Genomic DNA, 144,179 nt, shown 5'->3' with positions numbered 1-144,179 from the left:
GGTGGTAAGTAGCAGTACAGGCCGGGCGCGCACTGCGTGACGTCACAGCTAGGAGACACGGCCGCGCACAGGGCTGTGTCTCCTAGCAGTGATGCGGCCGGGCCAGCACAGGGAAGTTAACTGCTGCAGTGCTGGCCCGGCCGATGAAGAAGTAGCGGCGGCCGCTGCTGGGGGAGCGGTCCGGGGCCCCCCCTCCCGCCACTGCTACCGGTATGTGCCGCGGCGGCCCGCACATATAATGAGGGCAATCCGGCATTAGACACCCCGCCCGGAGCCGCGGGCCCCCTGCAGGCTCGGGGCCCCGGGCGGTCGCCCGGATTGCCCTCATTATAATCCGCCTATGACCATGCATGACTCCATTTCTGAATAAAAAGCATATTCAAGCACATTTAAAGTTTGCTCAACAACATTTAGACAAGCCTGTGAAATACTGGGAGAATATTTTCTGGTCAGTTGAGACCAAAATTGAACTCTTTGGATGCCATAATACACAATATATTTGGAGACCAAAAGACAACCCTTATTTATTGTAATTGGTGCTGTTACTGCCTTTTCATTATTTGCAAAAAAATTTTTGGCTAAATTGTCAATTTAGTGAAAGGAAATTTCACTTATAGAATTCAAACAATTTAGTTATTATAATAGAAAACTGTGGCGCCCCTGAGGGTTCAGTCACCACAGAGGTACTGCACCTCACCCAGAGGTGTGGCATCTCCTTCTCTCATGTAAGGACGGAGTACTGCCAGGGACCCTAACACCTGCACTCAACACTACACTACTCCAGACCCGCTGGAAGGGCAATATACTGCTTTCTGCTGCCCTGTCCCTGGCTGGAGTGGGGGGAACCAAAGTGAGGGGGAACCATGTAGTGGGTGTGGGTGGAGGACGCAGAACAGGGGAGCACTTGGAGAAGATACATATATATATAGGGAAGCCATCTTTTATGGAGTGGAAGAGAGAGAGAGTGAGAGAACGTGGGGAGCAGAGACTCTTCAGGAGCTCTGCTCGGGAGGCAGGCCTGGCCTGTCATGCCCAAGACTGAGAGAGGAGTGGGAGCAAGGGAGGTAGGCTCCAGGAACTGAAGGGGTCCCAGGGGGTACGGTGAGTGCAGGACGGCACCCGTACGCCCGAATCTGCCAGGCGGTAGAGGGATCAGGCCGCAAGAAGGGAACCGGTCCCTGGACTAGCTGAGTTACTTCAGGTCTCGGCTAGAAAACCGGAGGCTTCTGCACTTTCAAGGTGCAGTTGCCACACCCGCACCTAAGCCGCTGAAAAGGGCACCAAGCAAGGTCCAGGAACTCCAAGTTGCCCAGAGGGATCTCAAGGTACCTGATCGGGACTTTGGGCGGTGGGGCACAGGGCAGGAGGGAGAGACCCAGCGCGGGAAGTCGGCTAAGAAAGGAACATACAGAGAGAGGGGTCACGTTAAGTGCTCTTGGGAGGCTGTCACCTGTACAGTGCAACCTGAGGAACCTAATAACTGTGAGCAAACTCAGATGACTGCACCCCACTGTTTCTGTCAGTTATTTCTACCACGTTATCGCTCCTGCATTACAACGCCCAGCATCACCATCTGCACCTACACTGCCCTGGAGCTGAGCTCTGCCTGTGGAGAGCCACACCAACCCAGCTGCCCTAACATCTGCTCCAGAGGTCTGCAGCAGCGCTGGTACTCATTACCAGGAACCACAGGTGGCGTCACGAGACAAAACTATTATTCATCCCTTCAAGAAACAAACCCCCTTTTAAAGAGTGACCCCAGGGTATGGGCCCGGGAGCCGACCGCCGTGACTTCCCAAGAAGGTAAAGGCCCGGGTACCAAGTTTCCCCCATATCCCCCTGGGCGAGTCAAAACGATTTTGCAATTTCTGACAATTATTCTCTTTCTAACCTGTTCTGTGCAGGGGCCGTACAAGTTGGGAAGTGTTGAATTTGCAGGGAGTGGATTCTCCTGGTCAGTCATATGGTCGACAACCATTTGCTGTACAAAAAATTCATCGATTAGGGGGGCACAGATTATCCTGCTAATATGTGAATTCCACCAACCTAAAAATTTATTTAAAATAAATTATAATTTTTTCCCAAAATTGTTAACAAAATTTTATTTATGAAGTTCAAAGATTTTAGTTGAATAATTTTCAACAATTTTGCTTTTCTCACAATCCTGATCACGATGCAACAGAAAAAAATCAATCCAAACGCAATTATATTTAATTTCACCCAAAATTTGAAAGAAAATTTAAAATAAGCTGAGGAGGTTTTTTTATTAAAAAATTGATGCATGAAATACAATAAATTTTGTTGCTGAAAAAATGCATTTTACGCCCAAATCTAGCAGGGACAATAAGTATCTTCAATGGAAGATACAATAAGTATCTTCCATTGAGCCTGAACACATGCGACTTTTTCGCAAAAGGCAGTACAATCCAGGTGAAAAAGAGAATGGACCGCACCTCCAAAAACGTACGTTGATCTAATGCCTCTTGGTAAAAATATATAAAACTGAACACTAGGTTCTTAGTTTAACATTCTGATTAGACTGTATGAAGTCACGGGGACTCGGTCTTGTAGCATGGGTGCTGTGAGGCACCAGGCCGCCCGCCCTGCAGGTGCATTGTCGCTGTGGCGATGGTTGGCGGACGGCGCCGCTCCCGTTCAGGCAGGAAATGTTAGGACCCACTAAGAGGTTTGCCGTGACGTGGCAGTGGGCTTCATACAGACTAATCAGAATGTTAAACTAAGAACCTCATGTTCATGTTTTATATATTTTTGCCGAGAGACATTAGATCAACGTATGTTTTTGGAGGTGCTGTCCATTCTCTTTTTCAGCTTAGTACAATCCAGGTAGTTTGGCATCAATTGTGGTAAACTTGGAAATATGGGAGTACAATTTCCATGTAATTGGACAACTGAACGCATGTTTCTTGGGCACACAAAAGGACAGCTGAAGATGTAATCGGGATAAAGGAGGAAGTGTATAGAAAGCAATAGGTGAGCTGATGATGACGGCAAAGCACTACCTGTGGGTGAAGACTAATTACCAGAAATACGACTACAAGGAGAGGATGGAGGACCGCTTGAGCATTGCTCATCTTGCTGGTTAGTTTGCTTTCTCCACATGAACAGGTAATGCCATTTCATGTGTTGACGGAGGGATGTAGTTCCCATTTGATGTGTGCCAGTATGTACATGGCTTATATTCCAACCTGCATAATGCAATAGATTGGTCCTCTGAAAAACAGGCAACTACTTCCAATTCAAGAAGCCTACACGTACAGTGGGGAAAAAAAAGTATTTAGTCAGCCACCAATTTTGCAAGTTCTCTCACTTAAAAAGATGAGAGAGGCCTGTAATTGACATCATAGGTAGACCTCAACTATGAGAGACAAAATGAGAAAACAAATCCTGAAAATCACATTGTGTGATTTGGAAAGATTTTTTTTTTCAAATTTTGGTGGAAAATAAGTATTTGGTCAATTACAAAAGTTCTTCTCAATACTTTGTTATATATCCTTTGTTGGCAAAGACAAAGATCAAACGTTTTCTGTAAGTCTTCACAAGGTTGGCACACACTGTTGCTGGTATGTTGGCCCATTCCTCCATGCAGATCTCCTCTAGAGCAGTGATGTTTTGTGGCTGTCGCTGGGCAACACGGACTTTCAACTCCCTCCAAAGTTTTTCTATAGGGTTTAGATCTAGAGACTGGCTAGGCCACTCCAGGACCTTGAAATGCTTCTTACAAAGCCACTCCTTCATTGCCCTGGTGGTGTGCTTGGGATCATTGTCATGCTGACCCTGACCAGACCTTTCAGGCACTGTAGAGCCTCCTCCACCGACAACATGTGCAGCATTACGTGATCGAGAGATGACCTCAGAAAAAGCTGATTTAGTCGCAGAGGATGTTTTTGACACACGTTGTCGGAACTGTGTATTAGAGTTGAGCCACCCCCGTAGTGTTCGAGTTCGGTTCGTCGAACACCCGTATGTTCGTCGAACTGTTCGTCGAACACCGTTAAAACCAATGGCAGGCAAACAAAAACACATAGAAACACATAGAAAACACCTTCAAAGGTGTCCAAAAGCTGACAAACTGCTCAGAAGACACAACTAACACATGGAAAAGTGACAAGTACATATAGTCATGCGAAAAGAAAAGAGGTGGAGGAGTAAAAGGAGGGGGAGACACAGATATAGGCATGTCATGCCCTTCTAAAACCAAAAAAGTGCGAAGCTGACACGGCCAGTCCGTTCCTGCCCGTGCGACCTCCATGTCGCCGGGTTTGTGCCAGAGCTGCGGTGGACCCTGACGGCCAGCACCCCTCTCCCAATACTGGTGCCTGTCCGCTGGTGGGTCGAGCGAGCCCCCCTGCGGTGGAGGCAGGTCTTTTTAATTTAAATTGTCTCTGTAATTTGAATGAGTACACTTTAAATCCTTTTACAAGGATCTATTGGAGGGCAAGTCTGGTGCCAGCAGCCGCGGTAGCAGGAAGAGGCGGAGCCTGTTGTGTGCTGCTGTGTTTGGGGTGTGGAGAGAGCTCCTGGGAAGGGAGGTTTTGTTTTTCCATCTGGGACTTTTTGTCTGCCCCCTTCCCAGGAAAGCAGGCTTGTTCGTGGATTGGCCTCCGGGTCTGGGCCCCAGGCTCCTGCCCCCCGATCCAAGCTGGCGGGGGGCGGGAGGAATACCATCCCGGCCGGAATGACCAGGACCAGGTCCGGAAAAGGCAAGGGGTCCGGCATGAAGACCAGAGGGACCCCCGAGGCCACGGCCGCGGCGGCTACTCCCCCCGGAGGTAGGCCGAGTACGAGCAGGGGTGCTGCAGCGGTGGCGAAGGAGTCCACGGTCAGCTATGGCGAGTATGAGGACGCCTCTAGGAAGCTAAAATCCCTCTGGGGGGAGTTGAGGGTAGCTCAGGAGAGGTCCGAAAGGGCCTCTAGCAGCAAAAAGCCTGAGCTATCCGCCGCGGTCAGGAAGATCAAGGAAATCATTCAGGAGGTGGAGAGCCGGCAGTGTACCATCCTGGCCGGCAGCGGGCCATTCCGGGAAAAACTCGAGAATGATGACCAGTTCAGAGCCATGGCCGGTGGATCTCTGGAGGGGTCACGGAGCTCAAGCCAGGTGGCGGTGGTGGAGGAAGAGGACTGTGAGGAGGAGGTCGCACCCTACCCGCCATCTGGTGGCCTGGTAAGTGATCTCCAGGCATCGCATAGCGGGATAGCCCCTGAGCAGATGGCTCTCCTGTCTGATTCTGGCCCTTCAGAGGGCAGCGGGAGCGAACGGGAGGATGAGGAGGGCGGTAGTAGCAGCAGTGAGGGGGGTTGCCTCGTCATGAAGCAGATCAGGCTGATTGAGTCCCCGGTACGTTTTAACCAGCTGACGTTCGGGGACGAGATCTGCGAGGACGAGGCAACCGGGAGGGGGACGAAGAGGAAGAAAGTAAAGAAAAAGCAAAAAACATCTGTGGCACATAAGTTTGTGTATGTCCCCCTCTCTGGGGCCCCCCGGTCCCGTTGTGCGGCACCCGCTACCCACCCCGGCTCGGGCTCTGTTGTGGGTCCGCAGCGAGGGAGCGGGGAGAATGTAGGCCATGGCACGCAGAGCGCCGCCTCTGTTTGTAGTAATGAAGGTGGTGTGTCGGATGTGTCTGACATGGATGATGGCACGGAGGGCGGCCCAGCGGCGGGCAAAACCTGTGGTGGTGCTCAGGCTGGGTGCCCTGTGAGGGAGGGGACTGGCCTGGCACCTGGTGTGCCTGCTGGCGTGCGGGGGGCGGCGAGCATAACTGCCGCTGCCACCCTCACTGCTGGCGGCACACCGGCAGCCGGGGCCGCATCTCCGGCGGCGTGTGCTGGGAAGGTGTCTGGGCCCCCCACTCACGGATCCGTTAAAAAAACTGGATCACCTTTGGGAACCCAGGCACCTGGTAAGGCATCTGGCAAGGCAAAAGGTGCGTGGCTGGCGACTCCGGCAGAGCAGGCTCATAAAAAGAAGGTGGTGGGGCCTGCTCCCCTGGCGGGGTCCGCGGCGAAGTCGGGGCCCCCGGCGCAGGGGCCCAGTAATGGGTCGGCACCGGGGGCTCCGCCGCCGGTGGACACCGAGGGGGAGTGGCCTAGCCTGGGGCCGGCCGCTGGAGTTGCTGTGGCCAAGCTCTTTGTGGCCAAGGGAGTGATGGTGGGGGGTGCTGTGCCTCCAGGAATTGGTGCCGCAGGACTGGGGACCCCTGAGAGTAGACCCGGCTCCGGGTCAGCTTTGGTGGTCCCATTGCGGCCGTTTTCGGGGGCGTGGCTTCCCTGGAGTCCCCCGCCCATGTGGGAGTGGCCTCAGAGGGCCACACTGTGTGGCCAGGTGCAGGGGGCGTGGCTTTCCAGGCAGGGCCCGCCCATGTAGGAGTAGCTCCAGAGTGCTGTGCTGCCGGGCGCTGGGGGCGTGGCTTCCTGGGCCGGGTCTGACCATGTGGGCGTGGCCACGCCCGGTGGGCGGAGCTTAGCGCCGGCGGCCGCCGCCGCTCCTGGAGCCGTACGGACCGCAGCTGTGGTCAGCACCAGTGTGGGGGCTGCTGTGGGTGTCTGCGTGTCGGGGTCCCCTGTGTCTGGGGGCTTACCTGAGGCAGGGGCTCCGGCAGTGCAGGTGTCCAGGAAAGCTGCAGCAGGGCTGGAAGTTGCAGGGGGAGGAGCTACGCCTGGCTCTCTTCCTGCAAGTAAAGCAGGAAGCTCCAGGAATACTGGGAGCAGTGGTGCTGCACTGCTTAAGGCATGCAGTGTGGTCCTTAAAGGGCCAGCAGCACACTGTGTACAGCACCCCCCGGCAGGGAAGACGCCACCTGCGGGTGGCAATACCAACAGCACTGGTAACGTGGAAGGTGAAAATAAAGCAGTGCATAGTAAGTGTGCCCAAAAACAAAGCACATCGACCCCAGTGCGCATGGGAGTCGGAGCGGGGCGAGTGGGGTGATTGTGGATGCAAATGGGGATGGTGTGGGTATGGACGTGCTGGTGGCTGAGGATGCAAATGGGGGTGTGTCTGCGGTAGAGAGTGTGAATGGTGTGTCTGTTGGTAGTGGGGAGCACGGGGAGGGGGCTGGTCCCTCTGCCCCCCTGGCCTCGGGCCCCCGAGTTTTGCGGGGGTAGTGGCCGGGGCCTCGGGGTGCTCTCGGGGGGTTTCCTTGCCTCTGGACCTCAGGGACGGTGACTTGCGATGCCGTTTTCTGGAGGCCCTCAAGAAGGGAGAACGGACGATCACGGTAGAGGGAAGAGAGATGGACCTGGCCTTTTGGCTGGACAGGCACAGCCAGGCCGCCTTCCAAGATAAAAGGGAGGGGGAAACAGTGTGGTCCCTCCCGACAGCTGGGCAGGGGGTGGCCAGGAGGAATGTGGTCCGTCTTCGGTGGAGGGGCAGTGAAGCGTGCCCGCCTAGAGCGAAGGTCGTGGAGCTCCTCCTGAAGATGGACTTCAGGGCAATTCACATCTTTGCCCTGATCCATCCTTTTAGTACCTCCATCTTTGACATCAGTTTTGTTCGGCCATAGGGCTTAGAGCTTTTCTGGTCGAATTTTGAACTGGTGAAGGGAGAGCCCGGCTGGCGAGACTTTGCCGTACAGGCGGTGTCTCGCCAAAATGGTGTAAAGAGGGTGACCGTTCTAACAAATAACGAGTCACTCTCTGGGATTGATATTATGACGTGGCTTTCTCGCTATGGGGAAGTCACGGAGGTCCCTAAAAAGAACAGGGACGAGTTCGGCATTTGGTCAGGAGGCTGGACCTTCATGATGAAGTTGAAGGTTTCAGGTGGTACTGTCACCCACATCCCCTCCTCGGCATTCCTGGGGAGGGACCGGATCCTGATCTTCTACTAAGGGCAACCAAAGGTCTGCCACAGGTGCGGTGACCCCCGCCACTTCAGCGCGGGCTGAAAGGTGCAGAAATGTGCCTTGTGTGGCGGGGTAGGTCATCTGGCCGTGGCCTGTGGCGACATTAGGTGTCACCTGTGTGGTGATCTAGGTCACCCGTATAGCCGCTGCCCCCGTTCCTTTTCCAACACCATCTCTGGTCAGGCGGGGGAGAGCCGTGGGGGGGTCCCCAGTGGTTCATCCTCTGCTGGAACTGGAGGTGGGGGCGGGAGAGGAGCTGAGGGGTCAGTGAGGAAAGGAGAGGCGAATACATCTGCCCGCCAGTAGCAACAGGTGGGGCGCCGAAGGGACAGGGGGCAGGATAAGCCTCAGGCGACTGGGGTGACGACTGTCCCCTCCCCGGAGGCTGCAGCCGGTGCCTCTGAGGCCCTGGGGGAGAAGGCGGTGAGCGAGGAGATCAGGAGGATGGAGAGGGAGGAGGCGGCTGCTTCTGATAACTCCTCCCAGTATGAAAGTCTGGATGAGGAGGTGGTGGAGCAGCCAAAAAAATCGGGTGACAAAAGTACCAGTAGTCAGAGGAAAAAGAACAAGAAAAGGGTAAAAAAATCTAAAGCCCTCACCCCCCTGACCGCTACGGTGCCTACGAAAGGGCTTACAGGCTCCCCTCTGATCCCCCTCTCCGATCGGTTCCAAGCCCTCGATGACTCTGCTGTGTCGGAGGTCGGGGGTAAGGAGCCGGAGACAACATCTGAGGTGCCTTCAGAGGGCGGCGTGGTCCGTCCCCCGGGGGACTCAGTTGCCCCTGGGGGAGGGACTGCCCCGGGGTCCAGAGGCGAGGAAACCTGTGCTGGGAATGAGGTGTCCGATGCTGGAGGGGCGGGCATGGACACCTCAGTATCCCTAAAGAGGAGGGGTGACTCGGTCTCCTCCTCAGACAGCGAGAGGAAGAAGGGGGGTACGGTGAAAAAGAAGGCCATCTAACTCAATCACCCATGATGGCGGAACCTACCCCGTTGACTCTGGCGTCGATTAATGTCGCCAGTATAAAGTCAGATGCGGCCAGATTTACGGCCTTTGATTTTTTCACCCGAGTTGAGGCTGACATTTTATTTTTGCAGGAGACCAGACTAACGGACATGGGGGGCCATTTATAAAGCAAAGAGGGAGTGGAGGTGTGGGCCCTCATACTGGTCTCTTGCGGCCGAGCCGTATAGCGGGGTAGCGGTCCTTTTTAAGGCCGCTTCGGTGGAATGCAGACCGGTGATTGAGGTAGAAATGGGGAGGTGCTTGGTTCTTGACATCTTCATGAGGGGACAGGAGCTCCGGCTCATTAATATCTACGGCCCGCAGTCTAAGTGGGACCGTAAATGTCTCTTCCTGATGGTCAAGCCCTATCTTTTTACGAGCCGGCAGGTGGTCTTCGGTGGGGATTTTAACACTATAACTAGATTCCGTGATAGGGGAGGCCCTGGAGACTGGCTGGCTTATGATAGCATAGCCCTGAATAGCATAGCAAGTGAAGCTCGCCTGGTGGATGTCCACATCCGGCACACCCCAGGTCACGGGGGTTTCACCTTTCATAGGGGTAGCAGTAGGTCTAGGATAGATAGGTTTTTTTTAAAGTTGGAGGCCGTCTCTTCTGCAGTGTCCGCTGTTGAGGTGGAATTCTCCGACCACTGTTTCATTTTCTTTTCCTTGAATGTTACAGAGACCCCCCGGATGGGGAGAGGCCTATGGAAGCTGAATTCGTCCCTGTTGGAAGAAGCGGATGTAAGACAATCCTTTGAGGAATTTCTTCAGAGCCAGGTACCTCTCTTGGGTCTCTGTAGTACTAAGTCTGAGTGGTGGGAGATCTTCAAAAGAAGGGTTGCAAGGTTCTTCCGTCAGCTCTCGAGCCTCAGGGGCCTGAACAGGTACCGCCTGTATTGGGATCTGGGGAGGAAACTCGAGCAGCTCGTCTCGACTGGAGGGGACCGCGAGGAAATCTCCAGGGGGAAGACCTTGCTCAAGGGGTGCCAGTATGATAGGCACACATCCTTGGTTTTTGAGAGGGATTTCGGGAGGTACCGCTCGCCCGACCCTTACAGGAACTGCAGGATGTCAGTGAGTTGTAAGGTGGTAACAGGACTGATCGACAGTACGGGGTCCCTGAACAGATCCAAATCAGGGATCCTGGAGGTGGTCAGATCCTTCTACTCGGCACCTCTTGGGGAGGAGGGAACCTGATCGGGATGAGATGTCGGCTTTCCTTGCTGAAACCATCCCTGAGCCAGGGGATGACCCCTCTCTTCATGTTTTGTCAAAAGCAATCAGGGAAGAGGAAGTTAGACGGGCGATTGATGGGCTTCGGCCCAAAAAGTCGCCTGGTCCGGATGGCTTAACATCCGAGTTTTACAAGACCTTTAGGGACTCTTTGGTCCCCCTCTTGACTGAGGTGTTTAATGAGTGTCTCTCCTCGGACACTCTGCCCAGTTCAATGAGGAAGTCAGCCTTGATTATTCTGTCAAAGGGTAGAGACTCGTCCCGTATTGAGAATTGGAGTCCCATAGCGCTTCTCAATACGGACCGAAAGGTTCTGGCAAAGGTGCTTTTTAATCGGTTGGTGAAATTTGCACCCCGGCTCCTTTCGGGGGCCCAGCACTGCTCTGTTACAGGCCGCAGTACATTTAGTGCTGTGCTCGGTGTCAGGGAGGCAGTGGAGCAGAGCAGGGCAGGTCACTGGAAGGGGTACTTGCTGTCCTTAGACCAGGCGAAAGCCTTTGACCGGGTTAACCATGAGTACCTCTGGTCCTTCCTTCTGAGGTACGGTCTGCCGGGAGGTTTGTTGATTGGTTGAGAGTGTAATACAATGGGGCAGAGACTTTTCCACTCGTGAACGGTTGGGTCGGACACCCTTTTGAGGTGAATTCTGGTGTCCGCCAGGGCTGTCCTCTGAGCCCACTGTTATACGTGTTCGTGATCGACCCCCTTCTAAGGAGGGTGGAGCATGGACCGTTGGTGGGAGTCGGGATGGACCAGGCGGAGCCAGAGGCCACCTTGAGGGTAGTGGCGTACGCCGACGATGTTTCCCTTTTTGTATCCTCGAGAGGGGAGGCAGATTGGGTCATGTCTGAGGTTGAGCGCTACTCGGTGGCATCCGGGTCCATGATCAACCGGGATAAGTGTGAGAGTCTCTGGCTGGGAGGGGAGATCCTAGTTTTGATCTCCCGGACACCCTTCCAGGGCCTCAGGCCACAGCAAAAATTTTAGGCATCAGTTTCGGCCCGGGGGACAATCCCCAGCAAAATTGGGAGGGCAGACTTAAGATCGCCACCCAGAAGGTGGATCAGTGGAAGGGTTGGTCCTTGACCCTGAGGGAAAGGGTTAGCCTGGCCAAAGGGTTTTTGCTCCCTTTATTAATATACCTGGGCAGCGTCTGCATCTTGCTAGAGCCTCTTTGGACACGGGTCTACAGCCTGTTCTTCCAACTATTATGGGGGAATAGGCTGAACCTAATCAAGAGGGAGGTCACGTACCGCACAAGGAGACTAGGAGGGTTGGGTATGGTCAACCCAGTGGTGTTCCTTGTAAACACCTTTATTAAGGCAAACATTGGCAACCTCTGGTTAGAGAGGGCTCCTCCGTGGGTATTCTCCTGTAGGGGGTGGTTTCGGCCTTTCTTCCAGGAATGGGAGACAGGAGGGCAGGTGAAGGACCTTCGAACGCCTCATGGGCATCTTCCGGCTTATGCTACCCCGGTTCTGAAGGTGATCCGCCGGTGGGGTCTGGGAGTGAGGGAGATCAGGACCTTGTCAAGGAGGTAACTTGACAATAGGGTCCTGTTGACCCACTTTCAGAGGCCCCTGGCGCTCAAGGATTGCCCAAGCCGGGATCTGGAGGTAGGGCTTGGGTTATGGAACTCTAAGCGGATCCCCTTGAAGTTTTGGGACTTGGCTTGGCGCTGCTTCCATGGGAGACTGTATGTGAGGGACAACCTGAAGTACAGGAACTCTGATGACCGGGATTGTCCCCGCGAGGAGTGTGGCGGCATGCTTGAAAGCATGGAGCACTTCCTGCTTCGTTGTCCCTTTAATACAGAGGTCTACAGTAGGGTGGGTTCTTCCATTGGCTGGCCCACCATGGCAGGCCTTTCCTATGCGGAGTGGGTCTATGGGGCATTCAGGTCCCTTGGTGGCCGAGATCGGGGCACTGTTTTCTTAGTTAGCTTAGTGACTAGGTTCTACACGTGGAACGCACGGTGTTTAGTGTCCACCCAGCAGAAAGCCCTCCCCCGGGAAGAGGTGATTAGGAACATCGTGGGTGACCTGGCAAAAGTGCGCTCGCTGGAGTATGAGAGGCTGGGTGCAGGGAGGGCTTCCCTTCTATGGAGGGGGTTCTCATTTACTGTGCCAAAGGGAGAGTTAGGTTACGTGTGTCTGTGATAGGGTGAGTTAGTCTCTTTCTATATTTTATATTTATTTGTAGGGTCAGATAGGTGTATAGAGTCAGGGAGGGACAGGCAGGGACAGTCTTCAGGGATAGGTAGTTAGTATTAGGTTGCTAGTGAGAGTCAGTGAGGGACAGGTAAGGACAAGTAGGGAAAGATTGGTAGGGCGGTAGGGACAGATTTTTTTTTTTTTTTTTTTTTTTTAATAGGGAGGGACAGGGTGTTGTGTGTTAGATTAGGGTGAGAGCCTCTGTAGTCTCCAGTTTCCTGGTGGTGGGTTGCTCCCCTCACATTGTAGAGTTTTGTTTTACGGTATTGGAAACCTGAATATAGGGCTTGCAAGCACTGAACTTGGGTCTGATTTTGGTTCATGGTTGGGAAAAATTTAAATATATGGTTAGTAGTTATATTGTTATGTGGTGTATATTATTATAGTTATGTTGTGTATTGTGTATATATATATGTATAGTAATGTGTCTTGTATGTATATGTATGTGTATTTTGCACGTGGGGGGGGTTTAGTGTAGGTTGGGTGGGGGGTTTCGGGGGGGGGGTTTGAGAATATGGACGTCCTACGGGATGCGGGAAAAAGGACCCTTTGTGTGTGGAAAAAGGCCACAAACTTTAGTGAGACCTTGTAAAGCGTGTTGAGGCCACAGACTATCGTGGGACCTTGGGTGTTCAAAAAATGGTGGTGGGGGGAAATAAAAATAAATAAAAATAAAAAATAATAAAAAAAAAATTTTGTGTGCATAGTAATATAAATATTAAGTTTTTGGCCAGGTGGCCTATCTTTATTTGTTTGGGCGATGGGCCAGTCTTTTGGTTTTCTTAGGGGGTCAGGTGTGAATGTGCAGGTATGAATGTGCAGGTATGAATGTGGCAAATGGTAGTGGTTGTTGTATAGAGAGGCAAGTTAAGGTCTTCCCTAGCTGGGGGGTCTCCTGGAGAGTGAGAGACTTTTCCATGTTATATGTTATTTTAACTGGACTCTGGGATTTAGGATTTGGGCTATGTCTTGTTGGGGTTTTTTGTTTTTCTGTATGATGTTTGTATCGGTGGTTATATTTTTTGTTTTATATGTGTTTTGTATTTTTCTAAATAAAAAAAGAGTTCCAGCTCCAGTAGCATCCACTAAAGCTGCTGCAGTTAAATAGCTTTTATAAGGACCGAGCTTGGCGGTCCATCGCAAGGCGTCCTACCGCCAGTCCCAGCCCCTGTGCCCTGGGGTGCCTCCCCGGTGCTCTTCACTGAGTGTCCCGGGGGCCCGAAGCATTTCCTTTGAAAAAATTAAGTGTCCAAACTACAGGTGGTGTAGCTTGCTTAACAGGTGGGATAATCCGCTGACTAGCAGACACTGCTACTAGGGCCAAAGTATTGCCTGGGCTAGATGCAGTTAAAAATTTGTAATTAGATACTCTCGTTGGATGCTGAGAAAGCATTCCATAGAGTCTCCTGGCACGCCATATATTATTCTCTTAAAAAGCTTGGGCTAGGGGTCTAGGGGACCCTTTTATAGCCAAAATCATGGCCCTGTATCGCAATCCGTCAGCTAGGCTGAAGATAAATGGAACATTTTCATCACCTTTCATAATCACCAATGGGACAAGGCAGGGATATCCTCTGTCCCCTCTCTTATACATCCTAGTGATGGAGCACCTGCTCTCATCAATTCGCGATAACCCCAATATTAGGTGGATTGAGGTGGGAGGCACCGAGTACAAGTGCTCTGCATTTGCTGATGATGTCCTTGTATATATCACTCAATCACATATATCCATCCCTGCTGTTATGGCTGAAATAGATCACTTTGTTACATGGTCAAATTTTAAAATCAATGCAGCGAAGTCTGAGGCCTTCGATGTCTCCCTCCCCAAATCCATACAGGATTCCATCCAGTCCAACTTTCCCTTTGCCTGGCCCTCCCAGGGTATAAAATACTTAGGAATTCGTATTCATAGAGACCTCTCCCGTCTATTTTACCTTAATTTTGGGCCCTTTATTGAACAACTCCATAAAGATCTAACTTCTTGGACGGTGAAGGATTTTTCCTGGTTCGGCAGAATAAGTATACTAAAAATGAACGTCCTACCTAAACTCTTATACCTCTTCCAAACCATTCCCGTGGTAATTCCCTCAAATATTTGGAAAAGACTACGCAGTAGCTTTTAGTCTCCCCAGGATGACACAGGTGGGGCAGATGGTGGTTGTCCCGGCCCGCTAGGCCGCATTGTAGCACAGTAAGCTTCGCACTGCAACTTATGCTTCATATCCATGTGACGGTTCATGCATGAAGTGCTCAAACTATGGATTTTTTGGCCTCTACTTAGCTTTTGGTGACAAATGTTACAGATAACACGAGTTGGGTCATCCTTAGCAATCTGAAAAAATGCACAGGCTATGCAAGCTTTAGAGCCCATGCGACTCTGCTACTAGCAATACTATCAAATGATTGGCTGGGTTAGATGCAGAGCGTCTGGGTTTGGTTGGGGGTCCCCACAGTCTGCCTAGGCTAGATGCAGTTAAATATTCTCATTAGATACACAGGCAGTGCAGCTTGCTTCGCAGCTGGGCTAATACGCCCAAAGTATGGGTAGACTCTATACTAAATAAGGTAGGATTCACTGACTGTGGTGGCCCTTCTGTGGGCCGTGGCGATTGGTGGAGATTTGGTGGATGATTATAGGAGAAAGCTCCTTAATAAAGAAAGTTGGTGGATTTATACTTTAAATACACGTGTACCAGCGGGTTTAAACATCAGACATGATTTGATGTATCATTATGAGTGATCATTTATAGATAATTATTATATATGTTCCTTTTTTCTTCTTTTCTTTTTCTTTTTGATTATTTACATTTATATGCATTGTTTCTATGCTATACGATTTTAACATGGTATGTGTATTTAAATTTCTGATTAACTCAGCCTTGAACAGGTGCATAGCAGGACATGACATATAAATACCACTTCCTTGCTGTTTTTTTGCTATGCAATGATTAAGAACTCGTATATACAGTACAGACCAAAAGTTTGGACACACCTTCTCATTTAAAGATTTTTCTGTATTTTCATGACTATGAAAATTGTACATTCACACTGAAGGCATCAAAACTATGAATTAACACATGTGGAATTATATACTTAACAAAAAAGTGTGAAACAACTGAAAATATGTCTTATATTCTAGGTTCTTCAAAGTAGCCACCTTTTGCTTTGATGACTGCTTTGCACACTCTTGGCATTCTCTTGATGAGCTTCAGGAGGTAGTCACCGGAAATAGTCTTCCAACAATCTTGAAGGAGTTCCCAGAGATGCTTAGCACTTGTTGGCCCTTTTGCCTTCACTCTGCGGTCCAGCTCACCCCAAACCATCTCTATTGGGTTCAGGTCTGGTGACTGTGGAGTCCAGGTCATCTGACATAGCACCCCATCACTCTCCTTCTTGGTCAAATAGCCCTTACACAGCCTGGAAGTGTGTTTTGGGTCATTGTCCTGTTGAAAAATAAATGATGGTCCAACTAAACGCAAACCGGATGGAATAGCATGCTGCTGCAAGATGCTGTGGTAGCCATGCTGGTTCAGTATGCCTTCAATTTTGAATAAATCCCCAACAGTGTCACCAGCAAAGCACCCCTACACCATCATACCTCCTCCTCCATGCTTCACGGTGGGAACCAGGCATGTAGAGTCCATCCGTTCACCTTTTCTGCACGGTGGTTGGAACCAAAGATCTCAAATTTGGACTCATCAGACCAAAGCACAGATTTCCACTGGTCTAATGTCCATTCCTTGGGTTCTTTAGCCCAAACAAGTCTATTCTGCTTGTTGCCTGTCTTTAGCAGTGGTTTCCTAGCAGCTATTTTACCATGAAGGCCTGCTGCACAAAGTCTCCTCTTAACAGTTGTTGTAGAGATGTGTCTGCTGCTAGAACTCTGTGTGGCATTGACCTGGTCTCTAATCTGAGCTGCTGTTAACCTGCAATTTCTGAGGCTGGTGACTCGGATAAACTTATCCTCAGAAGCAGAAGTGACTCTTGGTCTTCCTTTCCTGGGGCGGTCCTCATGTGAGCCAGTTTCTTTGTAGCGCTTGATGGTTTTTGCAACTGCACTTGGGGACACTTTCAAAGTTTTCCCAATTTTTCGCACTGACTGACCTTCATTTCTTAAAGTAATGATGGCCACTCGTTTTTCTTTACTTAGCTGCTTTTTTCTTGCCATAATACAAATTCTAACGGTCTATTCAGTAGGACTATCAGCTGTGTATCCACCAGACTTCTGCACAACACAACTGATGGTCCCAACCCAATTTATAAGGCACGAAATCCCACTTATTAAACCTGACAGGGCACACCTGTAAAGTGAAGACCATTTCCGGTGACTACCTCTTGAAGCTCATCAAGAGAATGCCAAGAGTGTGCAAAGCAGTCATCAAAGCAAAAGGTGGCTACTTTGAAGAACCTAGAATATAAGACATATTTTCAGTTGTTTCACACTTTTTTGTTAAGTATATAATTCCACATGTGTTAATTCATAGTTTTGATGCCTTGAGTGTGAATGTACAATTTTCATAGTAATGAAAATACAGAAAAATCTTTAAATGAGAAGGTGTGTCCAAACTTTTGGTCTGTACTGTATATTGTGCAGAAAGAAGGGTGAAAGTCCGCCCAGGCGGGAGGAAATTGGAGTTTCATAACACATATTTGAACTGAAGAGGTATTAGAGGCCTGCAATGGCCACAGGTACTAATGGAGGTAATCAAGGTAGGGAGAGAGGCAAGAGGTCCGGTCATCTTAGTTATACAGGCCGGGGGAAACGACATAGCTTATCACAAGAGCGCATAACTAATGGCAATAATGAAACTAGACACTGAGCGCTTCAGAGAATTTTTCACAAAACTAACTATAGTATGGTCAGAGATTCTGCCGAGAACGGTATGGCAAGGTGCGTGAGACATCACGGCCATCGAACGGACAAGGCAGGTAATAAATATTCGGATGGCAAAATTTATAAGAGACAGAGGCTGTGTAGTGATACGACACCGACAACTGGAAGGAGATAAAGCAGGCCTCATACGGCCCGACGGTGTTCACTTAATGGATATTGGACTGGACATATTCCTGTCAGGACTCCAGGACGGAGTGGAACAAGCGTTAAGAGTGATGGATGGGGGTCGGAGTCCTGCATACGAGTAAGCAGGATCCTCCGTGGCCTGGAAATAGAAAGGACATGTTGGAGAGTTACACTTGTTGGCCAACTTGCCGTTGTGGAGACTGGAGACACAGGGCATGCTGCAGCAAGCTGAATTATTTTAGAAATAAAATGCATTTCTAATGGAATGAGTATAAACAGTTAATAAAGCTGTGACCGATCCTCACCCATCCAGTTGTAAGAGTTACATGATTGTGTTGTCAATGAAAGGGGGGTGTTAGGGGGCTGAGCGTCTGGGTTTGGTTAGGGGTCCCCACAGTCTGCCTAGGCTAGATGCATTTAAAAATCATTATTAGATACACAGGCGGTGCTGCTTGCTTCGCAGCTGGGTTACTACGCTGACTAGCAGACACTGAAGCTTTGGAGCAGACCTCTGAGTAAACAGCTCTTCAGACTCAACCATCTGTGTTACCCCAAGCAATAGTGTATGTATTTTCTTACGGTTAAAAGGGGGGGGGGGGGGAGACCCAACCCACTGCAAGCTGGTGGAGCTTAGTATAGATGGCATAATAGAATGAGTACCGCACACTGCTACAGGCCCAAAATTATTTTCCAGACAAGATGCAGCTAAAAATTATTAGTAATTTGAAAGCTTAAAACGGTTGGTGAGGTGATTTTACGAAATCCTCAAGCTTTTTACTCTCCCCAGATTGACACAGGGGTAGAAAAGTCCTTGTGGATCCATGATTTGTTCATCTTTATGAACGTGAGTCTGTCTACATTCTCAGTGGACGGCCGCGTGCGCTTATCTGTCAGCACACCACCAGCAGCGCTGAACACACGTTCAGAGAGTACGCTGGCTGCGGGGCATGACAAGATCTCCAAGGCGTAAGTGGCGAGCTCCGGCCATTTATCCAGATTGGAAGCCCAAAAAGAGCAAGGGTCCAGTGACACAGTCATGGCTTCGATGTTTACTTGGAGATACTCCTGTACCATCGTCTCTAGGCGTTGACTATGTGTCAGACTTCTTGTCTCCTGTGGCCTTGCAAAGGATGGGCTAAAAAAGCTGTGAAATGATTCCGCAAAATTGCTGTTACCAGCAGATACTGTGTTTCTGTTACGTTTTGAGTGCTGAACACTCGACGGTCCCACGGTTGGCAAGTTAGAACTGTGAGATTCACTACATGCACCACTGGTGTTTTGTGGAAAAGCACATGTAAGATTCTGCAACAGTCTCTGCTGATACTTCTGCATGCGTGAATCCCTTTCTATGGCAGGAATTATTTCGGCAAATTTACTTTTGTACCGGGGATCTAAGAGTGTGGCAACCCAGTAGCCAGGATTATTTCGAATTCTGACAATTCGAGGGTCATGTTGCAGGTAGTGCAGCAAGAAGGCACTCATGTGTCTTGAGCATCCAGGAGCACCAAGTCCCTGTTGTGTTGGTGGCGAGGTAACAATCATGCTTCCTTCCTCTGCCCGTTCCCCCCGACCTCGCACAACAGAAATGTGATCAAGGTCTCCCTCATCTGATGAGTCTTCCATCAGTTCATCCTCCACTTCTTCCTGGGCTCCTGCACCTTCCTCACTAGTTTGGCTGCTACCATGCGCCCTGGTAAATCCATCTCCCCCACCCTCACATGCCTGTCGCCTTGGTGCTGCCGACCGTCTGGACCTTGCAGATGTTAGCCCTTCCACATACATCTCCTCCTCCTCTACTTCCTCCACCTCCTCTTGTCGCACCACCTGACTCCGAATTCTGTTTAACATGTGCTCCAGCATGTAAATCACCGGAATAGTCATGCTGATAATGGCATTGTCAGCACTAAACATCTTCGTCGCCATTTCAAAACTGTGCAGAAGGGTGCATAGGTCCCTGATCTGAGACCACTCCTCCAGCGTGATTTGCCCCACCTCTGGATCCCGTTGGCCCAGGCTATACGTCAGAACGTATTGCACCAGCGCTTGTCGGTGCTGCCACAGTCGCTGCAACATGTGCAGAGTTGAATTCCACCGGGTATGCACATCGCATTTTAGCCGGTGAAGTGGCAGGCCCAACGACTTCTGTAGAGATGTAAGTCGCTGAGCTGCGGGATGCGAACGGCGGAAGTGAGCACACAGCAACCGTGCCCTCTGCAGAAGGCCATCTAGTCCGGGATAGTGGGCTAAAAATTGCTGGACAACCAGGTTCAACACGTGAGCCATACAAGGCACGTGTGTGACATTGCCCTGGCGAAGGGCCGCACCGAGGTTTGCAGCATTGTCGCACACGGCCTTCCCTGGTTTCAGGTCCAGTGGAGACAACCATTCATGAAACTGGTTCTCCAGAGCTGACCACAACTCCTCAGCTGTGTGACTCACATTTCCCAGATATTTCAAAGTAAAAACCGCCTGATGACGTTGAGCCCTGCTGCCAGCATGGTAAGGTGTGCAGGATCCCTTCTGCACAGTTAGAAAGCGTGTGGCATGACCAGACAGGCTTTGGGTGCAGGTGGAGGACCGAGAGGAGGTTGAGGAGGCACAAGCAGTGGAGGAACTTCGAGATAAAGAGGATTGAATCACAACTCGTGGGGACGGCAAGACTTGGACAGCAGCCCCTTGTCCTGCTGTCACCACTGCGACGGACATAAGGTCTCGAAAATCCTCTGTGTCCACCAGGCGGAAAGGCAGCATTTCTGTAGCCAAGAGCTTGCAGATGGTGAAATTCAACCTCTTAACTTTCTCATGGCTAGGAGGAAATGGTCTTTTACTTGTCCACATCTGAGGGACCGAGGGCTGGCTGTTGTGCTTAGACGGGGTTGAGAAGGGTGTCCCCGGCAAACTGCCGGTCTGTGAGGAAGATGCAGGCGGACATGTTAGGTTGCCTTGATCCAAAGGTGGCGCTCTCGATGTCGGAGAGCGCTCAACACCAGCTGGTGTTTCCACCTCCAAAGAAAATGATGACCTGCCAATCACGCTGGCTGTTGCGGGTAAAGAGGTGGCAGGTCTGCGTCCCAAAACAGGTGTGATTGCTGTCCCCCCAGTCACAGAGGATGAAGAGGCTGCGGATGCACAAGATGTGGCAGACAGTGGTTGGCCCGGCCCGCTAGGCCGCATTGTAGCACAGTGAGCTTCCCACTGCAACTTATGCTTCATGTCCTTGTGACGGTTCATGCATGAAGTACTCAAACTATGGATTTTTTGGCCTCTACTTAGCTTTTGGTGACAAATGTTACAGATAACACGAGTTGGGTCATCCTTATCGATCTTAAAAAAAGCCCAGGCTATGCAAGGCTTAGCACCCATGCGACCTGAAGAGCCACCACGACTTGTGGTCAGAGGCAGAGTTGTGTTTGAGGATGCAGTTGTTGACACAACCTGACCTCGTCATCACTAGCATCCTCCTCCATCTCCTCTGCTGACCTCATCGACTGGCTGACTGTGGGTTGACAGTTAGTGGGATCTGCAACCTCGTCATCATCACCCTGTGTGTTCTCACACCCGTCGTCCTGAGAGCCAACCTCTTCCTGCCCTGACAGAAAACTCAAGTTGTCGCTCCAATCAGGTATTTGAGTCTCATCATCGTCTTCCTCATTGTCTCCACCAACAGGAGTTACAGTTTGGGAACGAGGGTCTACATTATGGTCAGAACCTTCTGCGTCTGATCCTGGATCCGACTCATAAAGATTCTGGGCAAGATGCAGCTAAAAATTATTATTAATTTGAAAGCTTGTGGAGGTTAGTATAGATGGCCAAATATAATGAGTACCACACACTGCTAATATGCCAAAAATTATTTTACAGGCAAGATGCAGCTAAAAATTATTATTAATTTCAAAGCTGGTGGAGCTTGGTATAGATGGCCTAATACAATGAGTACCACACACTACTACTATGCCCAAAATTAATTTCCAGGCAAGATGCACATAAAAATTATTATTAATTTCAAAACTGGTGGAGCTTGGTATAGATGGCCTAATACAATGAGTGCCACACACTGCTACTATGCCCAAAATTATTTTCCAGGCAAGATGCAGCTAAAAATTATTAGTAATTTCAAAGCAGGTGGAGCTTAGTATAGATGGCCTAATAGAATGAGTACCACACACTGCTAATATGCCCAAAATTATTTTACAGGCAAGATGCAGATAAAAATTATTATTAATTTGAAAGCTGGTGGAGCTTAGTATAGATAGCCGAATAGAATGAGTACCACACACTGCTAATATGCCAAAAATTATTTTACAGGCAAGATGCAGATAAAAATTATTATTAATTTCAAAGCTGGTGGAGCTTGGTATAGATGGCCTAATACAATGAATACCACACACTACTACTATGCCCTAAATTATTTTCCAGGCAAGATGCAGCTAAAAATTATTATTAATTTCAAAACTGGTGGAGCTTGGTATAGATGGCCTAATACAATGAGTACCACACACTGCTACTATGCCCAAAATTATTTTCCAGGCAAGATGCAGCTAAAAATTATTAGTAATTTGAAAGCTGGTGGAGCTTAGTATAGATGGCCTAATAGAATGAGTACCACAGACTGCTAATATGCCCAAAATTATTTTACAGGCAAGAAGCAGCTAAAAATTGTTATTAATTTCAAAGCTGGTGGAGCTTGGTATAGATGGCCTAATACAATGAGTACCACACACTACTACTATGCCCAAAATTATTTTCCAGGCAACATGCAGCTAAAAATTATTATTAATTTCAAAACTGGTGGAGCTTGGTATAGATGGCCTAATACAATGAGTACCACACACTGCTACTATGCCCAAAATTCTTTTCCAGGCAAGATGCAGCTAAAAATTATTAGTAATTTGAAAGCTGGTGGAGCTTAGTATGGATGGCCTAATAGAATGAGTACCACATACTGCTAATATGGCCAAAATTATTTTACAGGCAAGATGCTGCTAAAAATTATTATTAATTTGAAAGCTGGTGGAGCTTGGTATAGATGGCCTAATACAATGAGTACCACACACTACTACTATGCCCAAAATTATTTTCCGAGCTAGATGCAGATAAAAATTATTTGTAATTTGCAAGCTGGAGGAGCTTAGTGTACATGGACTAAGAATAAGTCCCACACACTGCTACAAGCCCAAAATTATTTTCCGAGCTAGATGCAGATAAAAATTATTTGTAATTTGCAAGCTGGAGGAGCTTAGTATAGATGGACTAAGAATAAGTCCCACACACTGCTACAAGCCCAAAATTATTTTCCGAGCTAGATGCAGATAAAAATTATTACTAATTTGCAAGCTGGTGGAGCTTAATATAGATGGCCTAATAGAATGATGCTATGCCCAAAAGGTTTTACTTGGCTAGGTGCAGTAAAAAAAATTGTATTCTATACACAGGTGGTGTAGCTTGCAACACAGATACGCTATTCCACTGACTAACACACACTGCAAGAGGCCAAAAAGGATTTGCTTAGCTAGATTTAGCCAAATGCTGTGAAAAACACTTGCACAGCACTGGCGCAGACCTGCCTGGCAAAAAGTCCTAGAAAATGCTGTAAAATAGTCCTCAAAAGGACTGCAATTACAATTAGTCCCTACTCCCATTCTATTTAAGAGCACAGACCTGCCTGCTAAAAGTCATAGGAAATGCTGTAACCTAGTCCTCAAAAGGACTGCAATCACAACTATTCCCTACTCCCAAGCTATCTGTATATTTCAGAGAAAATTGGCTTGAAATTAACACTGAAAGTATAGCGCACACAGCAACAGCGGTGCTGTCTAACACGCAGCTGCAGCAGTGAGAAAATGGTGGCGACGGGAAAAATGGCTGGGTCTTATAGGGCAAGGACATGTGACATACACAGCCAATGACACATGCCCTTGCTTGTGTGAAAAAAAGCACTTCGCTCTGTGTGTGCGCTGCTGATAGGCTGACATATTGCACCTCCCCACTGTAAATGCGGGAAAGAGAAAAAAAATGGAGATCTTCATTATTTCTGCAGAGATCCATCCCCTGCCCCCCCCCCCCGCCCCGCTGTACACTCAAACTGCGTATTAACATTGATTATCAGCATTACTGTGAAAAAATCCAGTTATGATTTTGGTGCACGAACAGTTATCGAACATAACCTTGAACAGCCGGATTTTTTTCAAATCGTTCGTGTTCGCCGAACGGCTCAAGCACCGCCCAAAACAGGTCGAATTTGAGATTGGCGAACAGTTCGAGTCGAACAACGCTCATCTCTACTGTGTATCACTAATGCCAGCAACCTCCTCCTCTGATGACCTCAACTCCTTGTCACTCCTATCAGGTTTCCTGGTTTTATCCAAAACAGAATCATCATCATCACCATTATCTTCATCTATTATTCAGCTGAGATGAGCTTCTATGTGTGAAATGGTTAGCGCTCCTTGCCCGCTGCCTGATTCCCACCCCGAGGTTTACCCTGACTCAGAATGCTACTAACACGGACAGTGTCCTTGACGCGCCCCCGGGGCAATGGGGTACTCGGCAGCCGGGCCTATGGATGCTGGGGGGATATGTCACAGTGGCTGGCCCGGTCCGTGGCCCAGGGCGGTCAACCAAAAAGGGGATTGTAACTTGGATAGAGATAAAAATAAAGTAAATAGTTCGTTACGCCACCTGTGGTACCTGGTAAGGATTACCAGCGCTGCTGCAGACCTCCGGGGAGTGATGGGATGGCAGCTGAGGTATTTCTGCTCCTCACAGGTGGAGCGGGCCCCCGGGGCAGTGTGGAGTTGGTGGGTGGTGATGCTAGGACTTGTAGTGCAGGCGGGATGGCGCAGCAGGAGTGACTGACAGAGACAGGGGATTCACTTCAGTACCTTTACTGGTGCGGATGTCAGGTACGGTTCAGGGTACTCAGTAGGATGGGTGTGTGGCACCCCAGGGGTCCAGTTGCCACAGTGGCATTGCCTCCCTCAAAAGAGGTAATGCCATGCCTGGAAGCAAGGAGGGATCCCCTAGTCAGGTATACTAAACATGCCACACTTTCCTGGCTCCAGACCAGCAAGGGGAGCCACTCCCCTTGGCAACTGGGATCTGGGGGCGGAGTTAGTGAGTCTTAGTGTTAGGAGTTGAAGAGAGGACGTCGAGGAGAGTAGTGCTGGGGACTGGAGCTGCATGGCAGCTCACCCCAGAAGGAGCAAACACTGAAGAATCGGACACCGGAGTCCAAGGCTGTGGGGCACCGAAGGCCCAGCAGTAGAGACCGGAGGGCCGGAGATTGCAGGTCTCCTGGCCCCATCAGACGCCCGGAGGCTCAGCAGCACCGCAGGGTCCAGCACCGCCACGAGGAAGCGACGCGCCAGCAAGACCCGAGCTGTCTGCCATACGGGTGAGCACAGAAATGCCGCACTCAGGGACGAGGGGCACCGCACCGCTACAAGCAGCAGGGCCAAAGAGTTTAGTGGGAAGGGAAGGCCTCCAACTTCATCTGGCAAGGAGGATTCTTTACTTGCTTCCAGGCTGCCCAGACTTCCACTTCTAGCCAGTACCCTAGTCCAGGCTTGTCTAAACAGCACCAGTAAAGACCCTGGGACTGCACTTCCTTGTCTCTGTGTTTCTTGCTGCGCCATCAACCCCTGCACTACAACGCCCAGCACAACCTGCAACATCATCTACACTGCCCTGGAGCTAGCTCTTCCTGTGGAGAGCCACACCATCCCTGCTGCAGTAACATCAGCTTCAGAGGACTGTTCCACAGCGGCGACTCCATTTAGCCGCATTCCACAGGTGGCGTCGCGAACTCTATAAAAACTCTATAAATCCCCTATACATAACCCCTTTTATTGACCGCCCTGGGTCACGGACCGGGTCACCGTCACTGTGACATTCCCCCAGCATCTACCGGCCTGGCACCGGGAACCCCACGGCCCAGGGGGCGCATCAACTTGGCGTCACGAACAGGATTCACGAAGCCCGGTATAACCGGGTCCTGTGTGCCATAGACTTTATTGAACGGTGTGAACACATGGTTTGCCGCCCGCCGAGGGGAAGAAAGAAGCCCCGATCCGGAACCGCCGGGTAAGAGATCCTTCCGTCTGCAGAGTAGCGTACTGGTGAGGAGACGCCCAGGACCTGGCTGAGGTTCACTAGGGGGGAGGAAGATGCCCAACATGGAAGAGGGTTCAGCCACATAATGCCGTTATCAATGCCATACTGTATATACTGGGGGCGGCGTGGTTGCCCCAGTACTCAGGGGAGTCGCACACCCTGAATGATTTTGAGGAGAGATTGCGCAATTTTGTTTAAAGTCTGTCTGAGGAGCAAAAAGTCAGCATCCTTATAGGACAGCTAATCGGTGCAGCCTAGAGAGAAGTGAAGTCCTGGCCAGGCAGAGACAGAGGCACTGTAAAAGGAATACTGGCCCGATTGAAGGATACCTTTGACACCCGCACCGCAGCAGAAATTAAAATGAAGTTTTACGAGTGCAAACAAAGAGTACAGGACAGTGTACGGGTCTATACTCTAAACCTGCAGGAGGCGCTGCGGGCCATCAAACAGGTAGACCCTGACAGTGTGCATGATGAGGACAGATTGCTAACTGAGCAGTTTATTGAGGGGCTCCTGTCCAGCGCTCACAGGACACAGCTGCGCATTAAGGCTCTCTAAAACCCTGATCTGGACTTTGCGCAATTTAAAGACAGAGCCATCCGGGTGCTGCGGGAATCAACACCAGGAGGCGCTGCATCCCACCGGCGCCCAGCTATTACCTACCACCAGGAGGTGGCATCCTTTTCCTCAGAGCCTGTGGAGGCTGACGCGCAGACCCTAGAAAATGATCCATCTGCAGACCTACGCCTTCAGGTCCAGGAGCTGACCAAAAGTGTGGGTACACTAACTAAAACCGTGCAGGCCATGCAAGTGTCTCCAAAGGAAAAGATCCAGCTGGCTTCCAGTCCAGATGACGTCTCGTGGCGACGACAGAGAAGGATTCCACCGATCAGAGGGAGGAACAGCGATCGCTACGACCAGGACGGACAACCCATCTGCCGCCGCTGTCAAAAGGCGGGGCACTTTGCAAGATTCTGCGGTTTAAAACGAGCAACCCCTGGGGCAGAGGGTCAACCCCCAGGAGTAGGACGACCAGGCCCACAAAGCTGGCGAGAAAAGTCATCCCATGATAACCTTAGGCACTAATGTGATTGAAAATTGTCTTGCAGAAATTATTGTTTTGTTACAACAGGTCGCAGAGACTGCCAGTTCCAGTCAGCAGCGGGTTCTACAGAAAGAAATCAGAGCCCTGATGAAAAGACAACAGGTAGAACTGTCTGGTGGTGAAATTGGCAGTGTAAGGATGAGTGATCCATTCCCCATTGCAGTGCCCCCTAGGAGTGAAATGTTGATATGGTGTCGAGCAGCAATTGGTCTCAGGGGTCAAGATTATCAGGCCCTGGCAGAACCCGTATACTCTGACAGTAGGCCCATCATCTTGACAGCCAGGGGGGTAGTCGATGTCCGCAAGGGGAGAGTGCCTATCCGCATCCTGAATGCCCGGTATGCTACCCTTGCTAAGTTATTCACTGTCAGTAACAACTCAATAAAGACAGTGGAACCCTTGCCTCCATCCAAACCGGCGGAGGATAATGGCTCCAAGGGGCAGATGGAGGATTGGTGTCAGAAGCTACAAGTGGGCACTGACTCTACCCCTTTGCACCAAAAGCATGGAGTATACCGGGTGGTCCAAGAGTATGAGCGGGTCTTCAGTAAACACCCATTAGACTTTGGGCAGGTAAAAGGGGTCCAACATCATATCCCCACGGGAGATCATCCACCCATTACAGAGAGGAACCGGCCTGTACCTCCAGCTCACTATCAATGTGCCAAAGGAATGTTACGGGAGATGAAGGAGGCTGGGGTGATCAGAGATAGTTGTAGCCCCTGGGCAGCTCCATTAGCTCTCGTGAGAAAGAAGGATGGTACAATGAGGATGTGTGTTGACTACAGGCAGATTAACCGCATTACACATAAGGATGCCTACCCATTACCCAGAATTGAGGAGTCACTAGCTAAATTAAGATCTGCTAATTATTTCTCCACTTTGGATGTCACCAGTGGGTATTGGCAGGTTCCTGTGGCAGAGGCGGACAATAAAAAACGCATTTACAACACCAATGGGCCTCAGCGAGTTCAACTGCATGCCAATCGGGCTCTGCAACGCCCCAGGAACCTTCCAGCGGTTAATGGAGTGCTGCCTAGGACACAAGAACTTTGAAACTGTCCTGCTGTACCTAGATGATGTAATTGTCTACTCAAAGACATATGAAGACCACCTGGAGCACCTGGCCGAGGTGTTTGAAGCCCTATCTGGTTTTGGCCTGAAGGTAAAGCCGTCTAAGTGCCACCTGTTGAAGCCCAAGGTGCAGTACCTAGGTCATGTGGTAAGCGCTGAAGGTGTAGCGCCAGACCCTGAAAAAGTCACCGTAATCAAGGACTGGCCAAGACCCTCCACTATCAAGGAAGTGCGGCAGTTCCTCGGGCTGGTAGGCTACTACAGAAGATTTATCAAGGGTTTCACCAAGATAGCAGAACCCATGCAGGACCGCCTAGTGGGCCAGTCCAAGAAGGCCAAGAACTGAAACCTCCATTCAAATGGGGTAAACCAGAAGACGAATCTTTCACCCAACTGAAAATGTCTCTTACTGGAGACGAAGTCCCGGCCTACCCCGACTATAGCCAACCCTTTACACTTCATACAGATGCCAGCAACGTGGGATTAGGAGCGGTGCTGTCCCAGGTACAGCAAGGCAGAGAGAGTGATTGCCTACGCCAGCAGGAAGCTCCGTCCTACGGAAAGGAACCCCGACAACTACAGTTCCTTCAAGTTGGAGTTTCTCGCCATAGTCTGGGCTGTAACAGAGCGCTTCAAGCACTATCTCGTCTCCTCCAAATTTACAGTCTTCACGGACAATAAGCCTCTGACTCATCTGGAGCCTGTGAAGCTTGGTGCCCTAGAGCAACGATGGATGGCCCGACTGTCTAACTACGAGTTCACCATCAAGTATCGGGCGGGGCATAAAAATGCAAATGCTGATGCGCTGTCCAGGATGCCCAACTTGCCAGATTGGGGAGAAGACCCGGAGGAGCTGGAGGAGATAGAGATACCCGCTTTCCATCGTCATGGGGTGACCCATTGCTCCCACTGTGTAAGGGACAAGCGCTCTGCCAACAGAGAGGCCACGTTCAACCCATTGCCCCACCATGGATGGGCAGAAACGCAGGATAGGAACCCGGCTGTCAAGGAGTTGCTGACGCAAGCTGACTCGTACCCTGATCCAGATGCTCCACAGGAGATCCAACAGTTGTGGAAGGAGAAGGGCAAACTGTTCATCTACGAAGGAAAGCTGTGTCGAAGAAGCATCAACTCCCGGACACATGAACTGGTCTGGCAGGTGGTAGTCCCGAGGCGGGATGCGTCAATGGTCTTAGAAGCATACCACGATGGAGCAGGACACTTCGGGTGGAAAAAGTTGGAAGTCCTGCTACGTGAGCGATTCTACTGGGCTGGCATGAGGAAAGCAATCGAGAGATGGTGTCGAGAATGTGGTCCATGCAACCAGAGACGAAAAGACCGTGACAGCCAGAGGGCTCCCCTGCAGCCCATCATCACCAGACAGCCCCTAGAACTGGTAGGCTTGGACCACGTGAAGCTAGCCCCAAGCAGGTCCGGCTATGTCTATGCTCTAATCATAGTAGACCACTACTCCCGGTTCCTGATAGTAGTGCCAGTAATAGACCAGACAGCTCAGATGGCAGCCAAAAGGTTCCAACAGCACTTTTGTCACCCGCACAGTTACCCTGAACGAGTGATTACCGACCAAGGTCCAGCCTTTGAAGCAGAGGTGTTCCAGTAATTCTGTAACTTGTACGGCTGCAAGAAAATCAGGACGATGCCGTATCATCCCCAGACCAACGGGTTGTATGAGAAGTGGAACCAAGTGGTGATAGACCTGTTGAAGACGTTGCCCCTTGAAGAACGTAGCCTGTGGCCAGAGAAGTTACCAGATTTGGTGGACCTGTATAACCACATCCCGGTGAACTCCACCAACTGTACATCCGCTTACCTGATGAGAGCAAGACCTGGTAAGCTACCCATTGACTTGGACATGGGAGTCCTAACACCAGAGACGGCTTCACCAGATGCGGATTGGGATACCGAGCGGCAGCAACAATAGCGCAAAGTGCAAGAGTGTGTTGAAAGAAGTTTGTCCCAAGCAAGACAGAAGCAAGAGAAGACTTACAATCAGCACGCACCTGCCGTTCCCTCATCACCTGGAGAACAGGTCCTTAAGAGAAAGAGACGACTCCACAAATTAGATGACCAGTGGGAGGTTGAGCCATACACCTTTCTACCCTCGAACTACGATAACACCAAAGTGTGCCTCATCAGCAAAGATGGAGGGGAAACTTCAGCGGCAGTCTCAAGAGATCACTTGAAGATATGTCCTGAACAGTTGAAACACACAGAAGAAGATCAAGACAACTCTCAGCCCACAGAAGGAGTGGAGGAAGTGGTCCAAACAGTACTTGGAGAATTTCCCCGGTCTTGGACGCAGGTGAACAATGCAATTGTAGGTGCACTTCAGGACTTCTCCCCAGTGAGCGGGTTTAAGGCCTCCTGGTCTGTCTCTGCCTCTCTGTATGCTCCTGGCCAGCCTGCAACTGGGCCTAGCTTATGTGTCGTGCTGTTCCTTCACCTCGGTAGTAGGACCTTCTGCTGGCAACCACTATCCCTGGTCGCCGGGGCCTTCGTGGTTCCTGGTCCTGTAATGGGTCTAGCTTCAGGTCTGCCAGGGACTTGTAGTCCTCCTGGAATGCCGGTGGTCCCTACTGGGTATAAAGGAACCTGTAGGCGCGGACCCGGTGTCCGATTTGTATATTCGGGGTGAGCCTACGATGCTTCTCTGCCCCCCTAAACTCCTCTCTCCTTTCTCCTATTGCCTTCAGCCTCACTCAGGGCCCTCCGAACTCAGCAGCAGACCTGCTGCATCTTCACTGCTTTCAGCGTCAGCAGGCTCTCAGACTCAACTCTCTGTCTGAACTGACCTGCCTAGCTCCACCCTCCATATATATATCCCTAACGGGCTCCCTCTGCTGGTATGAGGTGGAAGGGTGGAGGTGTTTGTATGTAGTGAGGGCCTCTTGTGGACACCCTGGGTCCTGTGGTACCTGTGAACAGCAGGGTGCCACATTCCCCCCTAGTACAATTCAGTACTCCTGGACTGAAGCATTTTGCAAAACAGGTTAACAACAATAACAATAATTATTACAACAACAATAATAGAGTTACAATAAGTCCCATCACCAGGTGTCCATTTCACCGATGATGTAACAAGAGTAACATGAGGGACCCACCTGAAAACCCTCAACGTAGGCCCTGGGCGTGTCTACAGGGAATAGGTGATCCAGGTGCTGGACCACATCTTCAGCCACGCCAAACGGGTTTTTGTTCTGTGGTCAAATAAGGGGCACTTTGATAAGTGCAAACTATATACATGGCAGTTTTTGGCTGCTCACAGTCCTCAGCCTACAAGTCTTTGTACCCTTACGGGTAACTAAATTAGCACATATAAATTTCAGTTTATACAATAAACAATAGGCAATACTCAACTGGGTAACTATTTACAATTTAGGCACTTTGTGCTTATTCCCTAAACCTGGCAGGGATTTGTCCTTGTGTGCTGCGTGTGGACCTTCGTAGCACTGGGGTGTTACTAGTCTCTGTGCATGCACTCTCTGTTAATCTAGCAGGTGTACGTGCTGGTAGATTATAAAACTGCCTTAATGTCTCTATGGGACTGGCGAGTGCACTGATTACTGGGCCTTCAGGCTCTGCTTCAATGGGTGATCCTCCTCTTGCTGGGGACTCTTCCTGTCCCTGAGCAGGTTCTTCTAGAGCGCTCACAGGTTCTTCTTGTGGCTAATAGAAGTGTATTACAGGTATAATAACTGCTCCATCAAGTTGAGGCCAGTCTGCAGGGAAATCTACTAGAACTGTGTGAAGCACGTCTTCCTTAGGTTCTTCCGGGGCTATAAGAGGTACTTCTTCCTCCGTTGTATTCAGTAGACATGGGCACACTTTCAAGTGGTCTCTTGAGACTGTTGCGGTTGTTTTACCTCCATCTTTGCTAATCAGGCAAGTTTTACTGTTATCAAATTTGGAGTTCAACACTGTGTAGGGCTCTCTTTCCCACTGGTCATCGAGCTTGTGACCTCTTCTCTTCCGCTTTAGCACTCTCTCTCCAGGTGCCAAGGGTTCTGCTGGTGCATGTTTATTGCACTCTTCTTCCTGTCTTTCCATTAATCTGTTCAGACTGTCTTCGACACAGGCCTGTACCTTCCTGTACTATTCTTGCCGACTTGTGTCCCAATCTTCAGTGGACGTATCTGCAGCAGGTTCTACCACTCTGAGTTCCAAGTCCATGGGCAATTTTCCAGGTTTTGCTCTCATGAGGCACGCTGGGGTACAATTAGGAGAACTCACAGGTATGTGATTGTACAGATCTACCAGGTCAGGTAGTTTGTCTAGCCACTGTTTCCTTTCTTCCAAAGGTAATGTTTTCATCAGGTCTATAACGATGTTGTTCATTTTCTCACACAAACCATTGGTCTGAGGGTGATACGGCGTAGTCCGGATCTTCTTGCACCCATACAGATGACAGAATTCTTTAAACATCTCGGCTTCAAAGGCAGGGCCTTGATCCGTCAGCACTTTGTCCGGGTATCCATGGGGCCTGCAGAAGTATGCTTGGAATGTTCTTGCTGCAGTTTCTGCTGTCAGGTCCTTGACAGGGGCTACCACCAGGAACCGTGAATAGTGATCCACCATGGTCAGGGCATAGGAGTAGCCTGACCTGCTGGGTGACAGCTTGAAGTGATCCAGAGCGACGATCTCCAGGGGCTGGGTTGTCTTGATGGACTGCAAGGGTGCTTTCTGGCTTCCATAGTCTTTTCTTCTGAGGCTACAGGGCCCACAATTCCTGCACCACCTCTCTGGAACTCCGCATTCCAACCCAGTAGAACCGGTCCTTCAGCAGGGTTTCCAGCTTCTTCCAGCCAAAGTGACCTGCTTGATCGTGGTAGGCTTCCAACACCATCTGGATATCCGTCCTGGGTACAACAATCTGCCACACTATTTCATGGGTCTTGGGGTTCACATATCTTCTGCACAGCTTCTCTCTGTAGATGAACAACTGGCTTGTTTCATTCCACAGTTGCTTGGCTTGTGGAGGAGCATCCTTCTCCAGGTGAGAACCTTCATGGGTGATCAGTGTTTTGATGAGGCTGACAACCGGGTCACTGTCTTGAGTCTCCTTCCAACTGTGGTGGGGTAGAGGATTCAGCGTCCTTCCCTGACGTCTTCTGGTGACATGTTGCTCATGGACCACTCTGCTTCGGTGGAAAGCAGGTAATTCAACTTCCTCTAAATCATACACTTCATTCTTGGTGTCTGACTGGTGGGGCATCCTTGACAGGGCATCAGCATTGGTGTTCTTGTGACCTGCCCGGTACTTGATGGTGAACTGATAATTTGACAGTCTGACCACCCAACGCTGTTCCATGGCTCCCAACCTGGCTGTCTCCAGGTGTGTCAAGGGATTGTTGTCAGTAAAGGCTGTGAACTTAGTTGAGGCTAGGTAATGCTTGAACCTTTCAGTGATAGCCCAGACCAAGGCCAGGAACTCCAGCGTGAAGGAACTGTAGTTCTCCGGGTTCCTCTCGGTGGGGCGTAGCTTCCTGCTGGCATACGCAATTACCTTCTCTCTTCCATTTTGCTTCTGGGACAACACAGCTCCCAGTCCCTCATTGCTGGCGTCGGTGTACAGCAGGAAAGGCTGGCTGTAGTCAGGGTAAGCCAGGATTTCTTCACCAGTCAGGATTTCATTCATTACTGCAAATGATTCAGCCTGTTTTTTGCCCCACTGGAATGGGGAACTCTTTCCTCTTTTGGACTGTCCTACCAGGAGGTCTTGTAGAGGTGCTACCTTTTTGGTATAGTCCTTTATGAACCTCCTGTAGTACCCGACCAGTCCCAGGAATTGCCATACGTATTTGATGCTTCTCAGTTCAGGCCACTTCTGGATGGCAGTGACCTTCTCCGGGTCTGGTGCTACTCCCTCTGAGCTGACTACGTGCCCCAGGTACTGAACCTTCTGCTTGAGCAAGTGGCATTTAGAAGGCTTTAGTTTCATCCCATACTGGGACAATGCTTTAAATACCTCTGCCAGGTGCTTCAGATGGTCCTCATATGTCCTCGAGTACACGATAACGTCACCCAGGTACAGCAGCACTATCTCGAAGTTCCGATGTCCCAAGCAACACTCCATCAGCCTCAGGAACGTTCCGGGTACATTGCAGAGTCCAAACGGCATACTGTTGAACTCGCACAGTCCCATCGGGGTGGTGAAGGCCGTCTTCTCCCGGTCTTCTTCAGCAACAGAGACTTGCCATTACCCGCTAGTGAGATCCAGTGTAGAGAAGTAATTGGCAGATTTTAGTGCAGCCAGGAATTCCTCTATAGGGGAAAAGGGTATGCATCTTTATGTGTTATGCGATTAATCTGTCTATAATCTAAACACATCCTCATGCTACCATCCTTTTTCCTGACCAGGACCAGGGGAGCTGCCCAAGGGCTACAGCTATTGTGACGCCTCTTCTCGGAAGCCCTTTTGTTTACACTGGGAGATGGGGGACTCGGAGTCGGGTCCTATGATGAAGAGATGGGGTGCAGCCGTGGCCCGGACTCGACCCGTGCTCAGGGCCCTCACAATTTAAAAAGGATGGTGTGGGCTTATCCGGGTTGAGTGGCTGATTTACGACTACGCCACCTGTGGCACCTGGTGAGGGCCACCAGCGCCGCTGCAGTCCACTGAGGCATGGTGTTATGGCGGCCAGAGTTATTACTACTCCCCACAAGCGGAGCAGGGCCTCAGGGCAGAGGGACAGGATGGAGGGGGTAGTAGTAGAGGAAGACAGGCGCCTCGACGTGTGGTGTAGCGCAGAATAAACAGTCCGGAGGCCATAGGGGTGAACTTCCAAGGCTTTACTCGTATCAGAGATGGCAGAAGGAAGGCGACTCCCTGCTCCCCACAGAGTCCTGCGGTCACCAGGGCCGGGGGTCCGACAACCTCCGAGCAAGTCCAGTGTTCAATCGGGACCCCACACCAGAGTGTTCCTGAACTACAGACTGAATCCTTTCCTGTCCGTGTGTGTAGATAGGCCGGGTCTCCCTCTGAGCTCCTCTCAGAACAAGGGCACGGGTAGCAGCTCCGCTCCTTCCGATACCCGGTGGGATCCTCAGGGCCTACCGGGCTTTCCCGACCAGGACATAGAGTAGCAAGGTCGGGTGTCGGGGGGCGGTACCCCTCTTGCAGCTGGACTCCCTCTGAATATATCAGCATGGCGAGGACAGGTCCGTGTCTGCCTCTCTGTATGCTCCTGGCCAGCCTGCAACTGGGCCTAGCTTATGTGTCGTGCTGTTCCTTCACCTGTCACTCGGTAGTAGGACCTTCTGCTGGCAACCACTATCAATGGTCGCCGAGGTCTTCGTGGTTCGTGGTCCTGTAATGGGTCTAGCTTCAGGTCTGCCAGGGACTTGTAGTCCTCCTGGAATGCCGGTGGTCCCTACTGGGTATAAAGGAATCTGTAGGTGCGGACCCGGTGTCTGGTTTGTATATTCGGGGTGAGCCTATGATGCTCCTCTGCCCCCTAAACTCCTCTCTCCTTTCTCCTCTTGCCTTCGGCCTCACTCAGGGCCCTCAGAACTCAGCAGCAGACGTGCTGCGTCTTCGCTGCTCTCAGCGTCAGCACGCTCTCAGACTCAACTCTCTGTCTGAGCTGACCTGCCTAGCTCCACCCTCCATATATATATCCCTAACGGGCTCCCTCTGCTGGTATGAGGTGGAAGGGTGTAGGTGTTTGTATGTAGTGAGAGCGTCTTGTGGAGAAGTCCATCCATGCACCATGGGTCCTGTGGTACCTGTGAACAGCAGGGTGCCACATCCTCACCATCCCGGTTCAGAAATCCTGCAAAACAGATTGACATTAGAATTGTGATCTCCATTTCCGCCGGCACCATGTTTTCTGAGAAGGAAGGCTGACTGCTCATGTCTTCAAAGATATCAACTGGAAGTTGTTTTTTTAGTGTACTTTTTTACTTAGCCCTTAAGGTTCTGTGATTTAGGGGACATGGAGGAAGAATAGAAGCAGGTGTCATTGACAGATTGGAAATTCTGCTACGTACAACATTAACTGTTATGGTGGTGGAGGTGGACTGAGCAGAACGCTTACTCCAGATGATGGTGTTGCTCTCAGAGCTTTGGGGGGCAGTGAAAATGTTGAAATGGATGGAAAAAGTGCTGAATGGAATTAGAACAGCATGGGGAAGATCCATGTAAGCATCTCTGACTCCCAGATCTCTGCTGAGAAAAATGGTGTCACACTTTTACTCCACTTTAAGGACTGACAATAAAACATTCAAAATCGAAGAGAACTTGGAGTTTACATGAAAAAAAAAATGTTAAACATGTTTTCCTGTATAATGATTTGCAAATAAGGCACAATGAAAAAAATAATAATAAATTTAGTAAACCAAAATTTAATTTTATATTAAAAAATTGGAAATTTTTCACACTTTCATTTCAAACAGATACAAGCCTTGCATTTAGAATTTAGACTTAGCTGCAACATCTGCAATAAGTGGTTGAATACTACCCTTGCTAGCACTATGTGAAAAAACAGCTATTAAGGTGCTGATGCTGCTGTATATCACAGATGTATTAATTCCCAGTCAAACACTGAATGCTGATGATGAGACTCTACTACAAATAACTACATATCACTTGAATCTTGGACTTCTATTCAAAAGCAGAGAATATCTCTCCCATTTTCAATCTGTTACATCAGCACAGAAGTAATACACCACAACTGCATTAACCTTTTTCTATCACTGTGTGCTCTGACCTCCTATCCCTACACCGCATAGGCATAAAATTGAGTTCTTTGTTGCCCCCTACTGATTGTAATAGCCACCCTGATTGGTTGTGCTGTTCTATGTGATTGGATTCTTACAATATATTATGGGAAATCTCACAATACCACTCCTGCTGCCATTAGCCCATATTTTTTTTCCCTATTCTCGCAAATTGAATCCCAGATTGTTAAATTCCGGTGGATCTGTGGATTTAAGGAAATTCTACATGAATTTGCTCCTCAGTGGATCAATCCAGTCATCTTTACTTTCTAGGTAATCATGTTTAAAGGGAGTGTCCACTACTGGACAACCCTTTATTAATTGCTTCAGCGTACTGCATAAATACAAAAAAATTGATACCTAACAATCGTCCCACACCACTCCTCTGAACCTGGGTACCCCATCGATATTGTGACATAAACAATTTCATATAACCGTTGCAGCTAATCAATGTCCACCAATCAATTACAACCTTCAAAATGACTCCACAGGAGGGTTTCTTCCACTCAGACTTTTCAGTATTCAAGACAGAAATCAATCAGAGCAACAATAAGAAATTTTGCTTTACCACGGTGTTAAGATCCGGCTATTATAGACACTAGTGAGGATTAGAGTAAGAGTGGAGGCTCTGCTGTGAAAGCAAACAATGACAGTGTAGAGATGTTTTGTACCAACATGAACTACTTTAATTTAGGTGCAAAGTTATACATAGAAACAGGATAAAACTTCAGACACAGAATACAGAATTTAGAGTGTCTGAGCAGTCTCTGGAACAATCACCAACACAACTCTACAGGGTACTGAATAAGGCTGGGTGCCCACGTAGCGTTTTTCAAGCGTTTATGCTGCGGAATTTCCGCTTGTGAAACGCTAGGTAATCCGCGCCCCATGGTCCCCAAGGGGATTCCGCATGTTCTATGCACATGCTGCGGATTTTTCCGCAGCGTTTATGCTGCGTACAAAAATCCGCAGCATGCCATTTAATTTTGCGGAAGCGCAGCGGAACTCCCGCCATTGACTTGCATTGAAACGCATAGAAACCGCGACTGTACATTTGTACAAGCGGCTTCTATGCGTCTCTATGTGCGGATGGTACCCAGTTCTGGAGGAGAGGAGACTCTCATCCAGACCTGGGTACCATTGTACCTGTAAAAAAAGAATAAAATAACAAATAAAGTTTATACTCACCTGTCCGGCGTCTTCTCTCTGAATGCCAGCAGCGCTGAAGGACCTTCGGTGACGTCACAGTCATGTGACCGCAGGCCCTTCACCGCTCTGTCTCGCGATATGCCGGCAGCCGGGAACCAGCCAGGAAGCAGCGCTGCAGCCACGCCGGGGCCTCGGGGGTGAGTATAGCTTTATTTGTTTTAATTTTTACGGTTCACACTGTATAAATCCATGCCGTTTGCATGGATTTATATAGTGTGACCTAGTTGTCAAGCACTTTCCAAGTGATGCTATCGCCTGGAAAGCGCTTATCAATCTGCATGCGGAAACGCATGTGAATCCGCATGTGGATCCGCATGTATTCTGCAGGAAAAACGCATGCACAATCTGCATGCGTTTTTTCTGCCAGGGAGATGCAGAAATGCTGCAGAAATTTTCTGCTTCATTTCTGCATCGTGGGCACATAGCCTAAAGGCGCAGGTAGAGGGGCACAGGAATCTGGACATGGAGTAGACAACGGGTCCAGGTCATCAGAAAGATGACCAGGAAATTTGTATTCTGTAGCAATGTTACTTTGAAGTTATACCAGCAGCGTAGTTTGCTTTGCTATGTTCCGTAACTCCAATTCGCAACTATGGAAGGTTATGCAAACAGCATTGTACAGCTGTGCTCTGCTGTTTTTGTTACCCCGCCTCTGGGACCTAGAAGTTATACCCATATCGGCATTGAATGGCAGAGATGGGAATTACCTTGTAACAGTTGGCAGTAATACAACTTTGTTTTTACTTAAATGTACATATTTTGAGGGATAAAAATCATTCAATTTGGTTTGATTACAAATTTTGCACCATTTGGCTTTTAAAGGCTCTTTGTGTTCCTGCACATTCAACTTTGATGTCGTCATAAATCACATGACCTGTCGAAGTTTTAGCAGGTGCCGCCATTTCAGGAAAAATCCGTCAGTCTTCATTGGCAGTATTGCCTTTGTTTTTGAGGTGTCTTTGCCACCAGTGCTTTTTTTTTATCCAAATCTAAAATTATGGCCCGAAGAATGAACATGCTACTTATTTTCACCGCTTCATGGTTTTTAAACATTGAAGCTGTTAAAAGAAGTAACAGAAGACTAAACATGTGCACAGAAATGTTGATTTTATATTGCTAAACTAAAGAAATGATCCGGAACATATGATGGTATAAGTGCAATGTGTAGGTGCATATTCACACTTTGGTCATTTCACAAACAAAACTCAAGAAAAATGAGCATATACCCAGTAGTAAGTAAATAGTAATAGAACATGTAAATAACATAGTGTTCTTAGTTAACACTATTTTAATCAAAAAAGTTTAAAAGCCATCCCACCATGATGACAAGGTGTACCCCAATCGGGACGGTCATATCCTATTAAAACTTCACCATGTGTCAGACGACCTCAATGTACAGTTGTGCTCAAAAGTTTACATACCCCGGAAGAATTTTTCCTTTCTTGGCCTTGTTTCAGAGAATATGAATGATAACAAAAAACTTTTTCTCCGCTCATGGTTATTGGTTTCGTGAAGCCATTTATTGTCAAACTACTGTGTTTTCTCTTTTTAAATCTTAATGACAACCAAAAACATCCAAATGACCCTGATCAAAAGTTCACATACCCCAGTTTTTAATACCGTGTATTGCCCCCTTTAACATCAATGACAGCTTGAAGTCTTTTGTGGTAGTTGTGGATGAGGTTCTTTATTTTCTCAGATGGTAAAGCTGCCTATTCTTCTTGGCAAAAAGTCTCCAGTTCCTGTAAATTCCTGGGCTGTCTTGCATGAACTGCGAGTGGCTCAATGATATTGAGGTCAAGAGACTGAGATGGCCACTCCAGAACCTTCACTTTGTTCTGCTGTAACCAATGACAGGTCAATTTGGGCTTGTGTTTTGGATCGTTGTCATGTTGGAACGTCCAAGTACGTCCCATGTGCAGCTTCCCAGTTGATGAGTGCAAATTTGCCTCCAGTATGTGCTCATAACGTGCTGCATTCATATTTCCTTCAACTTTTACCAAGTTTCCTGTGCCTTTGTAGCTCACACATCCCCAAAACATCAGTGATCCACCTCCGTGCTTTACAGTAGGAATGGTGTTCCTTTCATCATAGGCCTTGTTGACCTCTCTCCAAATGTAACGTTTATAGTTGTGGCCAAAAAGTTCAATTTTGCTTATCACTCCAAATTACCTTGTTCCAGAAGTTTTGAGGCTTGTCTCTGTGCTGTTTGGCGTATTGTAGATGAGATACTTTGGGGCATTTGCACAGTAATGGCTTTCTTCTGGCGATTCGACCATGCAGCCCATTTTTCTTCAAGTGCCTCTGATGCGCCCCCTGGGCCGTGGGGTACTCGGTAGCCGGGCCGGTCGATGCTGGGGGATGTCACAGTGGCAGTGACCCGCTCCGTGACCCAGAGCGGTCAATAAAAGGGTTTTAAAGAAAAGGGAATAAAGTTTTTATATAATGTTCGTGACACCACCTGTGGTATGTGGCTAAATGGAGCAGCTGCTGCGGTGCAGATCCTCTGGAGATGATGATGACGCAGCAGAGTTGGTTCAGCTCTCCACAGGTAGAGCTTAGCTCCAGGGCAGTAAGTGATGGTTAATGAGGTAGATGTTGCTGTGCAGTGTAGTGCAGGTGATGGCGCAGATAATAATTCTAGGACACAGTGGGGTGCAGTCTTCAAGGTTTACTCACAGTTGTTGAACTCCAGGTTATCAGGACCAGGGTAACCTCCCATGCCGTCCTGTGTTTACCAAAGCAGGGGTTCAGCAAACTCCCAGGTGTTTCAAGAGTACGTAACAGGACCCCAGTCTGTGTGCCTTCCTCGGTCGTCTTGCTGCGCTGGCTCTCACCCTCCTACCCTGCGCCTCGCAACCAGTGTCCCAAGCCAGTAACCTCGGATCTTGGCAGGCAACCTGCAGTCCCCTGAATCCTATGTGGCTACCTTTTTAGCGATGTAGTTGCGGTTGTGAGCAGCTGCACCCTGAAAGTACAGAAGCCTCCGGTTCCTAGCTGAGCCTTGTAGTTCTCCACTAGTTAGGGGCTGGTCCCCTTTGCGGCCTGATCCCTCCACGTTCCTGTAGATTCGGGTGCACGGGTGGCTTCCTCACTTGCCGTGCCTCTGGGATCCCCTCACTCCTGGAGCCTTCCTCTGCTCCCTTCCTCTTCAGCCAGTCCTCCTGGGCCTCTCACACTAGGCCCACCTCTCTGAGCAGAGCTCCTACAGAGCTCCTGCTCCCACTACTTCTCCTCTCTGACTGTCCTGACCACTCCCAAGATGGCTCCCCTTTTTATACTCCTGCTGAAGTGCTCCCCTGTCCTGCTTCCTCCACCCACACCCACTACATGGTTCCACCCTCCAGCTAGGGACCAGGGACTGTGCTCTCCCTTAGGAGCAATCTCGCCCTTCTCTCTGAAATGGAGTGTAATGGATGCAAGTGTGTGGGTCCCGGGTAGTACTCCATCCTTACCTGAGAGTGAGATACCATATCTCTGGGTGAAATGCAGTACCTTTGTGGTGACTGAACCCGCAGGGGCGCCACACCTCCTTATTGTGCATCTTGAAACAGCCACACCGCTAGTTTTCAGAGAGTCCTGAATTTCAGCTGATGCTATTTGTGGGTTTTTCTTTGCATCCCGAACAATTTTCCTGGCAGTTGTGGTCGAAATCTTTGTTGGTATACCTGACCGTGGTTTGGTTTTTAAAGAGCCCCTGATTTTCTATTTGTTAATCACAGTTTGAACGCTGCTGACTGACATTATCAATTCCTTGGATATCTTTTTGTATCCCTTTCCTGTGTTATACAGTTCAACTACCTTTTCCCTTAGATCCGTTGACAATTCTTTCGCTTTCCCCATGACTCACAATCCAGAAACGTCAGTGGCTGGATGAAAGGTGCAAGAGTCTGTGTTACGGATCTGGGAGGTGGAACCTCTGTGCTACGGTGCAAGGAGGGACCCAGAGGGGCGTAACTAAGTATCAACCCGGACCAACCTTGGTCGTACGGCGGCTAACGACTCCGTGACCAGGGAGGGACCGAGCCGAGGGACCAGGTGCTACTCTGGGGACGACCTTGTAAGGGAGCAGGTGACTCCCACGGTACAGATGGCAGGGACTGACCGGAAAAGCAGGTAGGCACAGCAGGCAGGCTGGCGAGCAGAAGCCTCCAGGTAGGCTATCAGGTAGACACGGCAAGTGATGGCAGGAGTCTCTAGGTGGTCACGGCAAGTGACAGCAAGAGCCTCCGGGAAGGCACGGCAGGTAACAAGCAGGTAACAGGCAGGTCACAGGCAAGTGCTCCCAGGTGAGCGGGCTGGCAGGCACGGCAGGTAATAGGCCGGCAACAGGCAAGTGCTCCCAGGTGAGCGGACTGGCAGGCATGGCAGGTAACAGGCAGGTAACAGACAAGTGCTCCCAGGTGAGCGGGCTGGCAGGCATGGCAGGTAACAGGCTGGCGGGCAAGACTGGTAGTCAGGCTAGCAGCGGGACCTGAGGGCTGAAGCAGAGGTCAGAAACACTGTGCAACAACTTTTGCTCGGGCCCCTCCATTTTGGAGGAGGTGCCTTATATATGGGAGGACCCTCGGCTATTGGCCGGGGACTACTTAGGACAGCGCGCGCGGCCCCTTTAAGAGGGAGGGAGCGTCCTAAGCACAGTGCCCGGGAAGCTGCGCGCGCCGGCAGCAGGAAGAGGAGCGCTGGTGAACGCAGAGCGGGGAGCGCGGGGAGCGAGGAGGTGAGTGGGACGGCGTCTCTGCCTGGCAGGTGGCAGAGACGCCGATGCTACAGTACCCCCCCTTTACGCCCCCTCTTTTTTAGGCCAGAAAGGAATTTTTCAAGGAGAAGCGGGGCATGAATGTTCTCCCTGGGTTCCCAAGTTATCTCCTCTGGGCCAAACCCCTTCCAATCCACTAGAAAAAGGGTCTTTCCTCTTACCCTCTTAGTGGCCAGAATGTTCTCTACCTCAAAAACGTCCTCAGCGGAAACTGGAGCAGGGGGAGTACATAGATTGGAAAAAGAGTTAAACACAACTGGTTTGAGGAGAGATACATGGAAGGAGTTGGGAATCCGTAAGGTGGCCAGGAGTTTTAACTTGTAGGCCACTGGGTTGATTTGTTTGAGAAATTCAAATGGACCAATGAACCGAGGACCCAACTTATAGGAGGGTATTTTGTGTCGGACATGTTTGGAAGAGAGCCAGACTTTATCTCCTGGGCGGAATTGAGGCGGATCCAGACGTCTCTTGTCAGCATGTTTCTTCATCCGCTCGGAGGACTGAAGAAGTGCGGACCTAGTATTTTCCCAAATGGTGGAGAATTCGCTGATAAGAGCCTCCGCGGCAGGGTTGTCCACCGAGGCGGAGATGGGAAACGGAATCCGGGGATGTTGACTGTGGACCACGAAGAACGGGGATTTAGAAGTAGATTCGCTCTCATGGTTGTTGTAGGAGATTTCGGCCCATGGTATGAGCTCCACCCAATTGGTATGGTGAGCGTTAACAAAGTGCCGGAGGTAGCTGGTAAGGATTTGGTTGATACGCTCCACTTGGCCATTGGACTGTGGATGGTAGGCGGAGGAGAAATCCAGGGTGACATCCAGTAGCTTACAGGTAGCTCTCCAGAAACTTGAGGTGAACTGAACCCCTCGATCCGATACAATGTGGAGGGGTAGGCCATGGAGACGGAAAATATGATGGAAAAAATCCTTGGCCAGCTCTGATGCAGATGGGAGACCAGGCAGAGGAATGAAGTGGGCCATCTTAGAGAAGCGGTCGGCGACCACCCAAATGACTGTACAACCGGCAGAAACAGGGAGATCAGTAATAAAGTCCATGGCAATGTGCTGCCACGGGGCAGCAGGTACGGGATGAGGCAGGAGTCAACCGGCTGCAAGATGTCTGGGAACTTTGTTGCGGGCACAGGACGAACAGGCCGAGACGAAGTCTACCACATCCTTGCGCAGGGTAGGCCACCAGTAATGCCGGGTAATGAGTAGGAAGGTCTTCTTTTGGCCAGCATGGCCGGCTAGTTTAGATGAATGACCCCAGTGAAGAACCTTCTCACGATCTGGTACCACTACAAACGTCTTACCGGGTGGAAGACGAGTCAGATCCAAGGGGGCCACATTCATCACTTTGGAGGGGTCGATGATGTGCATAGGTTCCTCCTCTTGATCGGAGGACAGGAAGGATCGGGACAAGGCGTCGGCTTTGACATTCTTGTCCGCCGGGCGGAAATGTAGGACGAAGTCGAAGCGGGCGAAGAACAAAGACCACCGGGCCTGACGTGGATTGAGTCTTTGGGCACTCAGAGATATGCCAGGTTTTTGTGATCCGTATAGATGATCACTGGGTATAGAGCCCCTTCAAGCAGGTAACCCCACTCCTCCAGCGCCAATTTAACGGCTAAGAGTTCTCGGTCTCCTATGGAGTAGTTGCGCTCAGACGAGGAGAAGAGTTTGGAGAAGAAGCCGCAGGTTACCATTCTCCCGGATGAAGACTTTTGGGTGAGCACCGCTCCGGCTCCGGAGGAGGAAGCATCAACCTCCAGGTAGAACTGTTTGTTGCTATCCGGACGGTGCAGCACTGGGGCAGAGGAGAAGGCTTGCTTTAGGGAAAGGAAGGCCTCCTCAGCTTCGGGCGACCATTCCTTGGGATTTGCTCCCTTACGGGTGAGCGCAGATATGGGAGCAGTCCAGGAAGAGAAGTGCGGGATGAAGAGACGATAGTAGTTGGCGAAGCCCAGGAATCGCTGAATCGCCTTCAACCCCTCCGGATGGGGCCACTTTAGGACAGCAGAGAGCTTCTCGGGATCCATTCGTAGGCCTGTCTGGGAGATAACATAGCCCAGGAAAGGAAGAGAGGTCTGCTCGAAGAGGCACTTCTCGAACTTTGCATAGAGGTGATTCTGCCTGAGCCTAAGCAGGACCTGACGAACATCCCTCTGGTGTGTGGGAAGATCCGGATAGAAGACCAAGATATCGTCCAGGTACACCACCACACAAGAGTAAAGAAGATCACGGAAGATGTCGTTGACCAATTCTTGGAAGACGGCAGGAGCATTGCAGAGACCGAAGGGCATCACACAGTATTCATAGTGACCGTCCCGGGTATTGAACGCCGTCTTCTACTCGTCTCCTTGACGGATTCGGACCAGGTTATACGCCCCACGTAGATCTAGCTTGGTAAAGATCCTAGCTCCCTTAAGACGGTCAAACAACTCGGAGATGAGCGGCAGGGGGTATTTGTTCTTTACCGTGATTTGGTTGAGTCCTCTATAGTCAATACAGGGGAGTAATGAACCATCTTTCTTCTTAACGAAGAAGAATCCGGCTCCAGCCAGGGAGGTAGATTTCCGGATGAATCCCCTGGCCAGATTCTCCTCGATGTACTCCGACATGGCCCGGGTTTTGGCCGACGACAACAGGTAAATACGCCCACGGGGTGGAATGGCGCCGGGTACCAGGTCGATTGCGCAATCATATGGCCTATGAGGTGGCAGTGTCTCTGCTTCCTTTTTACCGAAGACATCTGCATAGGGCCAGTAAGGTGCCGGAAGACCGGGTAAATTAGCCGGGGTAGGTGGGGGACGAGCCGGGCGAACCGGAACCAGGCAGGTCCTATGGCAGTCCTGCCCCCACCGGAGTACTTCACTGGATTGCCAGTTCAGCACGGGTTCATGTGTCCGGAGCCAGGGTAGACCTAGCAATAGGGAGTAAGAGAGTCCGGACAGCAAATGGAAGGAGATCTTCTCAGAGTGCAGCATTCCCACCTGCAGGGTTATGGGTTCAGTGACGAGCAGGATGGTCACCGGAAGGAGTCTTCCATCCACGGAGGCAACTGACAATGGTTCAGCCAGGGGTTTGGTGAGAATCCAGTATCTCTCTACCAGGGACTGGGAAATGAGGTTTCCAGCAGCTCCAGAATCCAGGTGAGCAATTTCAAAGTGACGGTTCTCTCCCCAGGAGATAGACACCGACAAAGTCAGGGACGGAGAGGGCTTACTTTTGCCTAGGGTGACCTGTCCGAGCGGTCCTAGACACTGGAGTTTCCCGGCTTCTCCGGGCAGGAACAGATGAAGTGCTCCTTACTGCCACAATAGAAACAGTTCCCCTCGGCTTTGCGTGACTCTTGGCGAGATTTGACCATCTTGGTCTGGTCGATCTGCATAGGTTCGGGCGAGTGCGCTCGGGGAGTGACTGGTTGAGAGGCAGGTCTCTGGAAAGTAGAAACAAGGCAAGGAAACTTTCTCTCCCGGGTAGTCTCTTTGGTACGTTCTTGGAAACGGATGTCAATCCGAGTATCTAGTGACACTAGGTCATCCAGGGTGGTAGGAATGTCCCGACCGGCTAACTCGTCCTTAATCCAACCGGAAAGACCCTCCCCGAAGACAGACACCAGAGCCTCGTTGTCCCAGGCAAGCTCAGAAGCGAGGGTACGGAACCGTATGTCATATTGGCCCATGTTGAGACTCTCTTGGCGGAGACGTAGCAGAGAGGAGGCTGAAGTGGATTTTCGTCCTGGTTCATTGAAGACTTTCCGGAAAGCAGCGAGGAAAGACGATAGGTCAGACACCAGGGGATCCCCTCTCTCCCACAGGGGGTTTAGCCATGCCAGTGCTTCCCCAGTGAGATGGGACATGATGAATGCCACCTTGGCCCGGTCGGAGATGAACTGATGTGCCAAGAGTTCAAAGTGCAGCGTGCACTGGTTCAGAAAGCCCCGACATGAGACGGGTCACCTCCAAAATGAGGAGGCGCAGAAAGCTGGGGACCTGGGCTGGATGCCGTGGTATTGGTGGGCAGCAGTGCTGCCGGAGCGGAAGTCACACGACTCGAGGTGGATACAGGTGGGACAGACAGCGTGTCCAGACGGGAGTTGACATTCCGCAGGTAGTTCAGAATGGTCTCCTGTTGGGATCTCTGACGAGAAACCTCCTGGTACAGGTCCGTAAGCGAGGGGGCTTGGGGGCCACCGGGTTCCATGGCCCGAGCAAACTTTTATGGATCCGGGAGGTGGAACCTCTGTGCTACGGTGTAAGGAGGGACCCAGATGGGCGTAACTAAGTATCAACCCGGATCGACCCTGGTCGTACGGCGACTAGCGACTCCGTGACCAGGGAGGGACCGAGCCGAGGGACCAGGTGCTACTCTGGGGAGGACCTTGTAAGGGAGCAGGTGACTCCCATGGTACAGATGGCAGGGACTGACTGGAATAGCTGGTAGGCACAGCAGGCAGGCTGGCGAGCAGAAGCCTCCAGGTAGGCTATCAGGTAGACACGGCAAGTGATGGCAGGAGTCTCTAGGTGGTCACGGCAAGTGATGGCAAGAGCCTCCGGGAAGGCACGGCAGGTAACAAGCAGGTAACAGGCAGGTCACAGGCAAGTGCTCCCAGGTGAGCGGACTAGCAGGCACGGCAGGTAACAGGCAGGCAACAGGCAAGTGCTCCCAGGTGAGCGGGCTGGCAGGCACGGCAGGTAACAGGCAGGCAACAGGATAGTGCTCCCAGGTGAGCGGACTAGCAGGCACGGCAGGTAACAGGCAGGCAACAGGCAAGTGCTCCCAGGTGAGCAGACTGGCAGGCATGGCAGGTAACAGGCAGGCAACAGACAAGTGCTCCAAGGTGAGCGGGCTGTCAGGCACAGCAGGTAACAGGCAGGTACAGACAAGTGCTCCCAGGTGAGCGGGCTGGCAGGCATGGCAGGTAACAGGCTGGCGGGCAAGACTGGTAGTCAGGCTAGCAGTAGGACCTGAGGGCTGAAGCAGAGGTCAGAAACACTGTGCAACAACTTTTGCTCGGGCCCCTCCATTTTGGAGGAGGTGCCTTATATATGGGAGGACCCTTGGCTATTGACCGGGGACTCCTTAGGACGGCGCGCGCGGCCACTTTAAGAGGGAGGGAGCGCGCGCCCTAAGCACAGTGCCCAGGAAGCTGCGCGCGCCGGCAGCAGGAAGAGGAGCGCTGGTGAACGCAGAGCGGAGAGCGCGGGGAGCGAGGAGGTGAGTGGGACGGCGTCTAGACGCCGATGCTACAGTCTGTCTGGATCCCAGAAACTCACTCAGCTTTTATGCACACACACTGATTACAAGCAAACAGGTCACAGGTGAGGATGTTACCTTTAGTAGCCATTCAAACCCATTTGTATCAAATACTGTGCATGTTATCAGGCCAAAATCACCAGGGTATGTGAACTTTTGATGAGGGTCATTTGGATGTTTTTGGTTGTCATTAAGATTTAAAGAGAGAAAACACAGTAGTTTGACAATAAATGGCTTCACCCAACCAATAACCATGAGTGGAGAAAAAAGTTTTTTTTGTTATCATTCTGCTTCTCTGAAACAAGGCCAAGAAAGCAAAAATTCATTTGGGATATGTAAACTTTTGAGCACAACTGTAGATTGGGGCAGAGCAGGACACGACCCCGACTTTTCAGACACCTGTCCATGGTATAGATGAAATGTCTAGCTCAAAAAGAGGGAGCCATGCCCCTGTTTGTACAGAGTACAGAAAAGTACTCCAAAACTAAAGAAATGAGCCGGAGCATAAGTTGGTATAAGTGCAATGTGTAGGAACACTTTCACACTGTGGCCATTTCACAGACAAAACATGGCTGAACACTTTGTTCTTTTTTTATGGTGGTTTTGTGATGCTTTTTCAGGCAAATTCAAGGTGGAAATCTCCTGAAAAAGACATCACGTGTACATACCCTTAGAGCAAGTTCACTTATGGATTCTCAGTTAAATCATTGTCTAGTCAGCAATACACAGTACAGAACAGGGGTTACAAAAGGCAAACAATGCAACATTTTTAATGAAACCTAAATACAAAAAAAAAGTTTTACCACAAAATACATACATTTAAGCAAGAAAAAAACATTGGGCAGCATTGTGGCGCAGTGGTTAACACTGTAACCTTGCAGCCCTGGGGTCCTGGGTTCAGATCCCACCAAGGAAAACATCTGCAAAGAGTCTGTACACTGCTCAAAAAAATAAAGGGAACACTCAAATAATACATCCTAGATCTGAATGAATGAAATATTTGTGGCGCCCTGCTTCGCACAGGTGCCACAGAACCCAGTAGGGTGCATGGATGGACTTCTCCACAAGAGGCCCTCATTACATTCATACACCTCCACCCTACCACCTCAGACCAGAAGAGGGAGCCCGTTAGGGATATATATAGGGAGGGGTGGAGCCAGGCAGCTCAGTGAGTTAGTTTCAGTCAGACTGACAGAGAGTCTGAGAGCGTGCTGACGCTGAGAGCAGCGGAGAAGCAGCTCGTCTGCTGCTGCCATAGTGAGGACCCTGAGTGTGGCCGACGGCAAAGAGGAAAGGAGAGAGGAGTTGAAGGGGGCAGAGGAGCATACCAGGCTCACCCCGAAATATACACCGGACACCGGGTCCGCGCCTACAGGGACCTTAACACCCAGTAGGGACCACCGGACACCTGGAGGACTACAAGTCCCAGGTCGACCAATGCTGACTACAGTACCAGGGCTAGGAGTCACGGAGGCCCCAGCGTCCAGGGAGAGTGATCTCCAAGAGAAGGCCCTATGACCAGGTCAGCAGGTGCAAGAGAGAGAGACAGCAATTAAGCCAGGTCTAGCTACAGGCAGGTCAGAAGCTTAACAAGTGGAAACAATGGATCAGGAGGCCCTATACCCTCTCAGAAGTGCACCCTGCCTACCGAGTATCCTGGACCATACCTGCAACTACACCAGTAAAGGTACTGAAGCGAACCCCCGTGTGAGTGTCCGTCATTTCTTCCTGAACTGTCCTGGCCATCTCTCCCCTGCACCACCATCCATTACCTCACGCTGCCCTGAGGCCCGTTCCACCAGTGGGGATCCGTTCCAACATAAGCTGCCCTAACATCTGCCTCAGATGACTGCTCCGCAGCGGTGGCTCCCTTTAGCCGCATTCCACAGGTGGCGTCACGAACAATTTACAAATCCCCAATAAATATTCCCATTTTTGTTGACCGCCCTGGGCCACGGACCGAGCCAGCCACCGTGATATCCCCCATCAGCATCCATAGGCCCGGCTGCCGAGTACCCCACGGCTCTGGGGGCAAGTCATATTCTCATTGAATACTTTGTTTGTACAAAGTTGAATGTGCTGACAACAAAATCACACAAAAATCATCAATGGAAATCAAATTTATTAACCAACTGGGGCCTGGATTTGTAGTCACCCCCAAAATTAAAGTGGAAAAACACACTACAGGCTGATCCAACTTTGATGTAATGTCCTTAAAACAAGTCAAAATGAGGCTCCGTATTGTGTGTGGTCTCCACGTGCCTGTATGACCTCCCTACAATGCCTGGGCAGGCTCCTGATGAGGTTGCGGATTTTCTCCTGTGGGATCTCCTCCCAGACCTGGACTAAAGCATCCGCCAACTCCTGGACAGTTTGTGGTGCAACGTGACGTTGGTGGATCGAGTGAGACATGATGTCCCAGATGTGCTCAATCAGATTCAGGTCTGGGGAACGGGCGGGCCAGTCCATAGCTTCAATGCCTTCATCATGCAGGAACTGCTGACACATTCCAGCCACATGAGGTCTGGCATTGTCCTGCATTAGGAGGAACCCAGGGCCAACCACACCAGCATATGGTCTCACAAGGGGTCTGAGGATCTCATCTCGGTACCTAAAGGCAGTCAGCCTATCTCTGGCGAGCACATGGAGGGCTGTGCGGCCCTCCAAAGAAATTCCGCCCCAAACCATTACTGACCCACTACCAAACCGGTCATGCTGAAGGATGTTGTAGGCAGCAGATTGCTCTCCACGGCGTCTCCAGTCACGTCTGTCACATGTGCTCAGTGTGAACCTGCTTTCATCTATGAAGAGCACAGAGCACAGGGCGCCAGTGGCTACTTTGCCAATCCTGTTGTTCTGTGGCAAATCACAAGCGTCCTGAACGGTGTTGGGCTGTGAGCACAACCCCCATCTGTGAACGTCGGGCCCTCGTACCACCCTCATGGAGTCGGTTTCTAACCGTTTGTGCAAACACATGCACATTTGGGGCCTGCTTGAGGTCATTTTGCAGGGCTCTGGCAGTGCTCCTCCTGTTCCTCCTTGCACAAAGGCGGAGGTAGCGGTCCTGTTTCTGGGTTGTTGCCCTCCTTCGGCCCCCTACACGTCTCCTGGTATACTGGCCTGTCTCCTGGTAGCGCCTCCAGCCTCTGGACACTACGCTGTCAGACACAGCAAACCTTCTTGCCACAGCTCGCATTGATGTGCCATCCTGGATGAGCTGCACTACCTGAGCAACTTCTGTGGGTTGTAGAGTCCATCTCATGCTACCACAAGTGTGAAATCACAACCAACATTCAAAAGTGACCAAAACATCAGCCAGAAAGCATTGGACTGAGATGTGGTCTGTGGTCCCCAACTGCAGAACCACTCCTTAATTGAGGTTGTCTTGATGATTGGCAATAATTTCCATCTATTGTCTATTCCATTTGCACAACAGCATGTAAAACTGATTGTCAATCAGTGTTGCTTTGTAAGTGGACAGTTTGATTTCACAGAAGTTTGTTTTACTTGGAGTTATATTCTGTTGTTTAAGTGTTCCCTTTATTTTTTTGACCAGTGCATGTGACGCGCCCCCTGGGCCGTGGGGTACCCGGTGCCGGGCCGGTAAATGCTGGGGGATGTCACAGTGGCTGTGACCTGGTCCGTGACCCAGGGCAGTCAATAAAAAGGGGTTATTGATAGGGGATTTATCGTGATTGTATAAAGTTCGTGACCCCACCTGTGGTATGCGGCTAGGGAAGCCACCACTGCGAAGCAGGTCCTCTGGAGCTGATGTTACTGCAGCAGGGATGGTGTGGCTCTCCACAGGTAGAGCTCAGGTCCAGGGCAGTGTAGATGTTATGGGCAGTGCAGGGTTTGATGGCGCAGCAATAATCAGTCCACAACTTAATGGCGTTTTCCTCTTATCTTTACTGGTGGTGATTAGACAAGCCGGGACTAGGGTACTGGCTAGTAGTGGAAGTCCGGGCAGCCTGAAAGCAAGTAAAGAATCCTCCTTGCCAGGTGAAGTTGGAGGCCTTCCCTTTCCACTAAACTCTTTGGCCCTGCTGCTTGTAGCTGTGCGGTGGCCCTCGTCCCTGAGTACAACGTCTTTGTGCTCACCCGTATGGCAGGCAGCTCGGGCCTTGCTGATGCGTCACTCCCACGTGGCGGTGCTGGGCCCTGCGGTGCTGCTGAGCCTCCGGGCGTCTGATGGGGCCAGGAGACCTGCAGTCTCCTGCCCTCCGGTTTCTGCTGCTGGGCGTTCGGTGCCCCACAGCCTAGGACTCTTCTGTGCTGGTTCTTCTGGGGTGAGCTGCCGCGCAGCTCCACTCCCCAGCTCCTCTGCCCTCGGCGTCCTCACTTCAACTCCTCACACTAAGTCTAACTAACCCCACCTCCAGATCCCAGTTGCCAAGGGGAGGAACTCCCCTTGCTTGTCTGGAGCCAGGAAAGTGTTGCATGCTTAGTAAAACCTGATTAGGGAACCCCTGCTTGCTTCCAGGCATGGCATCACCTCTTGTGAGGGAGGCAATGCCACTGTTGCAACCGGACCCCTGGGGTGCCACATTCCCCCCTAGTTAACTTCAGTACTCCCGGACTGAAGATACCTTTCAAAATTAACAAATAACAATTCAGATTACAAACAGTGTTACAAGTCAAAAATTACAAAAATCCAACAAAAATTGAAAGCAGTCACTGCGGCGCTTAGTCTTTACGCCACAATCCTGGTAACTGTAATTTGGCTGGTGGGAACCGCATCAACCCACTTTGTGCATCGTACCTGGGCGTGGCTTCAGGGCATTCTTTCATTGGGCCTGGTCTTCAGCCACGCCTGCGGTTTATTTTCTAGGCCTATTAGTAACTATATTCAATATTGTTCTGACCATACCTAGTCCTATGGTCCAATTGTCCATAAATTCAACAAATATACTTTTCCAAGACTATTTAACAGGTACAACTATAAACAACATACACTTTAGTTCTCTTATACTTTATACTTTAGTTTCTCCAGCGAGCAGGGAGCTGACCTTTTGTACTCCTGGTCAATCTACATAGTACGTTAGTTGTCATTGTCCTACCCTGGTCCCTAGTGTCTACCCCTGATGTGGTGGATTCAGTGTGAACTACACTACAGGTAGTCTGAGGTAACACCGGTAGGCTGGGTAATTTCCTACGAATTCTTTGGCTCACCATGGGTACGACTTCACTGCTAGCAGAGGGTCAATTCTCCTGGTCTGCTGATGATGAAACCGCTGTCTCTGGGGCTGACTGGTCTTCCAGCTGTTCTGGGACTTCTGCAGCTTCCGGTGAGGACGCTTGGAGAAAGGTCAAGACCGGTACCACAATCGCTTTGTTCACCTGCGTCCAAGACCGGGGAAATTCTCCGAGGACTGTCTGAACCGTTTCCTCCACTTTTTCTGTGGGCCGAGGGCTGTCTGGATCTTCTTCTGTGTGTTTCAACTGTTCAGGACATATCTTCAAGTGATCTCTTGAGACTCCCGCTGAAGTTTCCCCTCCATCTTTGCAGATGAGGCACACTTTGGTGTTGTAGTATTTTGAGGGTAGGACAGTGTATGGCTCAACCTCCCACTGGTCATCTAATTTATGGACTCGTCTCTTCCTCTTAAGTAGAGATGAGCGTTGTTCGACTCGAACTGTTCACCAATCTCAAATTCGAGCTGTTTTGGGCGGTGTTCGAGCCGTTCGGCGAACACGAATGATTTGAAAAAAATTCGGCTGTTCGAGGCTATGTTCGATAACTGTTCGTGCACCAAAATCATAACTGGATTTTTTCTCAGTAATGATGAAAATTAATGTTAATACGCAGTTTGAGTGTACAGCGGGGCGGGGGGAGGGGCAGGGGATGGATCTCCGCAGGAATAATGAAGATCTCCATTTTTTTTTTCTCTTTCCCGCATTTACAGTGGGGAGGTGCAGTCTGTCAGCCTATCAGCAGCGCACACACGGAGCGAAGTGCTTTTTTTCACACAAGCAAGGGCATGTGTCATTGGCAGTGTATGTCACATGTCCTTGCCCTATAAGACCCAGCCATTTTCCCCGTCGCCACCATTTTCTCACTGCTGCAGCTGCGTGTTAGACAGCACCGCTGTTGCTGTGTGCGCTATACCTTGTTAATTTCAAGCCAATTTTCGCACAAATCTACAGATAGCTTGGGAGTAGGGAATAGTTGTGATTGCAGTCCTTTTAAGGACTAGGTTACAGCATTTCCTACGACTTTTATCAGGCAGGTCTGTGCTCTTAAATAGATAGGTTGTGGGAGTAAAGACTAATTGTAATTGCAGTCCTTTTCAGGACTAAATTACATCGTTCCTATCAGTTTTTGCCAGGCAGGTCTGTGCCAGTGCTGTGCAAGTTTTTTTCACAGCATTTGGCTAAATCTAGCACAGCTAATCCTTTTTGGCCTATTGCAGAGTGTGTTAGTCAGTAGAGTAGCCTATCTGTGTTGCAAGCTACACCACCTGTGTATAGAATACCAATTTTTTTACTGCACCTAGTGAAGTAAAACCTTTTGGGCATAGCATCATTCTATTAGTCCATCTATACTGACCTCCATCACGTTGCAAATTGAATATAATTTTTTTCTGCATCTAGCTCTGAAAAAATATTTGGGCTTCTAGCTGTGTGTGGGACTTGTTCTATTAGTCCATCTATACTGACCTCCATCAGGTTGCAAACTGAATATAATTTTTTTCTGCATCTAGCTCTGAAAAAATATTTGGCCTTCTAGCAGTGTGTGGGACTTGCTCTATTAGTCCATCTATACTGACCTCCATCAGGTTGCAAATTGAATATAATTTTTTTCTGCATCTAGCTCTGAAAAAATATTTGGCCTTCTAGCTGTGTGTGGGACTTGTTCTATTAGTCCATCTATACTGACCTCCATCAGGTTGCAAACTGAATATAATTTTTTTCTGCATCTAGCTCTGAAAAAATATTTGGGCTTCTAGCAGTGTGTGGGACTTGTTCTATTAGTCCATCTATACTGACCTCCATCAGGTTGCAAACTGAATATAATTTTTTTCTGCATCTAGCTCTGGAAAAATATTTGGCCTTCTAGCAGTGTGTGGGACTTGTTCTATTAGTCCATCTATACTGACCTCCATCAGGTTGCAAATTGAATATAATTTTTTTCTGCATCTAGCTCTGAAAAAATATTTGGCCTTCTAGCAGTGTGTGGGACTTGTTCTATTAGTCCATCTATACTGACCTCCATCAGGTTGCAAACTGAATATAATTTTCTTCTGCATCTACCTCTGAAAAAATATTTGGGCTTCTAGCTGTGTGTGGGACTTGTTCTATTAGTCCATCTATACTGACCTCCATCAGGTTGCAAATTGAATATAATTTTTTTCTGCATCTAGCTCTGAAAAAATATTTGGCCTTCTAGCTGTGTGTGGGACTTGTTCTATTAGTCCATCTATACTGACCTCCATCAGGTTGCAAACTGAATATAATTTTTTTCTGCATCTAGCTCTGAAAAAATATTTGGGCATCTAGCTGTGTGTGGGACTTGTTCTATTAGTCCATCTATACTGACCTCCATCAGGTTGCAAACTGAATATAATTTTTTTCTGCATCTAGCTCTGGAAAAATATTTGGCCTTCTAGCAGTGTGTGGGACTTGTTCTATTAGTCCATCTATACTGACCTCCATCAGGTTGCAAATTGAATATAATTTTTTTCTGCATCTAGCTCTGAAAAAATATTTGGCCTTCTAGCAGTGTGTGGGACTTGTTCTATTAGTCCATCTATACTGACCTCCATCAGGTTGCAAACTGAATATAATTTTCTTCTGCATCTACCTCTGAAAAAATATTTGGGCTTCTAGCTGTGTGTGGGACTTGTTCTATTAGTCCATCTATACTGACCTCCATCAGGTTGCAAATTGAATATAATATTTTTCTGCATCTAGCTCTGAAAAAATATTTGGCCTTCTAGCTGTGTGTGGGACTTGTTCTATTAGTCCATCTATACTGACCTCCATCAGGTTGCAAACTGAATATAATTTTTTTCTGCATCTACCTCTGAAAAAATATTTGGGCTTCTAGCTGTGTGTGGGACTTGTTCTATTAGTCCATCTATACTGACCTCCATCAGGTTGCAAATTGAATATAATTTTTTTCTGCATCTAGCTCTGAAAAAATATTTGGCCTTCTAGCAGTGTGTGGGACTTGTTCTATTAGTCCATCTATACTGACCTCCATCAGGTTGCAAATTGAATATAATTTTTTCTGCATCTAGCTCTGAAAAAATATTTGGCCTTCTAGCTGTGTGTGGGACTTGTTCTATTAGTCCATCTATACTGACCTCCATCAGGTTGCAAATTGAATATAATTTTTTTCTGCATCTAGCTCTGAAAAAATATTTGGCCTTCTAGCAGTGTGTGGGACTTGTTCTATTAGTCCATCTATACTGACCTCCATCAGGTTGCAAATTGAATATAATTTTTTTCTGCATCTAGCTCTGAAAAAATATATGGGCTTCTAGCTGTGTGTGGGACTTGTTCTATTAGTCCATCTATACTGACCTCCATCAGGTTGCAAACTGAATATAATTTTTTTCTGCATCTAACCCAGACAATAGTTTTGGCCTAATTACCACAGTTTGGCCACTCAGCTCTGCTCGGTTCCCATCCATTATTTTTTTGTGCAAACAACTCCAGAGTTGTGAATTAGTTAACCACCAAAATGAATGGAAAAAGGCCTGCTGCTGGTGGAAAGGGGAATAGGCTTGTTGTGAAGGGGAAAAAAGGTTGTGTCCGTGGAGTAGGTGTTAAAGCAACAGTAACATCTGCAGAAGAAAGACCATCTTCCAGCAAAACTAAAATGTCTACTTCTTTTAGCGGACAATATGGTAAGATCTCTTTCTTACGGCCACGCCAATCGCTACAAATTCCAGATGAGGCACAAAAACAGCAGGTGCTTCAACGGATATCAAGTGGTCCTTTAAGTGGGCTCTCCTCCACATCAACTTCAACTTCACAAATACTCCAGTCCCCAGAGGTGTCACCCCAATCGTACTTGCTTCCTCACAGCTCCCAAATCTCCAGCTGCCCATCTGAGTATGAGGTAGAACAGATGGTTGAGTCTGCAGAGCTGTTTACTCATACTATAGCCTGGGAATCAGAGGTCGACTCCAGCGCTTCTGTGAATCCAGACAAGGAAATGATCTGCACTGATGCCCAGAATCTTTATGAGTCGGATCCAGGACCAGACGCAGAAGGTTCTGACCATAATGTAGACCCTCATTCCAAACTGTAACTCCTGTTGGTGGAGACAATGAGGAAGACGATGATGAGACTCAAATACCTGATTGGAGCGACAACTTTAGTTTTTTGTCAGGGCAGGAACAGGTTGGCTCTGAGGACGACGGGTGTGATAACGCACAGGGTGATGAGGTTGGAGATCAGCAGAGGAGGAGGAGGAGGATGCTAGTGACGACGAGGTCAGGTTGCGCCTTCCTGGACAGAGACGTAGTACTGGAAGAACGTCAACAACTGCATCCTCAAACACAACTCTGCCTCTGACCACAAGTCGTGGTGGCTCTTCAGGTCGCATGGATGCTAAGCCTTGCATAGCCTGGGCATTTTTTCAGATCGATAAAGATGACCCAACTCGTGTTATCTGTAACATTTGTCAGCAAAAGCTAAGTAGAGGCCAAAATGTACATAGTTTGAGTACTTCATGCATGAACCGGCACATGGACATGAAGCATAACTTGCAGTGGGAAGCTCACTGTGCTACAATGCGGCCTAGCCGGCCAGGCCAACCGCCGTCTGCCACATCTTGTGCATCCGCAGCCTCTTCATCCTCTGTGACTGGGGGGACAGCAGTCACACCTGTTTTGGGACGCAGACCTGCCACCTCTTTACCCGCAACAGCCAGCGTGATTGGCAGGTCATCATTTTCTTTGGAGGTGGTAACACCAGCTGGTGTTCAGCGCTGTCCGACATCGATAGCACCACCTTTGGGTCAAGGCAACCTAACATGTCCGCCTGCATCTTCCTCACAGACCGGCAGTTTGCCGGGGACACCCTTCTCATCCCCGTCTAAGCACAACAGCCAGCCCTCAGTCCCTCAGATGTGGACAAGTAAAATACCATTTCCTCCTAGCCATGAGAAAGCTAAGAGGTTGAATTTCACCATCTGCAAGCTCTTGGCTACAGAAATGCTGCCTTTCCGCCTGGTGGACACAGAGGATTTTCGAGACCTTATGTCCGTCGCAGTGCCCCAGTACCAGATGCCCAGTCGGCACTACTTCTCAAAGAAAAGTGTGCCTGTGCTCCACAAGCATGTCGCACACAACATCACCGCTTCTTTGAGAAACTCTGTGTGTGACAGGGTGCATTTCACCACAGACACTTGGACGAGTAGGCATGGACAGGGGCGTTACATGTCGCTGACTGGGCACTGGGTAACTATGGTGACAGCAGGACAAGGGGCTGCTGTCCAAGTCTTGCCATCCCCACGAGTTGTGCGTCAATCCTCTTTATGTCAAAGTTCCTCCACTGCTTCTGCCTCCTCAACCTCCTCTCGGTCCTCCACCTGCACCCAAAGCCTGTCTGGTCATGCCACAAGCTTTCTAACTGCGCAGAAGGGATCCTGCACACCACCTTACTATACTGGCAGTAGGGCTCAATGTCATCTGGCGGTTTTTACTTTGAAATGTGAGTCACACAGCTGAGGAGTTGTGGTCAGCTCTGGAGAACCAATTTCGTGAATGGTTGTCTCCACTGGACCTGAAACCAGGGAAGGCCGTGTGCGACAATGCTGCAAACCTGGGTGCGGCCCTTCGCCGGGGCAATGTCACACACGTGCCTTGTATGGCTCACGTGTTGAACCTGGTTGTCCAGCAATTTTTAGCCCACTATCCCGGACTAGATGGCCTTCTGCAGAGGGCACGGTCGCTGTGTGCTCACTTCCGCCGTTCGCATCCCGCAGCTCAGTGACTTACATCTCTACAGAAGTCGTTGGGCCTGCCACTTCACCGGCTAAAATTCGATGTGCCTACCCGGTGGAATTCAACTCTGCACATGTTGCAGCGACTGTGGCAGCACCGACAAGCCCTCGTGCAATACGTTCTGACGTATAGCCTGGGCCAACGGGATCCAGAGGTGGGGCAAATCACGCTGGAGGAGTGGTCTCAGATCAGGGACCTATGCACCCTTCTGCACAGTTTTGAAATGGCGACGAAGATGTTTAGTGCTGACGATGCCATTATCAGCATGACTATTCCGGTGATTTACATGCTGGAGCACATGTTAAACAGAATTCGGAGTCAGGTGGTGGCACAAGAGGAGGTGGAGGAAGTAGAGGAGGAGGAGTTGTATGCGGAAGGGCTAACATCTGCAAGGTCCAGACGGTCGGCAGCACCAAGGCGGCAGGCATGTGAGGGTGGGGGAGATGGTTTTACCAGGGCGCATGGTAGCAGCCAAACTAATGAGGAATGTGCAGGAGCCCAGGAAGAAGTGGAGGACGAACTGATGGAAGACTCATCAGATGAGGGAGACCTTGATCACATTTCTGTTGTGCGAGGTTGGGGGGAGAGGACAGAGGAAGGAAGCATGATTGTTACCTCGCAACCAACACAACAGGGACTTGGTGCTCCTGGATGCTCAAGACACATGAGTGCCTTCTTGCTGCACTACCTGCAACATGACCCTCGAATTGGGAGAATTAGAAATAATCCTGACTACTGGGTTGCCACACTGTTAGATCCCCGGTACAAAAGTAAATTTGCAGAAATAATTCCTGCCATAGAAAGGGATGCACGCATGCAGGAGTATCAGCAGAGACTGTTGCAGAATCTTACATGTGCTTTTCCACAAAACACCAGTGGTGCACGTAGTGAATCTCACAGTTCCAACTTGCCAACCGTGGGACCGTCGAGTGTTCAGCACTCAAACCGTAACAGAAACACAGTATCTGCTGGTAACATCAATTTTGCGGAATCATTTCAACACTTTTTTAGCTCATCCTTTGCAAGGCCACAGGAGACAAGAAGTCTGACACATAGTCAACGCCTAGAGACGATGGTACAGGAGTATCTCCAAGTAAACATTGAAGCCATGACTGTGTCACTGGACGCTTGCTCTTTTTGGGCTTCCAATCTGGATAAATGGCCGGAGCTCGCCACTTACGCCTTGGAGATCTTGTCATGCCCCGCAGCCAGCGTTCTGTCTGAACGTGTGTTCAGCGCTGCTGGTGGTGTGCTGACAGATAATCACACGCGGCTCTCCACTGATAATGTAGACAGACTCACGTTCATAAAGATGAACAAATCATGGATCCAAAACGAATTTTCTACCCCTGTGTCATCCTGGGGAGAGTAAAAGCTTGATGATTGGTTAAAATCACCTCACCAACCGTTTTAAGCTTTCAAATTACTAATCATGTTTATCTGTATCTTGGCTGGAAAATAATTTGGGCTTTGTAGCAGTGTGCAGTAATGATTCTATTAGGCCATCTATACTAACTCCACCAGATTTAAAATTACTAATCATGTTTATCTGTATCTTGGCTGGAAAATGATTTGGGCTTTGTAGCAGTGTACAGTACTGATTCTATTAGGCCATCTATACTAAGCTCCACCAGATTTAAAATTAATAATAATTTTTAGCTGCATCTAGCCCGGAAAATAATTTTGGGGCTCCGAGATGCGCAAGACACATTAGTGCCTTCTTGCTGCACTACCTGCAACATGACCCTCAGATTGTCAGAATTCGAAGTAATCCTGACTACTGGGTTGCCACACTCTTAGATCCCCCACACTCTTCGATCAACCTTTTCATTTTAATAAAGACCAAAAAATGGTCATTTTTGAAATTATAAGCATTAGCAGGTTATTAGAAACTGAAATCAAACAGTTTTCAACTCAAAACTTCATTTTAGGTGATGTTACATTTGCACATAGGACCCCTTGTTCGAAAGTAGCTTCTGAACTCTCTCGTCCATTGAATTTGTCAGGTTTTGGATGGCTTCTGCTTCAATTGTTTTGCATGAGGACAGAATACCCTCCCAGAGCTGTTGCTTAGATGTGAACTGCCTCCCGCCATCATAGACGCTCCTTTTGATGATGCTCCAGAGGTTCTGAATGGGGTAGAGGTCAGGGGAGCATGGGGGTCACTCCATAAGTTTGTCCCCTTTTATGCCCATATCAGCCAGAGATGCAGATGTGTTATGTGCAGCATGAGACGGTGCATTATCATGCATGAAAATGATCTTCCTGTGGAATACACGGTTCTTCTTCTTGAACCATGGCAGGAAGTGCTGTTTGAGAAGCTCCACATACATTATGGAGTTCATCTTTACCCCTTCAGGGATCCTAAAGGGGCTGACAATCTCTCTCCCCATGATTCCAGCCCAAAACATTACTCCACCTACTCCTTGTTGGTGCTGTAGCCGTGTTTGCGTGGGGTGTCCATCAACCAGCCATCCTCCACTCCATCCATCTGGACCATCGAGCGTTGCACGGCACTCATCCGTGAACAAAACAGTTTGGAAATCAGTCTTCATGTAATGTTTGGCCCACTGGAGCCGTTTCTGCTTGTGTGCAGTGGATAGAGGAGGTCGACAGGATGGCGTACGCACAGCTGCAAACCTCTGAAGGACCCTGCATCTTGCTGTTCGGGGGACGTTGGAGGCACCAGCAGCTTCAAAAACTTGTCTGCTGCTATGACAAGGCTTTTTTGCCACTGCTCTTTTAACCTGACGTAATTGCCTGTAGGAAAGAGTCCTCAATTCGCCCTTATCAGCACGCACACGTGTGTACTGTGAATCAGCTACATACTTCTTGATTGCCAAGACACTTCATCCTGATCATCGCACAATGTTGATTGTAGTCATGCCTTGACCTAAACACTCCACAATTTGTTGCTTCTCAGCAGCCGACACATCCTTTTTCTTTCCCATTTTGGCAGAAAATGTAGGCTGCTTAATAATGTGGGACAGCCTTCTTAAGTAGTCTTGCCGTTCATTGGACACACCTGCCAAACTAATTAGCACAGGTGTCTGCAATTGCTTACAGTGATATAAAGAGCCCTGACACACATCACCATCAATGAGTTTAACTGACAAACAAACAAATTCTTCCCTTATCACTCCTAAACACTTTTTGCATAATAATTTGGAGCACAGTGTACATGTGCTTTTCCACAAAACACCAGTGGTTCACGTATTGAATCTTACAGTTCTAACTTGCCAACCGTGGTCTGTATGGACTTGTTCAATAAAGGGCCCAAAATTAAGATAACATAGACGGGAGAGGTCTCTATGAATAGGAATTCCTAAGAATTTGATACCCTGTGAGGGCCAGGCAAAGGGAAAGTTGGACTGGATGGAATCCTGTATGGATTTGGGGAGGGAGACATAGAGGGCCTCAGACTTCGCTGTATTGATTTTAAAATTTGACCATGTAACAAAGTGATCTATTTCAGCCATAACAGCCTGCTGATGGATATATGTGATTGACATCATCAGCAAATGCAGAGCACTTGTACTCGGTGCCTCCCACCTCAATCCACCTAATATTGGGGTTATGGCGAATTGATGAGAGCAGGTGCTCCGTCACTAGGATGTATAAGAGAGGGGACAGAGGACATCCCTGCCTTGTCCCATTGATGAGTATGAAAGGTGATGAAAATGTTCTGATGCGCCCCCTGGGCCGTGGGACATCCGGAGCCGGACCCTTTTTGGTCGATGCTGGTGGTTGTAGTCTCCGTGGCGGCGACCCGGTTCCGTGGCTCAGGGCGGTCAAACCAGTGGCGAAACTATTTATGTGGTTTTGATGTTTAAATGTCCGACTACGCCACCCGTGGATTGCGGTCAGAGTGAACCGCCGCTGCAGGGCAGACCGCTGAGTCTGTTGTTGTGGGAGCAGCAGAGCTTAGCATAACTCCCCATGGGAGGAGTATAGCCTCAGGGCAGTGTATGCGGAGGATGGGGGTGATGGTGCAGGGCAGCAGCAGTAACAACACGGAGTCAGTAATGCAGTCCAGGGCCTTTACTCACAGTTCTTATTATCCAGACCACTTCTGCAGGTAACGGCTGCCCACGTCGTACTGTGCTCACCAGGTGAGGGGCTCAGACAACTCCCAGATAACTTTGGAGCGCTTCACAGGACCCCCTTTGTGTGTCCTTTGTCTGGCCTTTCTTACCAACCCTTCTGTCCGGCTGCCTTGGGCCTCCTCTTGGTAAACTTGGCGCCAGTTTCCCTGACCCTATGTGCTGCCGTCCTAGCGGGTGTAGCGAGGGGCTGCGCCACATAAAATGTCACAGACTCCGGTTTCTAGCTGAGGGTCGTTTCCCGCCTCCACTAGTTTCGGGGACCAGTCTTCCCCTTTGGCCTGACCCCTCCACGCAGGTGGATTCGGGCGTGCGGTGGCGACTCGCCCGTCCACACCCCTGGGATCCCTTCGTTCCTCGTTCCTGGAGCCTTCTCCGCTCCTCTTCCTTCCTTCTCCCTCTTCCAGGCCTGGGCCTCTGTTACTAGGCCCACCTCTGGAGCAGAGCTCATGCAGAGCCCCTGCTCCCTGTCACTTCTGCTCAGACTTCTCTGCACTGAACTAAGTTGGTGCCCACCTTTTATACTCCCTTCTCAATGCACCCAGGAACTGCTTCCTCCCTGCTCCTGCACTACAGGGTTCCCCTTCCTCAGTGTTCCCTCCCCCCACTCCAGCCAGGGACAGGGACTGTCGTGCCCATCTCAGGGGCATATTGGTCGCCCTGCCCCACGGCAATGTGGTGTAATGCATGCAGGTGTCGGGGTCCTGATCCACACTCCATCCTTACCTGAGAGTGAGATATCACACCTCTGGGTGAGGTGCAATACCTCTGCAGCAACCAAGCCCTCGGGGTGCTACAGTTCCATTTATCTTCAGCCTAGGTGACGCATTGCGATACAGTGCCGTGATTTTGGCTATAAAAGGGTCCCCTAGACCCCTACCCCAAGCTTTTTAAGAGAATAATATATGGCGTGCCAGGAGACTCTATGGAATGCTTTCTCAGCATCCAACGAGATTATCTAATTACAAATTTTTAACTGCATCTAGCCCAGGAAATACTTTGTGCCTAGTAGCAGTGTTTGCTAGTCAGCGGATTATCCCAGCTGTTAAGCAAGCTACACCACCTGTAGTTTGGACACTTAATTTTTTCAAAGGAAATGCTTAGGGTCCACGGTATACTCAGTGAAGAGCATCAGGAGGCACCCCAAGGCATAGGGGCTGGGGCTGGTGGTAGGACGCCTTGCGGTGGATAGCCGAGCTCGATCCTTATAAAAGCTTTTTAACTGCAGCAGCTTTAGTGGACGCTACTGGAGCTGGAGACTTGCCCTTCAATAGATCCTTGTAAAAGGATTTAAAGTGTATTCATTCAAATTAGAGACAATTTAAATTAAAAAGCTTAGACCTGCCTCCACCACAGGGGGGCTCGCTCGACCCACCAGCGGACAGGCACCAGTATTGTATTGGGGGCTGGCCGTCAGGGTCCACTGCGGCTCTGGCACAAACCCGGCGACACGGAGGTGGCACGGGCAGGAACGGACTGGCCGTGTCGGCTTCTCACTTTTTGGATTTTAGAAGGGCATGACATGCCTATATCTGTGTCTCCCCCTCCTTTTACTCCTCCACCTCTTTTCTTTTCGCATGACTATATGTACTTGTCACTTTTCCATGTGTTAGTTATGTCTTCTGAGCAGTTTGTCAGCTTTTGGACACCTTTGAAGGTGTTTTCTATGTGTTTTTGTTTGCCTGCCATTGGTTTTAACGGTGTTCGAAGGTGTTCGGCGAACAGTTCGACGAACAGTTCGACGAACACAAGGGTGTTCGACGAACCGAACCGAACTCGAACACTACGGGAGTGGCTCAACACTACTCTTAAGTACCTGTTCTCCAGGTGATAAGGGAACGGCAGGTGCGTGCTGATTATAAGTTTTCTCTTGCTTCTGTCTCGCCTGGGACAAACTTTTCTCAACACACTCTTGCACCTTGCGGTATTGTTGCTGCCGCTCTGTATCCCAATCCGCACCTGGTGAAGTCGTCTCTGGTGTTAGGACTCCCATGTCCAAGTCAATGGGTAGCTTACCAGGTCTTGCTCTCATCAGGTAAGTGGGTGTACAGTTGATGGAGTTCACCGGGATGTGGTTGTATAGGTTCACCAAATCTGGTAACTTCTCTGGCCACAGGCTACGCTCTTCAAGGGGTAACATCTTCATCAAGTCTATCGCCACCTGGTTCATCTTTTCACACAACCCGTTGGTCTGGGGATGATATGGCGTCGTCCTGATTTTCTTGCAGCCGTACAAGTTACAAAATTCCTGGAACACCTCTGCTTCAAAGGCTGGACCTTGGTCGGTAAGCACTCGTTCAGGGTAACTGTGCGGGCAACAAAAGTGCTGTTGGAACGCTTTGGCTGCCGTCTGAGCCGTCTGGTCTTTTACTGGCACTACTACCAGGAACCGGGAGTAGTGGTCTACTATAGTTAAAGCGTAGACATAGCCTGACCTGTTTGGAGCTAGCTTCACGTGGTCCAGGGCTACCAGTTCTAGTGGCTGTTTGGTGATGATGGGCTGCAGGGGAGCCCTCTGGCTGTCACGGTCTTTTCGTCTCAGGTTGCATGGACCACACTCTCAATTGCTTTCCTCATGCCAGCCCAGTAGAATCGATCACGTAGCAGGACTTCCAACTTCTTCCACCCGATGTGTCCTGCTCCATCGTGGTACGCTTCTAAGACCATTGACGCATCCCGCCTCGGGACTACCACCTGCCAGACCAGTTCATATGTCCGGGAGTTGATGCTTCTTCGACACAGCTTTCCTTCGTAGATGAACAGTTTGCCCTTCTCCTTCCACAACTACAACTATTGGGTCTCCTGTGGAGCATCTGGATCAGGGTACGAGTCAGCTTGCGTCAGCAACTACTTAACTAGGCGGACAGCCGGGTCGCTATCCTGCGTTTCTGCCTATCCATGGTGGGGTAATGGGTTGAACGTGGCCTCTCTGTTGGCGGATCACTTGTCCCTTACACAGTGGGAGCACTGGGTCACCCCATGACGATGGAAAGCGGGTATCTCTATCTCCTCCAGCTCTTCCGGGTCTTCTCCCCCATCTGGCAAGTTGGGCATCCTGGACAGCGCATCAGCATTTGCATTTTTATGCCCCGCCCGATACTTGATGGTAAACTCGTAGTTAGACAGTCGGGCCATCCATCGTTGCTCTAGGGCACCAAGCTTTGCAGTCTCCAGGTGCGTCAGCGGGTTGTTATCTGTGACGACTGAAAATTTGGAGGAGGTGAGGTAGTGCTTGAAGCGCTCTGTTACAGTCCAGACTATGGCGAGAAACTCCAACTTGAAGGAACTGTAGTTGTCGGGGTTCCTTTCCGTGGGCTGGGGCTTCCTGCTGGTGGAGGCAATCACTCTCTCTCTCCCTACATCTATACGACCTCGCTCCAGGAGATTCCCCCCACTGACGACTTGTGCGAATGTTGATCTCTTTGTTCGGATTGTCTCGGGGGAGTTGATGTCCCTTCCGCGTCATATCCCCCGTGACAATCTGTCTAGAGAGGAACGCATCAGGCTAAATATCTTGCAAAAATTGCCTGATGTACTTTTTAAACCAGCAGACAAAGGTGGTAACATCGTGATATGGCCTAGATTGATGTATGAGAAGGAGGCGTACCGTCAGCTGAATAATAAAACATGCTATCGTAAACTTACATATAATCCCTTAACTTCCTATGTTATGGATTTAAAATCTATTATTAATAAGGCAGTGGATAATGAAGTCATTACTAAGGAACTAGCCTCGGCCCTTCTTGTATCTGAACCAACGATCTCAACACTATATCTATTACCTAAAATCCACAAAGATGTGAAGATCCCCCCAGGTCGTCCTATCATTTCTGGTGGGGGGAATTTCCTGGAGCACGTCAATAGGTGGATTGACTCTCATCTGCAGCCACTGGTGGAGAGCTTGCCATCCTTTCTTAAGGATACTGGTGAATTACTCAGGAAGGTTGATGACCTACACATTGGGGCTGACACTGTCCTGGTGGCTGCAGATGTAGAGTCACTCTACACTAATATCAAACATGTAGATGGACTTGCCGCTGTTCAATTTTTTCTGAGGACAGTGTCCTTGCCCAGTTCACTAAGGGATCTTATCCTTGAATTGTTACAGTTTACTCTGAGTCATAACTTTTTTGTTTTTAAGGGGTCCTTCTACCTCCAGCTCCAGGGGACAGCTATGGGCGCTGCTTTTGCTCCGGCCTATGCCTGTCTTTTCCTGGGGCTGTGGGAGAGGGACCTCTTCCTGTCAGATCGTGGTGAGTCAATGTCCCGTGTCCTTTTTTGGACGCGGTACATTGACGATATCCTCTTGATCTGGCAAGGTTCAATTTCGTCTTTACAATTATTCATGGATGACTTGAATCTGAATGACCGGAATATATTCCTATCATATCATTTTGATGTCAACCAAATTGAGTTCCTCGATGTGTCCTTGAGTAGGGATAATACTGACTGTATACAGACCACAGTCTTCCGTAAGCCAACTTCGACTAACATGCTACTACATGCCTCCTCCTCACATCCTAGACATATGCTCCAATTCGTACCGGTTGGGCAGTTTCTCCGTATCCGGAGGATATGCTCTACCGACGTGGAGTTTGAGAAACAGGCTCTGGAACTTAGGGACAGATTTCATGCTCGGGGTTATAGCCGACGTATGATAAAGAAGGCATACAATAGGGCTAGATTTACATCTAGAAATGACCTATTATATAAAAAGAGAGATATGGGTAATGGTACCGAACAGGTCAGATTTGTAACTCACTTTCATTCACAATTTCCTCGCCTTAGAGATATACTGTCGCGTTCATGGCATATTCTGCAGGCAGATCCTATAATTGCGAAACATATATCTGATAGACCGTCTATTACTGCTAGACGGTCTAGAAATATTCGTGATTTTCTGGTGCGGTCCCACTATGAGGCCTCTAGTGGTACTTTCTTGGATTCGGTTCCCAGGCGAAGGGGATGTGTTCCGTGTGGTCGGTGTGTGGCATGCCCTAATGTTGAAAGAAGTGACACTTTCTTTAAGTCTGATGGATCTAAGATATATACAATTAATAAATTCATTACCTGTAATACTAGGAATGTGATCTATTTTGCCACATGTCCGTGTGAACTGATCTATGTGGGTATGACAACCCGCCAATTTAAGATACGCATTCGTGAACATGTGTTGGGTATCATTGCCGCCGCTGACCACACGGATCCGTCCATTCTGAAGACGTTACCACGCCATTTCAGGGACCATCATAAATGTGATGCCTCTTTACTACGTATTAGGGGGATCGACTCTATTCTACCAAATATACGGGGTGGTAGGATGGGACAAAAACTTGCCCAGATTGAATCCCGTTGGATCTGGACTTTGAATACAGTACATCCTAATGGATTAAATGAGAGTATTAGTTATGCTCCCTTCCTCTGATTGTCCATCTTTGCTTATAATATGCTTTATACTCTCACATCCAACTTTTCCGTCTGTATTATGATACATGGTTGAACCTTGATTTTATCTTTTATTGTATTTTAATTCTTATTTTTTTGTTATGTAGGACCTTCATCCTCCTGTTTTTGTTTTGTACATCCCTTTCCTTCTATCTGCTATATCGGTGCTGTTGGATATTTCAACTTTAATGGACATCTGCATAAGCAAAATGATGGCTCTTCTACCTTTTGATAATAATGTTTTATGTGATACCTTTATATGATGTTATGTTCAGATGCTGTATATATCTTTATATATTTATAACTATGTACTATTCTATTATATCAGATATATGGTAAAATATTGATGTAGATAGCATCTTCATTATACTTATCATTCTATATATTTATATATTGCCTGTCGTTTTGCTTGAATTTATGTTAATTTGATAATTGTTTGTTATTACCTTGCACCTTATGATTGTGATTGCCCAATATTCAGGCGGTCCCCGGGTATTTTACATACATTATCCCTGTTATACAGTGACTGCATGCCCTGTACGCATGCGTGCCACTGCTCCGTTACGTTGGCCGGCTTTCTGCATCTTTAGCGGAGCGTGTCGTCGGGTCAACTTTGACCCGCCGTCACGTGACGCGTGACGTGGACGCCGGCCGGCGTCTTGGTTGCTGTGGTTACGCATGCGTCACTTCCGGGTCATGTGTCGCCCGGCATCATGCGTCACGTGGTTTGTTTCCGATCACGTGATGCGGATATCCGGTGACATTATGCAGCATCTGTGCCTAGCGCCGGTGGGCGCCTATAAATACCTAAGGGATGTATCTATCATTACGCCCCCTGACGAAGGGTTAACCGAAACGCGCGTCGGGGCTGCTGCTTCCCGCATACAGCCTGTTGCCTTCCTCTTTGTTGCCCTGCCCCTCTGCCCTTTCTGGATTCTGTGGGTTACATCGGTATGTATACTATTTTTATTAAATTACTATCTGGCAGTGGGACTTACTACTTAGGGGCACTTGATGATAGTGTGACTCTGGCACCTAATATTGGAATACAACATATGGTCTTGCACAAATTTGTGATTACTTTATAAAATGATTATTATGCTGTATTGCGTGTAGCTGGTTCTATTTGGTTCACAGTAGTTACTTTTACACTCCCCCCTATGTCTGTTTTTTGTATGACTTCTAAATAAAATTTTGATAATTTCATATAAAGTATTGGCTTTTTGATCGTTTTCTTTCTCTTTTTTTCTTGTAATTTGTTGATACTTGCGATTTAGCCGTTATTGTCCGTATTTTGGTAGTCCTAAATGTAACAAAAATTGCTATATATATATATAAAAACCCAATTTGGGTATATTGTACTACCTTCTCCATGAATTGTATCTGTATAATTTGTACTGTGTTTTGCACAGGTATTTTTCTTCTTGGTATCATGGACTACAAGGCCAAGGAAAAATCTTGGCTATCCCAGTTTGAACAGGCCTTTGGGGGTAATATTACGGATACACAAATAGTGGATGATCGGGGTTGGGATGAAAAATCTATGATAATTCATAAATTACTGATCAAAAGAACCAAACTTTGGTGGAATAGAGCCTTCTTGGGCAAGTATATCAGCCAAAAAATGATCCCAAGGGGACTTCGCATACGTATTACTCCCACCTTCCTTGTGGATGATGAATCCTTTGTTTCTAAATGGGAGGAGGCATGTACGTCCTGTTCAATGGCACTTCTGCAATTATTGGTGGACCTGAACTCTAGATCTATTGAGGAATTGGACATTCAGATAGACTCTGCTCATACTGACCTTAGGTCTAATTACCCAGCTGAGAACATTTTGAAATTTGATTCCCAGATTGATAAAGTATTGGACTCAACAGTGAAAAAAATACATGATATACAGGTCTCCAAATTTGGGAGAGACATGAGGGACTACCATCAGAAGAAAGTATATTTCTGGCGTAAACCTGGAGTGCAAATGCCTAATCGCCTGAGGAAATCTTCTAACTCTTCGGTTACATCATTGAGTGATCTCTCTGAGGCCTCCACTTCGTCTATGACAACTAGGTCTGGTACCTCTAATAAAAGGCTGCGGGAGACCACATTTCATCCATACAGACGACAAGATCTGACGTCACCAGATCGGAAAAAGAATGATTTCAAGGTAATTAACCTTAGTGGCCATACCCTTACTCAGTCGGATTATTCACTGCTGAGTAAGGGTCTATCATTTGCACCAGTCGCCCGTTTCGATCCATTTACGGCAATTAAGGATTTGCACATATTTGCCAGGGCTTTGATATTTAAAAAGCACTTCTCTGATGGTGGTCTCCATGATCTTTTCCCAACAGAGGAGGAACAGGCTGCGATAAGGACACTCGAGGAACTCTCTGTTGAACACAATACTCCTATAGGAAGTAAGATCCCTACATCTATACGACCTCGCTCCAGGAGATTCCCCCCACTGACGACTTGTGCGAATGTTGATCTCTTTGTTCGGATTGTCTCGGGGGAGTTGATGTCCCTTCCGCGTCATATCCCCCGTGACAATCTGTCTAGAGAGGAACGCATCAGGCTAAATATCTTGCAAAAATTGCCTGATGTACTTTTTAAACCAGCAGACAAAGGTGGTAACATCGTGATATGGCCTAGATTGATGTATGAGAAGGAGGCGTACCGTCAGCTGAATAATAAAACATGCTATCGTAAACTTACATATAATCCCTTAACTTCCTATGTTATGGATTTAAAATCTATTATTAATAAGGCAGTGGATAATGAAGTCATTACTAAGGAACTAGCCTCGGCCCTTCTTGTATCTGAACCAACGATCTCAACACTATATCTATTACCTAAAATCCACAAAGATGTGAAGATCCCCCCAGGTCGTCCTATCATTTCTGGTGGGGGGAATTTCCTGGAGCACGTCAATAGGTGGATTGACTCTCATCTGCAGCCACTGGTGGAGAGCTTGCCATCCTTTCTTAAGGATACTGGTGAATTACTCAGGAAGGTTGATGACCTACACATTGGGGCTGACACTGTCCTGGTGGCTGCAGATGTAGAGTCACTCTACACTAATATCAAACATGTAGATGGACTTGCCGCTGTTCAATTTTTTCTGAGGACAGTGTCCTTGCCCAGTTCACTAAGGGATCTTATCCTTGAATTGTTACAGTTTACTCTGAGTCATAACTTTTTTGTTTTTAAGGGGTCCTTCTACCTCCAGCTCCAGGGGACAGCTATGGGCGCTGCTTTTGCTCCGGCCTATGCCTGTCTTTTCCTGGGGCTGTGGGAGAGGGACCTCTTCCTGTCAGATCGTGGTGAGTCAATGTCCCGTGTCCTTTTTTGGACGCGGTACATTGACGATATCCTCTTGATCTGGCAAGGTTCAATTTCGTCTTTACAATTATTCATGGATGACTTGAATCTGAATGACCGGAATATATTCCTATCATATCATTTTGATGTCAACCAAATTGAGTTCCTCGATGTGTCCTTGAGTAGGGATAATACTGACTGTATACAGACCACAGTCTTCCGTAAGCCAACTTCGACTAACATGCTACTACATGCCTCCTCCTCACATCCTAGACATATGCTCCAATCCGTACCGGTTGGGCAGTTTCTCCGTATCCGGAGGATATGCTCTACCGACGTGGAGTTTGAGAAACAGGCTCTGGAACTTAGGGACAGATTTCATGCTCGGGGTTATAGCCGACGTATGATAAAGAAGGCATACAATAGGGCTAGATTTACATCTAGAAATGACCTATTATATAAAAAGAGAGATATGGGTAATGGTACCGAACAGGTCAGATTTGTAACTCACTTTCATTCACAATTTCCTCGCCTTAGAGATATACTGTCGCGTTCATGGCATATTCTGCAGGCAGATCCTATAATTGCGAAACATATATCTGATAGACCGTCTATTACTGCTAGACGGTCTAGAAATATTCGTGATTTTCTGGTGCGGTCCCACTATGAGGCCTCTAGTGGTACTTTCTTGGATTCGGTTCCCAGGCGAAGGGGATGTGTTCCGTGTGGTCGGTGTGTGGCATGCCCTAATGTTGAAAGAAGTGACACTTTCTTTAAGTCTGATGGATCTAAGATATATACAATTAATAAATTCATTACCTGTAATACTAGGAATGTGATCTATTTTGCCACATGTCCGTGTGAACTGATCTATGTGGGTATGACAACCCGCCAATTTAAGATACGCATTCGTGAACATGTGTTGGGTATCATTGCCGCCGCTGACCACACGGATCCGTCCATTCTGAAGACGTTACCACGCCATTTCAGGGACCATCATAAATGTGATGCCTCTTTACTACGTATTAGGGGGATCGACTCTATTCTACCAAATATACGGGGTGGTAGGATGGGACAAAAACTTGCCCAGATTGAATCCCGTTGGATCTGGACTTTGAATACAGTACATCCTAATGGATTAAATGAGAGTATTAGTTATGCTCCCTTCCTCTGATTGTCCATCTTTGCTTATAATATGCTTTATACTCTCACATCCAACTTTTCCGTCTGTATTATGATACATGGTTGAACCTTGATTTTATCTTTTATTGTATTTTAATTCTTATTTTTTTGTTATGTAGGACCTTCATCCTCCTGTTTTTGTTTTGTACATCCCTTTCCTTCTATCTGCTATATCGGTGCTGTTGGATATTTCAACTTTAATGGACATCTGCATAAGCAAAATGATGGCTCTTCTACCTTTTGATAATAATGTTTTATGTGATACCTTTATATGATGTTATGTTCAGATGCTGTATATATCTTTATATATTTATAACTATGTACTATTCTATTATATCAGATATATGGTAAAATATTGATGTAGATAGCATCTTCATTATACTTATCATTCTATATATTTATATATTGCCTGTCGTTTTGCTTGAATTTATGTTAATTTGATAATTGTTTGTTATTACCTTGCACCTTATGATTGTGATTGCCCAATATTCAGGCGGTCCCCGGGTATTTTACATACATTATCCCTGTTATACAGTGACTGCATGCCCTGTACGCATGCGTGCCACTGCTCCGTTACGTTGGCCGGCTTTCTGCATCTTTAGCGGAGCGTGTCGTCGGGTCAACTTTGACCCGCCGTCACGTGACGCGTGACGTGGACGCCGGCCGGCGTCTTGGTTGCTGTGGTTACGCATGCGTCACTTCCGGGTCATGTGTCGCCCGGCATCATGCGTCACGTGGTTTGTTTCCGATCACGTGATGCGGATATCCGGTGACATTATGCAGCATCTGTGCCTAGCGCCGGTGGGCGCCTATAAATACCTAAGGGATGTATCTATCATTACGCCCCCTGACGAAGGGTTAACCGAAACGCGCGTCGGGGCTGCTGCTTCCCGCATACAGCCTGTTGCCTTCCTCTTTGTTGCCCTGCCCCTCTGCCCTTTCTGGATTCTGTGGGTTACATCGGTATGTATACTATTTTTATTAAATTACTATCTGGCAGTGGGACTTACTACTTAGGGGCACTTGATGATAGTGTGACTCTGGCACCTAATATTGGAATACAACATATGGTCTTGCACAAATTTGTGATTACTTTATAAAATGATTATTATGCTGTATTGCGTGTAGCTGGTTCTATTTGGTTCACAGTAGTTACTTTTACACTCCCCCCTATGTCTGTTTTTTGTATGACTTCTAAATAAAATTTTGATAATTTCATATAAAGTATTGGCTTTTTGATCGTTTTCTTTCTCTTTTTTTCTTGTAATTTGCTGTACCTGGGACAGCACGGCTCCCAATCCCACGTTGCTGGCATCTGTATGAAGTATAAAGGGTTGGCCATAGTCGGGGTAGGCCAGGACTTTGTCTCCGGTCAGAGCCATCTTCAGTCGGGTGAAAGATTCGCCTTCTGGTTTTCCCCATTTGAACAGAGGTTTCGGGTTCTTGGCCTTCTTGGACTGACCTACCAGGAGGTCCTGCATGGGTGTTGCTATCCTGGTGAAACTGCCCCACTTCCTTGATAGTGGAGGGTCTTGGCCAGTCCTTGATTATGGTGACTTTTTCAGGGTCTGGCGCTACACCTTCAGCGCTTACCACATGACCTAGGTACTGCACCTTGGGCTTCAACAGGTGGCATTTGGACGTCTTTACCTTCAGGCCAAAACCAGATAGGGCTTTAAACACCTCGGCCAGGTGCTCCAGGTGGTCTTCATATGTCTTCGAGTAGAAAATTACGTCGTCCAGGTACAGCAGGACAGTTTCGAAGTTCTTGTGTCCTAGGCAGCACTCCATTAACCTCTGGAAGGTTCCTGGGGCATTGCAGAGCCCGAATGGCATGCAGTTGAACTTGCTGAGCCCCATTAGTGTTGTAAACGCGGTCTTTTCTTTGTCCGCCTCTGCCGCAGGAACCTGCCAGTACCCACTGGTGAGATCCAAAGTGGAGAAATAATTAGCAGATCTTAGTGCAGCTAATGACTCCTCAATCCTGGGTAATGGGTAGGCGTCCTTTTGTGTAATGCGGTTAATCTGCCTGTAATCAACACACATCCTCATTGTACCATCCTTCTTTCTAACGAGAACTAATGGAGCTGCCCAGGGGCTACAACTATGTCTGATCACCCCAGCCTCCTTAATCTCCCGTAACATTCCTTGATAGTGAGCTGGGGGTACAGGCCGGTACCTCTCTTTAATGGGCGGATGATCTCCCGTGGGGATATGATGTTGGACCCCTTTTACCTGCCCAAAGTCTAGTGGGTGTTTGCTGAAGACTCGTTCATACTCTTGGACCACCCGGTATACTCCATGCTTTTGGTGCAAAGGGCTGGAGTCAGTGCCCACTTGTAGCTTCTGACACCAATCCTCCATCTGCCCCTTGGAGGCATTATCCTCTGCCGGTTTGGATGGAAGCAAGGGTTCCACTGTCTTTATTGCGTTGTTACTGACAGTGAACAGCTTAGCAAGGGTAGCATACCGGGGTAAATGGTTCTCTTTCTCCCCACAATTCAGGATGCGTATCTGTACTCTCCCCTTGCGGACATCGACCACCCCCCTGGCTGTCAAGATGGTGGGCCTACTGTCTGAGTACACGGGTTCTACCAGGGCCTGATAATCTTGACCCCTGAGACCAATTGCTGCTCGACACCATATCAACATTTCACTCCTAGGGGGCATTGCAATGGGGAACGGATCACTCATCCTGACACTGCCAATTTCCCCTCCAGACAGCTCTACCTGTTGTCTTTTCATCAGGGCTCTGATCTCCTTCTGCAGAACTCGCTGCTGACTGGAACTGGCAGTCTCTGCGACCTGTTGCAACAAAACAATAATTTCTCCAAGACAATTTTCCATCACATTAGTGCCTAAGGTTATCATAGGATGACTTTCTCGGCGATCAATATCAACAATAATCATTCCTTGTGATGGCACTTCTACTTTGCCAACTTTTATGGTCACCTCTTTATACCCCACCTGAGGCAAGAGCTGACCATTGCTGGTATAGATACTAAGATGTTCATCTGGACGGCGGGTAATGTCTGAATCAGTCCAGTATTGCTTATAAAGGATATATGGCATTGTGGTCACCTGGAACCCAGTGTCCAGCAACGCGTTCATTGGGATGCCATCAAGCACGACAGGTAGGACCGGTCGTCCTCCCACGTACTTGTCTCGCCAGCTTTGTGGGCCTGGTCGTCTTACTCCTGGGGGTTGGCCCTCTGCCCCAGGTGTTGCTCGTTTTAAACCACAGAATCTTGTAAAGTGCCCCACCTTTTGACAGCGGCGGCAGATGGGTTGTCCGTCCTGGTCGTAGCAATCGCTGTTCCTCCCTCTGATCGGTGGAATTCTCTTCTGTCGCCGCCACGGGACGTCATCTGGACTGGAAGCCAGCTGGATCTTTTCCTTGGGGGACACTTGAATGGCCTGCATGGTTTTGGTTAACGCAGCCACACTTTTGGTCAGCTCCTGGACCTGAAGGCGCAGGTCGGCAGACGGGTCGTTATCCAGAGTCTGCGCGTCAGCCTCCACAGGTTCTAGGTAAAAAGATGCCACCTCCTGGTGGTAGATGATAGCTGGGTGCCGGTGGGATGCAGCGCCTCCTGGTGTTGATTCCCGCAGCATCCGGATGGCTATGTCTTTAAATTGCGCAAAGTCCAGATTAGGGTTTTGCAGAGCCATAATGCGCAGCTGTGTCCTGTGAGCGCTGGACAGGAGCCCCTCAATAAACTGCTCAGTTAGCAATCTGTCCTCATCATGCACACTGTCAGGGTCTACCTGTTTGATGGCCCGCAGCGCCTCCTGCAGGTTTAGAGCATAGTCCCGTACACTGTCCTGCACCCTTTGTTTGCACCCGTAAAATTTCATTTTAATTTCTGCTGCGGTGCGGGTGTCAAAGGTATCCTTCAATCGGGCCAGTATTTCTTTTACAGTGCCTTTGTCTCTGCTCGGCCAGGACTTCACCTCTCTCTGGGATGCACCGATTAGCTGGCCTATGAGGATGCTGACGTTTTGCTCCTCAGACAGGGGATATACTTTAATCAAACTGCGCAGTCTCTCCTCAAAATCGTTCAGGGTGAGCGACTCCCCTGAGTACTGGGGCAACCACGCCGCCTCCGGTATATATGGCATTGATAACGGCATCACAGTGGCAGCGGCCGCGCCTGCGGCTGAACCCTCCTCCATATTGGGCATCGTCCTCACACCCGCTAGTGAACCTCAGCCAGGTCCTGGGCGTCTGCTGACGTACCAGTATGCTGCTCTGCAGGCGGAGGGATCTCTTACCCGGCGGTTCCTGATCGGGGCTTCTTTCTTCCCCCTCGGCGGGCGGCAAACCACGTGATAACACAGTTCAATAAAGTCTATGGCACACAGGACCCGGTTATACCGGGCTTCGTGAATTCTGTTCGTGACGCCAAGTTGACGCGCCCCCTGGGATACCCGGTGCCGGGCCGGTAAATGCTGGGGGATGTCACAGTGGCTGTGACCCGGTCCGTGACCCAGGGCGGTCAATAAAAAGGGGTTATTGATAGGGGATTTATCGTGATTGTATAAAGTTTGTGACGCCACCTGTGGTATGCGGCTAGGGAACCTGCCGCTGCGGAACAGGTCCTCTGGAGCTGATGTTACTCCAGCAGGGATGGTGTGGCTCTCCACAGGTAGAGCTTAGTTCCAGGGCAGTGTAGATGTTATGGGTTATGCTGGGCGTTGTAGTGCAGGGTTTGATGGCGCAGCAATGATCAGTCCACAACTTAATGGCGGTTTCCTCTTATCTTTACTGGTGGTGATTAGACAAGCCGGGACTAGGGTACTGGCTAGTAGTGGAAGTCCGGGCAGCCTGAAAGCAAGTAAAGAATCCTCCTTGCCAGGTGAAGTTGGAGGCCTTCCCTTTCCACTAAACTCTTTGGCCCTGCTGCTTGTAGCTGTGCGGTGGCCCTCGTCCCTGAGTACAACGTCTTTGTGCTCACCAGTATGGCAGGCAGCTCGGGTCTTGCTGATGCGTCGCTCCCACGTGGCGGTGCTGGGCCCTGCGATGCTGCTGAGCCTCCGGGCGTTTGATGGGGCCAGGAGACTTACAGTCTCCTGCCCTCCGGTTTCTGCTGCTGGGCGTTCGGTGCCCCACAGCCTCGGACTCCCGTGTCTGGCTCTTCTGTGCTGGTTCTTCTGGGGTGAGCTGACGCACAGCTCCACTCCCCAGCTCCTCTCTCCTCGACATCCTCACTTCAACTCCTCACATTAAGTCTAACTAACCCCGCCTCCAGATCCCAGTTGCTAAGGGGAGGAACTCCCCTTGCTGGTCTGGAGCCAGGAAAGTGTTGGATGCTTAGTAAAACCTGATTAGGGGACCCCTGCTTGCTTCCAGGCATGGCATCACCTCTTGTGAGGGAGGCAATGCCACTGTGGCAACCAGACCCCTGGGGTGCCACATATGTTCTCCCTGTGCTTGAGTGGTTTTCCTCCGGGTTCTCTGGTTTCTTTCCACACTCCAAAGACATATTGGTAAGAAATTTAGATTGTGAGCCCCAATGGGGACAGTGATGATGCCTGTCAAACGCTGTGGAATTAATGGTGCTATATAAGTGAGTAAAACAAATAAATATCTCCATGGCTGGATAACCCCTTTAGTTATACATCTGCACACAAGTGAACCAACATTGTGCTATAACAGAGGGACAGGTGAGGTTTTTTTGTTTGACAATCCGTGGATTACTTCTACTTGACTGTAGTAAGTGTTAAATGAGTGATATACGACTCAGCTTATGTAGATGTAGTATCTTAAGATATTTGTTTTTGGCAGCCAAGAGATTTGTAATGCTGTGCAGAGCAGGGTTTATAAGTTTCCTGCCAGTACGGCCTTGCACAGACTGTTCAGAACATCTGAATATCACAGTATGTGAAATCCAAAAACTAGGACGTCAGCTGTGGACACAGAGCCAATTCCGATAGTACCAATATCAAAATTCGACATGGTTTTAATCAAAGAAAACACTAGATAGCTGAGCTTCTTAATTGTACTTAGCCATGACCCCAGCTATGTCTGGCACCAGCAATGATTCCATTTTTATGAATTAATTTTATTTTAATTAGACTACTTTTCTCAACAAGTAGAGATAAATATAGGTTAAAAATTGGCAGAATAATCACCTTCCTGCCTTCACTGCCAGGCTCTTTAGCAGCCACATAAATATTTCAGCCCCAGTTTCCCTGTCTGCTTGCACCCTAACTGGATAAATACAGTGAGGAAAATAAGTATTTGATACACTGCTGATTTTGCAAGTTTTCCCACGTACAAAGAATGGGGAGGTCTGTAATTTTTTTTATCACAGATATACTTCAACTGAGAGACAGAATTTAAAAAAAAATCCAGAAAATCACATTGTATGATTTTTAAATCATTAATTTGCATTTTATTACATGAAATATGTATTTGATACAATAGGAAAACAGAACTTAATATTTGGTACAGAAACCTTTGTTTGCAATTACAGAGGTCAGACGTTTCCTGTAGTTCTTGACTAAGTTTGCACACACTGCAGCAGGGATTTTGGTCCACTCCTCCATACAGATCTTCTCCAGATCTTTCAGGTTTCAGGGCTGTCACTGGGCAACATTGAGTTACAGCTCCCTCCAAAGATTTTCTATTGGGTTCAGGTCTGGAGACTGGCTAGGCCATTCCAGGACCTTGAAATTATTTTTACGAAGCTACTCCTTAGTTGCCCTGCCTGTGTGTTTTGGGTCATTGTCATGCTGGAAGACTCAGCCACGACCCATCTTCAATGCTCGTGCTGAAGTAAGGAGGTTGTTGGCCAAGATCTCGTCATACATGACCCTATCCATCATCCCTTCAATACGGTGCAGTCATGCTGTCCCCTTTGCAAAAGCACCCCCAAAGTATCATGTTTCCCCCAACATGCTTCACAGTTGGGACAGTGTTCTTGCGGTTGTACTCATCCTTCTTTCTCCTCCAAACATGGCGAGTGGAGTTGATACCAAAAAGTTCTATTTTGGTCTCATCTGACCACATGACCTTCTCCCATGCCTCCTCTGGATCATCAAGATGGTCACTGGCAAACTTCAAATGGGCCTGGACATGTGCTGGCGTGAGCAGGGGACCTTTCCCAGCAGGATTTTAATCCATGACGGCCTAGTGTAAGCGGTAATGTTTGAGACTGTGGTCCCAGCTCTCTTCAGGTCATTGACCAGGTCCTCGTGTGTAGTTCTGGGCTGATTCCTGACCTTTCTCAGAATCAACTAACAAACAAAGCATGTATGGGCTTTGACTGACCACTCTGCCTCTAGGCCACAGGCGGTTTTAATTGCAGCAGGATCTTGCATTCCCACACACAAGCAGACTTTTGTCTCTTAGAGAGGAATTCACATTGGCAGGTTCCTGGTATAACGAGAAACGCCTTAACGTGGCGACTAGGTAAACATGAATTGGCCAATTTATGCACTAAGATTTCTCATTTATTTATATTTTCAAGAGCGGTAATGCTATTCAAATTTCATATATTTCATGCTTGCATACTTAGCATTAGTGCTACTTCATTTGTTAGTTGTATATGGAGGTAGTTGCTCCTAGAAAGCACCTGTTCACACCTATTTCTTGTTTTGGATGTGCCGGTCAGTTTTTTCTCTTTCTCAGAATCATCCTTACCTCATGAGGCTAGATCTTGCATGAAGCCCCAGACCGAGGAATATTAACAGTCATCTTGTGTTTCTTCCATTTTCTAATAATTGTGATAACAGTTGTTGCCTTCTCACCAAGCTGCTTGCCTATTGTTCTGTAGCCTATCCCAGCCTTGTGCAGGTCTACAATTTTGTCCCTGGTGTCCTTAGACAGCTCTTTGGTCTTTGCCATGGTGGAGAGGTTGGAGTGTGATTGAGTGTGTTGACAGGAGTCTTTTATACAGGTATCGAGTTCAAACAGGTGCAATTAATACAGGTAATGAGTACAGAGTAGGAGGGCTTCTTAAAGAAAAACTAACAGGTCTGTGAGAGCCTGAATTCTTGTTAGTTGGAAGGTGATTAAACACTTATTTCATGCAATAAAATGCAATTTTATTATTTAAAAATCATACAATGTGATTTTCTGGTTTTTATTTTTAGATACTGTCCCTCACAGGTGAAGTGTACCTATGATAAAAATTACAGACCTCTCCATTCTTTGTAGGTGGGAAAACTTGCAAAATCGGCAGTGTATCAAATACTTATTTTCCCCACTGTATACTATTTAAAGGGAATCTGTCAACAGTTTTTTTGCAATATAAACTAAAGCCACCACTTTTAACGCCTGTTGTACTGCAATGTGAATATAAACTCACAGCCCTCTTTGTATATCCAAAAAAATACCTACAATAATCCCCCTATATGGCATGGTTCGATTGCTGGTTTGCTCAGCGTCTCCTTTGTCCCCACAATCATACTCCTCCCTTGCTTGATGTGGATGGTGTTGTCTTCGTCATCCACACAGCATCGCCAATGTCGCGCAGTATCTGTCTCTAATTCTGGGTCATCAGCTCTTTATGTCACCTCCCAACATATGAGCATTACAGGACTTTGCTCTGAACTTGGCAGGTCTTTACGAAGCACGTCTGCACAGTAGCAAGATAAGCAGTGCTGCATGGATGACGTAGGACACGTCATCAACTACAAGCTGGGCAGGAGGACGGTGATTGTGGGGATAGAGGAGGTGCCAGGCAAAACCAGCAACGCCCATCGGACCGGTCTGCACCTTTTGGGTGAATTATAAAAGGAATTTTTTGGGGATATGCAATTGGGAATGAGAGCTTATATACAGGTTGCTGGATTTCGATGAAAGGCGGTAAAAGTGGTGAATTTAGTTTATACTGGGAAAACCTGGTAACAGTTTTCTTTTAAGATTCGGGGCTAGCTAAGCGAAAACCTTTTGAAAATATAATAGTTTTCAGTCATGGAAGCCCAGGAGGACATCTACAGTGGTGGCCAAAAGTATTGGCACCCCTGCAATTCTGTCAGATAATACTCAGTTTCTTCCTGAAAATGATTGCAATCACAAATTCTTTGGTATTATTATCTTCATTTAATTTGTCTTCAATGAAAAAACACAAAAAGAATTGTCCTAAAGCCAAATTGGATACAATTCCACACCAAACCTAAAAAAGGGGGTGGACAAAAGTTTTGGCACTGTTTGAAAAATCATGTGATGCTTCTCTAATTCGTGTAATTAACAGCACCTGTAACTTACCTGTGGCACCTAACAGGTGTTGGCAATAACTAAATCACACTTGCAGCCAGTTAACATGGATTAAAGTTGATTCAACCTCTGTCCTGTGTCCTTGTGTGTACCACATTGAGCATGGAGAAAAGAAAGAAGACCAAAGGACTGTCTGAGGACTTGAGAAACCAAATTTTGAGGAAGCATGAGCAATCTCAAGGCTACAAGTCCATCTCCAAAGACCTGAATGTTCCTGTGTCTTCCGTGCGCAGTGTCATCAAGAAGTTTAAACACTGTGGCTAACCTCCCTAGATGTGGACGGAAAAGAAAAATTGACGAGAGATTTCAACACAAGATTGTGCGGATGGTGGATAAAGAACCTCGACTAACATCCAAACAAGTTAAAGCTGCCCTGCAGTCCGAGGGTACAACACTGTCAACCCGTACTATCCGTCGGCGTCTGAATAAAAAGGGACTGCATGGTAGGATACCCAGGAAGACCCCACTTCTTACCCCGAGACATAAAAAAGCCAGGCTGGAGTTTGCCAAAACTTACCTGAGAAAGCCTAAAACGTTTTGGAAGAATGTTCTCTGGTCAGATGAGACAAAAGTAGAGCTTTTTGGGAAAAAGCATCAACATGGAGTGTACAGGAAAACAAAAGAGGCATTCAAAGAAAAGAACACGGTCCCTATAGTCAAATATGGTGGAGGTTCCCTGATGTTTTGGGGTTGCTTTGCTGCCTCTGGGACTGGACTGCTTGACCATGTGCATGGCATTATGAAGTCTGAAGACTACCAACAAATTTTGAAGCATAATGTAGGGCCCAGTGTGAGAAAGATGGGTCTCCCTCAGAGGTCATGGGTCTTCCAGCAGGACAATGACCCAAAACACAATTCCAAAAGCACTATAAAATGGTTTGAGAGAAAGCACTGGAGACTTCTAAGGTGGCCAGCAATGAGTCCAGACCTGAATCCCATAGAACACCTGTGGAGAGATCTCAAAATGGCAGTTTGGAGAAGGCACCCTTCAAATATCAGAGACCTGGAGCAGTTTGCCAAAGAAGAATGGTCTACAATTCCAGCACAGCATTGTAAGAAACTCATTGATGGTTACCGGAAGCGGTTGTTCGCAGTTATTTTGGCTAAAGGTTGTGCAACCAAGTATTAGGCTGAGGTTGCCAATACTTTTGTCTGGCCCATTTTTGGAGTTTTGTGTGAAATGATCAATGATTTGATTTTTGCTTCATTCTCTTTTGTGTTTTTTCCTTGCAAGCAAATTAAATGAAGATAATAAGACCAAAGAATTTGTGATTGCAATCATTTTCAGGAAGAAACTGAGTATTATCTGACAGAATTGCAGGGGTGCCAATACTTTTGGCCACCACTGTATATTTACTTACTACTTTTTAGGCTACATGTCAATGCTTTTTGGGCATCGTTATGGTATTTCCTCTTACTAATATATACCAAAAAACCTACATCATGTGTGAAGAAACATTAGTAATAAGAAAGCGTACTTGTAACAGCAGAAGGCTCGCTCCTCTGACAAGAACAAGGAGTGGGCGGTCACCAAAGGGAAACGGCACGAACATGAGGCATGATAACTAACGAGCTGAACCACACAAGTACATCCCAGGCAGGAGATCGCTTTATTTTTTTCTAATCCACAAATGTGGTTGATTTTAAGAACAAATTGCTAGTAAAACTTTATGAGATGAATGAAGGTGTTGTGCTTAGTCATTTACACCTTAGGTCCTTATCAGCACACATATATAATAGACAGTTTCATATACAGAAATTCTAGGAAATGATTCTATTATCAGAAATCTGCTGGTCGAGAGCCACAAGATGATGGTGGAAGATTACATGCTGTCATCCACGGTAGTCTGTATTGCACCCCAATGATGGAGTAAAAGTGCAGGGTCTCCTTTCATTACCATTTCATAGTTTACAATTTAATTCTGAATTATATCCAATGGCTGCATTCACAATTATGAAAGCTTTAGAGCACATATCTCCCAATATTCCTTGATTACTGCAAAAAGACACTTCTGGCAGAGGCATACTTAGAAATCGAGGGGCCCTATAAAAAAAGGTCATATTTGGGTCCCCTCTACACTTAGAACTGATGTACTGTAGTCAGTCAGTGCCGGAGCACAGTTACAGCTGCCGCTCACTGTGTACTGAGCTGTGACTGAAGTGGCGCAGACTGTGCTTCTGTGACTGTAAGCCAGAGGCTGCTGGGAGGGTTAAAGTGCATTTCCTCCTGGCTGCGGGGCTCTCAGAACGGCGTCTGCACTATTATCCTGCAGTGTAACCCCATACCTGCGGGTTAATCGTGTTTTTCCAAATGAGAGGTTCCCATTTATAAAAATGTTGACAGGCAGTTAGTCCTGCCTTTTGCATATTTGTTTGGGATGGATAGATAGATATTTTTTCTGCATCATAATTAAATCCCTGCTAAAATAAATCCTATGTATTTTATCATGTTTATGACTCGCCCAGGGGATGGGGATGACTCGGTACCCGGGCCTTTGCCTGGCCTTCGGGGATGTCGCGGTGGTCGGCTCCCGGGTCCGTACCCTGGGGTCAGCTTTAAAAAGGGGATTGCTTGTTAATTTTATGGAAGTTCGTGACGCCACCTGTGGTGTCTGGTAAGAAACACCAGCGCTGCGCAGTCCACTGAGGCCGGTGATAAGGCAGCTCGATGGTAAAGCTCCCCACAGGTGGAGCTAGGCCTCAGGGCAGCGTACGGAGCGGGGGGATGCAGGACAGGCGAGACACAGCCGGGTCAGAGCAAGAACGGGGACGGACACGGTAGTCACTTCAGTACCTATTACTGATGGAAAGTCAGGAACGTCGTGGAGCACTGTAACGTGAAGGGTGCATATCAGGATCCTCCCCAATGAGTGGGTGCAGGGCCTCCTGTTTCTTGCCTCTGCGTAGTAAGTTTCTGCCCTGCCTGGAGCTAGGCCTTACTTTATCTCTGTCCTGCACCGGCTGACGTTGTGGTAGGGCCTTCTCTTGGAGTGCACGCTCCCAGCTTACGGGGCCTATGTGTCTCCTGGCTCTGTTACGTATCAGCTCTCTGGTGTACCTGGGACCTGTAGTTCTCCAGGGATTCCGGTTATGCCTTACTGGGTCGTAGAGATCCCGGTAAGCTCGGACCCGGTGTCCGGTATATGTTTCGGGGTGAGCTGGGTAAGCTCCTCTGCCCCCACTGCTACTCACTTTCCTCTCGCCTTCGGCCACGCTCGGGCCCTCACTAGGCTACTCACACTAACGGCAGCTTGCCGCGCTTCACCGATCTTATGGCGCCGGCACACCTAAAGCTCTAACTGAGCTCCCTGAATCTAGCTAGCAGGAGCCTTGTGCTCCACTGCTGAACTATTAAATGAGTTCTCTAAACTAGACTGAGCTCCACTGCAGACTGACCTGTTTCTGTGTCTCACTCTGCAGGAACTCTCTCAACAGACTTGGCTCTCTGTCGACTCCAGACTAACTGAGCTCCACTCTGTATTCAGGTCTGTACTTGCTGAACTCTCCAGAGGAACTGCTTACTGCCTAGCTCCACCTTTCCTATTTATATCCCTAACGGGCTCCCTCTGCTGGTCTGAGGTGGAAGGTGGAGATGTGTGAATGTTTATGGGAGCCTCTTGTGGAGGATTCCAGTAATACACCCTTCTAAGATCTGTGGCTCCAAGCACAGTTGGGCACCACATTTATTGAATATATAAATAAATATATAATGCATATAAATTATTTAAAGGGGTCTTTCTGTTTTTTGTTCAGTTTAGACTCCTGGTTGCTTTTAGCCAAATTGGTTTGAACAAGAATTCACTGAACATCAAGTTGACCTATAAATATGACTCAAGAAAAACTGATTTCCTGGATATCAACTTAGAGGTGCATGAAGATTCCTTCCTGCAGACTGATGTCTTTAGGAAGGCAACTTCAGTAAATTCTCTCTTACATGCTTCGTTTGCTCACATGCCTTTCTGGTTGGTCAGTTCTTCAGGATGAAGCAGATCTGTTCCATGGAGGAGTGTTTCCAAAAACAGGCCGCTGATCTTAGATAGCTGTTATTGCACAGAGGGTATAGCCACAGAAGTTTCAAAGAAAGATATAATAGGGCCAAAAATTTCACAATTGGCCAATTGTTACAACACAAAGTGAAGAAACAAAAATCTGATCAGAAGATCATATTTATCTCCACATAAAATCACGAGTGGGAAACCATGGGGGAACAGCCTTAAGAAACACTGGTTGATTCTTTTGACTGAACCGTGCTTGGCCGAGTGTCTTAGTGATGCCTCTTTGATGACCTCAAGATGCTCCAGGAACATTAATGTGATGGGTAGATACCACACATAGTTTTGTGCTTGAGAAGCATCCAGCAACCAGGAGGTTTAACAGGGTGCAGCTAGGGGGGAGTGGCCAGGCCGAGACAGTTCTGAGTTGGGGAGCAAACTGGAAAGATGCAGACCTCTTCACCAGGCTGACGAGGGTCCTGGAACACTATCCCACTGCAACTGCCACCCGGTTGTTCATGGTATCTACAGAAGAAAGTAGTGGAGCAAAGAGTTATCTGCTACAGAGCAGGAGCAGTGATCAAAAACCACGTCTGGGGACTGGGCTTATCCTGCCGTTCAACCCCCCCCCATACCTCACTATGTGAGATTGTGAACCGTGATAGCAGCAGGAGAGCATTAGGACCCTGTGGGTTTTGCCTGGCTGAGCTCAGAGCATGGGCAGATCGGGAGACCGAGTGTGTTCTGAGGGTGTCTGCTGTGTGAGAAGCTGGAAGGAGAGTCTGAGGAGAACTGTGAGGACTGAACTTCAACAAGACTCTCTCTCTACAAGCTTTCCTGTGGGGGTTGTTAACCCCTGGCCCTGGAGCGTGTGGTCGGTGGTCTAGAAAACAGTGAGTTACTGCAAGAGGAGAGACTGGGTCCAGTGCCATACACATTGAGAAAATACTGACAAGCCTGGTGAAGAGTTCTTCCTAGACCTTAACCTGAGGCTACATGACTAAAGTCCCCGGCATGTGGGCTCGACAGACAAGACAAGGAACCTTTGCTGTTTTTGTAAACGTTGCTTTTTATTTGGCGCCAAAGTTTTCCGGGACTAGCTGCAGACACCGCGATTCACAGGCCTGTGATAGACTACATCTGAGGTTAATGGTACCATAACTTTAAGATACCCAGGTATCCCTATACTAGGGGTATAAGAGCAATTGGTATAGTTATTGTAATAGTGGTAGGATTGTACTCAGTGTGCCATCTCAGGGGTCTCTATAGAACATCCTCACTAGATTGACACTGTGTTTAGGTAAAATTGTTCCAGATCTTTAGTATAATTCACATAAGCTGGAAACCTTGAGATTGGCACATTGATTTCAGCTTTTGCTGATTGTGTGTATTTAGTAGAGACAGTGTCCCAGGTAGAACCTGAGACTGATTCATGCAATACTGAATTTTAGTCTAATCTCTGTTTTAGTTATGAAAGTGTTGTTTATTTCTGTCACTGTCTCAGTTTGTGACTCACTGGATCTCTCTCAGACCTCCGGTCATTACAACTACACTAAGGTAAAAGCCAGGGACGTTGTGGACCAGAGACTGTGGAAGGAGCACTGTGTGCGCGGGTACATTAAAACTGTGCTGTGCTGTGCTAATAGAAGGACTGTGTGCTACTGTGCTACTGGATAGACTGTGTACTACTGTGCTGCTAAGGAAACTGTATTGTACTGGAGCCTGTTGCTCAAATAATATTTACATTGAACTTGCCGTGCTGTGGAATAAATGTGACGCTTCAACTGTTTATGAAGATTCGTGTCAGATGTGTCTGGTCAGCAATTGAATATATTGTGTGCGTGAGAGAAGCTGCAGCACATGGTCTATGGTCGCCCTGAGTAACAGTTCCCCCAGGATTCCAAAGAATTCATGAAACCAGTCTCGCACTATCTGAACCTAGTGGCGTGCGTGTAACATTGGTGGCCCGTATGGGGAATCCTGAGCTGGAATTAGTGTGTAGAGGGAGAAGAGGCAAAGTGTTGGAAAAACACAGCAGCTCAATACCTCAGTTTAACCCTGCTATACCGGTGAAAAGGGAAGATAGCCAGCGTTGGCTGGGAAGAAATAGAAGATAAGATACAGAAAAACAGGCATCTGCAAAATGCAAGATTTGGCACATGTTGCACAGTTAAAATGGCGGCTGTCTTTGCTAAAATGGCGGCCGACAGCATGGTGGGGAAGAAGAAGGACATACCATTTTGTGGGAGTGTGTGAGAAAAGAACGCCAAACAGGGCCAAGCCCCCTGCAGTGGAACAAACTGGAGAAGGCTGACCTCAGAGAAAAGTCACCCCACCCTCCTAGATGCTGGACCATTGGCCAGTGAGGTACTGTCCCAGAGGGGGAGAAGTAAAAGCTAACCAGAACTTCTTTGGGCAGAAGAAAGCCATTCTGGTCAGGAGTGGCACAGAGGAAGGAGAGAGTGCCACAGCATCTGCCAGGATGATGGAGCCAGCAAAATGCATAGTGCCCCAGCAAGCTGCAACAGGAGGAGAGATGGCTGAGGATGCGGCCCTGCCCCCTGTCACCCGCAGTAGTGATGTACCGGGGGATTTCCAGCCAGGCCGGGACGCGGCTGCCAAACCTTCCCGGTATTCAGCAGTCTCCCCAGCAACGGAGGCGGGACGTCCAGGTGTAAGGCCAAACAACGTGCTCATTTCCCCATTGTCCCCATATTAGAAAGAGATGTTCGGAGCCCTGACCATCACCGTATCCCTCACCGTGTCACCCAGCCCAGTGCTGGACTTACCGGAAGGACAACTGCTCATTGCCGAACCAGATGTGCCAGCACTGGAGGAGCCATGGCCCACAGGTACCTCAACTGTGGCCCCACCTGCATCGCCAGAAGTCACTACCGCTGCCGTGACGTCCGTCCTGGCCTCGGCTCTTGCAATAGGGGCGGGACTTCAGGCCGAGACCGGAAGCAAGATGACGGCGCCAAGCTGGCCGGGGAGCATGTCGCTGGCCCCCACATTCCCCTCAATGCCGCTCCAGATGCTCCACTCGGGGAAACCAGCAGGTCCGGTGTATACCCGCCTGATGCTCATCGCCCGAGTCGGTAAGCAAATGGGGGCTGAGAGACAGCAGGACCCATACAAGCTTCCCCTGGGTTTTGGAAATAGAAATTTGGTGTACCTACCTACCATCCAGGCCACACTGAGCCAGGTCTGCATAGCCTGTTATGTGCCCTCGGGACAAACGGAGGTTTCAAACAAAGACAAAACGAGCTAAAGCTGCAGGACCTCATCTGGAAACCACTAAAGTTGTGCTGGTTGCACCCAATGTTCCACGGATAGTTCCCCATCCCAAAGAGTAGTCAGGTACCAGGTCCAGAGTCTACTATTGTTAAGGCTGGACAAGGCGCTGTTCAAGTTGCATAAAAAGACTTTTTGCTGCTGAACTTTTCCCCTACTGGGCTGGATAGGCCTTGTTTGCTGGAACTTATGTAGCTGGACAAGCTGACATTTATTTTTGTTTTCCATTATTTTTTATTTGCACCTGTTGTGCCCTTTTCTGCTGGATATGCGGGCACATCAAGCCAAGTTGGAGAGTCCTCACTGTCAGCTTATGGACTATGCCGTACCCTGTCCAAGGACTGTTCATTAAATTGCACTTTATGGACTATGCCTCAAATGTTTACAAGAAACGGACATTGTTTCTGCCCCTGTTTTAAAGGACTGTCCCCTTTTCCTGTTTCAGGGTCTTTACCCAGAAGGACCGAGGACCCCATGCCTTAAGAGAAAAAGGACTGTGTTCTTAAATTTGCACAAACCTTCTTTAAAGGCAATTGACCGTATTCATGATATATGTTTGTTGACTGCCACCTAATTTAAAACAGTTGCAGCCTTCAAATGTTATACTTGAACTGTTTTATATGTGAAGGTGATAGAAATGTTTAGCGGTAGGGAGAGGCGGTTGAGACAGGTGAAAAGCTCCGGCTGAAGAAATTACTGTTGGTGTAAATTGTGATAATTTTTTTTTTCTTGCAGGAGGACGACCGAAAGATAGTTAGAGAAAATGTAATGTTTATGGAAAGTGCTAAGAAAGGGATCCACAGTGTCCAACCACCACCTCACCTTTAAGTAAAGGGGCAGTATTGAGGGAACACTATCTGAGGATAGTTAAGGAAGAACTACCAAAATTCCTGGCTGCTGTTTATGGTAACCAGAGAGAAGACAGATGTCGAGGACGACATTTAAAAAGGAGGGAAGAGTGTGATGGGTAGATACCACACATAGTGTTGTGCTTGAGAAGCATCCAGAAACCAGGGGGGTTAACAGGGTGCAGCTAGGGGGGAGTGGCCAGGCCTGCCTCAGAGAGACTGAGCAGAGTCTGTTCTGAGTTGGAGAGCAAGCTGGAAAGATGCAGACCTCTTCACCAGGCTGACGAGGGTCCTGGAACACTGTCCCACTGCAACTTCTGCCCGGTTGTTCATGATATCTACAGAAGAAAGTAGTGGAGCAAGGAGTTATCTTCTGTAGAGCGAGATCAGGGATCGAACACTATGTCTGAGGACTGGGCTTATCCTGCCATTCAACTACCCCCCGTACCTCACTACACTAAGGTAAAAGCCAGGGATGTTGTGGACTGGAGACTGTGGAAGGAGCACTGTGCGTGCTGGTGCATTAAAACTGTGCTGTACTGTGCTAATGGAAGGACTGTGTGCTACTGGATAAACTGTGTACTGCCATACCTCCCAACTTTTAAAGAACAGAAAGAGGGCCAAAAAATGCGGCGCACCGTGGCAAATTTTGGCCACGCCCATGGCCACACCCCAATCCACGCCCATTTACCATTATACTTTCTCCCTGCAGGAAGAGTTGTCAGAGGGGCGCTGGTAGTGAGGAAAATTCAGCAGACGCCTGAGACTGCAGGGTGTAGACTGTCCACTGTATCCGGGACAGTTGGGACTAGAGATAAGCAGATGGATTCCCAGGTCTGTGGTCCAGCATCCAGGTCAGTGCCACCTGGTGGTTGGTTGAGAGGCCATGAATCTTTTATCTTCCGGGGGAATACGACGTCATCTGTGTGTCCTGCAGATGTCCACACCAAACTACAAAAGAACAATTTTCTTCCCCTTATTTCGACCCGAGTGCACAGGTGCCTATTTTCTTTTTTAATAAATTTGCAAAAATATCTACTTTTCTGTTTTTTTTCAGTCAAGATGGGGTGCAGAGGGTACTTTAATGAGAAAAAAATGAACTTTTTAGAATTTACCAAATGGCTGCAATGAAACAAAGAGTGAAAAATTTAAAGGGGCCTGAATACTTTCCATACCCACTGTAGATAAATAGATATGGACAGATTTATAATAGATAGATAGATAATAGATATGGATAGATTTATAATAGATAGATACAACCCCTGGCAAAAATTATGGAATCACCGGGCTCGGAGGATGTTCATTCAGTTGTTTAATTGTTGTTGAAAAAAAGCAGATCACAGACATGGCACAAAACTAAAGTCATTTCAAATGGCAACTTTAGGGCTTTAAGAAACACTAAAAGAAATCAAGATTAAAAATGTGGTACTCAGTAAGGGTAATTTTTTTTCAGACCAAGCAGACGGAAAAAATTATTGAATCATTCAATTCTGAGGAAAAAATTATGGAATCATGAAAAACAAACACACAAAAGAACACTCCAATACATCACTAGTATTTTGTTGCACCACCTCTGGCTTTAATAACAGCTTGCAGTCTCTGAGGCATGGACTTAATGAGTGACAAACAGTACTCTTCATCAATCTGGCTCCAACTTTCTCTGATTGCTGTTGCCAGATCAGCTTTGCAGGTTGGAGCCTTGTCATGGACCATTTTCTTCAACTTCCACCAAAGATTTTCAATTGGATTGAGATCCGGAATATTTGCAGGCCATGACATTGACCTTATGTGTCGTCTTTCAAGGAATGTTTCACAGTTTTTGCTCTATGGCAACATGCATTATGATCTAGAAAAATGATGTCATCATCCCCAAACATCCTTTCAATTGATGGGATAAGAAAACTGTCCAAAATATCAATGTAAACTTCGGCATTTATTGAAGATGTAATGACAGCCATCTCCCCAGTGCTTTTACCTGACATGCAGCCCCATATCATCAATGACTGTGGAAATTTGCATGTTCTCTTCATGCAGTCATCTTTATAAATCTCATTGGAACGGCACCAAACAAAAGTTCCAGCATCATCACCTTGCCCAATGCAGATTCGCGATTCATCACTGAATATGACTTTCATCCAGTCATCCACAGTCCACGATTGCTTTTTCTTAGCCCATTGTAACCTTGTTTTTTCTGTTTAGATATGTTAATGATGGCTTATGTTTAGCTTTTCTGCATGTAAATCCCATTTCCTTTAGGTGGTTTCTTATAGTTCGGTCACAGACATTGACTCCAGTTTCCTCCCATTCGTTCCTCATTTGTTTTGTTGTGCATTTCCTGTTTTGGAGACATATTGCTTTAAGTTTCGGGTCTTGACGCTTTGATGTCTTCCTTGGTCTACCAGTATGTTTGCCTTTAACAACCTTCCCATGTTGTTTGTATTTGGTCCAGATTTTAGACACAGCTGACTGTGAACAACCAACATCTTTTGCAACATTGCGTGATGATTTACCTTCTTTTAACCGCTTCCCGACCGCCCACTGTAGATAAACGTCCGCGCTGCCTGGGCTCTGTGCAGCGCGGACGTTTAAAAACGGTGGGTGGTCTCGCAGTGCTCAGGACCCCCTGGGTCCTGCAAGCGCTGTGAGAGCGGTGCAGAGCGTTAGCTCTGACAGGGAACATCATCGGGACCTGATTAGATCAGGTCCCAGTGATGTTAACCCTTTGCTGTCTTCTATATGCTGCGATCTATAGTGATCGCGGCATATAGGAGACAGCAGGAGGAGAGGGGGTCGTCCACTTACCTCTCTGATGACCCCTTGATTGCTTTCAGGACCTGACGTTGCTATGGCAGCTGGAGGTCACATGACCGCCTCCAGCTCTGCCATATATGGTGTCCTTCCTGTCTGGCTTCAGCCTGTAGCTGATGCCAGACAGGAGACTGTGAAACAGTCAGTGAAGATCTCATATAATGTAATATATGTCTATTACATTACATGAGATCAGGGATCAGAAAAATAAAAATTAATGTCCCATACAGGGACTAAGTAAAAATGTAAAAAAAAAGTAAAAAAAAATGTTTTGAAACTGTTAAAAAAAAAATACAAAATAAATAAAAATAAATAAATAAAATATTAAACCGATAAATCCATATAGTTATGCAAAAATAAAAAAAGTACACATATTTGGTATTGCCGCGTCCGAAACAACCCGAGCTATAAAACTGTCACACTAATTAACTCCTTATGTGTACACCGTAATAAAAATAAATAAAAAACGGAGCAAAAAACTATGCTTTTTCCTCATATTGCCAAACAAAAAGTGGAAAAAAATGCGATCAAAAAGCAAAATGGAAATAGAAATGGTACCGCTGAAAACGTCATCTTGTTCCGCAAAAATCAAGCCGTTATACAGCTCCATCAGCCAAAAAATAAAAAAGTTATACCTCTCAGAATAAAGCAATGCAAAAAAAATATTTTTTCTATAAAATTGTTTTATTGTGTAAAAGCGCCAAAACATAAAAAAAATACAGTAAGTGTATCGCTGTAAATGTACTGACCCGAAGAATAACGCTGCCTGATCACTTTTACCACACGCAGAACGGCATAAAAAAAAAACTCAAAAAACAATTCCTGAATTGTTGGTTTTTGTTAATTTTACCTCCCAAAAAAACGGAATAGAAAGCGATCAAAAAATGTCACGTACCCACAAATGGTACCAATAAAAATGTCAACTCGTCCCGCAAAAAACAAGCCATCACATGACTCTGTCGGCCGAAATATGGAAAAATTATAGCTCTCAAAATATGGCGATGCAAAAACTAGATTTTGCAAAAAAAAAGCATCTCTTAGTGTGTGACAGCTGTCAGTCATAAAAACCCGATATAAATCTGGTATCTCTGTAATCTCACCGACCCGAAGAATAAAGTAATATCATCACTTATACCTCACGAGGAACGGCGTAAAAAATAAATAAAACCAATTCTTCACCTGCTACTGATTTGTTTATTATGTCTCCCAAAGATCGCAGTATGGCTCGGCACACATTTATCCTGCGCTCTGCGCTGAGCACTTACGCCAGAGTTTCCATGTAAATCTCTGAAATATGTGATTCAGCCGGAACCCATGACGGAAGATTCCCTGTAATGAGGCAGATATAGGCCACTGAGGATGCCGTCTGGCCTGTGATCCCACGGTGTCATTTGTTTTAGGCGTGCATAAAAGTGCGGTTGGCCACAGTTTTGTGCACTTCTGAAAAAAAGGACACCGCTAAACAGAGGCCAGACGGAGTCCAGAGTAACTCTGCTGCCTCATTACAGTGAATGGATCCCGCAGGGGTTTCATCTGAATTACATCACTTGGAAATTTAGATGGAAACCCCGATGAAAGTGCTCAGCCTAGAGCGCCGGATAAATGTTACGTAAAATGTTCCCAATAAAAGCTTCAACTCAGTCCTCAAAAAAAGCTAGTCCCCACTCAGGTAAGTCATCTGTTAAAAATATAAGGGACTTCCAAGTTACTGGTAGCAGAAAGGCTCTGGAAAAGCGAAATGGCCCTTGCCCCCCAAAAGAAATTCAAAAAATTTTGTGCTCCCAAATCCAAATGCCTATTCTACAATAATTTGTTCTCCAATTGTCAAATAGCACTCCGTCCCCCCCAGATCTCGCCATATGGCTGAGCGGTACGATACAGCCACATATGGGGTATTGGCACTTTTAGAAGAAATTGTGTGACACATTTCGGCACCATTTTTACATATTGTCCTGTGTGAAAATGTAAAATCTGAGGGTAAAACATTTTTTGTGGTAAAAATATAATTATGCTTTTTTCACTGCCCAATGGTATAAATTTAAAAATTAAAAAATACTCACTACTTCCCTAGATGAATTCCTTGAGAGGTGTAGTTTACAAAATGGGGTCACTTGTGGGGGTTTCTGCTGTTTCTGCATGTCAGCGACTCTTCAAATGTGACACGGTGTCTGCTGCCTATCCCAGCCAACATAGCTCTCCTTTCTCTTCCGAACCCTGCCGTACACCAAAACAGTGGTTTTCCCCCACATATGGGGTATCGGCGTGGTCAGGAGAAATTGTACAACAAATTTCATGGTGCAATTTATCCTGTTACCCATATGATAGTACAAAATTAGGGAAAGGAAAACATTTTTTGTGGGAAAAATGTGAAAATTTTATTTTTATGGCTCAATATTATAAACTTCTGTGAAGCAGCAGGGGGTGCAAGGTGCTCACCACACATCTAGATAAGTTCCCTAAGGGGTCTAGTTTCCAAAATGGTGTCACTTGTATGGGGTTTCCACTGTTTAGGCACATCAGGGGCTCCCCAAATGCAACATGGCGTCCGCTAATTATTCAAACAAATTTTACATTCAAAAAGTCAAATGGCGCTCCTTCCCTTCCGAGCCCTGCCGTGCGCCCAAACAGTGGTTTGCCTCCACATATGGGGTATCGGCATGTTCAGGAGAAATTGCACAACAAATTTCATGGTGCAATTTATCCTATTACCCTTATGATAATGCAAAATTAAGGGATGAAAAACGTTTTTGCGGGAAAAATGTGAAAATTTTATTTTTACAGCTGATTATTATAAACTTCTGTGAAGCACCTTGGGGTTCAAGGTGCTCACCACACATCTAGATAAGTTCCCTAAGGGGTCTAGTTTCCAAAATGGTGTCACTTGTGGGGGGTTTCCACTGTTTAGGCACATCAGGGGCTCCCCAAATGCAACATGGCGTCCGCTAGTTATTCAAACAAATTTTGCATTCAAAAAGTCAAATGGCGCTCCTTCCCTTCCGAGCCCTGCCGTGCACCCAAACAGTGGTTTGCCTCCACATATGGGGTATCGGCATGTTCAGGAGAAATTGCACAACAAATATCATGGTGCAATTTATCCTATTACCCTTATGATAATGCAAAATTAAGGGATGAAAAACGTTTTTGCGGGAAAAATGTGAAAATTTTATTTTTACAGCTGATTATTATAAACTTCTGTGAAGCACCTTGGGGTTCAAGGTGCTCACCACACATCTAGATAAGTTCCCTAAGGGGTCTAGTTTCCAAAATGATGTCACTTGTGGGGGGTTTCCACTGTTTAGGAACATCAGGGGCTCTCCAAATGCAACATGGCGTCTGCTAATTATTCAGACAAATTTTACATTCAAAAAGTCAAATGGCGCTCCTTCCCTTCCAAACCCTGCCGTGCGCCCAAACAGTGGTTTTCCCCCACATATGGGGTATCGGCGTGTTCAGGAGAAATTGCACAACAAATTTCATGGTGCAATTTATCCTATTACCATTATGATAATGGAAAATTAAGGGATGAAAAACGTTTTTGTGGGAAAAATGTGAAAATTTTATTTTTACAGCTCAATATTATAAACTTCTGTGAAGCACCTTGGGGTTCAAGGTGCTCACCACACATCTAGATATGTTCCCTAAGGGGTCTAGTTTCCAAAATGGTGTCACTTGTGGGGGGTTTCCACTGTTTAGTCACATCAGGAGCTCTCCAAACGCAACATGGTGTCTGCTAATTATTCAGACAAATTTTACATTCAAAAAGTCTAATGGCGCTCCTTCCTTTCCGAGCCCTGCCGTGCGCCCAAACAGTGGTTTTCCCTCACATATGGGGTATCAGCACGCTCAAGAGAAATTGCACAAAAAATTTTGGGGTCCATTTTTTCCTGTTACCCCTGTGAAAATAAAAAAAATTGGGTCTAAAGTAACATTTTTGTGAAAAAAGTTAAATGTTAATTTTTTTCTTCCACATTCCAAAAATTCCTGTGAAGCACCTGAAGGGTTAATAAAGTTCTTCAATGTGGTTTTGAGCACCTTGAGGGGTGAAGTTTTTAGAACGGTGTCACTTTTGGGTATTTTCTGTCATAAAGACCCCTCAAAGTGACTTCAAATATGATGTGGTCCCTAAAAAAATATTTTTGTAAATTTTGTTGGAAAAATGAGAAATCGCTGGTCAACTTTTAACCCTTATAGCTCCCTAACAAAAAAAAATTTGGGTTCCAAAATTGTGCTGATGTAAAGTAGACATGTGGGAAATGTTATTTATTAAGTATTTTGTGTGACATATCTCTCTGATTTAAGGGCATGAAAATTCAAAGTTTGAAAATTGCAAAATTTTCAAAATTTTCGCCAAATTTCTGAATTTTTCACAAATAAACGCATGTGATATCAAAGAAATTTTACCACTATCATGAAGTACAATATGTCACGAAAAAACAATCTCAGAATCAGGGGGATCCGTTGAAGCGTTCCAGAGTAATTGCTTCATAAAGTGACAGTGGTCAGAATTGAAAAAATTGGCCCGGTCACGAAGGCAAAAACAGGCTCTGGTGCGAAGTGGTTAAGAATTTGATAATCCTCTCCTTTGTTTCAATTGACATCTCTTGTGTTGGAGCCATGATTCATGTCAGTGCAACAGCTCTCCAAGGTGTGATCACTCCTTTTTAGATGCAGACTAACGAGCAGATCTAATTTGATGCAGGTGTTAGTTTTGGAAATGAAAATTTACAGGGTGATTCCATATTTTTTCCTCAGAATTGAGTGATTCCATAATTTTTTCCCTCTGCTTAGTCTGAAAAAAATTACCCTTACTGAGTACCACATTTTTAATATTGATTTCTTTTAGTGTTTTTTTAAAGCCCTAAAGTTACCATTTGAAATGACTTTAGTTTTGTGCCAAGTCTGTGATCTGCTTTTTTTCAACAACATTACACTGTGTTCCAAATTATTATGCAAATAATATTTTCTCAGATTTTCCCAAATTACCTATATGAATTGCAGTTATTGTAATTTTCCAGTCAAATAACTATTAGAGTACAATTGAAAGGTTTTTTGTACAAACTGCCTATGATAACAGTATATTTTTAAAAAAATAAAAAACTCAAACTGCACTCAAAATGCATGTTCCAAATTATTATGCACAGCAGAGTTTTCAACCTTTTCATTTTAATAAAGAACAAAAAAATAGTCATTTTTGAAATTATAAGCATTAGCAGGTTATTACAAACTGAAATCAAACAGTTTTCAACTCAAAACTTTATTCTAAGTGATGTTACATTTGCACATAGGACCCCTTGTTCGAAAGGAGCTTCTGAACTCTCTCGTCCATTGAATTTGTCAGGTTTTGGATGGTTTCTGCTGACCACTATCAGTATTCGGTCAGTATTTTTTCTCAGGAGTGGGAGCCAAAACCAGGAGTGGGTGATAAATGCAGAATTGGTGACTTGTTTCTATTTTACCTTTTCTCTGATTGTTCCTCACCTGGTTTTGGCTCCCACTCCTGAGAAAAAATACTGACCGAATACTGACCAAATACTAAATACTGATAGTGGGGCCATGGCCTTTAAGTAAGTCAGGTGGGTGTCTAGCCTCTGATATCCAGCCATTGATGAGAAGAATGAGCCTAGTCTCAGCTGAACAGCGAGACGAGTGTGCTCTCACCTTCTCTGTACATTTGAGTTGGGTCATTAGAAATATAGAAATAGCTGAGTTCACTCATTCTCCTTCTTCCAACACCTCCATTGAGATCCATGGACAGCGGTTGCTTGTCATGTTCTTTAGGCAAGAAGACAGACCCCAAACCCCTTTGTGGTCCATAATGGTTGTGATCCCAGACGTCATACCCCATCTGACATACTTTTATAACCCGTATGATTGGCAGGTTATAAAAGTAAAAAAGAGGTTGTTGTGGGACACTACCCATAGCTTTCCCTTATGGCACATTCACACTGTCTGTGACCTCTTTAGGACAAAGTTCTCACGGCTCCTTGTGGACTTGACATCCTTGATTATTTCATCTTCTTGCACCAGTATTGTTAGGACAGTAATATGATGGTTACCAATAGAATGGATGAGAACACAATGCGGTGGGACCTGACACAGACTTTGTTGCTGTTGATTATTTTTAGATTTCCATTCCAACATCTTATTTTTGGTTTTCCTTGGTTTCCTTTGTGGCTTCCCTTTTCTCTATTTACTTCTACAACATATTTACGGCTGCTTACATAGGAAGTGCAAGGAATGTGTCAGGAACTATTGTTTTTCTTGGCACTGCCAGAATCCCTGGGTTGATAAGAACTTTTAGGAAATATAGGATCATAAATTAAAGTTTCCTTTATATTTCAGTGACCATGAAAGCGACTTCAGTTACAAGTAACCATTTATCATTGCTGCAATATTCCGGGTAGGGATTGTCAAAAACAAGAACCTGAAGTTACTGTAAAAGATGCTCAAGCGTGTGGTCAATAGTGGGAATACCAGTAAACATTAAAGGGGTATTCTCACCTTGTAATGTTATATCATATCACTTGGATATGCCAGAACATTATGATCAGTGGGAGGCCAGAATTAGGAAAACGGCTGCTTTTTCTGCCATCTGTCCATGGGTTGCTTGTGATATTACAACCCATCTTTATTCACTTGAAGTTGGAAGATGTATGGATGGGTATAACATGTAGTTTTTGAAAGGAAGCCATGCTTTTCTTATCCTGCTCAAGCCCCTAAGCTATTTAATTTCCCCCCCTGATGAAGCTATATGTGAAACGCACATCTGGGTACAGGGCAATGTGGTCTGTTCTTTGGACCATTGATTATGAACCAAAGAACAGACCAATGTGGTGAGTATTGGTGCCTCTGCACTGTTATATTTTGCTGAGAGCTCTGGTTGTTAGGGGGCTTCCTCAAAATTGAGGATTTCCAGTTACAGTTATTGTACTACTTACCTTCAAAATCATGCTTTTATAGCACCATGGTGCTTTTGCACCGCTTCATCTTGCTCAGTTTTTTGAGGGGTAATTATCATAACTGAGATAATCATTATGTTATTCATTCTTATAATCGTGCTTTAGTTCTCTTGATAAAATTTTGCTGTATATTTATGTAAGTGCTGTACCCCAATTGTCTGACGAACTTATTATATGTGGTATTGATTATGATGTGCCATGGCGTGATTTATCATTGACCACACTATCTCCTTTTTTTCTGGGTTTTATAGGGTGTTTTTAATAATTTTTGCTTTTGATATTTGTGTTTAATAAAAATATAAAAATTGGGATATATATATTTTTTTATATATATACACTACTGTTCAAAAGTTTGGGGTCATTTAGAAATTTCATTGTTTTTTAAAGAAAAGCACATTTTTTTTCAATGAAGCTAACATTAAATGAATCAGAAATACTCTCTATACATTGTTAATGTGGTAAATGACTATTGTAGCCGCAAACGTCTTGTTTTTATTGCAATATCTACATAGGTGTATAGAGGCCCATTTCCAACAACCACTACTCCAGTGTTTTAATGGTAACTGTGTTTGCTAACTGTGTAAGAAAGCTAATGGATGTTTAGAAAACCCTAGAAAACCCTTGCACAAGTATGTTAGCTCAGCTGAAAACGGTTTGGCTGATTTGAGAAGCTATAAAATTTACCTTCATTTGAGCTAGTTGAGAATCTGGAGCATTACATTTGTTTGTTCTATGAAACTCTCAAAATGGCCAAAAAAAGAGAACGCCAGTATCAACGTCTACAGTGAAGAGGCGACTCCGGGATGCTGGCCTTCAGGGCAAAGTGGCAAAGAAAAAGCCATATCTGAGACTGGCTAATAAAAGGAAAAGATTAATATGGGCAAAAGAACACAGACATTGGACAGAGGAAGATTGGAAAAAAGTTTTATGGACAGACGAATCAAAGTTTGAGGTGTTTGGATCACACAGAAGAACATTTGTGAGACACAGACCAGCTGAAAAGATGTTGGAAGAGTGCCTGACGCCATCTGTCAAGCATGGTGGAGGTAATGTGATTGTCTGGGGTTGCTTTGGTGCTGGTAAAGTGGGAGATTTGTACAAGGTAAATGGGATTTTGAATAAGGAAGGCTATCACTCCATTTTGCAACGCCATGCAATACCCTGTGGACAGTGCTTGATTGGAGCCAATTTCATCCTACAAGAGGACAATGAACCAAAGCACACCTCCAAATTATGCATGAACTATTTAGGGAAGAAGCAGACAGCTGGTATTCTATCTGTAATGGAGTGGCCAGCGCAGTCACCAGATCTCAACCCCATTGAGCTGTTGTGGGAGCAGCTTGACCGTATGGTATGCAAAAAGTGCCCATCAAGCCAATCCAACTTGTGGGAGGGGCTTCAGGAAGCATGGGGGAAATTTCTCAAGATTACCTCAGCAAATTAACAGCTAGAATGCCAAAGGTCTGTGTTATAGCAGAAGATGGAGTCCCTCAAGTTTTAAGGCCCCATCTATGCTATATAAGTCTGACAGTTACTTTAGGTGAAAATAACAGCAAGCTGAAATGTTCCTTCTTGTATCAATAGTGTGTCCTTGCTAAGAAGATAACGTGTTCTCCCTGGCCAGAAGTTTCTTCTTATAGCAATAATGTGTTCTTGCAAGAAGATAACATGGCCTTGCTAACCAGATACGTCTAATTAAATATTTTAAAGCATACAGAAACTAGCTTTTTCGCTTGTTCAGCTAAACTGTATAATCGAACCATATATGGCAAATCCGTTTCCTGCCTTCAGGGTGTATATTAGCCCTGTGTTTTGTAATAAAGTTTAGAGCATGTTTAGACACAAACATCCTGTCCTGTGTCTTCATTCTCTCCGATATCGTAATCCAAAGGATAGAAGACAAAGAATGTTGTGACGACAGTCTGCAATGCTGTAATTGCTGCAAAGGAGCATTCTGTGACGAAAGCTAAGTTTGAAGGAGAAAATTATTCTTTCAAATAAAAATCATTATTTCTAACCTTGTTAATGTCTGGACTATATTTTCTATTCATTTTTCAACTCATTTAATAAATAAAAGTATGAGTTTTCATGGAAAACACAAAATTATCTGGGTGACCCCAAACTTTTGAACGGTAGTGTATATATATATATATATATATATATATATATATATATGTATATACACTGCTCAAAAAAATGAAGGGAACACTCAAATAACACATCCTAGATCTGAATGAATGAAATATTCTCATTTGATACTTCGTTCTGTACAAAGTTGAATGTGCTGACAACAAAATCAAACAAAAATCATCAATGGAAATCAAATTTATTAACCAATGGAGGCCTGGATTTGGAACCACCCCCAAAATTAAAGTGGAAAAAGACACTACAGGCTGATCCAACTTTGATGTAATGTCCTTAAAACAAGTCAAAATGAGGCTCAGTATTGTGTGTGGCCTCCACGTGCCTGTATGACCTCCCTACAATGCCTGGGCATGCTCCTGATGAGGTTGCGGATGGTCTCCTGTGGGATCTCCTCCCAGACCTGGACTAAAGCATCCGCCAACTCCTGGACAGTCTGTGGTGCAACGTGACGTTGGTGGATGGAGCGAGACATGATGTTCCAGATGTGCTCAATCAGATTCAGGTCTGGGGAACGGGCGGGCCAGTTCATAGCTTCAATGCCTTCATCTTGCAAGAACTGCTGATACACTCCAGCCACATGAGGTCTGGCATTGTCCTGCATTAGGAGGAACCCAGGGCCAATCGCACCAGAATATGGTCTCACAAGGGGTCTGAGGATCTCATGTCGGTACCTAATGGCAGTCAGGCTACCTCTGGAGAGCACATGGAGGGCTGTGCGGCCCTCCAAAGAAAGGCCACCCTACACCATTATTGACCCCCTGCCAAACCGGTCATGCTGAAGAATGTTGCAGGCAGCAGATCACTCTCCACGGCGTCTCCAGACTCTGTCACGTCTGTCACATGTGCTCAGTGTGAACCTGCTTTCATTTGTGAAGAGCACAGGGAGCTAGTGGTGACTTTGCCAATCCTGCTGTTCTGTGGCAAATGCAAAGCGTCCTGCACGGTGTTAGGCTGTGAGCACAACCCCCATCTGTGAACATCAGGCCCTCATACCACCCTCATGGAGTCGGTTTCTAACCGTTTGTGCTGACACATGCACATTTGTGGCCTGCTGGAGGTCATTTTGTAGGGCTCTGGCAGTGCTCCTCCTGTTCCTCCTTGCACAAAGGTGGAGGTAGCGGTCCTGCTGCTGGGTTGTTGCCCTCCTACGGCCCCCTCCACATCTCCTGGTGTACTGGCCTGTCTCCTGGTAGCGCCTTCAGCCTCTGGACACTACGCTGACAGACACAGCAAACCTTCTTGCCACAGCTCGCACTGATGTGCCATCCTGGATGAGCTGCACTACCTGAGCAACTTCTGTGGGTTGTAGAGTCCGTCTCATGCTACCACGAGTGTGAAAGCACAACCAACATTCAAAAGTGACCAAAACATCAGCCAGAAAGCATTGGTACTGAGATGTGGTCTGTGGTCCCCACCTGCAGAACCACTCATTTATTGAGGGTGTCTTGATAATTGCCAATAATTTCCATCTATTGTCTATTCCATTTGCACAACAGCATGTGAAATTGATTGTCAATCAGTGTTGCTTCCTAAGTGGACAGTTTGATTTCACAGAAGTTTGATTTACTTGGAGTTATATTCTGTTGTTTAAGCGTTCCCTTTATTTTTTTGAGCAGTGTATATACAGTATATATATATACATACATATGGATTGTTGGTATTTATTTCTCTTTAGGAAGGGGTGTTTCATTGATTGGGTGCACCCAAAAAGATTTTGCTATTTTTGGTCATTTTAGTATGCATTTTTAGTATGCAATTTTGGCTACTATTTATTTAATTTTCATACCCTAGCAATATGCCACGGCTTACTATCATGGTTATACTACTTTGAAATGACCAAGTGAAATGTAGGTTATCATAACTGCATTTTTCATTTCTTCATAGGGGCCAGGGGTTGGACCAGTAGGCGCAAGGCAGCTTGTCCTGTAGTAATAATTTCCTGCTGATAGAACACTGATTTTATTGAAACAGCAAAACACAGCTCATTAAGTAATACATGACTGGAATAAGGCTCTCAGCCCCTACATCATGGTGCTCTTAGGTTACGTAGCAAAAACCTGCTGACAGATTCCTTTTAATGCATTCATATATTATAGATTTTCTGACTTTCACCTCTACCAGCTGAGCATTCTGGTGTTTCTAATAGGGAGAGGGGAGAAAGTTGTTTCCATACACCTCTTGCAGCAGCTAACCCCCTGGGTAAACAAAAAGATTGGGTGTTTTAATTCAAAATGCACAATCCGTATTTTCTCTGACATAAGTTATTGGGAAGAGTCAGAACGCCCTTAGACACATCAGATGGTCTCCTGGTCCCAGCTGGTACAGCCAACATTAATTGAATATGTATGGGGGCCTTACTCCTTTGTTTATGGGGATGTAATAAAAAACTAAAAGTAAAAAAAAATACAATAAAACATGTGCATGTAATACAGTATATCCCCACACTTGTCTTGCCAGCGCAATAACAATATACTCCATTATTCTGCCCATAAAAATGGAAAAAAATACAGTTCTACGAGAAAAAAAAATTATATGAATTAGCATCTATTATACATGTGGTACAAAACAATGTTTGAGCAAGTGCGAAGGTCATTGTGAAGGGATGGGGAGCAGGGAGAACTGTGACATCACATATTGTGATTGGTGGGTCCTGTGTTATCAGCTGGGTATAGAAGTGTTACCTGTCATTGTAATCCTGTCTGTGGTGATAAAGAGACTTCTGAAAATGCTTCTGTAAAGAACAGGAAGTATCAGTCTAAAACACCCTCAATGGCTAGTGTGAAATGGCAAGATTTCCATTTTTCTTAATTACAGATGTATTGAAAAAAAATTGCAAAAAGTTTTTAACAGAAAAAGCTGATTTAAACACTAGGTATTTTTCTGATTACATTCCTTTCGACACCTTTTAGCAAAATGACGTAATAATCGTAGGTCCAGATTAAAAGTGCTTTCCGGGCCATCTGCAGCAGGAGCAGGCTGTTGTACACAGCTAAGCTTCTGTTGTGCTGGGACCAGACCTAGCTTCAATGCCAGCACTTTAATCCCTCACATGTCGCTGTCAATAGTAACAGTGGTATGTGAGGAGTTTGAGAGAGGGAGATTGTTCCTTCTGTTAGCCCATCGGCACCCTTGCAGACATCACAAGGTGCCGATGGTTGCTGTAGCCATTTTCATGCCATAACCTCAGTCTATCAAATTCCTCCAGAGGCTGCCTGTCACTCACACTGACAGGTAAAATAATCCACTGAGCAACATAGTATTACAATGTATTATTAAATTAGATCAAAGGATCTCATGTTCAAATCTCCATGTGGGACTAGTAAGAATTGTAAAAAAAAAATGTTTTTAAGTGCAATAAAATATATATAAATATAAAAAACCCAAATCCCCGTGTTAAAGGGAACCTGTCACCAGCTTTGTCATAGAGCAACTAAAACCATCCCCTTATTCAACGTCTGTGCTGCATTCCATAAATCCTGAAATAACCCCCTGACTCCCGCTGTATACTCCCCAAAGGTCTTTTTAAGTTCTCCCGCGCTGTATGGTAATCCAGTCGGTCCGGTCCGATGGGTGAGGTGTCGGGCCTCTCCCTCCCTCCTTATTTAATTGACGTGGATGACTCTTCACGTCATCCACATTGTCGGGCAAAATCTTGAGCCTGCGCACAGAAATCGCGGGTCACGCCTGCGCACTATGCTTTGGCCTACTGAGGGCAGAGCCGAAAACATAAGTGTGCATGTTCCCGCAATTGGGCAAAGCATAGTGCACAGGCGCGAGCTGCGATTTCTGTGCGCAGGCGCAAGATTTCACTCGGCAATGTGGATGATGCCAGGCTTCATCCACGTCAATTTAAGAAGGAGGATGGTGAACAGCAGCCGGGGGGAGGTATGGAAAGGCCTGAAACCTCGCCCATCGGACTAGAAGACCGTATTACCATGCAGCAGGAGAACTTAAAAACGTTTTTGGGGGATATACAGAAGGAATTAGGGGGTTAAATAAGCATTTATGGAATGCAGCAAAGGCGCTGAATAAGGTCATACTTTTTAGTTGGTATATGACAAAACTGGTGACAGGTTCCCTTTAATAATAACCCAACAAAAACACATATTTGGTGTTGTCACAATCGTTACGAATCATGCTATAAAACTACATTATTTTTCTTTCCCCCGTGATGAACGATGTAAAATTAAAAATTAAAAACTATACCAGAATTGCTGATTCTGAGCATCCTCTCTCAAAAAAATGAAATAAAAAGTGATAAGAAATTGTATGCATTACAAAATGGTACCCATAGAAACTATAGCTTGTTATGATAAAAGTAGCAAAACATAAAATATATACATTTGGTATTGTCATGATTATATCGACCTGCATAAATGAGATAAAATGTCTATCAAATGTAACATTGTGTGTAAAAAAAATAAAATAAATTTAGAACTTATTTTTATTTTGTCTCCTAAAGAGAGTAATAAAAAGTGGTCAAAATGATTCATGGATCATAATATTGTGGCAATTAAAACTACAGTTTTCAAGCTAAAAATTAGCCATCATGGAGCTCCACTGATGGAAGAGTGTAAAACTTAGGCCGCTCAGAATATGATGACAGAAGAATAATGTTTTGCTTTCCAAGCGTGTTTTTATTTTACAAAAATAGAATATAAATAAAACTTTAGAGCTTTAGTATTGACTAATTCGTCCTGATCCACAGAATAAACACAACATGTTATTTGTGCATCACGGCAAGTAGTGTACAATTTAAAAAAGCAAAAAAATTGCCGTTTTGTTTACATTCCACCCAATGAAGAGTTAATAAAAGCTTGTTAATAAGTTATATGTCCCCCAAAATAATTCTATTGGCAAAGATATCTCCTCCTAAAACGAACCACTCATATGACTATGTTGCCAAAAAAAATTAAAAAGTTATGGCTCCAGGAATGTAACAATAATAAAGGGGGGAAAATGGCTTTTGATGAAGGCCAAAACTGTCTATGACACGAAAGGGAAAAAGGTGTTGTCTAGTATTTTTAATATTGATGGCCTATCCCATGGACAGCGTACTATTACACCCCAGGCTGTAAAGGGATTAAATGAATATGGATGGATCTACAGTACCCCTTGGGGCCACTATGTAGTTGACGGAGCTGTGCTATTCCGCTCCACAATTAAGCACATCTGGTCATTGCCGCCGACGGGAACAGTTAACCTGCGGGGTGAGGGGTGTTGAATCCCCACCGATCTGGTATTGATGACCTATGCTAAGCATAAACCATCAATATTAAAGTACCAGACAACCCCTTTAAGGAATATTACAACATGGCTAAGGATATAAGCAATTCCAGAGTCTTCTCCGAAAGAAAAAGACACACATCTACAGAGAATTGTTTTGGAATTCTTGACACTTGTCACTTCAGACCAGGGTTGGCTGGGGGAGAGGCGTTTGCTGTGGGTCCTGATGGTTACTAGGTGCAGGAGAAAAAAATCTAAAATTATTCAAATTAACCTGATTCATTATTGCATTTGTGCCCTTTTGTTGACTAGTTTTTGATGTTTTGCTCCTTTTTTTGATTTGTAAAATATTCAAATTTACATTTGCGTCTTTTTTTAAATATGTTTTATATACAGTCAAAGTCAAAAGTGTTGGCACCCTTGAAATTGATCCAGAAAATGAAGTATTTCTCATAGAAAATTAATGCAATTACATATGTTTTGTTATACACATTTATTTCCTTTGTGTGTACTGGAACAACACAAAAAAACAGAGAAAAAAAGGCAAATTGGACATAATTTTACACAAAACACAAAACATGGGCTGGACAAAATTGTTGGCACCCTCAACTTAATATTTGGTTGCACACCCTTTGGAATAAATAACTGCAATCAATCACTTCCTATAACCATTAACAAGCTTCTTACACCACTCAACTGGAATTTTGGACCACTTTTCTTTTACAAACTGCTCCAGGTCTCTCATATTTGATGGCGCCTTCTCCCAACAGCAATTTTAACATCTCTCCATAGGTGTTCAATGGGATTTAGATCCGGACTCATTGCTGGTCACTTCAGAACTCTCCAGTGCTTTGTTTCCATCCATTTCTGGCTGCTTCTTGAAGTATGTTTGGGGTCATTGTCCTGCAGGAAGACCCATGACCTAGGATGCAAACTCGGCTTTCCTTTGGTAATCTTCAGATTTCATGATTCCTTGCACACAGTCAATGCACCCAGTGCAGCCAAACAACCCCAAAACATCATTGATCTTCTACCATATTTGACTGTAGGTACTGTGTTCTTTTCTTTGTAGGCCTCATTCCATTTTCGGTAAACAATACAATGATGTGCTTTACAAAAAAGCTCTGTCTTGGTCTCATCTGTCCACAAGATGCTTTTCCAGAAGGGTTTTGGCTTACTCACGTACATTTTGGCAAACTGCAGTCTAGCTTTTTTATGTCTCTGTGTCAGCAGTGGGGTCCCCCTGGGTCTCTTGCCATAGCAGTTAATTTTATTCAAATGTCACTGGATAGTTAGCGCTGACATTGGGGCTGCTTATCCACCATCCGGACTATCATGTGTTGCAGCCTTTCATCAATTTTTCTCTGCTGTCCACGTCCAGTGAGGTTAGCTAAAGTTTCATGGGTTATAAACTTCTTGATTATGTTGCACACCATGGACAAAGGAAGATCAAGATGTCTGGAGATGGACTTGTAATCTTGAGATTGTTGATATTTTTCAACAATTTTGGTTCTCAAGTCCTCAGTCATTTCTCGTCTCCTCTTTCTGTTCTCCATGCTTAGTGTGGCACACACAGACACCCAATGCAAAGATTGAGTCAACTTCTCCCCTTTTTATCTGCTTTCCGGTGTGATTTTCATATTGTCTATACCTGTTACTTGTCACAGGTGAGTTTAAATAAGCATCGCATGCTTGAAACAAAGTTGTTTACCCACAATTTTGGAAAGGTGCCAACAATTTTGTCAGGCCCATTTTATGGGTTTTGTGTGAAATGATGTCCAATTTGACTTTTTTCTCAGTTTTTTTGTGTTCCAATACACACAAAGGAAATAAACATGTGTATAACAAAACATGTGTAACTGCAATAATGTTCTGGGAGAAATACTTCATGTTCTGGAAAAAATTAAAGGGTGCCAACACAATTACTGTTTGTTCACCTGTTTTCTTATTTTTAGTTTGCCCATTGTTGTCTGTGGTTCAGTGTTTTCCAGATGTTTTCGCCTATTTCATCATTTGCGACTTTTAGAAAAGTTGCTAAATTGGTCACAAATGTACTCAAGTGACTTCATGTATGCCATAAATTTTTGAGCATTTTTTGCTATTTCAAAAATGTGCAACTTTTTTTTGCACTAAAAGTCGCAAAAACGGTTGAAGACAGAGAAAAGACCATTTTTGCTTTTACGCAAAAATTCATGAACCGCGTGCGTAATTTTGATGAACTTGGTGCAAAAAACGCCAGCGAATACTGCAAGACAAAAAAAAAAGATTTAAAAAAATTCCTCAAATGTTGACTCGAGCCCTAAATCTACTAAATTGCTAAATATCCATTAATACTAAATTAACTTAATTGGACAAATTGTCATGTCACCAACTTAGTAAAGCAGATTTGACCGCATACGTTCATCATGCTAAGCTAAATATACATGATATTTGCAATTGCGTTAAGAATATAGAAGATTGGCTACAGGAATATAAAACCCTCCAAAACTATATTGTAAATAACCAATTCCAGACTATGCAGTTGACGAGCTGAGACGGAGCATTTAACATATTTATGTTGTGCTCAAAATAAAAGTAAAACTTAAGACTTCTGGCTAATCAGTCAAAGACAAATCTGGAGAAGATCCAGCCACAGATGATGTACAGCGTGATTGCTGCACCAAAGGGGATTGTGAGCTGATTTACGGATGCCAAGTTTTAGATATTAATCTTAACTTAGATGTTCAGCACAGCCTGAGGTCACTAAGGTAAAAAAAAATAAACTTAAATCTGTAGAAAACGTCTCCTTAGTGTTTGAGTCGGATTGTGTAATCATGAGTAATAAAACGACTCTATGGATAAGTGTGAAATCTATCACATGGAGTGAGAAAAACCTTTAGAAACAGATCTACAGTCATGATTACAAACAAAAGTATTAGTAGCGCTAATATTTATTTAGATATTGCACTATTATTAATATGTGGAGCCTACTAAATACATATTGCCACAGAAACCCCCTTTCTGGGAGAGCTTTTGGAGGAGACGCAAGGAGTCTTTCGGTCTTCCGGCACTGTTCAAATTAGGGAATTATCCGAGACAATAAATACACAGCGTCAGTGTGCAAAGTTTGTCTTTTACCAGAGACAGGGTTTTTCTATTAAGTATTATATCATTACTAAAAAGAAGGAGAAAATACTTGCTTAGCGAAAACAAGTAAATAATGTCTGCGTTTTGTGGCGGTTCTAAGTCTTGCTGCTTTCATGAGCAAGAAAGAAAATATAAAGAAAAGGGGTTTCTCAAATGTAATTAAATGAGAATATATTCAAAAAGGAACTTCGGCAAGATATAGAGTACAGACCAAAAGTTTGGACACACCTTCTCATTTAAAGATTTTTCTGTATTTTCATGACTATGAAAATTGTACATTCACACTGAAGGCATCAAAACTATGAATTAACACATGTGGAATTATATACTTAACAAAAAAGTGTGAAACAACTGAAAATATGTCTTATATTCTAGGTTCTTCAAAGTAGCTTTGCACACTCTTGGCATTCTCTTGATGAGCTTCAAGAGGTATTCACCGGAAATGGTCTTCCAACAATCTTGAAGGAGTTCCCAGAGATGCTTAGCATTTGTTGGCCCTTTTGCATCACTCTGCAGTCCAGCTCACCCCAAACAATCTCGATTGGGCTCAGGTCTGGTGACTGTGGAGGCCAGGTCATCTGGCGTAGCACCCCATCGCTCTCGTTCTTGGTAAAATAGCCCTTACACAGCCTGGAGGTGTGTTTGGGGTCATTGTCCTGTTGAAAAATAAATGATGGTCCAACTAAACGCAAACCGGATGGAATAGCATGCCGCTGCAAGATGCTGTGGTAGCCATGCTGGTTCAGTATGCCTTCATTTTGAATAAATCCCCAACAGTGTCACCAGCAAAGCACCCCCACACCATCACACCTCCTCCTCCATGCTTCACGGTGGGAACCAGGCATGTAGAGTCCATCCGTTCACCTTTTCTGAGTCGCACAAAGACACGGTGGTTGGAACCAAAGATCTCAAATTTGGACTCATCAGACCAAAGCACAGATTTCCACTGGTCTAATGTCCATTCCTTGTGTTCTTTAGCCCAAACAAGTCTCTTCTGCTTGTTGCCTATTCTTAGCAGTGGTTTCCTAGCAGCTATTTTACCATGAAGGCCTGCTGCACAAAGTCTCCTCTTAACAGTTGTTGAAGAGATGTGTCTGCTGATAGAACTCTGTGTGGCATTGACCTAGTGTCTAATCTGAGCTGCTGTTAACCTGCGATTTCTGAGGCTGGTGACTTGGATAAACTTATCCTCAGAAGCAGAGGTGACTCTTTGTCTTCCTTTCCTGGGGCGGTCCTCATGTGAGCCAGTTTCTTTGTAGCGCTTGATGGTTTTTGCAACTGCACTTGGGGACACTTTCAAAGTTTTCCCAATTTTTCGCACTGACTGACCTTCATTTCTTAAAGTAATGATGGCCACTCATTTTTCTTTACTTAGCTGCTTTTTTCTTGCCATAATACAAATTCTAACAGTCTATTCAGTAGGACTATCAGCAGTGGATCCACCTGACTTCTGCACAACACAACTGATGGTCCCAACCCCATTTATAAGGCAAGAAATTCCACTTATTAAACCTGACAGGGCACACCTGTGAAGTGAAAACCATTTCCGGTGACTACCTCTTGAAGCTCATCAAGAGAATGCCAAGAGTGTGCAAAGCAGTCATCAAAGCAAAAGGTGGCTACTTTGAAGAGCCTAGAATATAAGATATATTTTCAGTTGTTTCACACTTTTTTGTTAAGTATATAATTCCACATGTGTTAATTCATAGTTTTGATGCCTTTAGTGTGAATGTACATGTAGCACCCTGAGGATTCGGCTGCTACAGGGGTATTGCACCTCAACCCAGAGGTGTGATATTCCACTCCCGGGTAAGGATGGAGTGTGGGACTGAGCTCGGTAGGCTGCATGCACTACATACATCCCATTTCCGAGGAACAGACCAACGGTACTCCCACTTAGAAATGTGCAGGTACGACCGAGTCTGTTCCTGGCTGGAGTGGGAGGGGGGTGGAACATCCCATGTAGTGTAGGGGCAGATAGGGGGAGCAGTCTGGGTAGTGATAGGAGCTCATTGGGTGCTGGTCACCTGAGCTCACACATAGAGGGATATATAAGGTGGGCACCAACTAGAATCAGGGTCAGTTGTAGAGAACAAGTCAGTTGGAGAGGAGCCTGTCTGATGCAGAGAACAAATCGGCAGAGAGAAGGAAACAGCAGCCCTGGAGAGAGAGAGAGTGGAGCAGAGAAAGACCCAGAGGGGGAAGACTGAAGGGACCCAAGAACCCAAATTAGAGCACCGGGTGAGGAGTCAGCAAAAGGGTACCGGAACCCAAACTGGTGGGGGTAAAAACAATCCCCAGCCAGAGACCGGAGGCCGTGGGCAGCATCTGCCACGGCCACCCACCACATTCACCCCGAAGGCACACCACATGAAGGGTCAGGGAACCCAAGGCCAAGGGTGTCCCAACAGCAGGCCCGAGGGAGCTGGACCTAGGTGGATCACTGGTGGGGACGGCTGAAGAAAGGACAGAGGGAGAGCTCAGGGCCACGCTCCGGACTTGTTTGGGGGTTGGCTGGATCCAGGACCTGGTGGACGCAGCACGGCTCGGGTGGTCACTAGCAGCTGGAGTGACCAGTACAACATCTGCAGTAAGTAAACACCCTTAACTGCACAACCCGACTCTGTCTTCACTGCCGTCTGCACTACACCACCACAACCCCCATCCTCTGCGCCTGTCCTCTCTGAGGCTATACCCCTCCCGTTGGGGGTTACCATCACAAGCTGCGCACCCACCATCAGCCTCAGCGGACCCTGCTGCAGCGGCGGCCACAGTGACCGCATCACAACGGGTGGCGTAGTCGACACAAAAGAACTTTAGTAACATCTGTAGAACTGCCACATCACACTGAGCTTGACGCCCTGGGCACGGGACCGGGTCACAGCCGCTCGGAGACTACAACCTCCCCCATCTGATCCGGTGCCGGGTATTCCCCTCAAAAAGGAATATGTCCCAGGGGGCGCGTCAACTTTGGCGTAGTCGGCAGGATTACGTGCCCGCAACACCCGGGTACTGCGTGCCTGAAGAAAAGTGCAAGTTTACCTCAGAAAGAAGTCTCCCGCCGGTTCCGGAGGGTCCACGCCATCGGACTCCATCACCAGTCGTTTCCCGCCGATTGTCCGCCATTTCCAACTTGTTCCCGCCATCTGCAGAGTTTCCCGCCACTGGGCGACGCTTCCCGCCAAAACCGCAGATTTCCCGCCTTGGAAGAGCAGCGGACGCCATTATGGGCGTGCCAAAGGAGGGCAAGAGGCCACCTCCCATCGTGGGCCAGGACAGAAAATGGCGCCAAAAGTGGAAACCGCCCCCACCAACAGAGACTGTGATGCTGGAGGTGTCTGTCAGCGTGAAAGAACTACCCCTGGAGCTGACAGTCACCGAGTTGCCCCGGGACCGCCCTCGAGGTGGGAGGAGACGAAAGAAAAGAGCAAAGATGGGTGCCGCCTGGAGCAGTCTGGAGCGAGCGGACCCGGAGGCAAGAGGTCTAACGAGGAGTAGCGGAGGAGCTCACCCGGAGATGGAGAGAAAGCAGAACAGCACCGGCCCGCTGGCCAGGAGTCTGCTAGAGACCGAGGAAGGAGGGCAGAGCAGCACCGGCCCGCTGGCCAGGAGCCTGCCGGAAGAAGAGCAGAGCAGCACCGACCCGATGGTCAGGAGCCTGCTAGAGTCCACAACCCCGCTAGGTCTAGCGGAGATCTTAGCGCAGCTCCCCCGAGACCGGGAGTGTGCACAAACTGCCTTGGAGGGCCTCGCAAGGAGGATGGCCCGGGTACAGCGTGAGATACTGGCGGAGTGGAGCCGGGAGATGGCCCAGCAAGCTGGAACCCGTCCACGGAGCATGCTCCCCTGGGAGAGGACACCAACTGCCTCTACGGATGACGCGGGAGGACCCAAGGTCGGAGACGGCGCTGAGAAGGGAGCCGAACGTATGAAGGCAGGTAAAGGGGACGCTTATACCCCATACCGAGAGACCGCCCACCTGCCCCGGTTCCCCGTCGCAGAGCCCGAAAGTCCCCCGTCCGTGCCCGTAACCGCCATGTCACCGCTAATGACTAGGCCCCGACCAGAAGCCGCCGCCGCGACCCCTGTGACGTCACACGCACCGACCCGGAGCGTGACCAAGCAGGAAGAGCCTCCGGCCTGGTCGCAAGGCCCGGTACTCCCGGGCCCCGCAATACCAACAGCGCCCCCTACCTCCGCGGAGCCCCCGGCCTGGTCGCAGGGCCAAGTAGCCCAGGGCGCCGCCGTCCTTACGGTGCCCTTCACCTTCCAGATACCCCAGGCCTGGCCGCAAGGCCCGGGCAACCCGGGCGCTAACACCACCGCGCCCATAAGACCAAGGGTGCCGCGTCTGGGAGAGGACTTGTTTGCCCAGCACACGTGGCCGGACGGGCAGCCTTTCGTCTGGCCCCAGAAGTATTACGAACTGGAGCACCAGAGGAGGGTTGGGGCCATGTGTGCACCCCTGATTCCGGCTCCGAAGCCCGTAATAAGGATCTCGCCCCCGCTAGCGGAAGCGCAGTTTGAGTGGGACCCCACCGGAGAAGATCTAATGGGGTTCACTCAGGAAACCAGGGCAGCTGCAGCGGAGCGTGCTGAGTGCTGCTACCAACAGCTCGAGGAGTTTGCGAGGGAGCGGAGAGAGAGGCGGGTCCGGGAACAACAGGCCCAAATAAGGAGCGCCGAGCAAAAGAGCCGGACCAGGAGGGACCCCCGTGCAGCGCACAGTCCCCGTACCACCGGGACTGTAATAAAGTTCAACCAGCAGCATGGGTGGGGCTTCATTAGAGACAACAACACCCCCGGCGACGTCTTTGTCACGCGCAGAGACGTGGAGTCCCATCTGCCGGAGGGGCACAGAGGTCGTGACCTCTACATCGGAGACGAGGTCACCTTCACCCGGCACAAGTGTGCCAAAGGACCTTACGCCCTCCACGTACACCGCCTGACGGAGGAGGAGTTGCAGTGCGGGGAGGAGGAGCAAGAGGACCCGGACGGGTCTGAAGTAACAACTAGCTATAAGCAAAGAGCAGGAGGAAGACGCCGTTGAGTGCGGCAGAGCGGTGATGTAAATAGTTACCCGACCGGGTACCAAAGAAACTGTTGATATATATATATAGTCCCCGTTGGGACCAGCTGAGTGAACTGTTTACCCGTTAACCCCTTCATCCTACAGGCTGAGGACTGTGAGCAGCCATTCCCTTCCCTCTACCTGGCCGAGGACTGAGAGCGGCCAACTTCCCCTGTATATAGTTGCGCTTCCTAAAGCGCCCCCTACCGGTTTTATAGGAAAACCAGTTTTTCTAAGAGACTGTCGCACTTTTCCCGGACACACGTTGCACAGTGTCCGGAGGAGGAACCTGAAACAAGAAACGACTACGAGAATGTTTATATGAAAAGTTTTATATATATAATGTTTTATATGTTTTATTATGTTTATATGAAAAATTTTGTATGTTTTGGTGTTTTTGTCTTTACAGCCCGAGGACGTGCTGTGATTTACCAGGGGGGAATGTAGCACCCTGAGGATTCGGCTGCTACAGGGGTATTGCACCTCAACCCAGAGGTGTGATATTCCACTCCCGGGTAAGGATGGAGTGTGGGACTGAGCTCGGTAGGCTGCATGCACTACATACATCCCATTTCCGAGGAACAGACCAACGGTACTCCCACTTAGAAATGTGCAGGTACGACCGAGTCTGTTCCTGGCTGGAGTGGGAGGGGGGTGGAACATCCCATGTAGTGTAGGGGCAGATAGGGGGAGCAGTCTGGGTAGTGATAGGAGCTCATTGGGTGCTGGTCACCTGAGCTCACACATAGAGGGATATATAAGGTGGGCACCAACTAGAATCAGGGTCAGATGCAGAGAACAAGTCAGTTGGAGACAGCAAGACAGCTGCAGAGGAGCAGACAACAAGCAGAGAGGAAGTCAGCCTGCAGCAAGGGAGAAGAGAGACCCTGAGTGAGAGAGGAGCAGAGAAGGAGTACCCAGAGGGGAGAACAGAGAGGACCCAAGAACCCAAATTAAAGCATCGGGTGAGGAGTCAGCAAAAGGGTACCGGAACCCAAACTGGTGGGGGTAAAAACAATCCCCAGCCAGAGACCGGAGGCCGTGGGCAGCATCTGCCACGGCCACCCACCACATTCACCCCGAAGGCACACCACATGAAGGGTCAGGGAACCCAAGGCCAAGGGTGTCCCAACAGCAGGCCCGAGGGAGCTGGACCTAGGTGGATCACTGGTGGGGACGGCTGAAGAAAGGACAGAGGGAGAGCTCAGGGCCACGCTCCGGACTTGTTTGGGGGTTGGCTGGATCCAGGACCTGGTGGACGCAGCACGGCTCGGGTGGTCACTAGCAGCTGGAGTGACCAGTACAACATCTGCAGTAAGTAAACACCCTTAACTGCACAACCCGACTCTGTCTTCACTGCCGTCTGCACTACACCACCACAACCCCCATCCTCTGCGCCTGTCCCCTCTGAGGCTATACCCCTCCCGTTGGGGGTTACCATCACAAGCTGCGCACCCACCATCAGCCTCAGCGGACCCTGCTGCAGCGGCGGCCACAGTGACCGCATCACAACGGGTGGCGTAGTCGACACAAAAGAACTTTAGTAACATCTGTAGAACTGCCACATCACACTGAGCTTGACGCCCTGGGCACGGGACCGGGTCACAGCCGCTCGGAGACTACAACCCCCCCCATCTGATCCGGTGCCGGGTATTCCCCTCAAAAAGGAATATGTCCCAGGGGGCGCGTCATACAATTTTCATAGTCATGAAAATACAGAAAAATCTTTAAATGAGAAGGTGTGTCCAAACTTTTGGTCTGTACTGTACCTTGAGAAAGGCCAGCACGGCCGAAATGTCAGACACTATCTGTACACATTGGTCGGGGTTGAATGAAAATATCACCTTATGCTAAAGCAACTTTTCATCACATTATTTTGGTGCCAAAGTTCCTCTTTGAATATTATTGACAGACATCATTCTTCTTGGCACAAAATACATGCAGTAGAGCGGACCATTTCTCCTCAGCTAAATGAGAATATATGATTGCCTTGAGGTGATCCATCTTGCCACTACTCTGTGGCCAGTATGGCACGTGGGAGACCTGTTCTATCCCTAGTGCTGCCATAACTTGATCCATTCCAGTGGCAGATCTAAGGTGGTTCCTATTGGTTTGCTTACTTCGCTGCAGGGATGGCATCACTTTATCCTTGTAAATGCGGCAGCCATTCACTTGCTTGAGAGGTTTATTGCCACATCAGTAGCATTATTGTGGAGGCCATTTGTTTTAACGGTCAAGTGGATGTTCGTGACATCATCAGTGTTGGGACATAAAAAATGACTGGCAAGGATCACTGGAGCATCGGTTCTGAAGCTGCAGGGGATTGGACAGTTAAGTATTAGTTATAAATATGTATGCAGTCGCTCTAGTGTTGAGCGAGCATGCTCGTTTAAGCCTTTAAATGAGCAAGCGCGTTCAACACTAGTCAGCTCCCATTATTGGTAGCTGGAGACAGCAATTAGTTTACTTTTTAAAGCATACCTCTTGTACACAGAGCCTATATAAAACAAAAACATGATCTTGGTGCCCCTAAGTCAAAACTGCTTTTACCGCGCATGTAGGTGGTTTCTCCTCATCAGAATTCTGCAAGCACAATTGGTGTTGGAACTTCCTTCTTTCACTATCCAGCATGCACTGCACCTTGCTCCTGCCATTGTCCAGTTGCTTGCCTTCCATGAACTAAAAGGTTATCTCTCTTTTACGCCTCGCTGAATTTTAATAGTCTGGAGAGCAGGAGCAGAGAGGCAAAGATATAGACAATGAGTACATGGTATTCCACAGGTACACTTACAAATGCATTTTTGAGCAGTCTATTTCTTGTGCATTTGAAAACGTGTCCATGGAACACCTATAATCTTTGTTTAATTGTATTGAATGGACCAGGTTTGAGCCTGGTGAACAGGTGTTGGCCAATGGGGATTTGTGGTAATAGAAAGTAGCTAGTTCATCCTTCCTGCTATTTCCTGCAATGGTTGTTATCCACTGGGGACTCAGGACCTCAAAACTGCCTATTGACGATAAGATAAGATTCAAAATAAAGGGGATTTGTGTTTGAACGTGTTGGTATATGCAACAGTTGTGGACTTCTTTGTTTGTGTGAAGGAGAACTTTATGCTGATCGGACAGTAGATGGCGTTGTTGTGTAAAGTTTCCTTGTTTACTGTATTATAAAAAGAAAAGGTCTCTCTTGTATTTTCTCTTTTGCACTTACTTCCTGGTGCAGTACTGTGTGACTGTGCGTTTTTTCCTTTACCTCATGTTCTGAGAAGTAAAAGCTTGTTATCCCATGTAATCTGCTCTGTAAAGTTTCTACCGCAACTGTGGGGATCCAAAAGCTGTGCAATAGGTTATGGGCTCAGGCACCGAGGACCCCAGACACCCAGGACACCGGAACTCTCAGCAAGACCCTGGTGAATGCAGAAGAATTCTTAGTACAATTTTCTCCAAACAAGTAAGACAAGCTAAAGATGACAAGTAGCACAGAGCTAAAACTCACAGTAGCTAAGCTGAATAATGATAATTATCAGTTATGGAAGTTCAAAGTAGAAATGTTTGTCTAAAGATGATTTATGGGAAGTAATCACTACAGATAGACCTGATGAGGATAATCAAACATGGGATAAGAAAAATAGACAAGCAAGAGCTACCATCAGCCTATTAGTGGATGATGCTCAATTAATCCACATAAGGAATGAGGATACAGAAAAGGGAATGTGGGAAGCACTAAGAAAGCTACATGAAAGACCCAGCAAGTTATTTCTGCTAAGAAAGCTTTACAGTATGAGACTAAGTGCAGACAATGACAGCAGAAGCATATATTCTCTATTAAGGAAGTGATATCACAGCTGAGATCAATTGGTGAAGATATTAAAGAAAGCCATGTAGCAGCAATATTATTGTGTATTTTACCGGATTCATATACTGCTTTGATAAATGCACTAGAGACAAGACCTGAAACAGACATTACATTAGAATTTGTGATGACCAGACTCATAGATGAATATCAAAGAAGGAAAGAACAAACAAATGATTCTTCTACTGAAAAAGATAATGGAAATGCTCTTAAAGCTACAGAATCAAAAAGACCCAATAATAAAAAGACAAGAGAATGTTTCAGATGTAAGAAAAAAGGACATTTAAAGAAAGACTGTACTATATGGAAAGTAGAACAACAGAAATTACATCATAAAGAGAATACACAGAAGGTGAAAAACACAATTTCTGATTCATGTGAAAATAATTGGAATGGCACGTTTAACCTCTTTAAAGCCCATGACGTACTAATACATGTCTGTGCCCTGGGACTTAAGAGCCTGACCCGTATTAGTACGTCATGGCGATCGCGCGCGCACACAGGCTGTGCGGGCGCGATCGCCGCCGGGTGTCAGCTGATTGTCACAGCTGACACCCGGTACTATGTGCAGGGAGCGGTCCCGCACCGCTCCCGGCACATTAACCCCCGCAATTCTGCGATCGAAGTCGATCGCAGCATTGCGGTGGCTAAGGGGAGGTGATCGGTATACTCACCTCCTCTTCCGGCCTCCAACGCTGTCTGCCGCGGCTTCCCGTGTGTTGCCATGACGACCCGATGTCATCATGACAACATCCGGGTCACCAGACAGCAGGAAGATTTTTTGGTCATGCGCAGTACATGACCAAACTATCTTCTCACTGTGCAGCGCTGACAGCCTGCATAGCACAGGGATGGTGCTCCATCCCTATGCTATGCAGGCGATCAGAATAAAAAAAAGTGAAATTCCCATAGTGGGACAAAGTAAACAAATAAAAAAACTGTCAAAGTGAAAAAAAAATTAAAAAAAAATTGTAAAAATATAAAAAAAAAAAAAAATAATCCACAAAAAATAAAAATATAATGCACCCATCAATAAATATTATTATGAATAAAAAAAAAAAAAACAATAAAAGTACACATATTTGGCATCGCCGCGTCCAGAACGACCTGACCTATAAAATTGTCCCACTAGTTAACCCCTTCAGTGAACAGCATAAAAAAAATAACGAAGCAAAAAACAATGCTTTATCATCATACCGCCAAACAAAAAATGGAATAACACGCAATCAAAAAGACGAATATAAATAAAAATGGTACCGCTGAAAACGTGATCTTGTCCCGCAAAAAAACAAGCCACCATACAGCTCCATCATCCAAAAAATCAAGAAATTATAGCTCTCAGAATAAAGCTATGCAAAAAATAATTTTTTCTATAAAATAGCTTTTATTGTGTAAAAGCGCCAAAACATAGAAAAACTATAAAAATGTGGTACCGCTGTAAACGTACTAACCCGAAAAATAAAGCTACCTTATCAATTTTACCACATGCGGAGTAAAATTTAAAAAAAATAACAAAAACAATTCCTGAATTGTTGGTTTTTGTTTATTCTGCCTCCCAAAAGCTGGAATTGAAAGCGATCAAAAAATGTCACGTGCCTGAAAATGGCACCAATAAAAACGTCAACTCATCCCACAAAAAACAAGCCATCACATGACCCTGTCGGCCAAAATATGGAAAAATTACAGCTCTCAAAATATGACGATGCAAAAACTAGATTTTACAAAATATGTGTCTTTTAGTGTGTGACAGCTGTCAATCATAAAAACCCGATATGATTCTGGTATCTCTTTAGTCGCACCGACCCGAAGAATAAGGTCGTCTAATCACTTATACCGCACTAGGAACGGCGTAAAAACTAAACGTTAGGGCTGGAGTTGGGGTTAGGGTTGTGCTAATGTTAGGGTTGGGGTTAGGGTTGGGGTTAGGGTTGTTGTTTTTTTTCAAAAGTAAAAAAAAAAAAAAAAAAGATGACGATATGGCAACTAGTGTTGAACGCAAGTGCTCGCTACTTGAGTTTGCATCGGGTGCTCGGGTATGCATTGAGTATCGCGGGTGCTCAAGTCTCCGCCCCATATGCTTCGTGGCCAAAAATACCTCGCGGGGATTGCCTGCCATGCACGAGCGATCCCCGCATGTTTTTTTTGGGGTGTCTAATAACCTTGAAACATGCGGGCGGGGACTCGAGCATGTCACTTGAGCACCCGTGATACATGGTGCATACCTGAGTACCCGATGCAAACTCAAGTAGTGAGCACTTGCGCTCAAGACTAATGACAACTTATTCAATATGATGACCTAATGTTATCAAATTCTGTGTCGTACCTCTGGGTTCAAAATGTTAACTATACCCCTTGATAAAATCCTTGAGGGGTGTAGTTTCCAAAATGGGGTCACTTGTGGGGGGTTTCCACTATTTAGGCACATCAGGGGCTCTCCAAACGCGACATGGCGTCCGCTCTCTTTTCCAGCCGATTTTGCGTTCAAAAAGTCACACAGTGCTCCTTCCCTTCTGAACTCTGCCGTGCGCCCAAACACTGTATTTTCCCCACATATGGGGTATTGGCGTACTCAGGAGAAATTGCAAAAAAGTTTTTGGGGTCCATTTTCTCCTCTTAACCTTGTGAAAATAAAAAAATTGGGGCTAAAACATAATTTTTGTGGAAAAAGTTTGATTTTTTTATTTTCACGGCTCCATGTTATAAACTTCTGTAAAGGACTTGGGGGTTCAAGGTGCGCACCACACATCTAGATAAGTTCCCTGATGTGTCTAGTTTCCAAAATGTTGTCACTTGTGGGGGGTTTCCACTGTTTAGGCACATCAGGGGCTCCCCACATGCAACATGGCGTCCGCTAATTATTCAAGCAAATTTTACATTTAAAAAGTCAAATGGTGCTCCTTCCCTTCCGAACCCTGCCGTGCGCCCAAACAGTGGTTTTCCCCCACATATGGGGTATCTGCTTACTCAGGAGAAATTTCACAACAAACTGCATGGTGCAATTTTTCCTGTTTCCCTTATGAAAATGAAATGCAAAAGTGGGGGCTGAAAAACATTTTTGTGGGAAAAATGTTAAAATTTCATTTTTACGGCTCAATGTTATAAACTTCTGTGAAGCACCTGGGGGTTCAAGGTGCTCACCACACACCTAGATAAGTTCCCTGAGGGGTCTAGTTTCCAAAATGGTGTCACTTGTGGGGGGTTTCCACTGTTTAGGCACATCAGGGGCTCCCCAAATGCAACATGGCGTCCGCTAATTATTCAAGCAAATTTTACATTCAAAAAGTCAAATGGCGCTCCTTCCCTTCCGAACCTTGCCGTGTGCCCAAACAGTGGTTTTTCCCCACATATGGGGTATCTACGTGCCCAGGGGAAATTGTGCAACAAATTTTGGGGTCCATTTTTTCCTGTTACCCCTGCGAAAATAAAAAAAATTGGCTCTAAAGTAACATTTTTGTGAAAAAAGTTAAATGTTAATTTTTTTCTTCCACATTCCAAAAATTCCTGTGAAGCACCTGAAGGGTTAATAAAGTTCTTGAATGTGGTTTTGAGCACCTTGAGGGGTGCAGTTTTTAGAATGGTGTCACTTTTGGGTATTTTCTGTCATAAAGACCCCTCAAAGTGACTTTAAATATGATGTGGTCCCTAAAAAAATGTTTTGTAAATTTTGTTGGAAAAATGAGAAATCGCTGGTCAACTTTTAACCCTTATAGCTCCCCAATAAAAAAAAATGTTGGTTCCAAAATTGTGCTGATGTAAAGTAGACATGTGGGGAATGTTATTTATTAATTATTTTGTGTGATATAACTCTCTGATTTAAGGGCATAAAAATTCAAATTTTGAAAATTGCAAAATTTTCAACATTTTTGCCAAATTTCTGTTTTTTTCACAAATAAACGCAAGTGATATCGAAGAAATTTTACCACTATCATGAAGTACAATATGTCACAAAAAAACAGTCTCAGAATCAGGGGGGTCCGTTGAAGCGTTCCAGAGTAATTATCTCATAAATTGACAGTGGTCAGAATTGTAAAAATTGGCCTGGTCATTAACGTGCAAACCACCTGGGGTTGTAAAGTGACTGATAAGAAATCATCGTTGGGTTGGTTTATTGACTCAGGAGCAACAAGTCACATGACAAGTACTAAAACTTTCTTTACTGAACTTAATTTAAATAAGAAGGAAGCCATTTAACTTGCAGATGGAAGCAAAATAACTGCAGAAGGTATTGGACAAGGAATGCTAAACTGTTCTAACAAGTTAGGGCATAATTCAAAAATACTTGTACAGGATGTGTTATATGTTCCAGGATAAGAAGGAGTATTGTTATCTGTAAAACATCTAACAGCTAAAGGACTTACTGTAAAATTCAAAGATGATGAGTGTACAATCCTAGCAGGAAACAAGGTAATAACCAATGTCAAGACAGATGAACAATTATATCATCTAGACACATTAAAGGAACAGATGAAGTTGTGTACATATGATCACAAGAATTGTATTCACATGTGGCATAGACATCTAGGACACAGACATCCTGAAAGCATAATGGAGCTACAAAGGAAAGAATTGACAAAGGATCTATTGATATCTGATTGCTCAAATACCGTAAGATGTGAATGTTGTATAAAATCAAAAGCCACAAGGATATCTATTCCTAAAGAAAGTGAAACGAAAAGCACAAGACCACTTGATTTAGTGCATACTGACGTATGTGGACCCATGAAAGTGACTATATCAGGAGGCAATAGTTATATGGTGACTTTTATAGATGACTACTCAAGATACACAGTCACAAACTTGATCAAGAACAAAGCGAAGTTTTCAATAAACCAGTAGACTACGTGACAAAGTCGAATAACAAATTTCAGAGGAAGCCAATTGTCATTAGAAGTGATAATGGAGGTGAATTCACAGGACACCAAATAGAAAACTACTTAAGAAAAAGACTGTCCCTTACACACCTGAACAAAATGGAGTAGCAGAAAGAAAAAACAGAACTCTGACTGAAATGATAAGGTGTATGCTGATAGATTCCAAACTATCAGAGAAATATTGGGGTGAAGCAGCAATGACAGCTACATATCTACAGAACCAACTTTTTTCTAGAAAACTTAAAAAAAACCATATGAACTGTGGCAAGGTATGAAACCAAGTGTAAATCATTTAAGAGTTTTTGGTTGTAAAGTTTTTGTATTCATTCCAACAGAAAAATGTTCCAAACTTCAAAATAGGTCCATGGAAGGAATATTTGTTGGATATAGAGAAAATTGCAAAGGATATAGAATCCTAAATCCCAAAACAGACAGAGTTATGGTGAGTAAGAGTGTGACATTCATTGAGGATCTAAATGAAGACTCTATGATTTCACTGGAAACAAAAAATGAGAAAAGCAGCAATGATATAGCTGAAGGAGTATCTAATAAAAAAGAAGTTGAAATTAATAAAAAACAGAATTTTCACAAATGCATTGAATGCTGAAAAACATCAGAGACTAATGAAGAAATTGGGTTTGACTGAATAAGTCCTTACTGTTGAGAAAGGGTGTTGGTATATGCAACAGTTGTGGACTTCTTTGTTTGTGTGAAGGAGGACTTTATGCTGATCGGACAGTAGATGGCGATGTTGTGTAAAGTTTCCTTGTTTACTGTATTGTAAAAAGAAAAAGTCTCTCATGTATTTTCTGTTTTGCACTTACTTCCTGGTGCAGTACTGTGTTACTGTGCGTAATCTGCTCTGTGAAGTTTGTACCGCAACTGTGGGGATCCAGAAGCTGTGTAACAGAACTTTCATGATTTGCAAAATCACAAATCTCAATCCCCACTTCTTGTAATCCATCTCTGTGTCTAAAGACAGATTACACTTGACAATAGGCAGTGGACTTAAGTTGTACAGGAGGAAGACATCTGATAGTCTGCACTTTGAAGTGAATTTTTTCTAGGTAAGACAACATCATTGTTAACTAGTTGAGGGCCTGGCCAAATACCCCCTCCTTCCTGACTTCCTGAACAGGTACAGTACAGACCAAAAGTTTGGACACACCTTCTCATTTAACAATTTTTCTGTATTTTCTTGACTATGAAAATTGTACATTCACACTGAAGGCATCACATGTGGAATTATATACTTAACAAAAAAGTGTGAAACAACTGAAAATATGTCTTATATTCTAGGTTCTTCAAAGTAGCCACCTTTTGCTTTGATGACTGCTTTGCACACTCTTGGCATTCTCTTGATGAGCTTCAAGTGGTAGTCACCGGAAATGGTCTTCCAACAATCTTGAAGGAGTTCCCAGAGATGCTTAGCACTTGTTGGCCCTTTTGCCTTTACTCTGCGGTCCAGCTCACCCCAAACCATCTCGATTGGGTTCAGGTCTGGTGACTGTGGAGGCCAGGTCATCTGGCGTAGCACCCCATCACTCTCCTTCTTAGTCATATAGCCCTTACACAGCCTGTAGGTGTGTTTGGGGTCATTGTCCTGTTGAAAAATAAATGATGGTCCAACTTAATGCAAACAAGGGTCTGCTATTTTTCATATTAGCCACTTACATTGACACTTGCTCATATATATTTAGGTGTTACAATTAGTTTGTTTATAGCAGTTACCTCTGACTTACCTATACATTTTAAGCACTGGCACTTTATTAAATACTTTACTTATTTGACTAATATAGTCTCATTTTTTGGCAGCTTGATCATTACTTTACATCTGATAAATCATGTGATTACATTACATGCTCCTTTTTGGTGCCCTTCTATCGCTTTGTTTTTAATTTGTACCTGTATCTGTGATTCACATTTTCTCTTTGTAATAATTATAATTAATACAATTTGGCATTTTTTCATTATCAATTTGATTTAATTTTTGATTCGAAGTATGTTTCTCTTGTTTTCTATGTATATGTTTGCTTCGTTGGTCCTCAATACTTATTCACATGTCTTGTATCGGGTAATTACCAAATAGGTCTTGATTTACTATATACCCTGATTTTTTCCTAATTTGTTATTCATTACACAAGGTTTGGTCTATCATTTTACTTAATTTCGGTGAGTTCAAATATTTATAAAATTAGCAGATCAAATCATAAAAAAATAAACAATTTGGTTTGCAGACACCTCATTAATTTAAGCATGACACAGTTGCATCGGTTTGGTCAGGAAGTCACAGCCTGGGTTTCCTGTTAGATTTACTGCTACTGGGTAAGAACAGAAGTGAGCAGCACTAATAATAAGTCTGTGGAGGTCGATGATTTAATTCTTGGCAAAAAGATGTAAACATAAATGGAATTAATCATTGAGCATTACATATGCCAGATACATCCAGATATTTTACTGATGTTTCAGCTCGGATTAGAGCATCGCTAAGTAAATAAATAAATTCAAGTGGAATGAAAGTCAAGAAGTTCATGGAGAATTATGAGTTGTAGAACGCGCACCTCAGAGATCCTGTAAATTATATTTACCTTGATAATGAATCCCATTTTTTATCATTAATTTCAATTAGCTCATTGGTGTCAAAGGGCTCATTCAGACATCAGTTCTGCACAGATAGAACTAGTACCACCTACTATAGTCTAAGGGGCTGTTCACATGTCTGCACAAAAAACATGGAGACATGTCTAATCACAGATCAAACTCGCCAATGCAAGTCTACGGGTCTGTGAAAAAAAATCAGACTTGGATGCCATCAGTATGCTGTCCGATTTTCACTGACTGTTTGCTAGGAAAAGCTTGAGAAACCTCCATTGGGTGTTTTTTTTTTTGCATGCGAGAAAACTGACACACAGACTAAACTCTGATGAAAATCTGATCAAAAATCACTGATGACACGGAACATTTTTTGCATGCGAGAAAGAGAAAAATGATGGTTGAGCCCTTACTGTTGTGTGATCCCGTCTTATAAAATACATTTAACAAAGTTGGCATCTGTCCAGGTTATCTGCTCAACCCATACAGTGATTGTAAAGCTTGCGTGGGCCATAGATGACCTTAGATGTTAAATCTATATCTCAAAAATTATTTTTCAAGAATTAAATTATCAATTTCTATGTTGACTTGTGTATAGTCGGCGTCTCTGCCTCCTGCCGGGCAGATATGCCATTCCCCTTACCGCCGCGGCCCTGGTCCGGCATCTCCTGCTCCTTCCTCCTGCTCCCACGCCATGTCTGCCCATTGTGCACACACCGCGAGCAGATCCCCGGGCACTGCTCTTAGGGCACAAGCGTGCATGCTCCCTGTTTCTTAAAGGGGCCACGCGCCGTCCTAAAATGTCCCCGGCCAATGGCCAGAGGACATCTGCTATATATGGCACCTCCTCCAAAATGGAGGTGCCTGCGCAATGTTGTAGTTTGTTTTCTAAACACTCTCTCCAGCCCTCAGGTCCCAATGCTTGCCCGCCAGCCTGTCTATAAGCCGTGCCCGCCAGCCTGTCTATCAGCCGTGCCTGCCTGCCAGCCTGTCTATCAGCCATACCCGCCTGCCTATCAGCCGTGTCCCCCAGCCTGTCTATCAGCCGTGCCCGCCTGCTTGTCTATCAGCCGAGCATGTCCATCTTCCTGCTCTACCTGCCCTGCGTGCCTACCAGCCGTGATCATCTGCCAGACTATCTGCCATGCCTGTCCGCTTTGGCTGCCAGTCCCGTGAGATTTGCCTGCTCTCTCAAGGTCGGTCCCAGAGTGGCACCTGACTAAGTGACTAAGCCGCCGTGTAGCCAGGGTCGGTCCGGGTAGGCTCTTAGTTACACCCCTCTGGTCCCTCCTTGCACCATGGCACAGTGGTTCCACCATCCGGACCCATAACAACTTGGACTTGGATAGTAAGGGACATTACAAAGTTACATAGTTAAATAGGTTGAATAAAGACCCAGGTCCATCAAGTTCAACTTTCCTCAAACAATTGTACATTTCGTTACTAATTTAACTATAACCCACAATGTTATGTGTAGAGATGAGCGTTGTTCTACTCGAACTGTTCGCCAATCTCAAATTCGAGCTGTTTTGGGCGGTGTTCGAGCCGTTCGGCGAACACGAACAATTTGAGAAAAATTCGGCTGTTCGAGGTTATGTTCGATAACTGTTCGTGCACCAAAATCATAACTGGATTTTTTCTCAGTAATGATGAAAATTAATGTTAATACGCAGTTTGAGTGTACAGCGGGGTGGGGGGAGGGGCAGGGGATGGATCTCTGCAGGAACAATGAAGATCTCCATTTTTTTTTCTCTTTCCCGCATTTACAGTGGGGAGGTGCAATCTGTCAGCCTATCAGCAGCGCACACACGGAGCAAAGTGCTTTTTTTCACACAAGCAAGGGCATGTGTCATTGGCAGTGTATGTCACATGTCCTTGCCCTATAAGACCAAGCCATTTTCCCCGTCGCCACCATTTTCTCACTGCTGCAGCTGCGTGTTAGACGGCACCGCTGTTGCTGTGTGCGCTATACCTTGTTAATTTCAAGCCAATTTTCGCACAAATATACAGATAGCTTGGGAGTAGGGAATAGTTGTGATTGCAGTCCTTTTAAGGACTAGGTTACAGCATTTCCTACGACTTTTATCAGGCAGGTCTGTGCTCTTAAATAGATAGGTTGTGGGAGTAAAGACTAATTGTAATTGGAGTCCTTTTCAGGACTAGGTTACATCAGTTCCTATCAGTTTTTGCCAGGCAGGTCTGTGCCAGTGCTGTGCAAGTTTTTTTCACAGCATTTGGCTGAATCTAGCAAAGCTAATCCTTTTTGGCCTATTGCAGAGTGTGTTAGTCAGTGGAGTAGCCTATCTGTGTTGCAAGATATACCACCTGTGTATAGAATACCAATTTTTTTACTGCACCTAGTGAAGTAAAATCTTTTGGGCATAGCATCATTCTATTAGTCCATCTATACTGACCTCCATCAGGTTGCAAACTGAATCTAATTTTTTTCTGCATCTAGCTCTGAAAAAATATTTGGCTTCTAGCTGTGTGTGGGTCTTGTTCTATTAATCCATCTATACTGACCTCCATCAGGTTGCAAACTGAATCTAATTTTTTTCTGCATCTAGCTCTGAAAAAATATTTGGCTTCTAGCTGTGTGTGGGTCTTGTTCTATTAATCCATCTATACTGACCTCCATCAGGTTGCAAACTGAATATATTTTTTTCTGCATCTACCTCTGAAAAAATATTGGGCTTCTAGCTGTGTGTGGGTCTTGTTCTATTAATCCATCTATACAGACCTCCATCAGGTTGCAAACTGAATATAATTTTTTTCTGCATCTAGCTCTGAAAAAATATTTGGCCTTCTAGCAGTGTGTGGGACTTGTTCTATTAGTCCACCTATACTGACCTCCATCAGGTTGCAAATTCAAAATAATTTTTTGTATGCATCTAGCTCTGAAAAAATATTTGGCCTTCTAGTAGTGTGTCGGACTTTCTCTATTAGTCCATCTATACTGACCTCCATCAGGTTGCAAATTAAAAATAATTTTTATCTGCATCTACAGTACCTCTGAAAAAATATTTGGGCTTCTAGCTGTGTGTGGGACTTGTTGTATTAGTCCATCTATACTGACCTCCATCAGGTTGCAAACTGAATATATTTTTTTCTGCATCTACCTCTGAAAAAATATTGGGCTTCTAGCTGTGTGTGGGACTTGTTGTATTAGTCCATCTATACTGACCTCCATCAGGTTGCAAACTGAATATATTTTTTTCTGCATCTACCTCTGAAAAAATATTGGGCTTCTAGCTGTGTGTGGGTCTTGTTCTATTAATCCATCTATACAGACCTTCATCAGGTTGCAAACTGAATCAAATTTTTTTCTGCATCTAGCTCTGAAAAAATATTTGGCCTTCTAGCAGTGTGTCGGACTTTCTCTATTAGTCCATCTATACTGACCTCCATCAGGTTGCAAATTAAAAATAATTTTTATCTGCATCTACAGTACCTCTGAAAAAATATTTGGGCTTCTAGCTGTGTGTGGGACTTGTTGTATTAGTCCATCTATACTGACCTCCATCAGGTTGCAAACTGAATATATTTTTTTCTGCATCTACCTCTGAAAAAATATTGGGCTTCTAGCTGTGTGTGGGTCTTGTTCTATTAATCCATCTATACAGACCTCCATCAGGTTGCAAACTGAATCTAATTTTTTTCTGCATCTAGCTCTGAAAAAATATTTGGCCTTCTAGCAGTGTGTCGGACTTTCTCTATTAGTCCATCTATACTGACCTCCATCAGGTTGCAAATGAAAAATAATTTTTATCTGCATCTACAGTACCTCTGAAAAAATATTTGGGCTTCTAGCTGTGTGTGGGACTTGTTGTATTAGTCCATCTATACTGACCTCCATCAGGTTGCAAACTGAATATATTTTTTTCTGCATCTACCTCTGAAAAAATATTGGGCTTCTAGCTGTGTGTGGGACTTGTTGTATTAGTCCATCTATACTGACCTCCATCAGGTTGCAAACTGAATATATTTTTTTCTGCATCTACCTCTGAAAAAATATTGGGCTTCTAGCTGTGTGTGGGTCTTGTTCTATTAATCCATCTATACAGACCTCCATCAGGTTGCAAACTGAATATAATTTTTTTCTGCATCTAGCTCTGAAAAAATATTTGGCCTTCTAGCAGTGTGTGGGACTTGTTCTATTAGTCCACCTATACTGACCTCCATCAGGTTGCAAATTCAAAATAATTTTTTGTATGCATCTAGCTCTGAAAAAATATTTGGCCTTCTAGCAGTGTGTGGGACTTTCTCTGTTAGTCCATCTATACTGACCTCCATCAGGTTGCAAACTGAATCTAATTTTTTTCTGCATCTAGCTCTGAAAAAATATTTGGCCTTCTAGCAGTGTGTCGGACTTTCTCTATTAGTCCATCTATACTGACCTCCATCAGGTTGCAAATGAAAAATAATTTTTATCTGCATCTACAGTACCTCTGAAAAAATATTTGGGCTTCTAGCTGTGTGTGGGACTTGTTGTATTAGTCCATCTATACTGACCTCCATCAGGTTGCAAACTGAATATATTTTTTTCTGCATCTACCTCTGAAAAAATATTGGGCTTCTAGCTGTGTGTGGGACTTGTTGTATTAGTCCATCTATACTGACCTCCATCAGGTTGCAAACTGAATATAATTTTTTTCTGCATCTAGCTCTGAAAAAATATTTGGCCTTCTAGCAGTGTGTGGGACTTTCTCTGTTAGTCCATCTATACTGACCTCCATCAGGTTGCAAATTGAATATAATTTTTTTCTGCATCTAACCCAGCCAATAGTTTTGGCCTAATACCACAGTTTGGCCACTCAGCTCTGCTCGGTTACCATCCATTGTTTTTTTGTGCAAACAACTCCAGAGTTGTGAATTAGTTAACCACCAAAATGAGTGGAAAAAGGCCTGCTGCTGGTGGAAAGGGGAATAGGCGTGTTGGGAAGGGGAAAAAAGGTTGTGTCCGTGGGGTAGGTGTTAAAGCAACAGTAACATCTGCAGAAGAAAGACCATCTTCCAGCCAAACTAAAATGTCTACTTCTTTTAGCGGACAATGTGATAAGATCCCTTTCTTACGGCCACGCCAATCGCTACAAATTCCAGATGAGGCACAAAAACAGCAGGTGCTTCAACGGATATCAAGTGCTCCTCTCAGTGGGCTCTCCTCCACATCAACTTCAACATCACAAATACTCCAGTCCTCAAAGGTGTCACCCAAATCGCACTTGCTTCCTCACAGCTCCCAAATCTCCAGCTGCCCGTCTGAGTATGAGGTAGAACAGATGGTTGAGTCTGCAGAGCTGTTTACTCATACTATAGCCTGGGAATCAGAGGTCGACTCCAGCGCTTCTGTGAATCCAGACGAGGAAATGATCTGCACTGATGCCCAGAATCTTTATGAGTCGGATCCAGGACCAGACGCAGAAGGTTCTGACCATAATGTAGACCCTCATTCCCAAACTGTAACTCCTGTTGGTGGAGACAATGAGGAAGACGATGATAAGACTCAAATACCTGATTGGAGCGACAACTTTAGTTTTTTGTCAGGGCAGGAACAGGTTGGCTCTGAGGACGACGGGTGTGATAACGCACAGGGTGATGATGATGAGGTTGGAGATCCCACTTACTGTCAACCCACAGTCAGCCAAGAGATGAGGTCAGCAGAGGAGGTGGAGGAAGATGCTAGTGACGACGAGGTCAGGTTGCGCCTTCCTGGACAGAGACGTAGTACTGGAAGCACGTCAACAACTGCATCCTCAAACACAACTCTGCCTCTCACCACAAGTCGTGGTGGCTCTTCAGGTCGCATGGGTGCTAAGCCTTGCATAGCCTGGGCATTTTTTCAGATCGATAAAGATGACCCAACTCGTGTTATCTGTAACATTTGTCAGCAAAAGCTAAGTAGAGGCCAAAAAATACATAGTTTGAGTACTTCATGCATGAACCGGCACATGGACATGAAGCATAAGTTGCAGTGGGAAGCTCAGTGTGCTACAATGCGGTCTTGCCGGCCGGGCCAACCACCGTCTGCCATATCTTGTGCATCCGCGGCCTCTTCATCCTCTGTGACTGGGGGGACAGCAGTCACACCTGTTTTGGGGCGCAGACCTGCCACCTCTTTACCCGCAACAGCCAGCGTGATTGGCAGGTCATCATTTTCTTTGGAGGTGGTAACACCAGCTGGTGTTGAGCGCTGTCCGACATCGATAGCACCACCTTTGGATCAAGGCAACCTAACATGTCTGCCTGCATCTTCCTCACAGACCGGCAGTTTGCCGGGGACACCCTTATCAACCCCGTCTAAGCACAATAGCCAGCCCTCGGTCCCTCAGATGTGGACAAGTAAAAGACCATTTCCTCCTAGCCATGAGAAAGCTAAGAGGTTGAATTTCACCATCTGCAAGCTCTTGGCTACAGAAATGCTGCCTTTCCGCCTGGTGGACACAGAGGATTTTCGAGACCTTATGTCCATCGCAGTGCCCCAGTACCAGATGCCCAGTCGGCACTACTTCTCAAAGAAAGGTGTGCCTGCGCTCCACCAGCATGTCGCACACAACATCACCGCTTCTTTGAGAAACTCTGTGTGTGACAGGGTGCATTTCACCACAGACACTTGGACGAGTAGGCATGGACAGGGGCGTTACATGTCGCTGACTGGGCACTGGGTAACTATGGTGACAGCAGGACAAGGGGCTGCTGTCCAAGTCTTGCCGTCCCCACGAGTTGTGCGTCAATCCTCTTTATGTCAAAGTTCCTCCACTGCTTCTGCCTCCTCAACCTCCTCTTGGTCTTCCACCTGCACCCAAAGCCTGTCTGGTCATGCCACAAGCTTTCTAACTGCCTCCACGAATATGTTGCTTCATGCGTCATCCTCCCACCCTCGGGTGATTCAGTCTGTTCCTATCGGACAGTTCCTGCGCTTACGTAGACTCTGCTCGGATGATATGGATTTTGCCAGACAGTCCGAAGATTTGAAAAAGAGATTCTATGAGAGGGGCTACAGCAAACGCATGGTAAAAAGGGCATACCATCGTGCCAAATATTCCAATAGACATGATTTGCTCTATAAGAAAAAGATTCCAAAATCAGAAGATAAACCAAGATTTATAACTGACTATCATGGTCAATTTGGCCGGATGAGGGAATGTTTGGCTAAAGCTTGGCCAATTCTCCTTGTCGACCCTGTTTTGTCTAAAATCCTTCCAGATCGTCCATCCATTGCTGTGCGCCGCTCAAAAAATCTTCGAGACTGTCTGGTACATAGCCATTATCAACCTCAATCTGGGACTGCTACAATTTTTGGCGCTTCTAGTCCTGAGTGTGGAAGTTTTCCATGCGGCCGCTGTGTCGCCTGTCCGAATATAGAGTGTACTGATACTTTTTCTAATGCTGCGGGTACAGCGACTTATGTCATCAAAAGTCGTATTACATGTACCTCACGGTTCATTATCTACTATGCCACATGTCCATGTGGATTAATCTATGTTGGTCTTACCACACGGCAACTCAAAGTGCGAGTTAGGGAGCATGTGTTGGGTATTTTGGCGGCAGTCGACTGTATGGACCCCTCCACACTCAGGACGATACCACGACATTTTAAACTCTGCCATAATTGTGACAGTTCACTACTGAGGGTGAGGGGGATTGATGCCTTGAAGATTGGTATTCGTGGAGGCAAATTTAGTCAACGTCTAGCTCAACTAGAATCCAGATGGATCTGGAAATTGGGCACTGTACACCCGCATGGACTGAATGAGAGTCTCAGTTTTGCTCCGTTTCTTTGATATCCGCTCTACCTAGTACATGTCATCTGTGTTTTTAAGTTTTTATTCATTTTATTTTATTATTCACAGTTTTTTCCATCGTAAATTGGTCTGCAAACTTTCTTTTTGGAGGGTTGTGTCCGTACTATATCCGTTCCATTATGGATGAGTGTTTGTGGAGGAGAAGAAGGATTCGTGATATCGTCGCACAGCAATTGCCAAAGTCTATAAACCTCCTTGCTCACATTGTGAACTTTGTTTAAATAAGTATTGTATTTTGTATTGCTTTCATCTTTTAGGAGATTGTATGTTGTGATAAATGTGGTTGGGCCTTCCATATGTGTGGTTATTGGTCCTGCCTATTGGACAACAGTGTTATTGTAATTTACTTACACAACATTACTGTGATCATATGTCTTGTATCATTTAATGCTATTATGACTATTATGATCATGTATGTTTGATAGGTATTTTGTGCAGTGATGATTTAGTAGTGTCAGGTGTAACTTGACGCATATGGTGAGGTCCGTGGTATGTGTGAAATTGTCCATCTATGTCGCTATGCATATTTGCATTCTTTCTTTATGGGAGATTTTTGTATTATGCCCTACCACTGGATTGTTGTGGGTAGTTGTAGATTTATAATTGGACATTTCACTACATACATCCTTATTTGCAGTCCCTGAGGTAGTTGAGGGCAATCTTAAGATGGACCTCTAGCTGGGTCAAAGAATACCTTACTTAATCCTAATTCTATAGGTGCGGTTCTTGGACAGGTACGTGCAGGCGTTCTCTGTTGCTGAGGTCGGCTCGCGCTACCCGGCGTCTTCATGCTAGGACCTGCGGGTCACGTGGGCCCACGTGACTATTGGGAGGTCCTTCGCATGACGCCGGCATCGCGGGTTGCCGAGGCAGCAGAGACGCTGGGCGCGTCATTGGATGTCCGCCCACACCTTTCTATTGGCTAGCGATAGGTTTATAAGGACACACCCCCGGTTTGCAACCACGCCCCCTGAAGAAGGTAACGCCGAAACGCGCGTCGGGTTGGACGCGTGGTCCACATTTGAGCATCCCCGCTGATAGCCCTCTGTCCAGGTAGATTCCATTACCATATTATATGGTCATTTACATGGTTATGTCAATATACAGTTAGGCAAGATTAGCTGACCACTAATGATACACTATTTGGACACATATATTAGAGATCTGTTGATCAGGTGCATTAGAGTCTATATTATAGTCCTGGTGGGTGCCCTATATGTGGACCTCTGTGTCCATTGAGCATGATGGTATTTTAAGATATTTTTGATATGTATGTTGTGCACTGTTTCTGCCATATTATGTGGTGTATTCTCTCTTAATTATATATTTAATAAAAGCTATATTTTATGATAATTACCTGCTGTGTAGCTTTGATCGCATCTTTCCCTTCGCTGTATATATAAGCTTTCTAACTGCGCAGAAGGGATCCTGCACACCTCCTTACTATGCTGGCAGTAGGGCTCAACATCATCAGGCGGTTTTTACTTTGAAATGTCTGGGAAATGTGAGTCACACAGCTGAGGAGTTGTGGTCATCTCTGGAGAACCAATTTCATGAATGGCTGTCTCCACTGGACCTGAAACCAGGGAAGGCCGTGTGCGACAATGCTGCAAACCTGGGTGCGGCCCTTCGCCGGGGCAATGTCACACACGTGCCTTGTATGGCTCACGTGTTGAACCTGGTTGTCCAGCAATTTTTAGCCCACTATCCCAGACTAGATGGCCTTCTGCAGAGGGCACGGTCGCTGTGTGCTCACTTCCGCCGTTCGCATCCCGCAGCTCAGCGACTTACATCTCTACAGAAGTCGTTGGGCCTGCCACTTCACCGGCTAAAATGCGATGTGCCTACCCGGTGGAATTCAACTCTGCACATGTTGCAGCGACTGTGGCAGCACCGACAAGCCCTGGTGCAATACGTTCTGACGTATAGCCTGGGCCATCGAGATCCAGAGGTTGGGCAAATCACGCTGGAGGAGTGGTCTCAGATCAGGGACCTATGCACCCTTCTGCACAGTTTTGAAATGGCGACGAAGATGTTTAGTGCTGATGATGCCATTATCAGCATGACTATTCCGGTGATTTACATGCTGGAGCACATGTTAAACAGAATTCGGAGTCAGGTGGTGGCACAAGAGGAGGTGGAGGAAGTAGAGGAGGAGGAGTTGTATGCGGAAGGGCTAACATCTGCAAGGTCCAGACGGTCGGCAGCACCAAGGCGGCAGGCATGTGAGGGTGGGGGAGATGGTTTTACCAGGGCGCATGGTAGCAGCCAAACTAGTGAGGAAGGTGCAGGAGCCCAGGAAGAAGTGGAGGACGAACTGATGGAAGACTCATCAGATGAGGGAGACCTTGATCACATTTCTGTTGTGCGAGGTTGGGGGGAGAGGACAGAGGAAGGAAGCATGATTGTTACCTCGCCACCAACACAACAGGGACTTGGTGCTCCTGGATGCGCAACACACATGAGTGCCTTCTTGCTGCACTACCTGCAACATGACCCTCGAATTGTGAGAATTAGAAATAATCCTGACTACTGGGTTGCCACACTGTTAGATCCCCGGTACAAAAGTAAATTTGCCGAAATTATTCCTGCCATAGAAAGGGATGCACGCATGCAGGAGTATCAGCAGAGACTGTTGCAGAATCTTACATGTGCTTTTCCACAAAACACCAGTGGTGCACGTAGTGAATCTCACAGTTCCAACTTGCCAACCGTGGGACCGTCAAGTGTTCAGCACTCAAACCGTAACAGAACCACAGTATCTGCTGGTAACATCAATTTTTCGGAATCATTTCACCACTTTTTTAGCCCATCCTTTGCAAGGCCACAGGAGACAAGAAGTCTGACACATAGTCAACGCCTAGAGACGATGGTACAGGAGTATCTCCAAGTAAACATTGAAGCCACGACTGTGTCACTGGACCCTTGCTCTTTTTGGGCTTCCAATCTGGATAAATGGCCGGAGCTAGCCACTTACGCCTTGGAGATCTTGTCATGCCCCGCAGCCAGCGTTCTGTCTGAACGTGTGTTCAGCGCTGCTGGTGGTGTGCTGACAGATAAGCGCACGCGGCTCTCCACTGATAATGTAGACAGACTCACGTTCATAAAGATGAACAAATCATGGATCCGAAACGACTTTTCTACCCCTGTGTCATCCTGGGGAGAGTAAAAGCTTGATGATTGGTTAAAATCACCCTACCAACCGTTTTAAGCTTTCAAATTACTAATCATGTTTATCTGTATCTTGACTGGAAAATAATTTGGGCTTTGTAGCAGTGTGCAGCACTGATCCTATTAGGCCATCTATAATAAGCTCCACCAGATTTAAAATTAAAAATAATTTTTAGCTGCATCTAGCCCGGAAAATAATTTTGGGGCTCCGAGATGCGCAAGACACATAAGTGCCTTCTTGCTGCACTACCTGCAGCATGACCCTCATATTGTCAGAATTCGAAGTAATCATGACTACTGGGTTGCCACACTCTTAGATCCCCCAAACTTTTCGATCAACCTTTTCATTTTAATAAAGACCAAAAAAATGGTCATTTTTGAAATTATAAGCATTAGCAGGTTGTTAGAAACTGAAATCAAACAGTTTTCAACTCAAAACTTTATTCTAGGTGATGTTACATTTTCACATAGGACCCCTTGTTCGAAAGGAGCTTCTGAACTCTCTCGTCCATTGAATTTGTCAGGTTTTGGATGGTTTCTGCTTCAATTGTTTTGCATGAGGACAGAATACCCTCCCAGAGCTGTTGCTTAGATGTGAACTGCCTCCTGCCATCATAGACACTCCTTTTAATGATGCTCCAAAGGTTCTGAATGGGGTAGAGGTCAGGGGAGCATGGGGGTCACACCATAAGTTTGTCCCCTTTTATGCCCATATCAGCCAGAGATGCAGATGTTTTATGTGCAGCATGAGATGGTGCATTATCATGCAGAAAAATGATCTTGCTGTGAAATACACGGTTCTTCTTCTTGAACCATGGCAGGAAGTGCTGTTTGAGAAAATCCACATACATTATGGAGTTCATCTTTAGCGCCTTCAGGGATCCTAAAGGGGCCGACAATCTCTCTCCCCATGATTCCAGCCCAAAACATTACTCCACCTCCTCCTTGTTGGCGCTGTAGCCGTGTTTGCGTGGGGTGTCCATCAACCAGCCATCCTCCACTCCATCCATCTGGACCATCGAGCGCTGCACGGCACTCATCCGTGAACAAAACAGTTTTGAAATCAGTCTTCATGTAATGTTTGGCCCACTGAAGCCGTTTCTGCTTGTGTGAAGTGGATAGAGGAGGTCGACAGGATGGCGTATGCACAGCTGCAAACCTCTGAAGGACCCTGCATCTTGTTGTTCGGGGGACGTTGGAGGCACCAGCAGCTTCAAAAACTTGTCTGCTGCTATGACAAGGCTTTTTTGCCGCTGCTCTTTCAACCTGACGTAATTGCCTGTAGGAAAGAGTCCTCAATTTGCCCTTATCAGCACGCACACGTGTGTACTGTGAATCAGCTACATACTTCTTGATTGCCAAGACACTTCATCCTGATCATCGCACAATGTTGATTGTAGTCATGCCTTGACCTAAACACTCCACAATTTGTTGCTTCTCAGCAGCCGACACATCCTTTTTCTTTCCCATTTTGGCAGAAAATGTAGGCTGCTTAATAATGTGAGAGAGCCTTCTTAAGTAGTCTTGCCTTTCATTGGACACACCTGCCAAACTAATTAGCACAGGTGTCTGCAATTGCTTACAGTGATATAAAGAGCCCTGACACACATCACCATCAATGAGTTTAACTGACAAACAAACAAATTCTTCCCTTATCACTCCTAAACACTTTTTGCATAATAATTTGGAACGCAGTGTACATGTGCTTTTCCACAAAACACCAGTGGTTCACGTAGTGAATCTTACAGTTCTAACTTGCCAACCGTGGTCTGTATGAAATTGTTCAATAAAGGGCCCAAAATTAAGATAAAATAGATGGGAGAGGTCTCTATGAATAGGAATTCCTAAGTATTTGATACCCTGTGAGGGCCAGGCAAAGGGAAAGTTGGACTGGATGGAATCCTATATGGATTTGGGGAGGGAGACATCGAGGGCCTCAGACTTCGCTGCATTGATTTTAAAATTTTACCATGTAACAAAGTGATCTATTTCAGCCATAACAGCAGGGATGGATATATGTGATTGAGTGATATATACTAGGACATCATCAGCAAATAGAGAGCACTTGTACTCGGTGCCTCCCACCTCAATCCACCTAATATTGGGGTTATGGCCAATTGATGAGAGCAGGTGCTCCGTCACTAGGATGTATAAAAGAGGGGACAGAGGACATCCCTGCCTTGTCCCATTGGTGATTGTGAAAGGTGATGAAAATGTTCTGACGCACCCCCTGGGCCTTGGGACACCCGGAGCCGGACCCTTTTTGGTGGATGCTGGTGGTTGTAGTCTTCGTGGCGGCGACCCGGTTCCGTGGCTCAGGGCGGTCAAACCAGTGGCGGAACTATTTATGTGGTTTTGATGTTTAAATGTCCGACTACGCCACCCGTGGATTGCGGTCAGAGTGAACCGCCGCTACAGGGCAGACCGCTGAGGCTGGTGTTGTGGGTGCAGCAGAGCGTAGCATAACTCCCCACGGGAGGAGTATAGCCTCAGGGCAGTGTATGCGGAGGATGGGGGTGATGGTGCAGGGCAGCAGCAGTAACGACACGGAGTCAGTGATGCAGTCCAGGGCCTTTACTCACAGTTCTTATTATCCAGACCACGTCTGCAGGTAACGGCTGCCCATGTCGTACTGTGCTCACCAGGTGAGGGGCTCAGACAACTCCCAGATAACTTTGGAGCACTTCACAGGACCCCCTTTGTGTGTCCTTTGTCTGGCCTTTCTTACCAACACTTCTGTCCGGCTGCCTCGGGCCTCCTCTTGGTAAACTTGGCGCCAGTTTCCCTGACCCTATGTGGTGCCTTCCTAGCGGGTGTAGCGAGGGGCTGCGCCACATAAAATGTCAGAGCCTCCGGTTTCTAGCTGAGGGTCGTTTCCTGCCTCCACTAGTTCGGGGACCGGTCTCCCCCTTTGGCCTGACCCCTCCACGCAGGTGGATTCGGGCGTGCGGTGGCGACTCGCCCGTCCGCACCCCTGGGATCCCTTCATTCCTCGTTCCTGGAGCCTTCTCCGCTCCTCTTCCTTCCTTCTCCCTCTTCCAGGCCTGGGCCTCTGTTACTAGGCCCGCCTCCGGAGCAGAGCTCATGCAGAGCCCCTGCTCCCTGCCACTTCTGCTCAGACTTCTCTGCACTGAACTAAGATGGTGCCCACCTTTTATGCTCCCATCTCAATGCACCCAGGAACTGCTTCCTCCCTGCTCCTGCACTACAGGGTTCCCCTTCCTCAGTGTTCCCTCACCCCACTCCAGCCAGGGACAGGGACTGTCGTGCCCATCTCAGGGGCATATTGGTCGCCCTGCCCCACGGCAATGTGGTGTAATGCATGCAGGTGTCGGGTCCTGATCCACACTCCATCCTTACCTGAGAGTGAGATATCACACCTCTGGGTGAGGTGCAATACGTCTGTAGCAACCGAGCCCTCAGGGTGCTACAGTTCCATTTATCTTCAGCCTAGGTGACGTATTGCGATACAGGGCCGTGATTTTGGCTATAAAAGGGTCCCCTAGACCCCTACCCCAAGCTTTTTAAGAGAATCATATATGGCGTGCCAGGAGACTCTATGGAATGCTTTCTCAGCATCCAACGAGAGTATCTAATTACAAATTTTTAACTGCATCTAGCCCAGGAAATACTTTGTGCCTAGTAGCAGTGTCTGCTAGTCAGCGGATTATCCCGGCTGTTAAGCAAGCTACACCACCTGTAGTTTAGACACTTAATTTTTTCAAAGGAAATGCTTCGGGACCATGGGATACTTAGTGAAGAGCATCAGGAGGCACCCCAAGGCATAGGGGCTGGGACTGGCAGTAGGATGCCTTGCGGTGGACAGCCGAGCTCGATCCTTATAAAAGCTTTTTAACTGCAGCAGCTTTAGTGGACGCTACTGGAGCTGGAATTACCGCGGCTGCTGGCATGAGACTTGCCCTCCAATAGATCCTTGTAAATGGATTTAAAGTGTATTCATTCAAATTAGAGAGACAATTTAAATTAAAAAGCTTAGAGCTGCCTCCACCACAGGGGGGCTCGCTCGACCCACCAGCGGACAGGCACCAGTATTGGGAGAGGGGGGCTGGCCGTCAGGGTTCACCGCGGCTCTGGCACAAACCCGGCGACACGGAGGTGGCACGGGCAGGAGCGGACTGAACGTGTCGGCTTCTCACTTTTTGGATTTTAGAAGGGCATGACATGCCTATATTTGTGTCTCCCTCTCCTTTTACTCCTCCACCTCTTTTCTTTTCGCATGACTATATGTACTTGTCACTTTTCCATGTGTTAGTTGTGTCTTCTGAGCAGTTTGTCAGCTTTTGGACACCTTTGAAGGTGTTTTCTATGTGTTTCTATGTGTTTTTGTTTGCCTGCCATTGGTTTTAACGGTGTTCGAAGGTGTTCGACGAACAGTTCGACGAACAGTTCGGCGAACACACGGGTGTTCGACGAACCGAACCGAACTCGAACACTACGGGGGTGGCTCAACACTAGTTATGTGTATCGAGGAAAAAGTCCAGCTCTTTTTTGAAAGCTGTTATAGTGTCTACTATTACTACCTCTTGTGGTCGGCATTCCACAGCCTGACTGCTCTGACTGTAAAGAACCCTTTCCTATTAAGCTGCCGGAATCACCTTTCTTCCACCGGTAATGAGTGCCCCCTCGTCCTTAGTATGGTCTTTGGAAGGAATAAGTCATGTGCTAGAGCTTTGTACTGACCTCACATATATTTATACATGTAAATGAGATTTCCTCTGAGGTGTCATTTTTCTAAGCTAAACAAGCCCAACTTATTCAACCTCTCATCATATGGGAGGCCTCTATCCCTTGTAATAATCTAGTTCCCGCCTTTGAACTGACTCTAACTTCCGAATATCCTTTTTAAAATGTGAAGCCCAAAACTGGATCCCATATTCCAGATATGGCCTCACAAGTGATTTATAAAGGGGTAATAATATATTGGGATCGCGGGATTTTATCTCTTTTTATACATCCTAAAATCTTGCTTGCTTTTGCGGCTGCTGCTTGACATTGAGTGCTGCTGCTCAGCTTACTTGTAACCAGAATACCCAAGTCCTTCTCCTGTTCTGTAGTCCCGAGTATACTCACATTTAATGTGTATGCAGCAACAGGATTCCATCCTACATTTATCTACATTAAACCTCATCTTCTAAGTGTTTACCCGTTCAAACATTTTATCCAGATCGTTTTGCAATATTGTAATGTCAAGATCAGACTTTAATAAAGTTTGGTGTTGTTAGCAAAGACTGAATCTCTACTCTCAATCCCATCCCCAAGGTCATTAATAGAGGTTAAAAAGAATCGGTCCTAGCACAGATCCCTGCGGTCCCCACTGCTGGCTATATCCCATTTAGAGAACGTACCGTTTATGACGACTCTTTGTTTCCTGTTATTTAGCCAATTCCTTAACCATCTATATACACTGTGTGCAGAATTATTAGGCAAATGAGTATTTTGATCACATGATACTTTGTATACACGTTGTCCTACTCCAAGCTGCATAGGCTTGAGAGCCAACTATCAATTAAGTAAATCTGGTGATGTGCATCTCTGTAATGAGGAGGGATGTTGACTAATGACATCAACACCCTATATAAGGTGTGCTTAATTATTAGGCAACTTCCTTTCCTTTGGCAAAATGGGTCAGAAGAGAGATTTGATGGGCTCTGAATGTTATGATCTGTAACAAGTACTAAGGAAAGATAGGGGAAAGCTGTCCCTACAGTAAGACTAAGCTGAATCCCTACGATGTAGCGGGCTGCCTGTTCCTAGCAAACAGACCCGCCTTAGTCCTCGGCTAGTCTGAACGAAGACCTATAGAATAAGGGGAGGGGTCCCTAACAGAACTAAAGACTGGAACAAAAATGGGACACCTCCTAAACAGAGAAGTTGTTGCAGAACACAAAAAGACAAACAGACAAAAAGGTACTAGAGGTCCCAGAAGGACCAAGCAAACTGACAGAGATAGGCACCGAAGCACCTGGCTAGAAAAACAGTCAACAACACTGAAGTCCAGCACAGCCAGGAGGGCGGAGCCGGAATATAAAGGCAGGTGGTCACGTGACCGCAAAACACAAGATGGAAAAAACAAACAGGAGGGTTCTAACACTGAAAAGTCCAAAATTGTGAGATGTCTTGCAGAGGGATGCAGCAGTCTTGAAATTTCCAAACTTTTGAAGCGTGATCACCAAACAATCAAGCGTTTCATGGCAAATAGCCAACAGAGTCGCAAGAAGCGTGTTGGCCAAAAAAGGCGCAAAATAACTGCCCATGAATTGAGGAAAATCAAGCGTGAAGCTGCCAAAATGCCATTTTCCACCTGTTTTGCCATATTTCAGAGCTGCAACATTACTGGAGTATCAAAAAGCACAAGGTGTGCGATACTCAGGGACATGGCCAAGGTAAGGAAGGCTGAAAAATGACCACCTTTGAACAAGAAACATAAGATAAAACGTCAAGAATGGGCCAAGAAATATCTTAAGACTGATTTTTCAAAGGTTTTATGGACTGATGAAATGAGAGTGACTCTTGATGGGCTAGATGGATGGGCAAAAGGCTGGATCAGTAAAGGGCAGAGATCTC

This window comes from Phyllobates terribilis, unplaced genomic scaffold, assembly GCF_046119375.1.
Source record: "Phyllobates terribilis strain yellow unplaced genomic scaffold, ASM4611937v1 Scaffold_1__5_contigs__length_1240528914, whole genome shotgun sequence".
Lineage (NCBI taxonomy): Eukaryota > Metazoa > Chordata > Amphibia > Anura > Dendrobatidae > Phyllobates > Phyllobates terribilis.
Note: the sequence above shows the minus strand (reverse complement) of the source record.